Genomic DNA, 119,208 nt, shown 5'->3' with positions numbered 1-119,208 from the left:
AAAAAGAGATCCACCAAAAGCGAACCCACCCACGTAGCTAGACAAGCAAGGACAAGGAGGTGAGGTACTCCGCCTGCAACATTAGGAAATGAAACCCCTCCTCTCAGTGGAACACAGTTCTGGACAAGCAAAGAAGAAACTCTACGACAGACCAGGAACACAAGCGTCCATGCACAGACAACAGACCGCGTACATTGCGTATGCAACCCTCCTACATCATGTGCACAAGCTAGTTTACACGCTGTCGGTGATGTCAGACGCAGCCATTCACAAGCCATTCACAGCGTGGGCCAAGCATGGACACTTACCAGGGACACGTGCTGGCAGGATGTAATTGCCTCATGCCATTGAAGACAAACCACTGTCTTAAAAACACCGGCCACATCATTCGCTCACAACCATGATAGTCACAGTGCCTTTAGCAACAAATAAATACTAAAAAAAACCTGTGAAGGGAACTGAAAAGGCACAGAAATGGGAGACTCTTCCAGCAAGTCAGGTGAATGGCACCAGTGAAGAACAATGCTGTCTTTTGGGCCAATGTGAAATGAAAGAGTGACATCAAGTCGAGTTATAGTGCTAGATTCAAACCGCCTTACGCTCAGTGGAATCCTCGTGCTGAGGAGCCAGATATGACTGAATCCATCTGAGTGGGGATCCACCCAGGCAAAAACAGTGCTATGAGGAAGACGGTCTGTACCGGACGCATGGACAAGGAGGAGACGACACACGGCTATCGCCAGCCCACCACCCCAGAACCAAGTCCATCTAATATAAAACATGGGCTTGTGTCGGGCACGCAAATAAGCAAATGCCGACTAACAGAATCTAATAGCCACCTGCCCTGTCTGCTGGTGAGTGAACAGACGGACGGTTAGGAAGAAGAGGTCAGTTGGTGTCCTGTGAAAGCCCTGTAAAATAAAAAGTCGGTGGAACAGGCATCGCCGACGCTAGATACTCCGTAGTAACAAAAGTTTGGATGTGTGGGAAGCGGCTGCAAGGTGTTATTCAGAATGAAAAACATGCTACGGCAATCAGTAGGGAGCGCGCGCGTCCAGAACTCCGTGCGGTCCGCTTCGGGACAAAATGCTGCCGATCGTAGCCTTGAAGCGCTAGCAACCTTTAGGAGAGAGAACCATTTGAAGCCAAGCTCCGCAGCTCGCCAGCGGAGGACGCAAGAAAGAAGTGAGCACGTGCAGAGCACAGCAACAACATCGCCCGATCCCCGCACCTCCACAAGCAAGACTGATTAAATCCACGGGGTGTTATCTCCCGCGGCTAGTTCAGGCTGGAATCGCAGCAGAGTTAATCGAGAGCATGGTGTGGAAGTATTAGGACACATGCTGGCCTTCTGGGCGAGGTGTAACAAGGTCCACCAGGTAAGGCGATGGGCACGCGTTTTGAGAGCGTGTGTCCGTTGATTTTTTCAATGAAATGGTTTGTGTTGTTCAGTTTTTTTGTTTTTTTTTTGTTTTTTCCTTTTGTTTTTGCTTTTCACTATTCTCGTACGCCGACCATGTCATATAACACGGCGCCGAAGCCCTTAATCCAGTAAAGACTCACCCGCCCCAGACCCGCTCCCGAAACAACAATGGGTCTTGTTCCCCAGAAAGCAGACAGAAAAGGGTCTAAATAAATCGATAAAACGCAAGTATGAAGAGGACTTGGCGCCGTCAACCAGAGCATCGATGCCGCGTTCTAGAAGGATTGGGAAACCAGCCGATTCCACACAGGAAACGTAAGAAGGCACGCAATTGATGACGGTTTAGAGAGCAATCTCTGTACTTAGCCGCAAGAACGAGAGACTTTGCACCCTAGAAGCCACTAACCAGTAGTCAAAGCAAAGCTTTGGAGCTACAGCCAACCTTCGGATCAAGAAAAGAAACGCAGACAGAAAATTTATACAACAGAAAACAGGAGAAGGGGAAAGACCCATACCAACAGAGAGTCAACAAAGTGAGAGACTACAGCACCAGGAGAAAAAAACTTTGAAGTGTAATAAGAGACTCCCATAAGAAGGTGTGAGGAGAACTAACATAGGAAATAGATCAAATAGGTACAAACCCAACCATTCCCCAAATACTGTAAACTGAGTTAATGGGACGAATTGCTATAATCGAGTTCAGCGCTCTCTTGGAGTCTGTTTCTGAAGTTTTTTGTTGCAGAAATGCCAACCTCAAGCGCACTGAGTGTAGGAGAGGTTGAAGTGCCCACGGGTTTGTGAAATGGATGATCCGAGTCACATTGTTCATATTCTTCATAGAAACTGCCATTTGCCAATGGCCAGCGCAAGGGCATTGCTGGGCACAGATGGCAATATACATTGCTAGACGTGCATGAACGAGCCCAGGGGGATCGGGGGGGGGGGGGGGGAGGCGGGCGATGTGATTAGGTCCAATGATGGTTCAGCGATAAATATGGACAAGCTGCATCACAAGCTTGCAAGAAGGTCCTGGTACGGTGTTAGGATGTGTGGTTGCGTGCATTGCTTCCAGTGGGAGCGTCTATAAGCGAGGACGCGTCCCAGATCCTGGAAGTGAGATCATCTTTAAGAAGGTGGAGCTTTGAATGAGTGGGAGAGGTTTGTAAGGGCTGAAGGTGATGGCTATGCTTCGATTTCTTTGGCCTGCCTGTAGTAAGGTTGCTTCTGGACCTCGGCCTGTCAGCTTTACTCAGCAGTGGAGTACTTGTATTAAGAAAGCTTGAATAGAGATCGAAGGGGATCCTGTCTGAGGGAATGGACAAATAGTTGACCTTAAGCGGCTGTAACAGGATCATGTGGTTGTACTGAATGGAAACGGAAGCAAAGCGTAAGTATAGCAGTCATGTCGGTAAGGTGGGTGTTTTATGTGACCGATCGCTATTACACAGTATGTCAGAAATGACCGCTGTTGATTGGCTAGGCGAGAGGTTGATGTGGATGAATGTAAAATCAGGGAATTCCTCGAGGGCGGCCTTTCCAGAGCCCACGAATGAAGATGTCATCAAATGTAGCGGCAAGTAGAGTCGGTGCTTAGGGAAACAAAGCTAAGGAACGTTTTCCCAAGATCAGGCCAAAAATGGTTGCATACTTGGGGCCAATGCGGTACCCAAGTGCGCTGACTGAAGTAATATGTCCCCAACATTGAAAGAGTTGTGGTGAGGTGAAACAAATCTCAAAGTCACCACCAGGAGCCGGATATAATCGGGAGCAGTCCGAGGCTTGAGTCCATCTTTGTTTGAATGTGTGCAAGAGGCTTCCACATCCATAAGGCCAAGCGATGGTGTTCGAAAGCAACCGATGGATTATTCCTCAGAAGCAGGGGGTCTTCTGAAGAGAGGCATGGAGGCGTAGCGTAGGCCTGAAGGAAGCCACACAGACATTCCTCTGTTAGCCAGGCTGAATGAGGGGGCGTCCAATGTCCAGGTCTTATGGATCTTGGTAGCAAGATAGAATACACCTGTCGGGTTCAGCAATTGTGTCCGCACAGATCTGTTCCTGTGCTTCTCGGGGATCTTACAATGGTGTAGTTTCTTGAACCCTCAAGGGAATCAGAAGGAATGCCTTAAGAATGGATAGAGACGCCTACACCGCTGGCAATTCGAACCCATTCAATGACGACAGCAGCCTCCGTTTCACCGTTTGATGTGACTCAAGTGTTCTGAGGTTGATGCTTGGGTTCAGAACACGGCTGAGTATGGGACAAGTGATGCCTGGCTTCCACAGTTCAGCCTCTACGTGAACAGAAAGCTCTATGTAGAAAAGTCCATCCTTTGTGCGACCCTCAAATCCACAGAATCCTTTATTATAAGCAGCGAGTAAGGACTGTATTACTAGTTGTTCAGAGGTTGGAAGTATTCTTTGAGTCGAGACGTGAAAGTAGGAATTCGAGGTCACTGCAGGAAACTGTAGGTCGGGAAAGACAAAAGAGAGCCCCGAATAGGAACAATACTCTATGGCTAAGAGATATACTGGAAAATTCACAATATTGGTGGTGGTTAGAGCACTGTTGTGCCCCTTGGGGCATGACATGTAGACGTTTAAGTGCCTTTGCTTTTCAGAACAGCACAGTTGTGTAAAGGTCAATGAAGATCTGAAGGTGCAATTGTCAACAAAAAAACTCAAAAACAGACTCCAAAGAGAGACGGCTAACTCGAATAATAGCAAATTAAAATAACAATTAACCAGCTAAAACAGAGATGGAATGTTGAGTCATACACAATGAGCTGTAGCTCACAAAAGCTTATGCTGAAATAAATGTGTTAGTCTCTAAGGTGCCACAAGTACTCCTGTTCTTTTTGCGGATACAGACTAACACGGCTGCTACTCTAAAACCAGCTAATCAATGGGAGCTCATCCTTACGTCTCCTTAGTGATGGAAAATCGGCTGGATTCCAAACTCCCTTCAATAGGAACGCGGCTCGATGCTCTGCAGATTGCAAGGCGCCAAAGTCACATCTTTAATAACTGCAGTTTTATCGATTTAATTTTAAAAGAAACCTTAATATCCTGTCTGCGTCCTGGAGTTGTAACGACAAAGACCCATTGTTGTTTGGGAACGGGCTGGGCGAGTGAGTCCATACTGGAGATAAGGAGCTTCCTGGGGCCAGTGTCTAATAACTGATTCATGGGTCGGAGTACAGAAGAATGTGGACACGGTGTATTCATTGAGTCAGGGATTACGGTGCCCATGCTAACTGGTGGACATTGTTCCAGCAGAGGACGACAATGTGCTTTCATTTCATGCTCTGTATTATCTGCTGAGATTCACCAAGTGCATCTGGCCGAGGGAGACTTGGGATTAATCAGCTCTTGGCTCTGTGAGGGTGGGGGATCCGGGGCTGGTTTGCTGTAGCTCTGCCAAGTGCTACTTATTCTTCTTGGTCCTCCCCCTGGGAGATGGAGAGCTGGTTCCAAATGGTTCTCTCTCCTAAAAGGTTGCCTAGAGCTCTCCAAAGGCCACACGATGGCAGCATTTGCTCAGAAGCAGCGACGCAAGGAGATTCTGGAACCCGCAGCTCACCTCTGATTGCAGTGCACTGTTTTTCTCTCTTGAAATAAAACAAATTGCAGCACAGCTCTCCCATCCAACTTTCTGTTCTAAGGACAGTTCTAGGATACGGCTGCCGTTCCCACAGACCTTCATTTTAAAGGGCTTTCAAGGACACTCGACCCTCCATTCTCTGCTCCTAACGTCAGTCTGTTCTCACCAGCAGAAAAGGGCAGGTGGCTTTGATTTGTAGTCGACTTGCTTTTTGCTGCCCGAACCCAACAGCCCATGTTTTTATTTAAGATGAATGGATTCCTGGGGTGGATGGGGCTGGATGAATAGCCCTGTAGTCGTCTCCTCATTGTCCATGGAGTAGGTACAGACGTCTTCCACCCTCATGCACTGTTTTTGCACTGGGTGGATCCCCTCAAGATAGGATCAGTTTTGGCCTCCTCGCAGAGGTTCCCAGTGAGCAGTAAGGGGTTTTGTCACATAGCACTATAAACTAGACTGATGTCACTCCTTCATTTCACATGGCCCCCACAACAGACAGCATTGTCTTCACCTGGGGCACATTCAAACCAGTGACCTTGACTGGAAAGTCTCCACATCTCATGTGCCTTCAGTTCCCCTTCACAGGTTTTTCAGTATTTATTGTTGCTAAAAGCACTGTGACAATATCACAATGTGTGAGCGAATAGATGTCCGGCAGAGTGTGTTTAAGACAGTGCGTTTGTTCAAACATGAGCATGGGACAATTAACAATCCTGCCAAGCAAAGTGTCCCTGGTAAGTGTCCATTGCATTAGCACAAGACACTAGTGAAATGGCATGTGAATGAGCTGGTATGGACCATTAACCAGACAGCGTGTAAACTGACTTGTGCACATGCACTAGTAAGGAGGTTGCATACGGCAATGTACCGCCCCGGTCTGCTTGTCCTGTGCATGAAGAACGCTGTGTCATCCTGGGTCTGTCAGTAGAGTTTCTCTTGCTTTGTCAGAACTGCTGTCTCCACACTGGAGAGGAGAGGGCTTTCATTCCTAAAATGTAGCAGGAAGGCAGCTCACCTCCACCTCCTTGTCCCTTGCTAATGTCTAGAGCGGGGTGGGTTTCTCTGCTTTCTGGTGGGTCCCAGCAACAAGGTGTATTATCTGGGGCATTGCACAAGCTGTTCCTTTCAGGGTTTCTTGCTGCTGAATGAATGATTGAACCTGAGCTTTGATCAAGCTGAGGTAGCTGCCTTGGCTGTTCTCCAGAGAAGTGTCAGCAACAATTACTCATCTTGTGAGCTCCGGATGTAGGGAGGGGGGGAAGACAGGCTCTGGGGAGAGTGACCACGTCTGTCCAGCTGTTGGTGACACACTTGCCTGGTCCAACAGTCTGATGACTTTCTCACATTTGCACAGGCTGCCTTTAGTCTATTAAAGTTGCGCCATTGCAAAGCAGGTGCAGATGCTGCTGGGGGATCAGAGATGGCTCTAGGCATTTTGCTGCCCCAAGCACAGCAGGCAGGCTGCCTTCAGCGGCTTGCCTGCGGAGGGTCCGCTGGTTCCGCAGCTTCCACGAACCTCCGGCAGGTACGCCGCCGAAGGCAGCTTGCCTGCTGCCCTCGCGGCGCCGGCAGAGTGCCCCCCGTGGCTTGCCGCCCCAAGCACACGCTTGGCATGCTGCGGCCTGGAGCCGCCCCTGTGGAGGGTCAATTTCAGCAGCCAAAATCCAGGAGCTCCCACATCAGCTGTAGCAGTGGAAGTTTGTTAGTATCCCTAGGGCTATTCCGCAAGGCAGCACGTCTTATTACAAAAGGGCATCGGAACATTTTGATTCTCAAGTCTCCCTGGCTGACCATCCCTTGACGTATAACTCTGGGTAAGCTGCCGGCGTAGCCAGATCCAACCTGGGGCGTTCTGCAGTGCAGGGCAGGGCTGCCCTTATCTTGAACCAAGAAACGCAGGGATGCCTAATTGAATTTAGTCTGTAGCATTTATAGGCCAATCGTAGTATCTAGTTGGCCTGTCCTAACCTGCAGAGTGCCATTGAGAACCATGCTCCCAGGCCCCGTTATGTGAGGGGCATTGGTCACATTGGACTGCCCTTCAGTTTTGAAGAGGAGGGTGCTCCATTTTTTATGGAAGTTAGGCGTGGGCCTCAGCATAGGCTGCTGGTGAAAATATTCGTTGGGGGGCTGAGCCCACCCCATGCTCACCCCACAGCGTCCGCTCCTGACCTGTGGGCCTGGGTCCTGCTCCCTGCTCCGGCCTCTTGCCTCTCGGATTCGGAGTGGCACTTGGCGTGCATCCCTGTGTGCAGGTGGGGTCCTCCCCCTGCTACACTCCACTCCCTTCTTGGCCCTGGCCCTGCCGGACATGGGCGTTGCCTGCTGAGCTGGGCATCCACATGGACAGCAGGGTGGCTCAAAAAATAGACAGGGAGGCTGAGTCCTCTGTAGCCCTAGCCATGCACCGTCTGTGGGCTTTGGGCTCCTGTCACGGGTCCAGTACGGGTCTCATTTGGAGGTAACACGGAGGCTCTGCGATGGCAGTAGCTGTACTGTCTTGGTGTTCCTAGGGCTAAGAAGACTTCTGCTCATCTGGGCCAGGTGGATACTGGACTATTTAGTGCTGCTGCTTTCCATGGCACAGGAAAGAGGTTTGTATGTTGTTCCAGAATATTCTGTCCCAGCTGAGCTCTGCCAGGTTGTCGCTCAACAGCGTAAGGACCAACCTCAGGGCAAACTGGTAAGAGCCAGGGCACAACCCCGAAATCGCGTGGGAGCTCTGTACTTAGATTTCATCAGCAAATCATCAAGCGTAAACTTCCCAGGCACCATAACATCCTCAATATGGAGTCACAGCCGTCCCCTCCGGTCCTCTGCTCTGTGATGCCACCTTCCTTTGTGATCGATGGCCCCTTATACCAAGTATCACAGCAATATTCAGGTTGCTCCCAGGCCTCAAAGACCAGTCACTTGCCCAAGGTCTGTTGCACTTTAGAGCTCCCACCAAGGACAGCACTTGGAGCCAACCCTACAATAAACTAGCGAATGATTTGTTATATAAGAAAAGGAAATGAGATTTCTTTATGAGGCTAAAGCAGGTAAACGTAGATGCACACACGTGAGTTCCAAAGTTAAGCTTCAAAAGTAACAGAAGCTTCTCTAAGCAGCAAGCTCTGTATGTCCTTTAGGGCTAGTCCAGGCCTGGCATGGGAAAGTTGTTGCTTATGCCTAGTAATCCTTGCTCCCGAGTCCAAGCACATAAAGATCCAGTTCCTCCTTGTTAGGGGCTTTTTCCTTCCCCCCTACTTTCTGCTTCGAGTTGCAAACTCAGCTGATGGAGGAATTCACTTGCAGGTCTCATCTTCATAGGGGAAGGGGAAAGGTAACCATCAGTCTTTGGTCCCTTTTAATGCTCCACTCTGGTCCTTCTGGCATTGATAGGCCTTCTTGTCAGGCAGGAAAATGAGACCCGCTGGACACCAGCATTTCACGCTGGTTAATGTTTCTCTCCTGTCTGGTGATTTACACAGTTGCAAAGGCTTATGATGCAAGTGTTCAGATCTTACTGTGCAGTGTGGACTACAGATGTTATACGTGAGATTAATGCAGGCAGCAGCTCACAAGCATTCAATAAAGTCTAAATGTGAAACACGTATTAATTCTAAAGCCTGTTTTAACACTGCTAACACGCAGGTGAGCCAGACTGTGTATTTGTCAGTGTCCAGTGGAGACGTGGGGAGCTTGGCTTGCACCAGGCCTGCCAGCATCACAGACTTCTCCTTGTAATATCCAGGCCCGCCGGGCATTGGCCTGGGTGCGTGTGCATCAGATGAGATGTTGAGTGGGGTTCCCTGGGGAGGCGCTGTTGTTCTGTGGTAAGGGTGGCCAAGCTGTTTCTCCAGCAGCACCGGTTATTGAGGGGGATCGGTGGTGAAAAGTGGGTCAGTGTTGCCCCTCCGGATTACTGTGCCTGACACAGCAGTTCCCGGAGAGTGAATCAGTTAAACTAATGACCATTCCTAATCCCAGACTTCATTCAGCTTCCCAATATGTCAGTTTAGGCTGCATTAATATTCCATCGTGTATTTGTTCCTGAGCCGTAACTGCTCTCTCAGGCTCCCCTCCCATCGTATGCAGTACGATTTGTTGGAGGAAGAGCCCTGTACTCTGCATTTAGAGAGTCTGAAAAGGAAGAGTTTAAAGTGAGCCCTGGAGCGAGGCTGCTTCTGGCCAAACCTGAATCTTTCTCAGTGTGACTCTCTCTGTTTTGCCAGCAGCGCCCCATATCTCCTTTCTCCAGGGCACCCTTTATGGCTGGGACACAGGCCCAGGTCCAGGCTGATGAGCCTTATTCAGGTCCCACCTAAGGATACATGTCTGCTGTCATGCCCACAAGGAAGTGAGATAATAACCAACCAAACTAAAACTCCTTCTTCCGATTCCTGGTGTGACTGTCTTATCTGTGCACTTTCTGGACTGTCAGCTCTTTGGGGCAGGATCTGTCTGACCTTTGCCACGCTGGCATCGCTTACAGATAGCTACACCACTGGCTCTGGAGTCATCCTCGGGGGTGAGTGCGACTCTTTGCAGTGCAGCCACCCTGGGGGAATGCAGCTCACTGCTCTTCCCTGTTGTTCTGAGCCATCTGCCAGGAGCCTAGCAGCCATCCTCATTTAAATCTACTTCTGCCAGCAGGGAAGACGCCCAGGTCTGAATTTACCCAGACTAGCCACAGTATTTGCCTGATATGACCTTGAAGCTCAGCTGAGTGGATTCCCCCCAGCTGCCCCATCATATTCCTCAAGAAACTTCAGGAACCTCCTTGACAGGCCAGGAGATAGGTGGCCCTCGTCTCTCAGCTTGTTCATATTTATGTAGCTCTTGAGAGCCGAGAGAATGCGTTTGTCTAGCAAGTGGAACACTAGTGCATCTGGGGCTCTGAAAGGGCTTCCCCACGTAACGGAGAAATTTCTGCATCCCACGGGAGCCTATTACACTTTCCTCGGGACCCCTTATTCACTACAGATTCTTTATTCACTACAGATGATCATTTTATGCAGCACGAGCCAACAGAAGGAGCCGAGCCGTGGATCAGCTAGTGATCTGTGCAGATGGAGAGGCAGGGATGCGGAGAGAGAGAGATGATAAATGGATAGAAAGATAGCTGTTTGCAAATCTCAGAGACTAGGTATGTAGTGCAAGTGGATGGCCTGAGCAGATTTCTTTGCATACAGCATTTTTTAATCTAAGAGAGAGAGAAAGAGAGAGAGAAATTTGTATAGTCTCTTTCATGACTTCCCTGGGGCAGCAGTGGCACATTAAGGGAAAAGAGAAGGACAAGAAAAAACAGTCAGAGGCACCAGGTGACTGAATATCTAGGAATATCTAGCAGCTTAACTGATTTCTCTTTAACGAGTACAAAGCCTGTTGCTCCTGACCAACATCCAGTGTCAGCTTCAGAGCAAGCCGTGTCCTCCAATGGCTGTGGGGTAGCTTGGTGTATGTCTAGGGGAGACAGGGTTCAGAGCTGGCAAATGGAACATTGCAGGACTAAGGACACCTGTGTGGAAGTGGGTTTGTTGGGACGTATGAGGAGAGGTAATTTTGCTGCCTACTGCTTGTTGTTATCCACCATTCTGTCTATCTGGTCTGATCTAATCTGATCTGTTTTCTGGAAGAGGTTGACCCAGTTGCCCAGAGCAGATTTCTTTTATCCCTCTCTCCAAAGGGAATCTCTCTCTTAGGCCTGGTCTACACCATGAACTTACATTGGTATAGGCACATCTCTCGGGGTGTGAGAGAGATAACTACAACGACTTAACCCGGGTGTAGACAGCACTAGGTCGATGGAAGAATTCTTCCGTCAGCCTAGCTGCTGTCTCTTGGGGAGCTGGATTACCCACACCGATGGGACAGGTCCTCCCATTGGGATAGGGAGTCTGCACCGAAGTGCTACAGCAGCGCTGCTGTCGTGTTTTAAGTGTAGACGTAGCCTTAGAAATGGTGACTCTGGGAATTGGGCAGATCCCAGCGGACTTGCACCTGAGTTGCTATTTTCTCTTCATGCTCCTCTCCCCATCCAGCCCTACTCTTCCCCCTCCATTCTCTGGAGCGCGGGTTCTCAACCTGGAAGCATGGCCAGCTCTCCAGTTTTTTTGCTCAGAGGGGTCCTGAAACTTCTTTCTGTTGTAACTTGTGGTGGCAGGCTGGAGAAGGCAGAGAGCCCCTGCTCTGGAGCAGAGCACGAGGGGAGAAGCAGGGGTCTGCGCTCCCAAGAAGAGCGGCTCTGAAGGGCACATTGAAAGGAGCTTAGTGAATGACACAAAAATGTGATTTCTTTCAAATCCAAGGGCCATGTTCTACTCTGTCGATGCTGATGTAAATCTGGAAAGAATCCAGCTGAATCATTCCAATAGGCACAAGCCTATTCATTTGCCTTACTGTGCCCGTGGATGTTACCTGACTGTCTCCCAGTGATCGTTCGGTGTCAGGGGTACAGATGCGTTATGGGACTAGGTTCACTGAAGTCAGGCGGTTACTTCTGCTTACACTGCAGTCCATGGAGAACTTTCTGCTCATCCACCACCCTCAGCAATATTCAGTGTGATCTTCTATATCTCTTCAGTAGCAGGAGGAGTGTCTCTGTTCTTGGTAAGTGCAGAGATGCATCATGCACCCATTCCATCGCCAGCAAGGTGGGGGATCCAAAAATAACTGCATTAGTCACAGCAGTGCCTAAGAATCCCTGAGAAGCTGCGGCTGAGTCACTCAACGGTGTAGCAAACGGGGCCTGCATGCCTGGTAGACACTATAGTCCCTCTGCACTTCTTTACAAAGGGTTTCCCAGATACAGCAAGGTGCTGGAACACAGATGTGTTCTGGCAGGTCTGTTACCCCAGTGTCCAACCACCTTCTAAATGTTTCACCGAGGGGGTCGTGTGGGATTTCTGCCAACAGCTAAGAACTGGCTGATTATCATGGTTATTGAGAGAGATTTGTATGGGAAGCAGTGGTGTTTCAAATCAGTTGGGTGTGAACCTGGCACGTAAGGAGGGGGAGCCGGAGAGCTGACCCAATCTACTCGAGAACCGTGGATCACCATCGACCAAGCTAGTTAGAGTTTACTGTCTTGGCCAGGTGCAGGCTTTGGCATTTGCAAAGACAAAAGAACCCCATGAAAAGTCTCTGAATGGGGAGCCCTGGATCATGGGACAAGAGAAGAAGAAAGAGGAAGAGTGACTCTGCCAGTAGGGGTTGTCTCATCAACGGTGAATCCCAGCTTTCTAGACTGGGCAAGCACTGTTTAGAACTTATTTGGGTGCGAAATACCGAATGAGACAGGAAAGTCACTGGTTACTAAGGCCAGGCTATAAACTGCGTCTTATGTTTTTCTTTTATCTGTGGCCTTACGTTTCCAGATCCTGAGGTCGACTTGTGTTGGACTCTTTCCCTTGAGCTCTGCTAAACCAACGGCAGGTTGGCTTTACTCTAAACCTGCCAAAGTGCCTCGTGCTAAGGAGAGTGTCGAACTGAGAGGAAACCAGGGACCTGGGTGCCCTGCTTCCCTGGAAGCAGCAAGTTGGTGCCCATTAGGGCTCCCTCCTGCTGTGAGTAGGGAGTAGTAATTCTCCCCAAACACTTCAGGTAACCCCCAAAAGTGACAGATAGACAGACACTCTATCTCTGTACTGGAAAGGAGACCATAGCACAAAAACAGCATCTCCGCCATAGCGAGATGGGTTATACTTTACATGCTGCGCCTGCGGACTGATTAACTGCCTTTGCTCACATGCACTCTCTGCCGGTGGTGCAGTGTTCAGGGCACTAGCCTCGGGCTTTCAAGACTGTGAGGTGCTCAGGGACTCCATATCTAGCCAGAGGAATAGCTCGTAGGAGAGGCGAGCGCTGGGAGTTTTAAAAAGGAAAGTTGTTACAGTGTGTGCAATTTGATGAGCTTGCGTTTAGCTTTCCTGAAGTGTTGTGTTGTTACAAGGAAGGTCTCCACTTGCCATCCTATCCTGCCATTCCAAGAGATGTAACAACAAAGGGATGTTTTCTAAGGAGGGTTTTTGCAATTAATATAGAATTAGAAGTGAGACAAGAATTGTCACGACCGATCAGTGTGACTATGAGAAAGAGAGAATGAAAATTAGGGGAAGGGGTGGCGTTTTTGTTGCAAGATGTCTTCAGATGGGCTTTGATTTTGCAAAACTGAAACCCAGGAGCAGTTTGGAGCCAACCCATCAAAGCTTGAGGGGGTTCATCTGGCCCAACAGTTTCAAGTTGCCGGTACTGTGAGGCAGCCAATGTTACAGTTACCTACCTCCATATGGGAGAACAGGGAGCACTTCTCAGGTGGGCGATCCTGGCACCGCAGTTAGGCAGAAACACTCAGCTCCCTGCAGCCTGGTCTAAAAGGCCTGTGTGATAGGCGGATCGGGCCCAGCTTGGTGCGGAGTGGGAGCCTCCTGTCTTTGCAGAGCAGTTCGTTGGTGCAGTCAGAAGCAAGCCGTCTGCTTCCGAAGTGCGAGATGGGAGTATGTGACTGAATTAGATTCTGAGTTGGAGAATATCTTTAGCATGAACAAAGCTTTTGTTCCTTCCCACGGGCCTCATCATTTTCTTATGCTTTGTGGGGGGCCTCTTAGAACAGCACTACTAAGAAAAGTACAGATGTTTGCAAAAATCCAACTGGAGGAAAATATTTATCAACCTCATCTGCATTTCTCAATGGCTGGGATGTGAAACCTTGCATTGGTGTTACACTGAGGCTTGGTTTTTATTTGCCCAGGATGGTTTGTTTTGAGTGAATCCAGCCACAATGTTCTTTTGTATTTTGCTCGCATATGGTATTACTTTTATTCTTAACACTGGCCCCATGTACTTTTATATAGCGTGTTGCATTTTATACACCAACCCGGTGTAGCGTCTCTGGATACATGCAGTGTTACTTCATGGTTTTGATTCTCTGTTGTTCTCAGCTGTGCCAAGTGGGAGTAAAACAGGTACCTCTGGAAGGTGGTGGCCAACCGCACTTTGCGCCGGTGCAAATGAGAGCTCAGGTTCCAGACAACACAGCATCAAGCCCTACGTTTTTTATTTTCTTTTTGAACTAGTGTCTCAGAAGGACGGTGACGTGTTTGCAGTTTGTGCAATGGAGCTGCCATGCAGGCAGGATCACAACTGATATAATTGTCTTAGCCTAGTGGTTGCTACCAGCAGGAAGTTCAGAAATACCCATTTATTTAGGAAAAAAATGTAATTTACTGGGACATTTCACAGCATATCCTGCTGAGAAATGCTGCTTTCTTTGAGTGCCAGGCCACTAGTCTAAACTGGAAACAGCTTGTTTTTATTCCAGTAACTGTGCTGGGAGATGACACACCCTTACTAGCAGCCTGCCATCTTCTCGCTGCACATGCTGAACTTCCATTAGTGTTACTGAGAGTAACATGCACATTCTGGGGAAAGGAGTAAATCTGCTTAAATGGAATCAGGACCTGACTGGAGAAACCTTACATCTGGGTGGTTAATGCACAACCTCTGGATTGTATACAACCAACAAAACTTTCCAGCTTAACCTGTATGTGTATGGAATTTCTATCCATAGATTCAATGGCACAGTTCGGCTCATTTAAGATTGTTATATTTGACTCTATGCTTGCTTTCACTCCTACACCAGCACGACCTATTCTGTCATTCCTATCTCTTTTGTGCCCTGGTAATAATGTGTCCCTTTGAGTATCATTGTTCCACCATGTTTCTGTGATGCCAGTTGTATCAATATCCTCATTTAATACCAGGCACTCAGGTTCACTCACTTGGTATTTAGACTTCTAGCATTTATATAAAATCACTTATGTTTGTCCATATTTAGTTGTCTGCCTTCATGTGATGTGACTGAATAGGGATTTTTTTTGTTTACTGGTTCTCCTCAATTCCTACCTGTACTTTATCAATGTCTGTCCTCTCCTCCTTACTAGGATACAGAGTATCCCCTTTAAGAAATCCTCTTACACAGGATGGCTCTGTCCGAAGAGTGTGCTCCTCTGCACCAGTCAGCTTTCCCCAGCCCTTAGTTTAAAAACTCCTTTACCACCTTTTGAATTTTACATGCCAGCAGTCTGGTCCCAAGCTGAAACAACAATGGAGTCCTTGTTTCCAGGTTCAGAAAGCCAGTGGGTGAATTGTTGCAGAGAGAATGAAGATCTAGGTTTCAGACATTACTCTCTTTCCCCTTGGAGAGTCCTTGATCCAGAACTGTTCATAAATACAGATTTCCTGCTGAAAAGAAAGATTAAGCACATCTTGCCTAATCTGTGTGTGTAATTTCTAGTGGTATTGGAAAATGCAGCAGGATTAACACACCAGGGCACAGCCTCCTTAATCTCCTGTAATACTGGAAACAAAGTTATATGGTTTTAATCTTCTTTGTAAGTGCTGCAGAGCTTGTTGAGGGTATTTTCACATTTGACAGGTATTAACTCTGGAGTTCTCACAAACCCCAGGGGCATAGTTTTGAAATGATAAGCGTGTCAGTGGAGGATTTCGCATGTCCCAGGCTTCCTCAAAGCATCAACATCTGGGTTACTGCATAAGAGATTCCCATCATGACTGCATGTTTCTGGGTGGATTGGAGAATTTGTGTATGTGGGTATGAAATCCAGTCACCGGGCCACTGCTTTGCCATGAGTGACTAGTGCTGCTGCTGGATCATCTGATCACTTGGGCACTGTTCCTGAATAAGTGGGAAGATTCGCATTGACTTACAGCAGGTTTTGGACAAGGCCTTTAAGCCATTTGCTGGACTTTGGCTCTGGTATCGGTATCCCATGCCAAGTAGGGAGGGCTGTGTCCTCCTTCTCTTTATCAGTTCGTTCTCTTTGCAGAGTCACTTTGGTGCCATCTGGACTCTATATCTGGTTTCAAAGCCTTTCACCCCTTTCTTTGTGTGTAGGGAAGGACTCTGGCTATTTGCTTAACAGTTCAAACACACCAAGCCTGATCCTGTTCTCCCTTGCATTGCTGTAAGTGGGTGAGAATTAGGCTCCTTAAGTGTCCTGTTTGTATTTGAATGTACACTTGGAGTGTGAGAGACCTGTCTGCTCTGAGCTACAGTTACATTTTCAGGTGCAAAGTACCTTGCCAGGGCGCCAGAGGAACAGCGTTTCACATTCATAAGTTGCCATGGCCAATCCCTTCATCCCTTAAAAAGGGTGTAACTGTTGAGTCCCAAAACAGATTCCTGAGGGAGCACTGGAAGGCAGCAGCCCCTTCAAATGATAACATTTTTGTGGGGGGATGTGACCCTGAGGTCATTCCTAAGAGGAGAGACAGTATGAAGTACCACCGCAGTGGTAGGAGGGCTCTGAGTGGAAGCATCAAGCAGCTGTGGGTTTGTCTACATCAGTTTGTAATAAGCATTAAAAAGCTTGGAACTGGAGCACTCCAATGGAAGGCAGGGAGAAGAACTCTTTCTAGTTCAGATTCTGGGGCAGCCTGGCGCTGCTTCTTCTGCCTCTTTGTTCTGTGTTTGCTACCTCCTGCTCAGACTCTCGTTCAGAAAAGACACAGGCTTTAGTTAGACGAGGGCCAGGCTTGTGGCAGTCCCTTTCCCGGGGAGGGAAGTCTGCAGTGAAGTGTACAAATGCTGGCTTAAACTGGGGAAGCTGCTGCTTCTTCTCCAGACTTGCTCGGGAAGTTGAGGTCTTGTCTCTGGTGGGAGCTGCCGTGCTCACTGATGGGAGATTAATGGCCACTCCTGTCTGTGCTCTGCAAATGGGCTAATGGCTGTGACTCAAGAGGAGGGTTGGACAGCTGGTTAATGCCACTTGCATTTTGGAGACATAACTGCCATATCATTGTGGCTTTACCGACGGGAAGCACTAGACTGCGGAAGACAAGAAGGATGGTCTTGCAGTTAAGGCATCGGGACTCAGGGGATCTAGGCTCAAGTCCCAGTTCTGCCACAAACTCTCTGTGTGAATCACTGAAACTGTCTATGCCTCAGATCATGAGCAATGCAAAATGGTCTCTCTCGCAGGGTACTCATGAATGTCTCAGAGGTACCCAGCTCCACTGCGGCAACAGGACTGTGAGCACCGAGTCAGGTAGTATGGGACCTGGGAAGGTCTAGACAACATTTTGGAGGCCACTTTAATAAATATTCTGCAGGAAATAATAAACCATCCTAATGAAATGTCTCCAAATGATTCACTTCCAAAAGACCCACCTTCAGAATGCCCCAGCAGGGCAGCCCGGAGAAGTGAAGCCTGCTTCTCCCACACGTCCTACTGCTCTCCCATCACTGGGCGGAGGCTGTGGTGATGGAATTCAAAGCCACCAGCCCTAGCATTGGCTATTTCAAAACACAAGAGAAAAAACCTCCAACCTGTTCATAAAAAGTTATTTAAAAAGAGAGAGAGAATCGTAACACTGTACACTGCTGGGCAGTTTGGCCTAGTTAATACAAGGCCTTTTTCTAAGCAAATATATTTGAGATCAGAAAGAAAGAACAGAGCTGCAAAGACCAATATGACAGAGGGTTCTGAAGCCTTTATATATATACGTATAGATGGTATATTTGTGGGTGTGTGTGTATATATATGTGTGTGTGTGTATAGATATGTAGGTATCTACCTACTTACACACCTACATAGTAAATATTTATAGATACTGACCTCTTCAGAATTAAGTCCAAGGCACTTTTTACAGTGAACAGGTTAAAGCCGTTAGTTTAAAACATGCCTGTTTCCGGGTACAAATCAGTTTTATGGCAATGCTGTCGGATGCATCTCTGCCCCTTCCCCCCAAATTTAGGAAGCCCCGGGCTGGCAGGGACCACGCATATGGCTAGCAGAAGAACCAAGAAATGTGAGCACTGGATCAAATCCTGCCTGTGGATACGTACAAATAACAACCAGAAGTGATTCATACTTCAGGGTTAGTGAATCAGAGCCCACTAAGTTCACTGGTATGAGCTGACCTTGGTCATGGCAGTTCCCCGGTGGAATCCTGGATGGGAAGGAAGTTAGCCAAGGAAGGAGATATTTTCAGTAATAAGCCAGTGGAAACCCTGCCCTGCTCTGTGTCTCACAGTAACTGTGCTGTTAGCAGGGATCTGGAGAGTCTGAAATGAAGGGGAAGCCCTCAAGATGACTTTGAACAGAAACAGTGAGAAAGCAGCATGCTTGTTGGGTAATATCCATTCAGGCAGGAAGGTAATAGTGTGAGCATCTTTGTTAAACGCTGTGGGCCAGAGGAAGCATCAGGAAAATAGCTCCAAATCTGACAGAGGGAGGGGAACTAATCCTATATGGAAATATTTCCCCAACCCCCAAAAAGCCCTTCTCTGTAATGCAGTTCTCGTGGTGTGGAGGGGTGCACAGCTGGGTAAGGGGCTGTGGCTGGGAGAAGAGCAGATTTTGGTGGCATCAGCCTCCTTCAGGGATATGTTTGTGGGAGTTAAGGATGGTATTACCATCAGTGTCTCCCTGTGGAGCCAGGAACCATTATGGCGAACTGACCCGGAGGCAGCAGCACAGGGTGCAGTTTGGGCAGGAGTGGAATCATGCTACCAGAGGAGACAGTGAAAATGGAGTGAGTTGATGGGAAGCCAGAGTGGAATTGTGCCAAGGACTCATCCTCTGAAGATGCCCTGAGCAATCCCACAGGTCTTGGGACTGTTGCTCACTCCATGGTCTGGCAAACCTACTCGCATCCCTTTTGCTCTTTCATGGGTTTCCTGCAGGGATCTTTTCCTTTGCAAGAAATAATGTGAATGATTCTTATGAGAGTCCCAGGGGCAGGAATGAGCGGTTGGACTTCTCGTCTCATGCATTCCCCTTGACTAAGAGCTTGCAGACTGGAAATCGAGGAAAAGGGAGTGAAGGATGTTTGTTGCCTGTGATAGGCTGGTGGCTGTGCATGTCTGAATGGTGCTGAGCCAGGGAAAGAGCATGTCCCCTCCAGGCAGCACTGGTGACTCAGCGGAAAAGGGTGTTCAGATCTCCAGAGAGATGAAGACTTGTTGGGAAGCACTGGGGGCGGGGAGCAGCGGATGTCATTCTCCGAATGGCATCTAGTCACTGTAAGGGTGCTGCTCTGGAGCACTGCAGATGGGAGCCCACCAGCAGTGGGGATGACAGGGCAGGAAGGCACTGAACAGAAATACAGAACAAAGAGGTTTAGGGCCGGGCTCTTTGGCTGATCTGGCTGCTCCGTGCTGCATTGCTGACGGACTCTGACTGTAAAGCGGCTTTAGCCAGCCCAGGAGGGTCACTCCGTTGTAAGACAGAGCTTCTGGCCACTTCCCGCTCTGGAGGGAAGCAGTCTTGACTAGGTCTATGTGCCGTGCAGATCCTTGGCTGTAGCTCCAGATCCTTGGGGCCATTTGGAGCAAGCGTAAGTTGGAGCAGCCCTAATTCAGTACAGGGAGGCTGGCCAGGTACCAGCCACAGGGGAGTGGAAAGGGGAGAGCCTCACGCCAGCTTTGCACACCCACCCCTGTGCAGATCAAGCCCAGCCCAGTTTCAAGGCAGCCATTAGAGGTGGTCTGTTTGATTGTTCTGAATGCTTGCAAGCCACAAGCATCAAAAACCCAAAGGTGAGAATGGATGAGTCCCCGGAAATGCGTAATGTTTCTCTTCTGCAGTAAGGAATATCCCCTTGTACCACCAGAAAATTAGCCTCTCTCAGAATTTAGGACTCTTTATACCAATGAAGAAATGTGTCAACTCTACCCCATGGCAGTGTCGTTCTGGGTATCCTATGAAGCACTGGCATCTTAGGACTAGCTGTCATCTGACCCCAGAGGGCCCTGGCACCATCCAGGCTTGGCATGGCTCATTTGTTTCTGGCTAAGAATGTTGGGCAGTTCCTCAGGGAGCTAGTGGTGACCAGGCAAGACAGTGCACCTCAGTGAGGCACAGAGCACTGTCGGGTCTGTTTCACTTAAAACAGTTTCCCCTGAGAGCAGACCTTATCTGCAGCAGCAAACGTCCTCTAGGCAGGGCAGTACTACACCAGCACACAGGAAGTCATGTGATGACCGAGGGCGGGGGAGAGGGAGGACTCTGTTCACCTCCCCACCCCAAGGAAGTGCTGAACACACATGGTGCTGGGGGCCTTGGGGACAACAGCGGCTGAAAACCAAATTTCTTTGCTGATCTACAGGCCAGGAGTGACTCAGGGAGCTTCCGTGTGCTCCCTCCACCTGCTCTGCAGACGAGCTCTACTCTAGGAGGACATTCGGACCCTCATCCTCTTCTGGGCACAAGCTGTTCCCAGGTCAGAGCAGCGTGTCTGCATACTGGGCTTCTGTCCTCTGTCAGTGGGCACTGAGCTGAGGCCGTCAAGCCTTGTTATCCCGACTGAGCAGCACAGACTGCACCGAAACCACAGGACTCGGGAGAGAAGCATTTACACTGCTCATTCCACAAAATCTTATGTTCCACTAGGAAAACTTGAGTTTGCAGAGCTTGGATTTTGGATTCATGCAGTTTGTGGCCTAGGCACCAGGCTCCTGCGTTCATTTGGAGACAGAGAACGAGGGAGAGAAACTGGCTGGCAGGGCATGTTAGGACTTGGATTGGCCACTTTAGCTGGTGGAAACTGGCATAGCTTGTTGAGGGCAGGAAAGCTACACTGGTTTGCACCCGCTGAGGACCTGCCTTGAATCTCGGTGTATAGCGCCTATGCAATACATAGTAACAGTCAGAGGGTTAGGAGTATGTGGAGTCTCTACAAATGGATTGCAAAGGCTCTAATCTGATGACCATTTGCCTTAGTCCCTGTGTTAAGCTAAAATCTGCAGTGACTTGTACTCAGAAACAGACATTTTGACAGCAGGCTGACATCTCTGCCTGCTAACAAACTTAATGGAAAGTTACAATACTCTTTATAATATAGCAATATAATTCATAGTTAAAATAAACTATTACGCTTTTCTGCTGTTATTTAAAAAAAAGCAAGCAGTACAGAGGCAAGATGCAAACCCATGTTGATGCTCATCATCTAAGTCTGACTAGAAACACTTCAGTTTTGAGAGTTGCAAAGAGGATGATATATCGGTTCTGGCATTCTGCTTCTTTGTGGTTTTTCCCTCATGGACAGTGCAGAATAGAGGTTCTTGGAGCAAAACTGAGGCTGTGCCAGGAAATGAGATGTGCTGAAGATGAGTGGGTCCTGTCTGAGATTCAGAATGAGAATTTCTCTGGCATTCATGAGCCAGAGAATGGTTATTTTTTCCCCTTCCATCTACCATAAAATGTGGGCATTGGCTGGTTCAGTCTGATTTGCGTGTGGTTTGTCACTTTTTGTCTGTAGACTGTCAGCATCTCTTTGGGATGATAACGATGCGTTGAGTTTTACTCTTGTGCTTTTCCTCCCTCAGCCGGTCTCAGTCCTTCCCTTCCTTTGTTCTGGATCAGTTGGAGAGGGTGTCATCTCCGGGCCCGTTACTGCAGGTTCCAGAATACCTTTCTCAGGTGTGTAAACAGCGGTAACCCCTGCCACTGGGAGATGGAGACTGGTTGTTCAAGATTTGCCAATAGGCTACTCATAGGGAAATTCCAGTTCAGGGTGGGTGTTTCCAGTATAGGAGAGATGCAAGGTCTAGTTTATACAAGGAGTCCTATTAAAGCAGCTTAGTAAATCTAGGAAAACTCACCTTAGTTACTCAGGGTAAGCCTAGGTCATTGTGGAAACTGACACTATAGAGCAGAACCTCAGAGTTACGAACATCTTGGGAATGGAGGTTCCTCGTAACTCTGAACAAAATGTTCGGTTCTTCTTTCTTTCAGAAGTTTACAACTGAACAGTGACTTAATACAGCTTTGAAACTTTACTATGTGAACAAAAATGCTGCTTTCCCTTCAGTTTGTTAGTAGTTTGCCTTTAACACAGCACTGTGCCGTATCTGGGGTGTTTTGGCTCTGCTGCTGCCTGATTGCAGACTTCCGGTTCCAAATGAGGTGTGTGGTTGACTGGTGAGGTTGTAACTCTGGTGTTCGAAACTCTGAGGTTCTACTATTACTATGGATGTGCCTGTCTCAATATGATCAGCGCCTGGCTTATCCTTCTACTAGCAAAGGCTGTCTGACAGCAATGGCTCTGTGGAATCCTTTAAATGCCACTGCAAACATCATTGCTGTCACTTCCATACTAACTTTAACAATGGTAGCAGGAAACAAAGGGAGTAAAAACGGGTATCAGAGGTAGAGTCAAGCATGCTGTTGTCACTGATAGTTAGATTCACCAGACTGCTGTCTAAGGTGCTGAAATGTGAGGGACTGCAAAACTGGTGGGGCAGAGGAACAGTAGTGCCTGATACTGCAGGGGTGACAACTGGAGTACTGGACCAGTCAACTGAATCACGGAACATTGCTTGTTGCAGCACCAGAGATATCAACTGGCAGTGCAGTTGAGTATCTGTGTCTCTTTATAAACCAGCAAGAAACTTCTGTCAAGATAATAATCAATCCTAATGAAATTACACTGTTCTAGACAATTTGCCTGTAGAAAAATTCTCATACACTACATATGATATTGAAGCTTTCACTGCCTGTGCTTCATTCCTCACAAAAGCTTTGAATCTGTTAGTGATTTGGCATTTTCCAGTCTCATCTCATTCAGTAGGATTTACCAAAATTGATTATTAGGCACAAGTTCCAAGTTTCCTGTTGGTGATACTGATCCTTTGCAACCAATACTCCCTTTAGTGATCTAAAACTTGCGGATATATTTTTCTGTCTCTTTCTAGTACTCATATCACAGCTTAAGTGTAAGATGCTGTTGTTTAGTCCTATGTGAACCACCAGAGATAAAGACACGTAATTTTATAACACTATTTAGCATTTATAGAGCCTTTCTCATCCCTAGACCTGAAAACATGTTATAAAGATGGATAAGCATTGTCCTCACCATCTTACAGGAGAGGAAATGGAGGCAGAGAGATGGGAAGTGACTTGCCCAAGGTCACACAGTGAGTCTGTGGCAGAGCCAGGACTAGAACTCAGGGCTCCTGACTCCCAGTTGAGTGACCTAACCACTGGCCTACAAGTTATTTGGAAGGGGGAGCAGATGGCTACTGTAGCTAGAATATCTCCTCCTGGCCAGACTGGAGGGATACTGGCAGTGATGTTAGCGTAGCCGTCTCTCCTCTCTAAATACTGCAGTTAGGGCTGGGAAGGAGGGGGAGCACGGTTCAAACGATGGCAGTGGAAATGGACACACTCCTGAAGTAGGAGAAAGGCCTGATGGCTACGACTGGGAGGGTGACAGGCCAAGCAATGGTGTGGCTATAAACCGAAAACCACTCCCACCATGGAAAGGGGTGTGCCTGAGCACACCACGATGGGCTTTGAGAGCTGATGGTGATTATTGAATGCTGCTGTATGGAGGGAAAAGCCTGCAATTTCTCAAGATGGTGACAGAGGTTCTGGGTGAGGAGTACCATGGCTATTGGCGCAGGAAACCCTCTGAGGGTATGTCTACACTACAAAATTAGGTCAATTTTATAGAAGTCGATTTTTAGAAATCGATTTTATACAGTCAATTGCGTATGTCCACACTAAACACTTTGCTGGGTTGCGGCTGATGGAAAGGTGTCCATGGTGCCCTCGTTCCTGCTGGCATGGGGCTGTGTAACATCCTGCCTTGCCTCTGCAGTACTTCTTTGGAGGGTGTATAATTTCCCTCCTGACCTCGGTCAGTTGTGTTTATGGAGGCTCATTTTGCTCCTGCATTACCAACGAGGTTACTCAGACCTCTGTGGTACTAGGGCATTATTAGCAGAACTCTCTTGGTATTTCTGCCACAATATGCGGCAAAGCAATACCGTTGTGCCACCAGTGTTAGCGCGGGTGGGAAGAAGTAGTATTCCTCTCTCCAACTAGTGATGGTTTTCTAAGAAACTTTCAGTGTAGGGTTTGAGGCGCACAACACCTACCAGCGGCAGCAAGGAGAGTTTTGCACGTAAACCCCTCTGCTGATGATAGATCCCTGCCTAGGTACCTATGGAATCCAGTGTTCTTTATGGAAGTGAAAGAGTTACAGAGGAGACGCTTCCAGGCTAAGTATGCCTGGAGTAACACAGTGACTTTCAGTACAATTAGAAGACACCGCTGGGTGATGTGTAATTAATATCACAGAGTAATTACATGGTTACTTCATCTGTTTAAAAATATATAAATATCCTCTGCTGAGTTTTCATTGAGAGCAGCCAACACCATCCCCGGAGTTCTAAGAAAGCAAGCCAGCGCCTTGCGGCTGCCCGCAGGACTCTGAACAAAGACCAGACAAGGCATTAAAACAACAAAGGCAGGAGCTGGGGCTGAACAAAGAGTTTTGAAAGAAGTGAAAATGTCAGAGAGAGAAGGGAACATTTTAGTTCCCAGAGGAAGCTGGGAGGTGTCCAGGCCCATGGTGACAACCAGCAAAGATTAGCCATCTCTCTCTTATGGACTGCCCTCTCCCACAGCCAGTGGCGGGGCTGGTAACTTGCATGTCCATCCCCACTCCTGACCATTGCTGTTGACGGCAGCTCCCCCAGCAGATGGCCATAAAGGGCAGGATCCCGGGCTGTGGATATCTGTCTAGCTGCCTGTGAAGCTGTGCATTGCATCATTTACCCCGGGGTGGTTCCGCTGCTAGCTACCAAGACCCAACAGAATCACTGCAATAAATTAGTCTTTTGTTTTAAACTGATGAAGTGTCCTAATCAACATTCTTTTCTGTCTCTCCCAATTCCTACTTCCCATTAAAGCAACCTCATGATTAGATCACAGCAATGTTTGAGCTAGTAGAATGTCATTGTTGTCAGCCAAACTGAAGGCAGGGGAGAGAATTTTTAAATTCATGTCACAAGTTAAGACCCTCTCGCTAACTGGCCCTGGGTGTTTCACCTTTCAGTTCTGAAGCCTCTTCAAAGAGTATCTGGATTGGAGAGGTACTGGATTATTTGCTGAGACTATAAATGGTGGCTCTGGTTTGTGGGTGATGCAGGTAATTCAAGATCCACCACAAACCTTTTTCTACTCCTCAGAGGGGTTTTCAGGAGGAATGCAGGGTGCCTCCTTGAAAGCCCTGCAGTGCAGTGACCCTCACTCCAGTCAAACAGGACTGGATGCAGCTCCAGGAGGAACCATCTGGTTCCATTCCACAAAGCCCTCCCTGACCATTGGCTGAACGCATTGTTTCTGCAACCCTCGCTGCCCCGCTGACTCAGGGTGCTTGGAACTCAGATGCCTCGCATGGTTTTACTGGAGTGGCAGTGCATTTTTAAACAATCCATGTTGGATTGACTTGCAGTGTGTTTCATCAGGGCCTCATCATACATCTCCCTGTAACTGCCCTGTAATGCAATAAACACCCCCACGAAGCCAGCATGCCCCAGATGCAGTGCCCAGCACCTGAATGCTGAGCTCCAGCACGTGGCTTCCGGCAGAAGATGGATTCACTCCTTTAAAGAGACTCAGAATAAAGCAAATGAAGCACCCTCCCCTAGCTGGAAATGCATGTATGTGGCAGTGTTTTGGCAGGGGGTGGGGTGGGAAATGGGCCTCTGAGCTCAGAGCCTGTGCAAGAAGGCGAGATATTGGCAGTTCTCCGGTAGGACTGTGGGAGATGCAGGAGGCAAAGGGATAGCAGTCTTGGCAAACTAATTGTCCTCCTCCCCCACTCTTCCTTGGCAAGACACTTAACAAACAGGGCTGGGAGGAATAGGGACAAAGGAAGGCCCTGGAGATAAGCAGCCCCTTTGCCCATGGCTCACAGCCCGCGCTGTGGAGTACTCTCCCTCTGGTGCAGCTCCGTTGCTTCAGTGCTTTGGACTTTTTTTTTTTTTTCTATTTGAAGACCTGAGATTGAGTGTGGATTTCTGTCCTCCACCAAACACTGCAGCAAGGGCTTTGCCAGAGGCTTCCCCTCACATCCGCTTCCTTCTCATCACATGTAGAGGCACTGAAACAAAGACTGGATTTCTGGTTCCAAGGCGTTGTTGAACTCCGAGGGCTCTGAGCTAACCTCGGCGTTGGTTCAGTCGTGCTTTCAGCATTGGCTTGGCCTGGATGTTTCTGGAGGCCAGAGGGCCGGAAGAAAGTTGACTTGACTCTGAAGACCCACAAGTAGCTCTTCTTGTCTGTCTTCGTAGGGCTTGGGAGCTCAGTCTGCAATTTAGCAGCTGCTTGAACTGGTGTAAGGAGTTGGGAAGGAGGTGGAGCTGACCCCAATCGGACTGTCAGACAGGGGCGTCTGGGGGGTGCCCCCTGCCATACTGATGCCACGAGCCTCAATAACAGCTGTGAGGAGCTGCTGCTGCTGGTGGCGCAGGGTTTCGGCGATGAGCAGGGGAAGAGAGTTGAAGCTAGTGGTTAGCTGCTCCAGTTTGGACTCTAGGCTGCCAATCTGCTTCTCCAAGTCCTCACTCCGGTCATTGAGCTCTGTGATCAGGTCATACATAACGTTCTGCATCTGGGAGACAAAGAAGACATCACTGGGATTAGCGCAGAGGACACTAACAGCCAGAACAAGTGGGAGGTAAAAGCCCTGTTTACAGCTGAGCTGGCACAGCTGACAAAGGCCTGCAAGCATGGAGCAACAGCCGGCAGGATGTTGCATATGGAAGACCTGCCCTGTCTCTCTTGGAGATCAGAAATATTGGGGGAGAACCTCTTGGGTTGCATTTCTGATGGGCTGGGGAGAGCAACAAGCTGGCTAAGCCTGGAATGAAGCCTCAGAGGCTGAGAGTTCTGTACTGGGACTAAGAAGAAAACATTTCACCCTGTGAAAGCTAAGTGGCAAATGCTGGATGTTTACTCTCTGTCCCACCGAGCTGTTGGCTGTAGAAACCTTGAAAATACATCTTGTTGGCAGATCCTGCGAAAATTAAGGACAGAACATTCTCTCAGCTGAGCAGCCCCTAACCAGCTAATGGCCGAAAATTAAGAAATTAAAACTGGCTGCTGTCTTTTGAGAACGCTTGGAATCATCAAAGTCAGAGCATGTAGGGTTAGATCTAAATAACAGTGCTGCTTCGCACTCAGGTAGCACCTTCCATGGAAGGATCTCAAAGTGCTTCACAAAAGTAGGTGTTTTCTAAGGCCCCTAGAGGGGAACTGATTTGTTCAGGGTCACACGGTGAGGCAGTAGCCCCTGCTCTAACCAAGAGGAAGGCAGCCTCTCTGGAATCTGGCAAGTGGAAATACCAGCTCTTTTGGAAATTACAGTGTCTTCCATCACATTTGGTCCTTTTTGCTGGGGGTTTGAGACTCTCGGTGTGGTCTGACATCGGTGTGCACACATACAACCTCCGTGAATTGATTTCTGCACACCTCCACCTTGTGATTCTGATGCTGTTCATAAAATAGAGATGGGAACAGACAAACACAGGTTGCTAAAAGGGGAGAAGAAAGAAGAGAGGGAAAATTACAGCAAGGAGGTGAAAGTTTGATTAGAGGGAGTTAGGGTATAGTTGCACCTAGCTAAACCAATACTTGTAACAAATAGAGCAGTGTGTGAACAATGAAGCCTTTTCACATGGATACCGGAAAGAGGGAAATCTCCATTCAGAGACTGAACTTCCAGTGCTATAGAGCAAATTGCAACAAAAGTGCTGAGTCAATAAGTGAAGCTGTTTCCTGTGTAGCAAGGCACAAGCATATTTTCCAAATTAAGAGAGAAGTCTTTAAAATGAATCAATGACCCGTTAAAAGAAAAGCCTGTTACAAGATTTTGCTATAACGAGTTTATTCCTTTACCAGGTTTTTACCAGAGAGATGCTATGCTCTTCTAATTTGTTGCCTGGTGACTGAATGCCGGGGGAAGCCTGGACAGAGAGGAAAGATGTGAGACTTCTGGCTGGTCCAGAGCATCCCAGTAAGAAAGATATCGATCAGCAGAACATCAGAGTTCACCTCTCGGTTGCAAGGTACACACGCTGGCAGCAGCTGGAACCGTCTGATTTAACTCTTTTCTGGCAGGACTCAGCCTAGGCTTGATTGTGTCAGATACTTAGATTTATTTACTGGTGGTGCAAGCAGCCTGTGCAGTGTCGCCTCTGGCTAATGCTCTGCAGCTTGTTCTGTGTTATGATCCAGCTGCATGCTGCTGAAATGATTAAATGTGATCCTCATCCTCAGCTATGCCTGTCACCCCCACAGGCATTTGCATGTGTTCTGCCTCCACCTCTAGCCCTTTATCTTCTGCACTGTGAGCCCTGGAGGCCATGAAGACATCACCTGTGTTTGTACAATACCGAGTACAACAAGGCCCTCATCCCGACAGGGGCCTTTGGGCACACCCATAACACAGTAACAATGAACAGAAGAGGGACCTGCTTGCTGGGTTGGGCTGGATCTTCCTCTGGGTTTAGGCTACACTGCTGAGTGGGTAGTTCCTGAATTGCTCGTGGGTAATTTGGGACACTGATATTTGCATCATAAGGATAATCCCCATTGGGGACCTACTGTCTTAGCCCATCTCCGCAGAAAAGACAAGCTATCGCACTGACAGCAACCCAGCTTCTATTTGTCCAGGAGAGGAAGTACCAAGCTGCTCCCTAAATTAAATCTTCTTTTCAGCGGGACACTGCACATGAAAACTGAGCTTTTAGTCTGGCTCTCCAACTAGGTTTCCCGCTGCTACGAAATCTGACTCAGGATCAAGAGGAGAGTAACCGGAAATAATGTCCTCCTAACATCTGAACCCTGCCGATGGAGCAGCTGGGCGTTCCAGGCCTGGGAGCTTTTAGCTCTTGCAGTTCTTTGAAGATATGGATATTGCGACGCTGCTGCGGCTCCATTGATATTCTATCTCTGGGATGACCCCCTGTCTGCGAGGATGAGAATTTACCAGAATTTTGTCTTCAAATGAAGAGCATCTTTGGCTAATGTTTTAGGCTGTCATTTTCAACAGGGCCTGAGCTAGTCCAGCTGCTGCTGATTTTCAGTGGGAATTGAGCACCGCTCTGCCTAAAGCCCTTTTGAGAAGCCTGACATTAAAAGATTGATCCCAGATCCTGCTTTGCTGTGTGTTGGTTGCAAAGGGAACTGGCACACCCCATCTATGCCAGCTGTTCCCATTCCAGAGATGAGGCACAATACTATTGTACCTATCCAACTCCAGCCTCTGTTAGAATCTACACTGCCCCAATCTCCGAGTGCAGTAATAGCTAGAAACGGGCCGTATCCCTGGCTGCAGGGTATGAGTAATACCCCCAACTGTCATTTCCAGATGCCTAGTGTTTGATCTTTTGTCTCCTGCGTTCAGCCAGCTCCGACGGACTGATTATACAGTAAATGTAGATGAAAGGCCTGCAGCCCTGTCGGCCTCGGAGAGAACTTCAGAGACTTGCCTTGGAAAGATCAACCAGTGTGTTGGCCTGGTCACTCAGCTTCCTCTGCTCCATCTTCACACTGCGCAGCCTGTGGAAGAAGAAAATGCTGATACAGCCATGTCCTTTTTCCGTGTGCTGGTCCCTCCAGCCACATTAACTGCTCTGGAAACCCAGCTGGGATTAGCCACACACAGCACATGGGTCACAAGAGACAAGCATATTCTTAATGGCATCTGGCAAGGAAATGGAAAATTGCTCAGATTTTCTTCTCTATGAACTGAGCTGGAACATCGAGGTCTGGACCATGTTGGTCATTCTCCCTCCCACCCCACTGTTCTTCTGGTCGCCATTTGGAGTGGATTCCACTTACTGGTGAATGGCTTGAAGGAACTTTCTCTGATGCTTCCTGACTTTGGCATGATCAATCTTCTTTAGCAGCTTTGTGTGTTTGTAGATAAGCCACGTTTCCCGAAGGACGTTGGCTGCAGCATTCTTGATCTGCAAGACAAAAGTGGAGACCCAGCTGCAGGTTAGTTCCTCCTCCTGGCTCAGAGAGCATATGGGATGCAGTATCTTGTATGTTAGGCCTGGGGCAATGGTTTGGATTGGTCTGTACTGGTCCTACAAGCTGCTAAGCACACTCCCCTCCCATTAAAGTCAGTCAGAACCGAGGGCACTCAGCACTTTACAGCACAGCTTGGCACTTGGCAGGATCGTGCCCTTGCTCACGAGAGTGATGGGTAAGAAAGAGGGCTGGTGGCAAATGGGCAGATCTGAGGAGACATGGGATGAGTGGGTTCCTCCTTATGCTGACAGGGTGCTTTGCTGGGCACTTTGAAGGCGAGGCAGGAGTGGATTGGGGACCACGCTGCAGTGTTCTTGTTTGGGTTCCCACACACTCCCTAACCTGCCCCTCAGTTTTTACCTTGTGCCTAAATGTGCAACAGTCTACACTGTGCTGAGCAGGACCACGTTCTTCATGGAACCAGTTCCAGGCCATCCCCACATGCCACTGAGAGTCCCTGGCAGCTAAGTTCCCTCTAAGCTGCGTGGGCACACAGCAGGCTATCAAGAGGCACGCAGGCGTGAGGCACCTCTCTCCTGGACCCAGAGCTGCAGCAGCCAGTGAGAGGCTACAACAAGAGAGAGCTGGAGGAAGTCCTCTCTCCCCACTGCAGCCCAGAGGCAGCCTGGACCCCAAACCCCTCATCCCCAGCCCCACCCCAGTGCCCGCACCCCCAGCCAGAACCCTCACATATCAGCTCTGTATTGGTGCATGTAACAAAATTAATTCCACACGTANGGAGCAAAACCATGAGGCAGCCCCCACCCACACCCCAACCATGTTCCCCAGCCCTGAGCCCCCTGCCACACTGTGAACCCCTTGGCCCCACCCCCACCACACATCACCTCCATTTTGGTGCACATAACAAAATTAATTCCGCACATGGGTGTAAAAAATTAGAGGGATCCTTGTCTGGCAGATATTTACTCCTGTCCCCGAGAGGACATGGATTCTGTACTGGCCGCCAGTGTGAACATGCCTCACATGCAGAGAGGAATCCACCCCCAGTGCCAGCTGCCCCTTCCCCACGGTAGCCAAAGCATTGTAACAGCTGTTTCACACATGGGTCGGTTTGGTTACACTGGAAATGGGGACAGCACCACAGCAATTTCCTGTACTTATCCCCAATGATTAAAGCCAGAGCTTTTCCCCTTTGCAGCCCCCTCTCCATGCTATAAAGCCACACACTCCTGCTGATGGCATTCCCATATGCTGGCCCCGAAATGGCTGATATCACTCAGTGCACCACCAATTTGAGACAGACCAACAGAATCCAGACGGCTAGGGACCAAGTTTTCATTTAAACACAGACATCTTGAGTAATTAGTGGAAAGAGCAGGGGGAAGTGTTCCTTGGTCACAGCCAAGCCAAGCTGATTTGTAATTAGTTGTTACCTTTTGGGTTTTTGCATGTTTTGCTCTGTGTCAGGAGTTTAAGCAGAGATACCCACTGCTCAGACATTTCCAAAAGCTTTGCAGATTGCTATGGTGCTGGGGCAGGAGAACAAAGAGAGATTGTGAGTACTAGGGGGAATTTTTATACACAACCTTGTGAGAGTAACTAACAGCCCGGGAGGCTCAGGTCCTCTATCTACAGAACTGGCAGTGCAAGTGAAAGCTTCCTCCAGTCTCTTGTGCTAGTGCGTCACCACCGCTTGGAGGCAGTGACCGTGGGGCAGCAGTCTTCATGGTTCACTCTGTCTTTGGCCTCGCTGCTGAGACTGCCAACCAGCCAATTGTTTGCTTTTGTTATGGACACTTGTCCACTAGGGACTTGACTGAGACCCCCCAGCAGCCGTCAGATGTTAGTGACTCTTGGTCACGTGCATCCCAGGTTTACTTGTCTCCAGGAGCAGGTCACACCTGAACACAGGTGCTGGCGAGAGAATGAACCACAGCTCTCCTCTTTCTACCACCCCCAAGTACTGCACTTCCCATACACAGGTTTATAATAAATTTCACATTAGGCTGGTGGTTGTGCCCAGAGTAATCAAATCCAAGTATTTCTCAAATCAGGACTCCACGTGCTCTCGTCTTTGGCTAGGCTGGGCTGTCAGGTGTGGGAAAACCAGATCCTCCGCCTGTGAACACACATGCACAAACCACAGTGCAACACGGACATCACTGAATTTATTAACCCCCTTCCTGGTGGCTCGGTCTGAGAAAGTCTGTGCAGGAACCTGGCTTGAAGAGTCTGCTGTTAAACTGCAGCTTTGGTGCTTGCTTTGAAATGAATTGGCCACAGTCCACTTGGCACAAAGCCAGCACATCAATAGCCGTGGGAGAAGGAGGAAGATCAGGTTTGCTTTTTGTATTGCTTATGTCACCATAAACGCCACTCTGGCTGTGGGCTCCCTGCAAGGCAGGCACGCCACATTTCCTGCCCAACACCCCTTCCCCGGCCTCCTTGGCAGCTTGCTCTTCGCAAGACATTCCTCCCCTGCCAGAGACTCAAGCTCAGAGTGGGCATCCTGAAGAAACTAATGTCTCTTCGCAGTGACACGGGCTGGGCCCCGTGACCCAACAGGAGTGATGGAAAGGAGGAACGTGCAGATTTCCTGAGGAAGGAGTGAGGCACCAGAATCTCCCCAAGGTCCCTGGATATTCTGTGGGGTACAACAATTTTATCCCTAAACTTCTCGGGGGCTCTTACTTTTCCACCAGATTTTCCACTTGGATTTTATCTGTAACTGCCTTTGATTTCTGTAGGACCTAGAGCATATTTAACAAATAAAACATACATGAGGGTTGGGGAATGGGGCGGAGGGCGGGTAACATGGGGCGTTGCTCTAGTGAGGAGAATGGAGAGACCAGAAAAGAAGCTGTAAGAAGGGTGCATAGACAATTAGGCTTCCTCCGTTTTCCTTCCAAACATCACTTCAGGGGTTTGTTGCTTTATAACCGAATCCCGGTTTGATCACCAAAAGGGACCAATCCACTGCATGGTCCTCGGAAAAATACGTCCCACATCAATCTGCCGGCTTATTTTTTCACCATGTTTTAAAATCCCTTAAAAATGAGTAGAGGAAGCTAGTTTTGTTCTTCTGACTCCCCCAATTCCCTGGCTATGAAGATGATCATTTCAGTTCTCTGCCGCTTATGGGAGGTATCTGGTTTTGCTCCTAGATTTTTCCCTCTCTTCAGCAGGAGGGCACTGCATCGCACTCAAGATTTGTGTAACGTTCTTCATCTCTGGCAGTTTCAATTCAATTCCTTGCCCATGATCTCAATCTCCTTTACTGCTAAGTCTCCACAGGATCCAGACACATTTGAAAATTGAGTTTCCAAGTCATGACGCTGAGCCAGTCCAAAGTCACATACCTACCTCTGCTTCACTGCCATCTCACTCATACAAAAAATTGCTGGTGCCACTCACATTTGAAGTGACATTAAGTACAGTCACCACAGGGTATAAAGTGATTATACACTGCCAGAGTTCTAGTGCAGTTCCACGGCTAGGCTGCAGAGACTGGATCCTCACTGATTTCTTCTCCTCTGAGAAACTCTCTCATTCATGCTGGTGAAATCCAGGCTTAGGGTTTTGTCTGCACTCACAGCGCTGTACTGGTGCAGCTGCGCCTCTGTAGAGCTTGGTGGAGACACTACCTACCTCCGCCTCCCCCAGAGGCAGCAGCTGGGTGCACCGGGGTGAGGTGGTATAATTACCTTGCTCAGGGGTGTGGATTTTCCATAGTTACATAGTAACTCAGCTAAAGTCAGGGGAGTTGCACTAGTGCCACAATGGTGTAAGTGGAAAGATTAGCTTAGGATGCTTTGCATGGATCATCCACTCTGACTCATGAAAAGTTAATGGGCCAAATTCAACCCTAATGTAAGCAATTCCCTTCGCTTCAGCTGAGTTGCACCTATTTATATAAGTGTGAACCTGAATACTCACGGCGAGAGGTGTAACTGCACTAATTCCATCCTCTCCTCATGGAGCGGCTCCCTGGCTAGACTCCCCTACATCTGTCAGAACCTACTGTTACCTGCTGCGCTCCAGGCTGGCTTGGACTATGCATCATTCTAGCTCAACACGAGGGCTCATCTGGAGGCTCTTGAAGAAAATGGAAAATGGCTTTAAGAATGAATGCCCCCGGACAGAGGTGCGAGTGGGGGTCTGTGAACACTAGGCCATGATTAACAAGTCACTTTTTACCTCCTGTTTTGCCTCTGGAAGGTTCCATGAGGGGAGCGTCACAGAAATCCCTGCACTGCCCTGAGTGGGAAACGCTTCTGGCTCTGCAGCTTTCCCTCCAGCCCTTTTTGGGAGCAGATACTGGAAATCAGAGACATGGGGCCAAATTCTATGCTGATGTAAATGGATGAAATTCCACTGAAGTCAATAGAGCTGCACCCATTTATATCAACTGAGAAGTTAGTCCAAAATGTGGTAAGCCCTGGATTTGATGTTCTCTTGAATCCCTCTGCTGGCCAGCCCGCCCAGTATGGCTCTAAATAACACAATATCTTGTTCACTTGGAACTAATTCTTTAGAGACTTTTCCACTGTACCTACAGCAAAGGCAGAATAAGTCCTGTCAAAGGATCTGAAACTTACAGTAAACAAACAAAACTACATTTTATAATGAATGTATCATGATCTCTATTTGTATTGTGGATTCCTTTGCCTAGTACAGAGTGGGTACCATCCCAGCATAAAGAACGACTCGTAATTGGGTGGGCAGCTGTCTGAAATACTGGCCCTGCTGCTGAAGTGCAGATAACCTCGGAGTGATCATTAGGCCCTGCCCAGCTGGGACCCAAAGCATGTAAACAAGCCCTGTGCCTCCAGTCAGCATAGGCCTGCCCTGGAGAGATGAGGAAGAGGATCCCCTTCAGAGAGGGGAAAGGTAGCCTGTCTCCTCCTAGGACAGGGCACTTCCTCTGCTTGGCTGCACAGTTGGGCGTTCCAGATTTTCCTAAATCCCTTGTAAACGAGAGACTTTTGGAGCAGAAGATTGAGAGAGAGCTGGTGTTACTTGCTCATTACAGACTTGGCAGCTCCTCTTCCAAACCTGCACAGCATTCAGACCATGTACGGATTATACAATTTATTTTCCATTATGCTACAGCAGTTGCCGTGCCACTGCAGCATGAAGTAGGCTGTAACAACAGCAGAGGAATATGTCCCTGAACTTTCCTTTTGACCTCTGTATATTCTCCTAAAAAACACCAAATACAAAAACGCCCTCCGCCAACACAATTTATAGTCAAAACAAAGCAGCTCAACTCTCATGAATAATTCCCCAGTGAAACGGGGCTGCAGGGACAACTGGGCATGCATTGCTATGACTCCACAATACAAGTCACTCCATGCTTAATTCAGACTGCAAAGGATTAAAGCAGAGCTCAGTTTCTAATGAAGCTCCCAATGAGCAGCAGCCTGACAGAGACCTGTGGAGCACAGCAGGGCTTTGACACTGGTGCTGGTCGTGTTTCAGGAGCCTTCTTGGGAAAAACATTCGTGATCTTCATGCAGACAGGAGTGTTGGGAAAACTTGTCACAAAAGCTGTCCTTAAAGAAACAGCTCCTGACCTGTTCAAGTGCTCCATTGCTCTGTGATGGACACATCTCTGCCTGGCCTACAGGAGCGTTTTCCCCTTTGAGTGCTGTCTCTGCACCAGGGCACCAGCTCAGTGATCTTTTGAGCTCTGCCCCAGAGATGAGACTTTGGTTTTTCATTTTAACTAGCCACTTCCATAAGGAAATGAGGAAAATTACCTGGAGTGACCAAGGGGGGAAATGATTTAGAGAAGGGCACTTTGCAGAGGAAAACATTCCTGCAGAAATGTGAGGAAACAGACACACTGCAGCATTCCATGATATTTTTCTGTCAGGGCTCAAGAAAAGTTTATAGTGCAAATGGCCAGCGCCCCACTTCAGCCAGCATTGTTGATGCTTGAGGAGTTTCTGGATACATGCAAGTTTTCTCCTCCCAGATCAAGGTCTGGTCTCACTGTGATGTCACAGTCTAGTTTACAAGATGAGAACTGTCAGGCCAGACTCTCAGCAGGCCTAAAGCAGCATAGTTCCATTGAGATCAAAGCGGATTTACACCAGCTGGCTTAAGGCTTCCTGCTGTTACATTTGGGGATTTTTACCCCAACCAGCTGTGACAGCTGCCTGGAGCACCTTACCCGCTTCGTCAGCTGAGTGTCCATCATGAAGTTGTGCACGTGCTTCTCGGCTTTGGTGAGTTCCAGTTTCCTGGCCACCACGGCCACCACCAGGGCGGTGCAGCCAGCCCCCTGCCGTTGGAAAAGCAAGGGGAGGAGAGAAGAAGGCAAAGAGTTAATCGTGGAGCAGGGAGAAGCCTCCTCCGACTTCCAAATGCCACTTGCCTTCCTACAGAGAGACACTTGGGATGAAACCTTGCAGTGATGGTGCTTTGCATGGCTGCAGCCCCATCCACCTGAGGCTCTCCCAGCCATTTACATACATTAATTACATTTCACCCCCCACCTCCTTGTGCAGCAGGGCATATATTTAATTACTCCATGGGGTCAGCTGCCCACAGTGCTGGACACAGTGTCCTTGAGCAGCTGTTTGTGTAATTAATGGACTACGCTGCTGGTTGGCAGGGGGTCATCAGGAAACCGTCGCCCTCTCCTGACCCTCCCAAGACACTCAGAAGCTGCACTCAATACTCCAGCTTGGCTGGTGCAGTGGCATAGTGCCCCCGAGCTAAGGAGCTGGCCCACTGCTTTTAGGAGAAAAGCATCAGGACTAGGGTGCATTCCTGGCTCCTGAGGAAGTCTGTTTTGTGGGTTAGAGCGGGGATGGGAGAGGGGGGAGTCAGGACTCCTGGATTCTATTCCCAGCTCTGGAAAGGAGCATGGGCTAGTCATCAGCCCCTGGGGAACTCAAGACTCCTGGGTTCTGTTCCCAGCTCTGGTTGGGAGTGTAGGCTCACAACTAAGCCAGGGGGACTAGGAGCCAGGACTCCTGGGCTCCATTCACTGCTGTGGGAAGATTGTTAATGCAGGCAACCGGGACTCCTGAGTTTCTTACCCTGACTCACTGTGTGACCTTGGCAGCATATTCCTTCCCCTCAATTTCCCCATCTGTGAAATGGGAATAATGACATTAACTGGCCTGACTAAACCCTTTGTTATTTAAAAAATAGCTTCCTTTATGAGAGTCATGAAGGAAGCCCTTTGTGTGTCGCCTGTATTAAGATGCAGGGCCATGTGGCTGGGAAGAGGATGGATCAAACACCCCAGCAGGTCTGCAGGCCCGCTCTCTCACTCTCTCTCAATCTCTGTTTTCTCTCATGGAGCTTCAGAAAAAAAAAACAACAAAAAAAACCTGCCTATGCTTTTGGCGCAGCTGAAGCTGACACCTTCTCCTTGGCTCTTCCTAAGTGATTCCTTTCGAAAAGGCTGCTGACACCCTGCACTTTGGTCAGCTACCCATTTTTACTACAGTGAGGCTTGGCAAAGAAATGAGATCATGTGAATCACTCTCTCTGTCTTGTCCTCCCTCCCCCCTTCTCCCTCTCCCTAAAGGGTGACAGCTGGTAGCTCCTTTTTACCAAGCAGTTACAGTAGGAACTGTGCCCGTTCAAGTCGGGATATGTTCCATTTGGCAAATGGAGAGCCCAGTTGGTAGCTATTATCTCCTGGACAGATTTGGCTGTAAAAGCAAAAGGTGCCAACCTGAAAGCGAATCTGTGCATGTGTGAAAGAGTGAGTGAGAGTGTCTGCCTGAGTCTCCCTGTGTGCGAATGAGACTGCCTCCCCTGTGCTGCCTGGCAGAGACCGTGACCTTAGGGAGAGACCTTTCATTCATTCAAGATCATTAACAAACATCACGGTCTGAGCTGCATCCTGCAATTCTCCTGGAAGGCTCCGTATGTAAGCTTTTCATTCCCTCTGTTCCCTTGGAGTGGAGGTTCTTCTGGTTTGCCCAGTCTAGCTTGGGATTGGACATCTGCCCTTGGCTGTGAGGTTAGCTCGGGGCCAGTTCACTGCTGCAAGCGATTTTTGCTATTGCTCTTCTCTTCTGCCATGCCCATCGTGGTGGTGTCTGGGCTCTGCAGACCCACCCTGGATCTAACACCAGGCTGATGTCTTTTACAGAGTGCACGTCCAAACATTGCAGATATGCCAGGCGTCCGTGCCTGGGGACTACCTGCCTTCGTTTCTCCAGACAGGACTTTCCATCAGACGGACGGGGTGGGTTTTCAGGCCATGCCTCAGGTTCACAATAACCCCTGGCTTCTCTTTCAGAGCTTAGTGGGACAAGTGCAGCTTCTGGCCTCCGTCCCTCTGAAAATCAGGCCATAGACTCGCTGGAACCCGCTGGGAGGACTCAGCCTTCACCTGGAAGTGATGGAGGCTCTGTCCGTTCTCCATGGACCTGGCATGAATCGTAAGCCCCTGGGTCACTGGGGAAACATTTCCTTCCTTCCCTGGCTGTTGCGCAGTTAATTCTCACCCTGCTCCCCAAAAGTGACTGCACTCAGTGATGCTGTGTGCATTAGCCTGGGATCTGCTGAGATGCTCTGGTCAGAATAGGGAGTAGGGGGATATCCACACTTCTTACATTTTCATTCTCTTCCCCTTTCATCTTCTGAACAGACAGCGAACTAAACCTAAGACCTTGCTGAGAGCAGAGTGCGATCACCTCCATTTTACAGATGGGGAAACCGAGGCACAGAGTGAGGCAGGGACTCACCCAAGGTCATTCAGGGAGTCGCTGTTAGCCCGAGGATTAGAACTCAGGGGCGCCTGGCTCCCAGCATGTGCTCTTTCCGCTAGAGATAACATAATCTCTCTAATCCTCTAAGGAAACAGCTCACCGATGGGGAAACTGAGGGTCTCTCCCCTGTTGTTCAGGAGTATGTCTACACTGAGTTTTAAAACCTGGGGCAGCAAGTCTCAGAGCCTGGCTCTACAGACTCGGTCATGGAGCTCACTCCTGGCACTACGAACAGGTGTTCAGACCTGGGCTGGAGTTCAGGCTGTGAAGCTCAGGACAGTTCCTCAGAGTCAGCACTTCAGCCTGAGCTGTAATGGGTGCACCGGTGTGTTTAGCACCCTAGCACAAGCCGCAGCAGCCCGAGAAGGTAGAATCAGGCTTGGAGGAGCAGCTGGCGTTTGGTAATCCATGGGCTGTGTTGACAGGTGTTCCACGGAGTAGAATGGCTGGGGCTGCACTGGAGGGCTCCTTGTGGTTCATGAGCCCCTGGCGCTTAAAGAACAGCAGGCCAGACTGTGATAGGCAGCATAGGTGGGTCCCCTATGTAATTCACAGCACATTTAACCACGCTGGAGGGCAGTGTACAATCCTCTGGGTACTCAGGTCCCCGCTGTTCTGGGACAAAGCGTGCTAAAATCAAATTAGGCCATTGGGTGCCTGGGACAAACTCTCCTTTTTGAGATGATGGGGGAGGCAGCCAGCTTAACTCCCTCATCATCAGGGTGGCTCTGAGCAGGCAGGGTCCCTGACACCCAGCTCCCTGTATGCTTAGCCTCACTCACACCTAAGCCTGACCCTTGTTGCTTCTATTCAGCTGAGGAGCGAAGATGCTGCTTGCTCTCCTCCACCGCGGCTGGCTGAGCAGAGGGGCTGATCTGTCAGCTGTGGCAGGAAGCATCATGGGCTGTGGCAGGCGCTAACAGACTCCTTTTCTGGCTGTTTGCTGGAAAGTGTCACACTCCTCCCCTGTTTGGCTGGTGTTACCGTGGCAGCAGCCAGATAAAGTATTTCCCAGGCTAGAGTGAATGCTCCCCAGGGGAGCTGCATTAATAGGGTCTGAGTGCACTGGCACAGCACAATAGCAGCAGGAGCTCACCATGGAGGCAGGACTAAAACCAAGACACTGAGGGGTAGTTTTTGGCATGTTGAAAATTAGCCTTCTTGAGAGTTCGGCAAGCCTGGGATTCTAGGGGCAGGAGAAGGAGGGGGAACCAGTTGCTCTCACAGAACTTGGAAAATCTGTGAACTGGTTGGCCAGTGGAGCAAATTCATGCCTCTGTGGTTGGCATGGTCCCACCGGACGTGCCAGCCAGCAGGTGGCTCCCACAGCATTGCTCCAGCCTGATGCGCTAAATCCCACTGTGCCCAACCTTAGTCCCACTCAGTAGCTAGGAGGAGCAGCAGATGCAGCCCATAAAGGAGAGGGTCTTGCAAGGGAAGCAGGCAAGTCCGGGCAGCACAGTGGAGAGAAGCAGAGTGATGACGGAAGAGGAACCCGTGGAATGAAATGGGTCTGGGCTTGGAAATACCTGACGCTGTGTGTACTTGGAAACGTGTTAGGGGAGCAAGCTGAGGCCTGGTCTATCACTGAAATGTTGGCTGCCCTACCTCTGTGAAAAACCCACACCCCTGAGAGCTGCCGTTCAGTCAACCTGAGCCCCCGTGGAGCTGCTGCGAGCTCGCCAGGATTCTTCCATTGCCCAAGCTATGGCCTCATTGAGAGCTGGATTAAATACAGCAACAGGAAAACCCCCTTTGTCGGTGTCATGACGGTCTACACTACACCACAGCACTGGAGTGGCTGCAGTGTAGACACAGTGTAAGCCTCTCTCTCTGGAGTTCCCAACTGATGTTCTGGCCTTTGTGCACCTCCCGTGAGCGCAGGCTGAGTGCCCACCCAAGGCAGCATGGGGTAGCGTGGACCATCCCTCGATGCGGAGGACCTGCCCCCAGGGCTGTGGACCACTTAAACCCCAAAGGTGTAAGCAGGCTTAATTGGTGCACAGGCCTCATGCAGCTACTCAACACAGGTAGATTTCTACCCAGATTTCTGCGCACCCCACAGTGGTTGCTGGGATCTCTCCTGACGATAGAAAGGAAGAGTAGAGAGAAGACATACCACTATCCCCAGCGCCCAATGATTGGGGAGGGAAGACTGGGCCAGATCCTGAGTGGTGCCAATTTATACCAGTTGAGGACCTGGTGTTGTCTATTGGACTGGAGAAGCAGAGACCCACACAGCAGTTCCAGTGCTGTCTCCTGGTGGATGTGGTGGCATTTGCCTGGTGACAGCGTGTCAGTACACAATAGTGCTCAGTCAGGATCATGTTGCATCATGACCCAAACAGTGCAGCACAGCACCAGGACCTCCCACACAGACAATTTTGTGAATCTTCATTCAATAACGACCCATCCATCTCTCTGGCTAGTCAAGGCTGCACACCTCCATCTTCAAGTGCCTCTCAGCTTCTGCTTCAGGCTGGCTTCCATGGGACATCTCCAGCTGGAGAACGCTAGAAGCTGGAATGTATCAAGAGGATTTTGGAGAGGGGACCGGTATCTCTCACTCAGCCCTGGGAGAACTGACTCCATTAGCTTAGTTTATGGAAAACAGACAAAATGAAATATTAATGAAGAGGTGAAAATGACAAATGGAATGAGGGGGTGTGGAGACTTCACAGCTGGCTTCTTGTCTCGCCTAAGGATTCCTTACAACAGCTGGAGTAGCTCCAACGTGATTGAAACCAGCTGGCACTGAGCGGTTTTAAGATAGAATCTAGTCCCGACAAGTACACTAGGGATGCTCACCATCTCTGTTCACTGTTCTGACAAACAGCTCTAGGAACCAAGCATTAGCCTGCTCCAGATATTGGCTTGTCCTGGAGATATCCCTACCTGTGATGGGGGTGGGTCACCCCAGCCTCCTGTACCGAATCCACCCATCCTCTGTTGGCCTGGAAGTGCAGAGTCTGCTTTGCTTCTCTCTCAGAGCGAGATTGAGAGACGCTTCTCTGCAGGCAATGTCATTGCACTGGGGGAATCAGCCCCAGTTCTCCCTCCTGCTCACTCTGGTACTGCAGCCTAGAGCTGACAGGGCCTCCGGAGGCCACTGGCTGGACACCACGCTGTTGGGTGCTTTCAAAATGCCTAGCCAGAGAGGCAAGTTGTGCGATGCTGTGAGGCAGCTGCCATAGTGTCTCCTACTGAAATGCAGAGGAGCTCCAAGTGTCTGCTGTGGTAGGTGAAACTCCCTGGTAGGCAGCAGCCACAGCGCTCTGACCCCTGCTTCGTGGCTAATCACCACACAGTTACTCGGGAACTCTGCAAGATGCCTGTTATTAAACCTGGTCACAGCACACACACATGCAGGCCTAGCCTTGGCCTCCATGTTCACCATGGTAACCAAATGGGGAGGTTGCCTTTAACTAATTACTGTAAGCATCATGGGGAGCCTGGCATAGGAAGGGTGTGGCCAGGGAGGGAGGAGAGAGAAATGACTCAGCAGGAGAGAGATTCCTTGATGCAGAGGGTGCCCATGAGGATTAGCGCCTGCCTGGGAAACCCCACGGAGCTGTTGGCCTCAAGCGGGGCTAAGGAGCAGAGTTCCCCGCATCCAAGTGTACGTGAAAGAGGAACAGGCCTTGGCTAGCAATATAAATGACTGTGGGACTCAGACACCGGCTGTAAAACAGTGGGTAGCCATGACTGGTTAGTTTAGCTTAATGAAAACAGGGAGCATTATTGCATTCCAAAGCGAGGATCCTAGTGTATAATACACAGCAAGAGTCGCCCATTGTAGGCTGCTGAGGAGTGAGGTAGTTGGAAAAGTTTGCTGGACCAGGTGATGTTTCAGTCCACTAATAAAACTATTCTCCCCACTCCCTTTATTCTGCACCAGTCTCCCAGTAACACGTAGCATGCAAGGCAGCTCTGCACACTGAGGAAGAGGCCTGCTTTCCACAGCTTTCCTTGAGCATGGCTGCAGGAGCTGGGAGGATTTGATAGTAAGTCAGTGAGACAATCCAGGACAGTCAGTCAGATGGGCTGCAGCTCAGTGTGGGGAGAGAAAGGCAGATGCTTGTAAAAACCAGTGGCTGAGAGGTTGGCCTGTCTGGGACAGCTGCCAAACCCCACTGCTGGGCACTGATTGAGGGATATTTCTGTCGCACAGACCAGGGTCTCTGTGGAGCTGCTCTGATGAGATCAGAAAACTTCTGTCACACAGCACTGCTCAGCAGCCTGTACTCAGTGGCAGCTGGGTCTTTGCCAGCCCTGTACTTGTTCTAAAGACTCACCTGTGCCCATTATATATCCCTGGCTCAGCCTGCGTGGTTTGGGATTATCTGCCTGCTTAGTGGGCAGCTCCCACTGCTCCACTGAGGGTTGGCAACCACTGCTGTAGCCCAGTATTGCTGAGACACTATACAGACTACAGCCTTCCCACCCAGCGTAGCGCTGTGCATCCGCTGGCTACAGAACTGGGCCCACAGTACTTTGCAGGCTTTTCAGGTATCCACACAGACACACGCCCTCCAAAGTTGTGTGTCAAGATCTGGAAAACACCTGTTAGATCCCGTCTAAGTGTCATTCGTGCCTCAGACAAAGGACATGTCGGATCCATGGAAGCCCAACGCAGAGATCCAGAGACCGGAGTGAGTTCCACCACTGAGTGCCAGCCTGCCCGGGAGGCCTCCCATTCGTCCCATTGCATGCAGTGGTTCAGATTAACGTTGTGAGTTTTGCTTACCATTGATGAGGGTTTGACCTCCCCAGCTCCCAGCCTTGCCAATTTTCAGCAGCAGAGCAGCAGGAGCAAAAACTGTGAAGTCTTGCTCATAGACAAACTAGCTGAGAAGCCCCCAACCAGTGGGGAAGGAAGGGGGCTCTGTAAAATCCCCCAACCAAAACCTGCCTTGTCTTGCTTCCCAAGCTGTGGCCCTGGGTTAGACCCTGGGAGGGGAATCAGTGGAGTCCTAATGGAGCCCTATCCAGTCCTTGACTGAAGAGCCTCAAGGAGTGTGTTCTAAATGGGAAGGAAACCAAGGCAGGATCTCCACGGCTCAGTATAGGAAGGCCCCAGTGGGTGGGTGTGAGGGGCAATCTGCTGGCCCCGGCTCGCCAAAGCTTTACTCTGGATTGTGTACTTTCTTCTCCTGGGCTGCTTCCTTGAGAAAACACTCTTACCATGATGCCGGTGAGGAGGCAGACGCCTTTCCCACAGTATGTGTGAGGCACCATGTCACCGTAGCCAATGGAGAGGAACGTGATGGAGATGAGCCACATGGCACCCAGGAAGTTGCTGGTCACATCCTGCTGATCATGGTACCTGCCAAGGAGATGTACACCTCAGTGTAGCAGGAGAGGACAGGACACCAGTAATCTCACACAACTCTCATCCCGCACCCGGGTGTCTCTGCCAGGTCAGATAATGGTGCTCATGGAAATAGGGCCTTGGCTATCCTTTCTAGTCCCCAGTGTCAGAAGGCAGCTGCAGAAGACACCAAGCAACCACTTGTCTTGTTCCTGCACAACCCAGCCCTGCAAAACCGACAGGTCAAAAGGGCATTTTCAGTGGCATCAGGCTGGATATCTGCAACCCTGCCTCCGTTTGGCCTCAGGACCACAGCTTAGAACCATGCACTGCTAAAGCAGCTGGTCTTAAAAAATCACTTGTGGCAAGATTATGGAATCAGATAAGCGCACACCTCTCCCAGGACATAATTAACCTTGGGCTGAAAGTCTCTGAACCATATTGCAAAATAGGGAATAAATATTAATAATGCAACAGAATGTTCCCCAGCAGCAGCAGCAATTTCACAATTTCCTCATAAGAACCCCCCCCCCCCACACACACACACAGCAAAGACTCAGCAGAAAGACTGATTTGCTTTTAGTCAGTGTTGCAGTCACATTTCAGCAAAATACCCTCCAGCTCCATCTGCACTGGAGCCATGCTGCTGGGCAGGGGTGTCTGTTTGATGGGGAAACAGATGTGACTGAATAGAGAGGAGAGAGGCAGGCTGAGGCCAGGTCTACACTGCGACTTTAAATCGGTTTAATGGCCGATATACCGATTTAACGCTGTATCCGTTCACACGACGTCGTCATTAATATCGAGTTAAACGGCTCCTTAAATCGATTTCGGAACTCCTCCCAAACGAGAGGAGTAGCGCTAAATTCGATAGTGATAACTCGGATTAGGGTTCATGTGGACGGAAATCAACGTTATTGGCCTCCGGGCAGCATCCCAGAGTGCAGCACTGACCGCTCTGGACAGCAATCTGAACTCGGATGCAGCGGGCAGGTAAACAGGAAAAGCCCCGCGAACTTTTGAATTACATTTCCTGCTTGCCCAGCGTGGAGCTCTGATCAGCACGGCTGGCGATGCAGTTTGAAATCGAAAAAGAGCTCCAGCATAGACCGTACGGGAGATACTAGGTCTGATCGCTGTATGGGGAGACAAATCTGTTGTATCCAGCTCCGTTACAGAACACGAAATGCCAAAGTGTTTGAATAAAAAACTCCAGGATACACAGCGCTGTGTGACAAGCGTAACGGGAAGCCAGAGACTCAAATGGACGCTCATGAAGGGAGGGAGGGGGTACTGAGGACTCCAGCTATCCCACAGTCCACAGCAGTCTCTGAAAATTATTTGCATTCTTGGCTGAGCTCCCAATGTCTGTAGGTTCAAACACAGTGTCTGGCTGGTTCAGGGAACAGCTCCTCAGTTTATTTCCCCCCACCACCACGTGAAAAAAAAAAGGGAAAGATTGCTGTGCTATGGCGTTTGCTCAATGCACTCCGCGAAAAAGGCGCCAAAGGGTTGTCTGCTGCCTTCACAAAGGGAGGGGTGAGGCTGTACCCAGCACCACCCGGGGCAGTGTTTTCTGCCCCATCAGGCACTGTGCTCTCAACACGGAAGTGGGAACTATGGGATAGCTGAGGAACAGCTACCCACAGTGCACCGCTCCTGAAATCGATGGTAGCTTTGGACCATGGACGCAAACAATCGATTTAGAGATCCCACTGTGGACGCGCTAAACCGATTTTATTAGATCTGTTTTGTAATATCGGTTTAAGCTAATTCGAAATAATCGTGCAGTGTAGACATACCCTGAGATCTGCTGCTGCTGCTGCTGCTGCTCCGTTCCCACCAGCTGCTCAATCTGTCAATGTTCCTCATGAACTTTTCATTTACATTTGAACTCACAGCACAATGTTGCCTCCTGCAAACTCATTATCACCACGTCACTGCGAGTGATGGAGACCTCATGAGAACAGATTCCTTCCCCTCCTGACAGAACTGAAATGCACCTGCGCTGGTTTACACCTTTGATAACTTTAAACAAGATTCCCTACTTGGGCTCAAACTGGCATGGAGACTGTCCGCAGTATGGATGTTTGACAGCAATGGCAGCTCGCCTCCTGCTTTTCAAAAGGAGCGTGCATGTGAAACTGGCCCTGGATTATGGGTTTAGCATGCACATGCCCCCTGCGAACAAAGAGCACAAACTAACAGAGCGTGCTGGCAATTTCAACTCCTTTCTGTGGCTTTATACATCATTCTGAACTTCTCTAGTTAGCAGCTCAGTCTCCAGGCGAGAGGCTTGTAAAACAACTCGGAAGGAGCAGAGGACGTTAGTATCAACCCAATATTAATGTATTTTTCCTGACTTCTGTTACTACACCTACACACATGCTCACCCAGCCACTGACTGAGGTTAGGGAGACTAGAGACTCAGCGTCACATTAACCAATGCCCCCTGCTCTGCTCCCACCTTCTCCTGGCTCTTTCCCTGGCTGATCCCCAGGAAAGGGGGTCAGGTTCCACTGCAGGAAAACTTATGCCCAATCCTCCAAAGACTTGTGAATGCGCTTTACTCAAAGCATGTGAGGATTCAGTGGCACTGCTAGCCTTAGCTAGTAACTCCAGGGAAACTTTGCAATGTTTCCATTGCCACGTTCCGTCTTTTGGAACATGCAAAACACTGACTTCTGGTCCATTTCCTGTCCCTGACAAGGTCAACAAACTCTCTGGCTGGCCCCACAGCCTCAGCTGCTTTTCTTCCTGTTCCTGTGCAGCACCAAGGACTGCTCCTCTGGCCCCCACCTCTGCAGGCGAGCTTTGTCAAGGGCCTCTGCTCAGTTCAGGCCAGTCCAGACCATCTCCATGGCAGTAATTGTGCTGTAACCTGGGGAAGATGAACTGGAACCACATGGCTGGCTTGGACGGCATGTCCCAGCGGTGATGCGTCAGCACACACAGCAATGGACTCTGGTCTCTTCCCCCGGCGGCAGGTCCAGGACACCTTACCCCTTCAGATAACCTAGCTAGGTTTAAGATAAAGCTTGACAAGTTTATGAACAACATTCTATGAGGGGTTGCCTGTGACAGCAGGGAGCCGGACTCCATGACCCAGATGCTCCCTTCCAGACCTATGTTCCAACTGCTCAAATACCCAGAAGCTCTGACTAGTGAGGAGCGGCCTGGGCTGCTGACCTCATGGGGCTTTCCACTGTCATGCCAGATGGCACCCCCAGCCTCTTGCTGCTCTGCCCCAGAAGGGCGCTCAAACCAGCTCCCCAATTCCCCCAGTCCGAGCAGTGTGGACGAACTCCTAGCAAAGGAATCCAAATCCAGACCTCTCCAGCAGAGGGCAGGTGGCTGGCACATAAGCACTCCAGGGTGGAGTGTTTTAAAGAGGAGATGCACTGGCATTGGTTGGTGGGTGGCAGAGGGCATGGCCCAATGTTCTGTTACCATGATTGCTTTCTGTACAGGTGCAATAGTTGTCGAGACTGGAAGCCACTTCCAACAAGCAGCAGCAAGCTTGTGTATATGGAGCCTCTCAGAGGTACCCAGCCTTGTCATGCAGTTCCCAATGGCCTGGTTTCCAGACGTGATGAGAACCACAGCTCCTGTGTCTTCAAGACCCAGCCATGACTCCATGGTTTCCTTTGACTCTTCACCATCTGCTTCCTGTGTACAAGATGTTTATTTCCAGCCTTTTGGAGAAGAGGGGATCAGATGCTTGATAGGGTGCTGGGCTGGATCAGCCAAGGCCCGTTTGCTTCTCAGGGGCAGGTTTCTCTCAGCTTCCTTGTGAAATCATTAAGGGAAAACAGATGGAGTTTTTGGCAATTTCCTGCATATCAATTTGTCCAAGTTTCTCAACTCAGAACTCTCTGGATTGTTTTATAATTATTTTTATTTCCCTGAGTCTCCTGTATCTGGAGAGTCTAATGAAATATGCAAGCATAAAAAATATGTTGACAAGAATCTGTTTAATATCACATTCCCCACCCTAGTATAGCAGAGAGAGAGGTCTAGTGGTTAGAGCAGGGGACTGGGAGTCAGGATTCCCAGCTGCTGTTCCCAGCTCTTGGTGGAGTGTGTGACTTAGTGGTTAGAGCAGGAGACTGGGAGTCCTGACTCCTGATTTCTTTGCCAGCGCTGTCACTTGGGGAAGACACTGGGTCTCAGTTCCCACAAAAGGGGATGATGATATTTGGCCTCCCACAGGGATTAATGTTTACCCGCAGCGCTCTGGGATCTGAGATGGAGAACACTGTTGAAGTGGAAATTAGGAACAGGACTGTTTGTTTTCTGTATGGGCGAGAGGCTGCTGGTGTATGTAACAGCGCTAGTCAGTTCAATCCCCTACTCCTAAAGCGGAGGGTCAGAGGCAAAAAATGCCTGCTTTGGAGAAGACCAGACTTCCTCTCTCAGTTCCAGACTCCAAGTTGCAGTAATGAAGCTGTTCAGGAGTGAGAGAGACCACAATTCATTGGGTAGCCCAGTGTTACGGAGGCAGCCCAACGCAGGGCTGTGAGGGCAAGTCTCGGGAGTATTGTGGAGGCTGAATGCTCCCTCCGCCCTCAGAGAAGGGAGTGCCTTGCATCATCGGGATGGCCCTGGCTGATGCAGAGTGGCACTGACAGGCTGTAGCGGAGGGGAGCTGTGTTCAGCCCTCCTCCCTCAAGGAAAGATCACCAAGATGCAGGGTCCCTGGGAGAAGGAGGTGGGAAAACCTCCATGCCCTGAATGCCGGGAGAGATGAGGCAGAGCTTTCAGATGATGCTGGAGGCTTCATTTGATACACCTCATTTCTTGAGCTTGCCTGCAGCTCAGTGTCCATCTCCCCAGTGGGATAGGAGCTGTTCTGAAAAGCACCTGAGAATGCTGACTCCCACTGGGCCGGCCAGCTATCTGGGAAGTCACATGATACAGTGTGGCTGACTGGGAAACCAAAGGATGTGGGAAGCCTCCTGCGCTGATGGGAGGTGCTGAAAACAGCCTCACAACTTTTTTATCCAAGTTAAAAACCATCTCCCAGCACAACATGAAGACAACTGTGCCCTTTGCGACCCACCTGGGGACAGGCTAGAAAAACAGCCAGGCTCCCCACAAGTGCACAGCCGCACTCTCTCGGAACCAGGAGACGGATACTGTAGGGACCCAGTGCCTAGCTAGAGGTTATAGGACGTCAGAAAGGCATGTCCCGGAGGCCCCAGCACTAAACAAAACAAGCTTCTCTCTTGCCATAGTCTGTCTCAGATTCATTGATTCCAAAGCCAGGAGGGACCACTGTGATCATGTAATCTGATCTCCCGTGTAACGCTTCCCAGACTTCATTCCTCCTTGAAGTAGCGCACGGCCTTTAAAAAAACAGTGTCGGCCAAGGCACTCCAGGCAAGGCCGGCGCTACCATTTAGGTGACCTAGGCAATGGCCTAGGGCGCCAGAATTTTGGGGGGGGCGCTATTTTGCCGGGGAGGGGGCGGCACGCGGGTCCAGTGGACCTACCGCAGTCATGCCGGAGGACGGTCCGCTGCTGGAAAGGCTCTGGTAGAGCTGACGCAGTCAGTTCGGCGGGCAGTGCGCTGGTCTAAAGGCTCCAGTGGACCTACCACAGTCATGCCTGCGGCAGCTCCACCGGAGCCTTTCCAGCAGCTGACCGTCCACTGGCATGACTGCAGTAGGTCCACCGGACCCGCACGGGGCGGCGAAACGGCCGTCCACCTAGGGCGTCAGAAACCCTGGCACCGCTCCTGAGTCCAGGGACACTGCACGGAACCAGGGGCAGCAGAAAGACCCAGCCCCCCACCCCTTCCCGGGCTGTATTTGCAAAAGGCAGACGGAGGTCACCATTGAACCATGCCCAGTGAGGAGATCTCTGTGCCATCTATTCACCTCCCTTTCTCTGCACAACCAGTTCCATGGGACCAGTGTGCAGCTGTGCCAGACTGGGCGCTCATCTTGCTTTATCACAAAAGCTAAGTGTGTAGCTGTTGCACATGAGACTTCAGGTAGTGTTGTTAGTTCAGTAGGTGGCGCTCTTTCCCCCAAGTCAGTTCCAGCTAAGGCCAGGCTGTCTGTAAAATGCTTTCCCATCTTTCTGGATAAAAGATGCTATATAAATAGAAGGTGGTAGCAGGATCTTGTACCCTTGGGAAAGAAACCCAGCAGCACACAGTCCTACCCTCTAGTATCAGCATGCCAACAGCAGAGCCGTAAGCCCTGAAAACCCTTAACCTGAGCAAGGGGGAACAGTTAGTAAGCAGAGTACTCGAGGAGTCCTGGGCTGGAGGAAGCAAGCAGAGTGCCAACACCCATGCAGCCTGGCCGCTCTGCATCACTCCAGCACAGAGCAGTGCGTCTGGTCAACCCCAGACACAGCCATGGATAGCAAGATGTTACTACAGCAAGGGTGGAGGTGGACTCAGGAATCTCAGCTCTGTTTGAGGCGACTGCCAATACCATGCTACTCCAGCCTCGCTCTCCACTATGCATTTAAACCATTCCTCTGCTGCATGCACATACCCTCTCGCAGGCAGATTTTCACTTGGTGGGTTACTTCTTTCTCTGCTAACCAGTCAGCAGGGTGTTCCTCCCCCTGGAAAAGTACTTCCCCATCATCAGGCAGCTGTATGCCTCTGATAAAGGGCTTGGAGCTGTCGTCTGCCTGCCACAAGCAGGACGTGAACGGAAGAGCCTGGCTGATGAGAACAATTTGGTGGGGTTCAGAAGAAAAAGGGTTAGGGACAGGCCAACATACCAAAGTTTTTTTCTTTTTTCCCAAAAAGCACTTTTGAACAGATGAAGCTTGTCCAGCCGGACCGCTGGCACGCACTGCCATGCGAAAGCTGCGAGAGCGGCTGCAGGACCACGCTCACGCCAAAGGCTCAGACCAGAGCATTCATTTCCACCACCCGCCTTCTCCTGAACAAGCAAAGCCAAGTGACGCTGCTGCTGGGAGCAAACTCGCCCAGGCTACTCGGCTTCCTCTCAGCTTCCCTTGCCATTGCTTTCCCCCAGTGCAGGGCCAGTCCCTACCAAGCCAAGCCTCTGGGACTGTGTGTTCCTTCCAAGGGAGCTGACAGCTGTTCTAAGCTCAGCCTCCTCCACGCATCTGCCCTCTCAGCCCAGTTTGGAAGTGGAGTATCCTAGTCCAAGGATGCATGTTACTACTGCTAGGCAATGTCCACAGCGAGCGAGTGACGGGTTTGTGTAGATGTCCTGGGAGAGGAGGGGAGGGGAGTGACCAGGAGGGAGAAGTGGGCAAATGGAGGGGTTGAGGCTGGCAGTGGTAATGGAGCAGAGCTGGCTTGGGGAGGCTGAGCTAAGAGACAAGGGTGACAAGGGCACCAAACACAGCTGCAGCTGGGTCTGTGGCAGGGGGGTGAATGAAGGTAATGCAATGCCCATCTGGAGAGCTCCCAGTTGTGCTCTCAGGGAGCACTTCACGCTCTGCTGAGTGGCCCGCGGAGATTACCAGCTGCCGCTGGTCACTGGGAACTGACCCTGAAGCTGCACTGATGTCTTTTTCCACAAGCCAGAATGGGTGTGGGGCCGATGATAGTCCAATAGCCCCAGAATCATCCCCCCTGCCCCCGGGAGTGAGGTGGAACAAGCTGTAGCTGGGGGAGCTGTGCTGCAGGCTACCTGGCTCCAAGCAGCTTAATGGGTGGGAACTTTCTGGAACATAAAGAAGTGGGACAGGGGAGGGGTCACTGTGCTCAGCACACCAGGGATAATTGTTCTGATGGGGGCAAAATGTGGCCCCCTCAGTGGGGGAGCCGTCAATCTCACTGTGCTTCAGCCAGAACCCCTGTGCCGAGCAGGCGCAGTGTACAAAGCTTACTGATGGGTTGCTAAGCAACGCAAAGCCTTTTGAAAAACCACAACCCACCCCTGGCAACTCGGGGGGTTGGGAGGCAGCAGAGGAATAGAGCAGGGAACAAAAGGGAAGCAGCAGCCAGGAGGAGAAGAGAGAGGAGAGGGCTGTGAAATGCAGAGGGAAAGGGAAGATGAATGGAGCTGGGGGAAAGTGACCAAGGGACACAGCATCCCATGTGCCATGCATGTCGGGGTCCCCAGGTCACAGGTGTCCATAGCTTCAAAACCATCCCAATTAGCATTGATGGGCCCTGAGTGCAGCCTCACCAGAGGCCACGGAGCTCGGACTCCCGTGTTGAGTCCTAAAAGCAAGGAGCGAGTCTGCCGGCGCAGCCTCACCAGCATGAGGCAGTGGTGACAGATGCACACGACGATCTGGTTCCCCCACGCCCACCCCTACTCACGTTCTCTGTGTGGAGCTCTGCACTGGCAGACACTCCCTGTATTGCAGCTGCCTCTAACGTAGCCACCAGCTCTCCTGGCCATTATGCCTGGGCAGCACTAGTACAACATATCAAGTAATTATTCTGCGTCCTAACTGCCCCCTGCCCAGCAGAGTGTGGGTAGAGGGTTAGGGAGATTGCTGGGGGCTGCTTGCTCTGCCAGCCTGTGTCCTGGCCCAATTCCATCCCCATTAATTGCATTTTGACACCTGCCTTCTCAATTGGATACGAAGTTATTCTGTATTTCCTGTCTTAAATGGTCATGTAGCATTGCTGCTTCTTGATGGATTCTGTGGGCGACCCTAGAGATGGCTGCATTCCAGTCTCGGTGGCACAATCTCTGTGTCTCACAGACCTCGCCCAGCTGGGAGGCGTAAGGATGCATTTGTTCAGGGTTGCTGTTCGGCCGAGAATATTGCTGTAGTGGTATGGATCATTACCATGGCTGTGATCTGGAGTAGGGTGCTTGCTAACTTGTACAGTGGCTATTTTTTAGTATCAATGCTTATTTATTTACATTTCATTTTCCAGATCAATCCCACAGGGGACAGGAACTCAGTCAGGAGAGCCCAGGGACCTTGCCAGACCATTTAAATCCTCCAAATACAGAACCCATAAACCACACTGTCATAGCACCGTTGGATAACCATACCCATCACTGCAGCACAGAAAAGCCTGATCAGTCAGGGCATGTGGCACCAGCCCTCTTCCATACGACTTAAAGCAATCTGAATTCCCTTTTAACAGGCCCCGTGTGACGAACTGGGAATGTTCTTAATGTTTGCTCTGAATACTGTGTTGGTGCCTCAGTGTCTCCTAGGCAGTTCTTAAGTATCTGGCAGAGCAAAGGCCTAAATGCCAGGGTCTCCTAGCAATTGATGGCCTGGGCCCCTCCTCTGCAAAGGTGCCAACTGAAGGTGTTGGAGACAAAGGGATCAGGTGACCTCCTGGCCCGGGAAAGGAGCTGAGCAGAGAGGAGGGGCTGGAGTGGGTGGTGAGTCTGGAGCTTGGTGGGGGACGAGGAGTGAGGGCAGACGTGGGGGTCTGGCTCACTGCCCCCCAGAATGGACCCAGCTGAGGGGTCCGGTTCGCTGTACCTACAAGCTCTGTGTTAGACCCTGTTCCTGTCATCGAACAAACCTCTGGTTTACTGGCTGGCTGAGAGTCACGTCTGACTGCAAGGTGGGGGTGCAGGATCCTGTGGCTTCCCCAGGACCCCACCTGGGCGCACTCGCTGTGGGAAGCGCACGGAGGGGCAGAGGATGCTGAATGCTCCAAGGAGAGACCCAGGAAGTGAAGACGTGTGAGCTTCTTGCCCTGTAGACAGTCTGCTCCAAGGGAGAGGAGGCTCCCCAAAGTCCTGACTGGCTTGGTGGGGAGCAGTTCCAGAGCGTCGCCGGTGACTCTGTGACACCCCGGCAACCTAGACCAGGCAGTCATAGTGCTCTGCAGCGACCGGGCGCCCAGTCCAGGCACCTGGAAAGCAGAGTGAAAGGTCTCTTGCTCTCGATGCCTTCATCTCCCATAACTTCCCACCCGAGGTCCCAGGAGAGATCCTGGAGATTCTCCTACTCAGGCAGAGATACTGGCAGCACAGGCCACGCAGCTATGGGGCCAGGCCAAAACCTGAGTGGAGCTGCGATCCTGTGCACAGGAACCAGTGCCAGGAGGGGTCAGGCAGCTGGGGGGAAGGCACCTGAGAGGGGGAGAAGAGGGTCAGGTGTCCGCCACTTCAAAACAGAGGCTGCAGAGAGCCATTGAAAGGATCAGTGATCGTCCCCGCAGTCCCTGGCACAGGGACTGCCAGGTACAGCTGATTTTACCATCTCCATGGCAGGATGGGCTGCTTCAGGCACGAGCCTGCATGTCAGGAGCTGTGGGTTCAGTTCTTGCACGATCTGGGGCAAATCACGTAATCCCTCTGTGCTGCCGTCTGTAAACAGACAGAACAATCCTTTCTTTCTGCGTAGAGAGCATGCACAAGCCATCAGGATGGGGCAGCGCCATAGACTGACCTGGGTCACTTGGTAAGCTGGGCTTATGTGAACATACATTTTAATATAATCAGATGCTAGGTGTACATCACAGGATGCTGATGCACTTCTGAGCTGGAGGACTATGTCCTGGAAAGTTGTAGGGGTCATGGCAGATAACCAACTGAACCTGAGCTCACAGTGCACTGCTGGCTGAGCGAGTCAATGTGATAGAGATGTGTAAACAGAAATACTGAACTGGAACAGGACCGTGTCTAGGGCATCAGTGAGACCATTCCTGGAATCCTGGGGGCAGTTCCAGTGTCCACACTTCAAAATGCATGTTGAAAAATTGGAAGGGGTTTATAAAGAGCTACAAGAATAATTCCAGGCCTGGAAAAACCTGCCTTACAGTGAGAGACTTCGGAAGCTCAGTCTGTTTAGTTTAACCAAGAGAAGGCTAAGTGACCATGGTCTTTAAGTACCTACACGAGGTGAAAAAACAGACTAGTAAATTATTGCTCTTTAATCTAGCAAGGCAGAATGGAATCCTAGACAAATTCAAACTAGAAATAAGGTGTGAGTTTTTAAACAGGGAGGGGAACATTGGAACAACTTTCTTAGGAACCTAGTGGATTCTCTCACTTGAAATCTTTCAGTCAGGTTTGGCTGTCTTACTAAAAGGACTGCTGTAGCTCACTCAGAAGTGATGGCCTGGACACAGGAATTAGGAGAAGTTTAGACAAATACCTGTCAGAGACGGTCTACATAATACTTAGTCCTGCCATGAGTGCAGGGGACTGGACTAGATGCCCTCTGTCAAAGTTAGACTCAGGACTCCCAGTTTGTCAGCCCACTCTGTTTTATTAGCACTGCCCTCTGCTAATAATACCCAGATGTAAGCACCATGCAAGACACAAACTATCTTATTTATACAGATAAAAGGGGGGGAGCACTTAGCAAGATAACAAAGGAAGCAGAGTCTGATAAGTTTACCTGGGCTAGCCATGCATATCTTATTTCCTTACTTAACTATTACTAATCTTCTGTTAATGTTTCGCCATTAGCACCATTGTTTATGCCTAATGTTTCTTTTCCTGGCACCTGTATGTCAACATTTCTTATTTCTGCTTAAAGGTACATACAACATTTCTTTAATCCATTCTTATTTTTACAATATAATTCATTCTACTTCCACACCTCTCAAGGTCCCTTTCAGTCCTATGATTCTATGATTACTGGGTGAAATTGCAGATCACTATAACCCCTTTTGGCCTTAAAGATCTAAGACTCTGAGCCGTGGTTGTTCATGCTGTACATCTGTCCCTCGCTATGGTTCGTACAGGCCCTAGCACAAGACAGTTATCATTGCTTGGGGAGCAACAGCATAAGCCCAGGTTGCAAGAGAGTCTGAATGACCTAGAGCATAAGGTCTGTAGGACAGCGCCCAGCATGGTGGTGGAGGGACATTCCTTGATCGGGGTCTCTAAACACAGCTCTAATATCAATATTAGCCTCCTGTTTTCACCCCTCTGATTTGCCAATAACTCCATTCAGCCTGAAGCTCAAACTCCCCCAGCAGATTGCTCCTGTCAAACTGAGCCTGCAGGCTGGCGACCCTCCAAGACAGAAACCGGGCATGAGGCAGGTGGCTATTGGAGCTTTTTGCACGTCTGGTGGCACCAAACCTGCAGGAAGCTAATTCAATGCTGCAAAGCAGATGGCCTGGCTTACTCGACCCAGCTTTGCAGCACGTTCTTCTATTGATAGTGGCTCGGTTCAGACTCCCAGGATATGATGTGATAGCACCGAACAAAGTGCTAACTCCAACAAGACATCAGAGGTCAAGCTGCGTTCTCAGGCCCTAGCTAGGCCCCAGCAGCACAAAGCGGATTTCACCAGGGCCAAGGATTGGGTCCTCCATGACTCCCCTAGGTGGTTATGTCTGTGCTCACCTCTGGCCCCTACTGGCAGAGAAACCTGGCATGCCGTCTGTACAGCCCACGTTAAAGGGAGAGCATGGTTTCCTGGTGTTCTACAGCCATTGCCAAGTGTAGCTGCTCCCACTCTGCCAGCGATATGCATGAGCACAGCTCTAAGAGGAGTTTGGTTTGGTTGGTAGCAGGTTCCAGGAATCCAGACTGAGGCCCCCCTTTCCCAGTGCACCCGCCCCCTGGGGTGACAGCGACCCAGGGTCCAGCCAGTGAAGTGAATCTGGGCAGGCCTGTCTGCCCTAGGAAACTCCATCTTTCCTTGCATAGCAGTAGCAGCGGCTAACCCAAAGCGGGGCTGTGCAGGGAGGGACAGCACCGTCTGTGCATGGCAATGCAAAGCACAAGCTGTTGATCTGCTGACTCCACACTGACACTGGCTGGAAGTGAGGAGGCCACAGCTACCCAAGCACAATGTGTGGAAGAAGGAATCTGCCCAGCCGGGGAAGAGGCAGTGAAGAGGTGCAGCTGGAAGGTGTCGCCTGTCTCTCCCTCAGCAAGTTGGAGAACTGAGTAGCTTTGGCAGGTGCTTTGAGCTACTGAAGTGGTGCTGCAAGCGCTCTTCCCGCAGGGCTCCAGGAGAGAGCAGCACTTGCCTCCCTGCCCAGTTCCCACCAGGGAGACCCCAACTGCCTGCACTGCGCAGAGGTGAATGGCAGCTCTGGCATCGCCATGGTCTGCACCAGCCTTTTGGAAAGGTGATAATCCTAGTGCACAAATGACTAGGTTCTGGTGGCGGACTGGCCTGTGGTGGACAGCCAGCTGTGACAGTACTTTGCCCACTATGGGGTCTTTTGTCTAAGGCTTCACCTGCAAGTACTGATTAGACCTCGCAATGCGAGGTAGGGCAGGGACACATGAGGACCCAGCTGCCTACCCCGGGATGCACAGCAGCACAGGGAGTGGAGGGCCCTCAGCCAGGTGGTGACCAGCCATGGGGAATATCCTTGAGGGCTTACACGTGAGGAGCTTAGTCTGGTTCCTTACGTCAGGGCTGGGCTGGTCCCGGTGCCATGTGCCCGGCTGTGTCTCCAGGGGTTAGGAGAGGATTTTGTGACACAGCCTCCATTTATGGGACCAGAACTGAGCCAGTGGGAGAGATGCGAATGCTACGGAGGGGGCTTTCTGCTGCCCAAACAGGCTGTGCTGCTCCTCTGAGCAATGACCAGCTTGCAAGGGCGAAGGCTGGGCAGCGAGAAGGTGCTTCCCAAGGAAGAGAGAGATGAATCTAGAGAAAAGAGAAGGGAGGGAGAGACCCAAAGATCCAAGGGAAGGGCGGGGGGATGGAGAAGCAGCTCTGGGGTCGTTTGAGCAGGCGGCCGGGAGTCAGTGCAGAGGCCTGCATGCAGGTGGCCTGTGAGTCCTCAGAGCGCATCTCCTGACCCTTCATTGGCAGCCCTGATCCTCCCCGCAGACTGACTGCACTGCTCTCGTGCTCCATGATTTCCCCAGCCCACCTGAGCCAGACAAGCTCATCTCAGGGGGAAAGGAGCAGGCCCTAGGCTCCCAATAGCACTTCTAGCCCTGCCAGCCAGAGACAGCGTTATTATTAGGCAAATGGCAGGTGCAGGACAAACATGCAAACAAGGCAGCTGAGAGTCCTTCTGATCAATTAGCTACTCTGGCTTCCTAGTGCTTTTATCGCTGCTCTGCATTCAACAGCCTCAGCAGGGCAGAGCCAGAGCCAGGGTCATGCACCACTGTGATGGAGTAGGGGCTGTCTGTGTGGGAGATGGGAGAGCAGGGGGTGACTTTAGGTGAGGGACAGGTGCTCAGCCTGTAACCTGAGCTAGGCAGGGGGGAGGGTGTCAGCACCTTTGCCCAGGAAGCTGGACAAAGGAAGGGGCCGGCTGGAGGGAGTTGGGTTAGTTCAGTTTCGGTTTTGGGCTGGGTGGTTGGAATTCAGGGAATCCCAAGCTGGAGACTAAGCTTCCTGAACCCCAGAAGGACTTGATTGAGGGGTCCTGGTTGTGCCTACAAGCTCTGCTGTATCCGTCGTTCCTGTTGTCCAATAAGCCTTCTGTTTTACTGGCTGGCTGAGAGTCACTGTGAGTCCCAGGAAGCGGGGTGGAGGACCGGACTCCCCCACACTCCGTGACAACTGGTGGCAGCGGTAGGATCTACTGCACCCCATGGACGGCGCTTCCTGCAGTAAGTGACTGAGGAGCAGTAAAACAAAGGGACGACTTCAGGGGTGATTAACCCCTGGGAGTGTGTGCCCAGTGAGAAGGACTTTGCAGTAACAGGGTCCCCCGGGGGATTGCAGTGAGCAGTCCCAGGGGCGGAGGAGTCTGCAGCTCGACCCTGGCAGAGAGGTGGTGACCTCAAGAAGGGCTGGTGCACTAGTGGTCTCCCTGGAAACCATGGGGAGCAGCAAGCACCCCGACCTGTGAGTGGCCAGCAGGAAGATGTATGCCAAGCGGCGCAAGTGTGACCTGGTGGAGCTGTGCAAGCAGAAGGGGCTGTGCAGAGAGAGGCTCACCAAAGACCAGCTGATTGCTCAGCCTGACGAGGGAGATTGCTTGAATGAACTGATCTCTGTCTCTGAGGGAAGCAGCCTGGCAGATGCAGCGCAGGCACCAGTGTCTGTTCCCGCTGGGAGTGGTCAGCCAGCGGCTGAGGGCTTCGCAAGACCCCCCAGCCTAGGGGAAGGGTGAGGAGGAGCCCAGCGAATGCCGAGGGCACCGTGAAACCGACGGCCAGCAGGGGATCCTCCCGGTGAAGCTCACCCACCAGCTGGGGATCATCCCGGCGACGCTCGGCATCTGTGGCGCGGAAGTGGCTGGAATGGGAGAGAGAGCTAAAACTGAGAGAGCTGGAGGATCGTGAGACAGAGAGAACATGACCAGGAGAAAGAGAGACAGCATCAGCATGAGCTGGAACTGGCGAGGGTAAAGGGCAGCGGGCCCCAGGCTGCGGTGAGGGGGGGCCCAGGACGCGCGGAGCTTTGATAAGTGCATCCTGGCCCAGCGTAAGGAGGGGGAGGACATGGATGACTTCCTGGATGCCTTTGAGACGGCCTGCGAGCTGCACCAGGTAGATCCTGCGGACAGGCTCCAGGTTCTCACCCCCTTACTGGACCCCAAGGCCGTGGCATTGTACCGCCAACTGGGAGAGTAGGAGAAAGGGAACTACGAACTATTCAAGCAGGCCCTGCTGCGCGAGTTTGGGCTCACTCCTGAGATGTACAGAGAGAGGTTTCAGAGTCAGTATAAAACCCCTGAGGTCTCATATCTGCAGCTAGCCATTTGCATGGAGGGATACACCAGCAAGTGGACAGATGGGGCCCAGACGAAGGGGGACGTGGTTAACTGCTGGTTGTTACGGAGTCTGGGGGTTCCAGCCCTGCTCCCCTCTTCCTGGACCCCACAGTGACTTTTATCCAGCCAGTAAAACAGAAGGTTTATTGGACAACAGGAACACAGGTTACAGCAGAGCTTGCAGGCACAGTCAGGACCCCTCCACTGAGTCCTTCTGGGGGTTCAGGGTGCTTGGATCCCAGCTAGGATACCCTGAATTCCGCCCCACAGCCCCAAACCCAAACTGTCCTGCCTTTACTCCCGCCGGCCGAATCCTTTGTCCCCATCTCCTCCGCCCAGGTGCTCCCCCCTCCCCCCTGCCGGGCTCGGGTTACAGGCTGAGCACCTGTCCCTCACCTAAAGACATCCCCTGCTTTCCCGTTCTCCACACAGACAGTCCCTACTCCATCACACTGGTACTGGAGCAACTGTATGAGCGGTGCCCATCTGACCTGAGGCTGTGGTTGAGGGACCAAAAGCCAGAGAACCAGCGACATGCAGGCCAGCTGGCTGATGAGTCTGTGAAGAGTCGGACGGAGGGTGGCAGGGAGGAGTCCCAAAGGAACAGGCCCACCACGATGCAGACAGAGTGTCATCCTGGGACCTCCCAAAGGGGGAATAGGGAAAAGCCCCTCCCAAGGGGAACGCCCAGCGTCAGGGACACCCGACCGGTTGGAGAAGACCAACAGGACATGAGCTGCTATCAATGTGGCCAGAGGGGCCACATACGGTCCCAGTGCCCCAGGCTCAAGGACAGACTGAGCAGACCGATCCCACACCGGGTTAAAGAGATCCAGCTGGACGAGGAGCAGCGTTTGCAGGAAAGGGGGACTGGCCACGTACCGCCTGCGAAGGAGGGAGGAGGGCCCCAGGTCAACTCCTCTGGGGGGCCGGATGCTCCAGGCTCCGAGTTTTTGGTTTACAGGGTGGGCGCGGGGCTGCCCCTCCGGAAAGAGTGCCTTGTTTCCCTGGAGGTAGATGGGAGGAGGGTCACTGGGTACTGGGACACAGGTGCAGAGGTGATGCTGGCCCGGCCCGAGGTGGTGGGCTCAGATCAGATGGTGTCCAACACCTACTTGACCCTGATGGGCGTGGGTGGGACCCCATTCAAGGTGCCCGTGGCAAGGGTACACCTGAAGTGAGGGGCCAAGGAGGGTCCCAAGGACATGGGGGTACACCCATATTTGCCCATGGAGGTGTTAATGGGGGGGGGACCTGGAGGTCTGGCCAAGCAATGCCCGGGGTGCCCTGGTTGTGACCCATAGTCAGAGTCGGCGAAGGGCACTACACCCTGATAATGGGGAAGGTACTCTGCCAAGGCACAGGACCCTAACCTGGTGGGGAGGGAACACAGGGATCAGAGGATCACCAGGGACATGGCTCAGAGAGGCTGCGGCCTCAGACCCAGCCAGTGAGAGAGAGCAGGTCCCCATCCCTGTCCCAGCTGCTGAGTTCCAGGCTGAGTTGCAGAAAGATCCCTCCTTGCGGAAGCCCAGGGACCGGGCTGACCTTAGTGCGGAACAGACCCTGAGGAGAGGTTGCAAGGAGAGGTTCCTGTGGGAGAAGGGGTTCCTGTACCGAGAATGGGCTCCCCCAGGGGAGGTAGAGTCATGGGGGATCAGGAGGCAGCTGGTGGTTCCCCAGAAGTTTCGCCACAAGCTGCTGTACCTGGCCCATGACATCCCTCTCGCAGGACACCAGGGAATCCGGCGCACCAGGCAGAGGCTGCTACAGAACTTTTACTGGCCTGGGGTCTTTACCCAGGTCCGACAGTACTGCCAATCCTGTGATCCCTGCCAGAGGGTGGGGAAGGCCCAGGACAAGAGGAAAGCAGCCTTGAGGCCTTTACCCATCATAGAAGAACCTTTCCAGAAGGTGGCCATGGACATAGTGGGACCTCTCAGCAAGATGACCCGGTCAGGGAAAAAATACATCCTGGTGGTGGTGGATTTTGCCACTCGCTACCCCGAGGCGGTGGCCTTGTCCTCTATCGAAGCAGACACAGTGGCAGATGCGCTGCTGACAATTTTCAGCCAGGAGGGGTTCCCCAAGGAAGTTTTAAAGGACCAGGGGTCCAACTTCATGTCGGCCCTGCTCCGGTCCTTATGGCAGAAATGTGGGGTGCAGCACAACTGGGCCTCAGCGTATCACCCCCAGTCCAACGGGCTGGTGGAAAGGTTCAACGGGACGCTGAAGATGATGCTAAAAACATTTATGAACCAGCACCCGCAGGATTGGGACAAATACTTACCTCACCTGCTGTTCGCGTACAGGGAGGTACCCCAGGAGTCTACTGGGTTTTCGCCTTTCGAACTGTTGTATGGAAGGCGAGTAAGGGGGCCCCTGGACCTGATGAGAGATGAATGGGAGGGGAAGGCCACTCCCGAGGGAGAGTCAGTGGTGGAGTATGTCCTGACCTTCCGGGAAAGACTGGCCGAGCTCATGGGCCTGGCCAGGGAGAATCTGGCCCGAGCCCAGAGGAAGCAGAAGGTCTGGTATGACCGCACGGCCCGGGCCCGAGCCTTTGCCACCGGGGATCAGGTGATGGTTCTCATCCCTGTGAGGAAAAACAAACTCCAGGCCGCCTGGGAAGGGCCCTTCAAGGTTATCAAGCAACTGAATGAGGTAAACTATGTGGTGGAGCTGTCAAACCGGGCACATCACCGGCGGGTGTACCATGTGAACATGATGAAACCATACTATGACAGGGGGAATGTGGTGTTGGCCGTGTGTGGACACTGGGAGGGGCAGGGAGATGACCCTTTGGTGGATCTATTCCCTGGGACAAAAGCTGGTTCCCCCCTGGGGGCGATTCCCCTCTCTGATCAGCTGACCATGGCCCAGCACGCTGAGATCAGAGGGGTGCTGCATCTGTACCGACAGCTGTTTTCCAACCAGCCTGGACGCACTAATTTGACTGTCCACAGGGTGGAGACCGGGTCACATCCCCCTATAAGATGCTCCCCTTTTCGGGTCACTGGTAAAACTGCCCAGGATCTGGAAAGAGAGGTCAGGGACATGCTGGCTTTGGGGGTGATCCAGCAGTCTTCCAGCCCTTGGGCCTCGCCAGTGGTGCTGGTCCCCAAGAAGGATGGGTCAATCCGGTTCTGTGTGGACTATCGAAAGCTCAATGCCATCACCGTATCTGATGCCTACCCCATGCCCAGGCCTGACGAGCTCCTAGACAAGCTGGGAGGTGCTCGGTACCTCACCACCATGGATCTTACCAAGGGCTACTGGCAAGTGCCGCTGGACGCAGATGCCAGGCTGAAATCGGCCTTTATCACCCCTCTGGGGCTCTACGAGTTTCTGACCCTGCCCTTTGGCCTCAAGGGAGCGCCGGCCACCTTCCAGCGCCTGGTGGATCAGCTACTGAGGGGGATGGAGAGTTTTGCCGTGGCCTATATTGACGACATCTGCGTCTTCAGCCAGACCTGGGAGGACCATGTGTCCCAGGTTACCCAAGTCCTGAACCGAATTCGGGAGGCTGGGTTAACCGTAAAGGCTGAGAAGTGCAAGGTGGGGATGGCGGAAGTATCTTACCTGGGCCATCGGGTGGGGAGCGGCTGCCTGAAGCCAGAACCCGCCAAGGTGGAGGTGATCAGAGACTGGCCTGCTCCCTAAACCAAGAAGCAGGTCCAGGCCTTTATTGGGATGGCGGGGTACTATCGAAGGTTCGTGCCCCACTTTAGCACCATAGCCGGCCCCATCACTGAACTGTGCAAAAAGGGGAAGCCAGACAAGGTGATCTGGACCGAGCCGTGCCAGGAGGCTTTCCGGGCGCTGAAGGAGGCTCTGGTCAGTGGCCCAGTTCTGGCGAACCCAGATTTTGACAAACCCTTTATGGTGTTCACCGACGCCTCAGACACGGGACTGGGGGCGGTGTTAATGCAGGAGGATGAAAAGGGGGAGAGACACCCCATCGTGTACCTGAGCAAGAAATTGCTACCCCGGGAGCAGAACTACGCAGCCATCGAGAAGGAATGCCTGGCCATGGTGTGGGCCCTTAAGAAACTAGAGCCATATCTCTTTGGGCGACATTTCACCGTGTACACCAACCACTCTCCCCTGACCTAGCTGCACCAGATGAAAGGAGCGAATGCCAAGCTCTTGAGATGGAGCCTGCTCCTGCAGGACTATGACATGGACGTGGTCCATGTGAAGGGAAGTGCCAACCTGATAGTGGATGCGCTGTCCCGGAGGGGGGGCCTTGAACTTCCCCAGGGCACTGGGCAGAGTGACCCCGCTCAGTTCAGTCTTGAAGGGGGGAGAGATGGGATGGAGTAGGGGCTGTCTGTGTGGGGGATGGGAGAGCAGGGGGTGACTTTAGGTGAGGGACAGGTGCTCAGCCTGTAACTTGAGCTAGGCAGGGGGGAGGGGTATCAGCACCTTTGTCCAGGAAGCTGGACAAAGGAAGGGGCCGGCTGGAGGGAGTTGGGTTAGTTCAGCTTCGGTGTTGGGCTGGGTGGTTGGAATTCAGGGAATCCCAAGCTAGGGACTAAGTTGCCTGAATCCCAGTTGATTGAGGGGTCCTGGTTGTGCCTACAAACTCTGCTGTATCCTTCGTTCCTGTTGTCCAATAAACCTTCTGTTTTACTGGCTGGCTGAGAGTCACTGTGAGTCCCAGGAAGCGGAGTGCAGGACCGGACTCCCCCACAGACTCAGCAGGCTGAGGATTGCCAGTGTTTGAGCCTCTGGCCTACCCTATCCCCTTCCCGTCTGTCTGCCCATCCATCAGGTACTGCCACGGGCGCTTTACCATAGTGCCGGAGTATCTCGCAGTACCTGTGCTCCCTGTACCCCCTGCTCTTCTCTCCCTGAGGCAGGGGTTGTTTGGCCCAGCACCTGGCACTGCGGGGTCCCGATCTGACGGGCTCCTGGCAATGCAGCTAACCCATAACCGTTGCCTCTCCCTCCACACAGCTAGAGCTCACCATTGTCTTGGTTACTTGGCAGCCGTCTCTCTGGCCTTGACAAATGCAGTCTGCCCTGCTCAGAACCATGCCGAGATCGTTTTCCTAGTGTGTCCCTCCCCCCACATCACTTCGCTCTCACACCCCAGGCAAGCAGCTGGTTTTCGCTTCCCAGGCCCTTCCCTCCTCTCCCCACCTGTCTGTCCTCTCTCATTCACTACTCAGCTTTTGAAGCTCACCTCTGATTGGCCCATAACACCAGCCCCCAGTGTCCACTTGTTACTTTTTCAAACAAGCCACTTTGTACTTTCTCCTGCGCTGCCCCTCACGTGTGGGAGGAAACCCCCAGAGCCACTTCTGCACCCGCCTCCCAGTCCCTCTGCCAAATGCTCCTTTGCTGTGATGCTGCTGGCGTGCAGAGCCCATGGCCTGGCAGGCTGACCAGCACGGTCTCACTGTTCACTTGTGCTCCCATCTGCCTGGCTCTGTCCCTCTGGTGTCTTGTGGCTTATACGTGGGTCGGGAGCTCCTTGTGGCAGGGACTGTCTTTTTGTTCTGCGTTGTCCAGCTCCTAGCCCCATGGGGATCTGGCCCCGGACCAGGGCTCCCACAGTAACAATACAGCAAAAGCGGGCTGCCCCTTCCAGAAGAGGTTTTCAGGTGACAAGAGACCATGGAGGGAGGCTGAGGAGTGGCTGGGAAATGGCCTCCCAGCTGAACGGCAGGCTGGGGCACTGCCAGCGAGTTTTGCATGTCCGCAGTCAGTGCCACGCAGCCAGTCTTAAAGAGCCGCCTGCAGGGAACTTTTCTCTCCATCATCCCACACGCCCAGCTGTGCCCATCTGCCTGCTCCCTGCTGGCCTCACTGCTTCCCCTTTCTGTCTGTCGCTCAGTCAGTTTTCTAGGGCTCCCTTAGTTGCTGAGGGCCCTCAGGCAGCAGCCCTGCCTCAGTTACTCTACTTGTAGAGGCACGAAGCTGTGCAAGTCTTGATAGTCTTGATCAATGGTAAAGCCTCTGCCCCCTGACACCCCTCCTGTCACTGCTTGGATAGACAGGGTGCTAACAGGAGAGCAGAGGGGTATGAATTGGCAGCAAGGACAAAATGGGTTCAAAGAGACAGCACTAGAGAGCAGGGCACCAGCAGAGCCCAGCTTATGTGCCTGGAGTCAAGGAAGAATCAGCAGCTCGATCCCTTATCCATGCCCACAAAGTGCTCAGTGCCTAACTGCTGCTTGGCAAGCTGTGGCACCATGGGTGTCTGACTCACCCAGGGACAGCCTACTGCTGTCAGACCAAGCCTCCGGGAAAGCCGCTGAGCTCAGCCCCACATGCTAATTCCCACTTGGAAGGGTTTAATTAGGAACCTGCTTGGACACATCTTTGCCAAGCTGGGGGAGGCTGGGGAAATGCCAGGCGTGCCCTGCAGGATGCCAGCAGCTGTCAGTCCCATCTCCCGTGTCATGACTAATATGATTCAGCTGTCAAGCCACGTCTCTGTTCTGGCCGCAGAACAACACAGAATGCATTCGTGACCCCGTAACCTTCCCTCTGCCTGCAGGCAGCCTGGTGGGGTTGTGAGAATGAAAAGCCCAGAAGGAGACGTATCCCTGTACCCCACCCCCACAGGCTAGGAGTACACTCGCTGCCCCACAGTCACACCTCGTACGGGGCTGTCTCCACAGCAACCTCGAGAGATGTGCACAAGTCCCAGCAAGATCCTCGCCCAGAGCTGCCGTGTAACTGTGTTGTCATGACAGTTGCTCTCAGCGAAGCAAGAGCCAGAGCCTGGGGCTTGGCAAGTTATTTTGCACCTTCTATGTTTCCAGCAGCTTCCCCTGCACTATTCCACAGGAGATTGCGCCTGGCAGAATGCGGCTGGGCCCAAGCCATCTGAGCCAGCCCAGCCTTCACTGGTGAGTGGAGTCACCCCAGCTGCCCGCACCTCTCCCCCGGATACAGTTTAGGACACTGGGAACCATTCTCTCCTTGTAGCACTTGTGTGACTTGGTGGATAGGCTCTGCCCATTGTCAAACCCTGACTGGGAGGGGCCAATTAGCAGGGGTCTGTCTTCCTGTCAAGGATTGCAGGGGAGCCTGGCATGGCAGAATGGGGCTGCTGGTGAGAACGGAGAGGCCTGGGAGCACTGCATGCACACAGCCTCCCTGGGAGAGAAGCACAGAAGCCTGGCAAGGCGGCCCTCCGCTGGGTACCTACAGAAACCCGGGTTTCCATTTTCAGGCAGCCACTTATTAATTTTCACTGGCCTGGCCTGTGCCCACTGACCAGCGTACCTGGACCCCACGATCCCGGGGCCGGGGGCGGTGTTGGATAGCCAGCTGGCCATGCTTGCACAGCACCACCCCCATGGGTTTGTTCACATGGCACCAAGGACACCCGCAAAGCACTCACACACACACAAAATCCTTGGCTCCTGCATCCTGCTCCCTGGGTACGTCTACACTGAAGAGAAACCCATGGTAGTGAATCCCAGAGCCCGGGTCAGCTGACTCAGGCTCATCCTACAGGGCTAACCTTAGCAGTGGAGACTCTCCCGCTGGCCAGGCGTCAGCCCAAGCAGGAACAGTACCCCGCAGTGAAAACCCAGACAGCTGACACAGACCCTGCGACTTGCTGCCCCGGGTTTTGTTTGTGCAGTGCAGGTGTACCCTAGAGGCTATGGGGTCCCTGCCTTAAGGAGGGAGAGTTCTGCATGGAGCCCACATCATCGATTCAGCCCTTCATCTCTGGGGGGCCTTGGGATTGCTGAGCCCCTCTCCAGGGCTCTAGACAGCTGTGGGAAGCCGGAAAGGGTTCCATCTCCTCCCCTTCCTGCCCCGTGCAGAGAGCGTGCATGCCACTCACTGGTCCAAGGAGAAAGCTGGTTAATCCCACCTCTGGCTTACCTCTCACAGACACGGACCGTCCAAGCGGCGATGATCCACAGGGAGATGCTGAAGACCAGCAGCACGGTGCCGGGGCAGATGGTCATGAGAGTCTTCATGACGAAGCGTGTGTTGAAGTTGATTTTGTTGAGTGCCCCGATGCTGCGTGACGAGGCGTCAGTGAAGAGCTTGCTGTGCAGCAGCATGACCCGGGCAATCAGGTACAGGCGGAGGAACATGGGGATGGAGAGGATGATGTCCACATCAGCCTCTGCCCGTGAGGGCGCATAGGAGAAGGCCAGACGTGCTGTCCAGAAAAATTTGTACTCCCCAGGGATGGGGTGTATAGCACAAACCAGCATCTCCAGGCTGATGTAAAGGATGCGCTCATAAGTCATTGCTATCCGCCAGTCATCGGCGCCATTGTCAATCACGAAGAGCTAGTGGGACGGAAGGCACGTGATTAGAGACAGTACCCAGTTAGCGACACCCTGCCTTCCTTCCCATGGGCAACCCTGTAGGGCCTGGCCCCTGGGAACGGAGACCATGGGAAGAGCGTGAGGGAATTCACACTGGCTATAGTACAGGGTCCAGAACCCAAACGTGAGCTCTGGGCCCTGCCCCAAAGTGCCCACAGTCCAAAGAGCTGGAGGGGAAACAGGGGAGGCAGTTTGCCCAATGGCAGCAGTAGGAACAGGACCCAGGTGTCCTGACACTGTGGTCAGAGCTTGAGCCGCCCCTTTTAGGCACAGTCTTTCTTGGCTTGACTTGTAGCAGCTGGCCCCATGAAGCCATAGGACTCCCATTCTAATCTTACCACTGACACCAACCTCCTGCTAATGCTTGCTCAGGCAGGCAGGCAGTGCTGCGGGAATCATGTAAGTGACAGCAGCACAGATGGGCAGGATCTGGCCCGTAGCTTTTCACCTCCATCCTTGGGCACCTATGGTGCGCGAAGGTAACATGCTCACTTAGCCCTGTCTGACTGGAGCAGCGTGTGCCAGAGCCGGCTGAGCAGCCTGTGAGCAAAGCTCAGCAGCAGGGTCCCTGCAGTCAATAACGCAGGCCGGAAGGAGGGTCTGTAGGGAACTGGCTGAATTGCTGCACTCCAGCATGGGACAGCATTTGTCAACTCCAGAGCAAGTTCAAGGTCAGGTTTCTCCCGTGGAGCCCACAGACTGGAACCTGTTTTAGACGAGGTTATTTACCCCAGGAACAGAACACCTGCTGGCCGTACTGCCTTAGAACAAGGCTTTCATAGAATCATAGAATATTAGGGTTGGAAGGGACCTCAGGAGGTCATCTAATCCAACCCCCTGCTCAAAGCAGGACCAACCCCCAGATTTTTACCCCAGTTCCCCAAATGACCCCCTCAAGGATTGAACTCACAACCCTGGATTTAGCATGCAGCGTAGGCCATGTGCAAGACAGACCCATGGAGAGGGGGCCGGCAGCCCCAAAGCATTTAGGTGAGCTGCATGCCACGGCCAGACCTTTGCAGGCTGCCTTGGGGGGATCCCGTCTGGCAGAGCCTGGCCTGGGAATGGGTGATGGCCACCTGCTGGGCAGTGGTAAGGGGCCCAGTTAGTTTGGAGGCAGGGAGTGGCTCATGCAGCTTTTCAGCTGGCCACATTTGGGGAGGGACAGCCCATCTGTGACTCGGATACCAGCAGTCCTAGTGGATGCTGCAGCAGGAACCACCGGATAAAAGCTCTGGGGATTAGCAGGGGCCAACCCAGGAAGAAATGGAGATTGTGGTCTGCGTCCTGCACGTTTGGCTTGTAAACGCAGGGACAGAGTGCTGTACCCGGAGTGCAGGGCCCACCTCACTGGTTTCAGGGCCCTTCTCCCCCCAGCCCCCTTGCACTGGATGCTGGGCGTAGCAAGAGCCATGCCCTGCACTGATGAGCTCCAGGCAGGAGGGGAAACAGAATCCCAGGGAGGGCAGGTGACTCGCGCAGGGCTACCCAGCAGGTCAGTGGCAGAGCCAGGAATAGAAGTCAGGTCTCGTGGCTCCCAGCCTTGTGCCTTATCTAGCCCATGCTGCCTCTCTGGAGTGCACAGCAGAGCCTGCAGGGGGCCCAAGGCCAACCCAGGGCTGCAGAGCTCAGGTGGCCCCACTGCTCTCAGTCAGCCTAGCTGCGTCAGCCAAGGAAACGCCTGAACGGCCTTCCACCGAGTGTGAGGAGGGGCTTTGTCCAGTCCCCTTTGCTCTCAGGGGCCTCCCCTCCCAATGAATTTGTTGCTCACTCTGTGCCTTAGAATGGCCCAGCCCCCAGTGCAGAACCTGGCATCACCCTCACCTGCTGAGCACTGCACTGTCAATTAACATGAATGAATGAATGGCTCCTTAAAGGCCCCCCTGCTCTTAATTGCTGATGGACGGGAAAATCAGAGCAACACAATGGGGCAGCCAGCTTTTCAACAGCAACATTAAACACCTAGACACCCTGCTGTCAGGAAAGAGCCCATCAGGTTCCCATGGCAGCAGCAGGTTCATCCTATGCCAAGCAGTAAGGAAGGACGGGCTAAGGAAACAGGGTCTCCTTGGCTTTGAAGGTCAGGCTGGCTTGCGCTGGGGACACCGCACTGGAAAGCACCAGGCCTGGCTCCTGCAAACCCTTGTTTATCTGCATAGCTCTTGCTCCCATGGGGCTTGTGAACCCTGGGCCCCCAGGCTGTGTATGTGGGGCTCCGATGGGGCAGTGCATTATTGCATTTATTAAGCACTGACCATCACTCAGCTCCATGAGACACGCAGAGGGAGACTTGGTCTCTGCTCCACAGAGCTTACACTCAAACCACTTATTCAGCTCCTTTTTGCTAAGTAACAGCCCAGTTCTGCCCCCACCACTGCCTGGCTCAGCAGAGCTTTGGAGAGATGCTACAGCCAGGAGTCCTAGGCATGATAGCAGGCTGGCTGCTCGCTGGGTCTCAGGGGGCAACATCCAAGGAGTTCCCAGACTGCCAGAGCGAGGGCAGCAGCAGCACAGAGATGGCTCCGGGCTCAGACACAGATCAACCAAGCAGGAATCTCCTCCAACCACTAACCCCTAGACTGGAGAATGAACTAGAGACCAAACCTGCATAGGTCTGGGGGGGCAGATGGGGATTCCTCCTCAGGCTTTTCCATCCCTGGTTTGTGATTCCTAGCAGCTCTGTGGGAGAGACAGGCACGCCGACCGCCGTTAGTCACTGACAAACAGCTCTCTAGCGTGAAGAATTAGGCTTGCCAGAGCCTCAGACTGGAGTCGTGTTTGCTGAGGCGTCACCCCCTCCCCTTTCACTTTAGTCACACCGATGTTACAGCACTGGGGGGGGTGGGGTTGGGTGCAGGGGCCCGGTACGGTTGTCCCTCCTTTCCCCCACTCTCAGCAGCCACATAAGTAATTAGAGCCCCCGCAATACTTGCAGTCTAAATAAAGACACAGTCAGAGGGGAGCACGGAAGATACTGTCCTAGGTCCTGCAGCAGGCAGCTCCAAGACCAGATCTCAGGCCTCCTGGCCACTGGATTCCTTTGAGCAGATCCCAGAAGATACTGGCTCCCATGCGAGCAGGACCCCTGTCTTATTTCCCCATTTGCCCAGCCAGGGGCAGCACCTTACACCTGCTCTGAGCAGCTCTGCCTGGGGCTGGGTGTGAGCATCCTTCTTGGGTGAACAAAGCCACAGGCTGACTCACCCAGCTACTTGGTCTCTTTCCCCTGGTCTGTTTGGAAAGCTCCCCAGCTTGGAGCTCCTTTGTTTAAGCAATTGTTTATAAAAACGCTCCAAGCTGGCAGGACGATGCTCAGGGGTGCGAGCAGCTGACAACCCATTCCTTCCTGCAAAGGGTATTACAAATAAACAAGCAAAGGAAATAGCCCAGAAGCTGTTTGCCTCCTTGTGCGGGGAAGTGGGGGACGCTTTCATGTTTGTTTGCTGTAACCTTACCCCACCAGCAGGGAAGTGAAAAGGGAGTGTGTGTTTTTTTAAAGCTTCTGCCTTTGTAAAGTTCTCTCCAGCATGCACACTGGGAGTGCACCATTGCTACCGGGGTTTCCATGGAAACCACATCCAAAGTCCAGCCATATCCAATTAGGCTTCCCCAGGCTTGCTGGCAGGGAAAGGCTCAAGCGCACTTGCCCCAGTGGCTAGGAAACAATGATGCAGCTGGAGAATGCAGCAAGAAACCCAGGAGAAGGAAGAAACTCTGTTAAGCAGCACAGGCCTGCACCCATCAGTGTGGGAGAAGTTCCAGTTAGGGCAGCTCTGGCATTCGCTGCCACTTCCTGCATGCCCTCTTACAGCTGGGGATTCGAGTGTGCCTCAGCGTGTCACAGGAGCGCAGGCCTGGCTCCTATGGGCCTTCTCCTTAGTGCTCAGGGCAGGGCTATTGAAAGGAGCCTGATCCGAGCTCTGCTTAGGCCCTTGACTTCACTGTCAGCGATATGGGGCCATAGGCCTGGGCAGCTGGGCACGTCCTTGCGAGCTGACGTTGCAGCGCACGTCTGCATAAAGCTGGGACTTTCAGCACAATGATAGCTGTAGTACACTCCATCCAGGCTGTCTGGCTCTTTCAGAGCCCAGCTCCCCTGGGACCTTCCTGCATGTTGCCCTCCATCTCTGCCAGGGCACAAGCAGTTCCTCTTGGGCAGCCTGGAGCCAGCTCCGGGGTCTCTGATCCTCAGAGTGTTTTGCACCTACATCAGTCACAGCCAAGCCCTTTCTGAAAGCCAGCCCTGCCACACACTGGCTCGCCTTCCGCACAGCACGGAGCAGGCTGAGCCTGGGAGGAAGAAATGAAGCTTGCTCAACAGGCACCAGGAACCACCTTTAGAGCAGGCACAATCCACTTGCTGAGGGGCTGGATCCTGCTCCGTTAAAGTCAAGGGGAGCTGTGACGAACTGGGAATGTTCTTAATGTTTTCTCTGAATACTGTGTTGGTGCCTCAGTGTCCCCGATGCAGTTCTTAAGTATCTAGGTGGGGGAATAAGGGTGTGTGATTGAACATAAATGCCTGACACTCTGTCTCCTAGCAACTGATGGCCTGGGCCCCTCCTCTGCAAAGGTGCCAACTGAAGGTGTTGGAGACAAAGGGATCAGGTGACTTCCTGGCCCGGGAAAGGAACTGAGCAGAGAGGAGGGGCTGGAGGGGGTGGTTAGTCTGGAGCTTGCTGGGGAGGAGGAGTGAAGTGCAGACAGGGGGGTCTGGCTCACTGCCCCCCAGAATGGACCAGGCCAAGGGATCCGGTTCGCTGTACCTACAAGCTCTGTTTTAGACCGTGTTCCTGTCATCGAATAAACCTCTGTTTTACTGGCTGGCTGAGAGTCACATCTGACTGCAAAGTGGGGGTGCAGGAACCTGTAGCTTCCCCAGGATCCCGCTGGGGCGAGCTCGCTGTGGGAAGCGCACAGAGGGGCAGAGGATGCTGAATGCTCCAAGGAGAGAGCCAGGAGGTGAAGCCGTGTGAGTTTCTTGCCCTTCAGACAGTCTGCTCCAAGGGAGAGGAGGCTCCCCAAAGTCCTGACTGGCTTGGTGGGGGGCAGTTCCAGAGCATCTCCCAGGGACTCCATGATAGAAGCAGAATAGGACCTATAGGTCTCGTGTGCAGTCGGGATCAGTCCCGATTTCAGCCATCCGTGGCCACACCCATACAAGCCCCAAGTGCAGAGTTAACTGCTATTAGCCTTGATTTGGTAGGTGCAAGCTCCCCTGGTTTCAAGCAGGGTTTGGCTCCACTGCTGCCCTCAGCAGGGGCTTTGCCAGTCTGTGGTGGTGCAGCTGTACGTTGGGCCAGTCCCCCCGGGGCCCAGCCCTTCGAGAATGGCCTCGCTGCTTTAGGCGCTCCCAGTTCTGCAAAACCCTCCAGCAGATACTTAATTTTAAATATAAGAGGGCACCTCTGAATCTGCTCCCCTGTTCCTGGTTAGCTCTCTGGCTTAGTCTGCTGGGGGAGGCAAAGCAGGATGGAGTTCAAAGAACAAGGGCAGTTTGGCATCCATTCCCTTTGGAAGCTGGGCAGCTCTCCCCCACGTGCGCCGTTGAAAATCTCCTCCTTACGTTCTCACCTACAGGTCATGGAAGATGGAGGCGCGCAGTGGGGTCACTGACAGTGATGTTGGCCATGTGACTACAATGCAACACACACACACCCCGGTTCATATACATGCCAACTCCTGATGCATCCTGCAGCAGCAGGATGAGAAATCCATTTGCGGTTGCCAAGCGAGTGCTAATTAATGAGACACAGAGGCAGAAAATGGGAGAGGATTCCGTTTTCCTTTCCCGCGCCTGGCCACAAACCAAAGAAAAGAGCCATGCTTAAGGCAAGTTCTCCTTCTACTAATAGTGGGGACGCGGCTCCCACCCCAGCCAAGCCTCCAGCAATTGCTCCCAACCAGCCTCCCAGTTACTATCTGCTATCGTTAGAGCCGAGTTAAAATCCAGTGACAAAGGCTGGAGTGCACAGTTGGACTCCAGCCATATGTGCGGTCTTGATCCTTCCAGAGGGCCTGGGCAGTGGAGAAGGGCCCTCTCGGTCTGCCTATTTCCACCCCGTGCCCTTCCTCCTGGTGCCTGGAACACGATCTGCATTGCGTCTGTTGCTCTGAGTTCTCACACCTTGCTCATCAGCAGGGCGCTGGGAATAAAGAGAGGCTGGGGGTACTATCCCACAGCACCCCTAGCCTCAGCCAGTCCACCACCAAGACACAGCCTTACAGGAGTGCTACTGAGGCAGGCACTATCATTAACTGCCTAGGAGCCAGGGATGTTCTGGGGGGCACTGCCAGCTCTCCCTGGAGTTAGCTTGCCTAATACTTTCCAGTATAAAAGATTCTTTTGTCCTTTTCTTTGAAAAGCTGTAACATCTCTGTTGTTTGCAGCAAGCCTTTGAAATGGGGCAGGCACAAAGCCTTGACACGGGCATCCTGCCTTTTGCTAGTGCCAGGCAATTCCATTCAGCTTGGCCTGAGTTATAAACTCTTTAAAAAGTCACTATTACCATTCTCTCACTTGTGATCCGCAGGCAACATTCTGGCAAGCTGCCAGTAACACTGACCACCAACGCTCTGGGCCCACGCCACGGCCAAAACAGCAAAGCACCCGCTGCACTTGGAACCCAGGGTGAAAAGAAGTTTGCGCAAGTCCCCTCTGCGCTCTCTGTCTCAGTTTCCCAATCTGTAAAATGGGTTACCCATCTCCTGGGGAGCCAGGACGCTTACATGATTAATGTGCATCCAACACAGGGAGAGGGGAAATTATTGTGTTTGTTCCAAGCTTTAGTAATCATTTTAGGAGCACCTCACTGGCCTTGGCCAATGCCTGCTCCTTGGGGAGCATGGAGCCCACACTGGATACAAGAGGCTCGGCACTGCCACTTATGTATTGGGACAGGGGCCCTGCTGTTCTCTCCCCCCAAACGCCTCTGTTACAGGCCAGGTTCTGGGTCAGCTAGCAGCCCATTTTGCTCAAGAACTGATGGCTCGGCCCTTAAGAGTGAGGTAATTGGTTCATTAGTATTCTCAGCCTGCAAGCCATTAGCTGAGAGCAAGAAACCCCAATCCCTGTAGGAGAGGAGAGGCTCTCGCATTTGCTCTTGGAAATCAGTGCACATCTGCTCCCTGCACTGGGCATCCCTGCATGGGGGCTGGGGCAGGGAGCAGCAGACAAGCTTCACCCCATCTGACCTAATAACACAACCACTGGCAGATTGGTAGCTCCACACAGCCTGCCAGCCAGAGATGCAGCATCAGTCCCCTCCATTCACTGCAAGTTCTTCCACAGTACTGGCTTGAATTAGGAAAAGCAATGGGTCCCTGCCCAGTTGGTTTTTAGACCCCACAACAGAGAAGGGACGCGGCTGTATCCCAGTCCTCAGCCAACCTGTGTCCATGCCTTGGAGTTTGCTTGGCTGCAGCCTGGCTCAGCCCCTCCTTCCGTTGGAAAGGTGCACCTCCACACTAAACTGCTGGCCCAGCCAGCAGAACGTTCAGCACATCCTGATCATTTTACCGGAGGTAGCTGGAGGTGAAGCAGCTTCATGTGACTAAATAGAACAAGCAGTTGTGGACAACCTAATCTCCCCAGCTGCTGCCTTCAGCCTTAAAGCTGTTTCCCCCCAACCCTTCTGCTCTGGTCTAAAAGGAGGAGTCCAACAACAGAGAGTGACATTGTCCTCTCACCTGCACCCCTAGGTCTGCACTGAGGACAGTGAGGTCACGCTGATGGCAAGAGAGGAGGCAGAGACGGTCTCACACCAGCTCTGTGCAGGATCTGGCCCACTTGGCTGGGGCCTCTCGCTGTTACTGGAACGTAAGTAACACTTATCATCAGCCTCTCCTAAGGCGAGACCAGGTTCCCTTGTCTGCAAAGGTCACAGGCACCAGGCCAACTCTCCTTCTGACGGAAGGAGGGATTCAAAGGGATCCAAACCTCGAGGGAGTCAGGACAGGGCCCTGGGGAAGGTGCAGTTCCTCAGAAAGCAACTTGCAGCATCCACAGCCAGTACCCTCATCTGCTCCACCCGCTTTCAGCCCCTCGTGAGCAACAGGCTCAGTCACGGACAGGAGACGGAGGGGAAACGCTCATGCCTTGGCCTCGCCTGTCCTTTTCCTCATGCCAGTGGTGGTGGCTGGAGAAGCTGCCTGTTCAGGAAGCCACTCATCCTCATTTGGTTAACTTTGTAGGAGTGGAGCAGCAAACGGCCCTGAAACCAGAGGCTCAAGTACTCCCAAGTTCCCTAATGTGTCTCCGAGCCTACCCCATCCATGCCTGTGGGCAGCTCAGCTACAGGGCTGGAGGAAGGGCTCAAAGTCTTTCTCCAAGAATAATCATGGGTCCTCATTCATCTCCTCCCATTAGGTGTTCATTCAGGCTTAAGCTCCCCTTCCTCCCCCAGCTGTTTCCACCCCAAACCTGACTTAAAGGGTACAAGGAAAATTCCGCCTCAGGCTCTGGCTGCAGTGTGCTGCCAGGATTCTGGGTGAGTGCTAATGCACCACCCTGGGCTCCTGCAGTTAGCATCCGGCTGCTAGGCCCTTTCTGGAGGTGGCTGTCAGTGGTGCTGAACCAAGCTGCATGGCCTGAGCTGGGCTCCCTTAGCCCCGTTACACAAGCTGACAGGGTGGGGGCTCAACTCAATCCCCAGCTTCTTGAGAGAGAGGGAGCACTTGGTCCTGTGTCTGGCTGTGGGTGCAGACAGGCCAAGCCTGTGGCACCGGCGGAGCTGAGCCCCAGGCCAGACAAGGCCTGAGAGTGTAGCCATGCTGCCCACACCCAGCTAGAGCCTCCATGGCAGGCAGGGTGCAACAGATCCATCAGAGCCAGGCAAGCACTCAGCAGTCACACACGCTCAGCAGGTCCAGGGGCTGCATGTGCATCAAGGCCTCGTCAGGGCTATAGGAGCTGGCCCAGGCACAGGCAGGTCCCCTAGATGGTGTAGGTCAGTATAACCATCTAAGCCAATGAAGTTGGCTTACACCTGCTGAAAATCTGGCCCAGACACTCTCGCTAGGTTTGAAGACATCCTCGCTGGGAACTCGAGCTAAGACCACGCAGCTCTGCCACTGACTGATTCTGGGTTTATCTACCAGGACCTGCCCCACGCACGGTTACGGGGTGACAGTTCTGTGCTCCTCCACCCAGTGAGAGCCCATCTCATCTCCAAAGGGAATAGTACTGTGCAGTCAGCACCCAGTAGGATACTAGTGTCAGTCTGTGATGGGGAGCAGGAATGTCTCAGCAACACCTCCACCCCCATTCTTGTTCTAGCTGGGCCTTGGTGCTTTCCACTGTCCAGTTCCACCAGGGTCGGGTGCTTCCTTCCCTCTCATTTCCCAGAGTGCAAGCGCTTCCTTCCCCCGAACGGCCTTGTCTTTGCTGACAGCTCCCAGACACAGATAAATGAGGATCCCTCCCCAAGCAATCACACACTGGAGGCGCATGTGCTGCTCTGCAACTGGATAGGAACAGCTCAATCCAAACCAGCCAGGCTAGGGGAGTGCTGTAATATATCACGCCCAGCCTCACACACGCAAACCAACTGACAAACAGCTGGGGCTGGAAGGGGGGCAGCCCATTCAGCACCATCCCGCTAGAGTGCAGCTCCCAGTCGTCTCTCCCGCCCTGCTGGGGGCACTGGGCAGAGCAGGGGAAGGGCAAGGGTGGCTTAACCCCAGGTCCTGGCACACTCGGCAGGCTCCTGGCAGGATCTGCAGTCCCCAGGCTACCCAATCCCCTCAGGTGTAGTATGTGCATGACACCTGTCACTAGGCTGTAGCTGAGCTCAGGGCTGTATGTACACACAGCGAGAGACCCTGCCCTAGGACCTCAGTGTGAATACACAACCCAGAGGGTAAGAGAAGGGAAATGTGATGGCTGCCATTCTATAGCTGGGAGATCAAGGACCAGGCCAGGTTAAGACACGGATGTGCACAGCAGGTTGAACGTTGCAGCCTAAGGGCCTGGTTCAATGTGACAGGGCTGCACTAGAGCCAGGAGCTGAACCCAGCTCTGCCCACTCCAGGCTAGTGCCGCATTCACAAGCCCCTTCTCTTTCCCCTTGGGCTGCCATGCCAGCGGCCTCGTAGCATCAGAGAGAATAAGGACTCGTAGATCATCTAGTCTGACATCCTGCATAAGCCACTTACAGATGTTTGCTAACTGTGCATTATCCCAAACAGCCTGGATGGCCAACAAATCCTCCAGCCCTGTCCCACTTCAGCTGAGCCGGAAATGCCCTGCTGGGAGCTAGGGGCCTGACCTGCACCCATGAAGGGGTTAACATTACTTATCCTGGAGGCAGGAGAAAGGACCAAACTGATTCCTGGGGCAGGGAGAGGAGAGGTGCTTACTAAAATAAAAAGAGGCAGCTGAACACACAGTTTTCCATAGGTCACGGCCTCAAAGCAAAATAAGAGGGTATTATTCATACAGCAAAACCATTGCAGAAAAGAGGGGAGCTGGTGGGAGCAAGAAAGCTGAGTGGGAGGAGACAGGCATGGAGAGAAAATAATGTAGGTACGGAGGGAGTCCCTCCAACTGGCGGGGTGGAGGGGCAGTTGGGGATGCATTGTGTCTCAGACAGTCCAGGATTGAACCCTCTTTGCTGATGCCTTCTGTAAAAAGCATTATGTGCAAATCAGCATAAATCGCAATGAATGATAACAACAGAGTGTGTACCAAACTGGTGGTGTTTGCATGAGAGGCCCCACTCAATTGGCAGGTGCTGGGCAAGGGTTAAGTGAGGTTTGCTGATTCCCTGATGCAGGGGGAGGTAACAAGAAGCGATGTGGGAGTAGCGCATTAAAGGAGAAGGGGTGGGGAGTCTATGGTGTGGGCTGGGCAGTCCAGAGGGAGGATCTTCAGGAGCATCCAGGCCGCAGGAAAAGGTCTGACCTGAGCTTTACGGTATGATTCAGTTTTTTACTAGTGACTAACCACCAGGAAGGGAGTTGTTTTGGACCCTACATGATGTCCTGATTGTGTTTCAGAGCCAAGGGGTGAGGTACCGCTTCACACCATCATCCCACAGATTTGTAATTTCCAAGCCAAGATCTTTAAGATTTGCAACCCACCCTGGGCAGGTCGAGCAGGGATCCTGGGCCCTTCCAAGATGATCGTATGCCCCTGTAGGAAGAGCTGCTAGATGGAGATATGACGAGAGGCACGTTCCAGACAAATGACCTTAAACAGCAAGAAAAGCAGGGGCCCTTGGATTAGCATCCATAGGAAGCTTTTGGGAGGAACATCCCTCCTGTAACTCCATGTGCCAGTGGCGTTTGCATTAATCTCCTTAAGCTGTTGCCACAACTCCCTCATGGTCCACTCTGCTAGGGCAATGTCCTTTGTACCCTTGCAGCACTGATAACTTCTTACCATGTTCTGGGCACTAGCCCAAACTCTCCAGCTGCCTGGCATCACCTGAGGGGTGCACCTCAGCTGCAAAGCACTGATTGAGTGGCACTTGCTGCCCATCAAACTCACTCCGTGCTGAAGTGCACAAAGCAGGATCTGAAGAGGCCCCAGCAGCTGTCGGGGCTGCAGACGTAGTTATCAGTGTCCACAGCGAAAGGCAAGGACGGGTGCCCTGGGAGGTCTGGACAGCTGGGCCCAGGTACGAGCGTCAGTTGAGTGTAAGCAAATGAGTAGGAACGTACAGCCCATGGATGGGGAGTGCAGGGAAACTGGAGTCTGTGAACGCAGCCTGAGCTCCTATCTTGGGCCAGGCTGCAAAGCTGGGGACTGAGGACCACAGAGAACCAATGCCCAAGGCAGAGGGGTGGCAATTATCCAGCGTGCTTGCAGGCCCTCTCCCAGAGTGCCTCCACTGGCCAGGTCTGGTGGATCAGCAGTGCTTTTGGCAGGGCTCAGGGCTAGGTTGGCAGGAGCTCAGCACTCGCCCCTGGGGCCTGGCTTTCAGAGCAGCTCAGTGCTGGGCTCTCTGGGCCTGCTCCTGCACCCACTGAACTGGCAAAGCTGTTGGTGGTTGCAGTGGGAGCAGGTCAGTGTCTGTTGTCCCACAGATTGTGAGTGAACATACAGCTCACATGGGGGTGGCTAGAGAATCTCTCCCTGCAGGACAACTCTGATGGCTGGGCTTCACCCTGCCGGATAGGGACAGACTCCCTTTCAGAGCTCAGCTCCAGCACAACATCCCATTCCAAGCAGAAGCAGCCATCACCCCTGATCAGACTCACCCAGGCTCAGGGCTGCTGTCACTCAGTGGAAGAGAACTGCTGCCTGGGCAGGGGAGCCCCATAAATCACCCAGGTACTTCATTAAAGCTAGACCCCATGAGAAATGAAACCAGGGGCCCAGGCAGCTGCTCTTTATCTGGTTTTCTTGCCAGTTGAGCCTATAAATCCTTGGGAGGAAAATGTCTCGGCCTTGTCCCTCCTGCGTCAGGTCAAGGTAATGCTGAGATTCAGCTGCAGATGCTAGGGAGAGCGAGAAATTCCCAGTACAGTCAGACATGCCAGGCGCCACAGGGCAGCATGAATGTAATGGAAATAAGTCATGGACAATGGCAGGAGTACAGCAGACTCCCCGTGCATCACCCAGACCTGTGCTCTCCATTATCCCAGGTAACAAATGTACCACTCAGTGAAAGCATTCAGCCCTGCACCACACCAGAAGAGCCAGGGTGCGCCATGGAAGGGCAGGGCATTTAGCACTATTCTGTGTTACAACGTGGAATCCTTTGAGGAGCTCCTCCTCCCCTGGGTCGCATAGACCGTCAGCGGCTGGAGCAAGCTGGACAGTGCATGGCCCAGCATGCCCAGTGACACAGGCTAAGAGCAGGAAGAGTGATCAGGACATCAGCTGGACACCGCCGCCATCAGGCAGGAACGTTCCGCCATCTGCAGCCTTCCACCTTCAGGGCCTGTAACTGCTGACGCTTTCAGTGCTTTCTCCTGAGCATCTCCTGTTGGATGCTGCAGGCAGGATACAGGTGTGACGAACTGGGAATGTTCTTAATGTTGCTCTGAATACTGTGTTGGTGCCTCAGTGTCCCTGATGCAGTTCTTAATATCTAGGTGATGGAATAAGGGTGTGTGATTGCTGCAGAGGAAGGGGCCAGTGCCCCTAAATGCCTGGCACTCTGTCTCCTAGCAACTGATAGCCTGGGCCCCTCCCCCGCAAAGGTGCCAACTGAAGGTGTTGGAGACAAAGAGGTCAGGTGACCTCCTGGCCCTGGAAAGGAACTAAGCAGAGAGGAGGGGCTGGAGGGGGTTGTTAGTCTGGAGCTGGCTGAGGGCAGACGTGGGGGTCTGGCTCACTACCCCCAGAATGGACCTGGTCGAGGGATCCGGTTCGCTGTATCTACAAACTCTGTTTTAGACCCTGTTCCTGTCATTGAATAAACCTCTGTTTTACTGGCTGGCTGAGAGTCACGTCTGATTGCAAAGTGGGGGTGCAGGACCCTGTGGCTTCCCCAGGATCCTGCCTGGGTGGGCTCGCTGTGGGAAGCGCACGGAGGGGCAGAGGATGCTGAATGCTCCAAGGTCAGACCCAGGAGGTGAAGCCGTGTGAGCTTCTTGCCCTGAACAAGTCTGCTCCAAGGGAGAGGAAGCTCCCCAAAGTCCTGCCTGGCTTTGTGGGGAGCAGTTCCAGAGCATCGCCCAGGGACTCTGTGACAACATGTTCCACAGGCCAATGGTCTAATGTCACTAACCTTACGTCAGAGTCAGGCCCACTTCCACACAACCTGACCTGCCACTGTAAGAAGCCCCTGGGGCTGTTACACCCTGGGACTCAGCTCTGGCATTGCTCCAGCATTGCACTGGGGGCTAAGACTTAGGAACTAGCCTATTGCTATGGCATTGCTAACAGCTCTTGCTTGTTCCACCCATTACAACAGGGAACTCCCACTGGCCTGGGCTCCAGCCTTCAGGAATGCCTCATTAAGCCACGATAGGTTATCTAGCCAGCTTTAAACTCTGCTTAGGGATCTGATTTGCCCAGCCAAACCACAGGCTCTCCAAAGGAGGGTACCACCCATCTGCTGCCTAGGGCACTGAGAACAAGGCCCACGCAAAGGCCTCTGCAGTGAGAAGGAGACTGACAACTTTGTGGCAGCCTGGGATGGCATCCCTTAGTAGGAACAAAAACATTCCTGCTCCCCAGCCCCGGGGGAAGCCAAGAGGGGTAATCCCCATTTTCCAGCAGGCACAATGGAGCCAGAGTCGACAAAGGCCGCACAGTGAGTCGCTGGGAGGTAGACGATTAATCCCATTTATTAGCTGGAAGTCCATCATGCCAGGTGCTGTACAAACACATTACATTAGAACTCAGAAGGGCTTGGCTCCTAGACTCAGAGACGGCTCCAGGCACCGGCAAAGGAAGTGGGTACTTGGGGTGACACGTCCAGGTCTTCGGCAGCAATTCGGTGGCGGGTCCCTCACTCCCTCTTGGGGGGAAGGACCCGCCACCGAATTGCTGCCAAAGAATGAAGTGGCACAGTAGAGCTGCTGCTGAAGTGTCACCGATCCCAGCTTTATCTTTTTTTTTTGGCTTTGCCACTTAGGGCGGCAAAAAAGCTGGAGCCAGCCCTGCTCAGACCTTATGCTCCACATCACACTGCCTTCTCTGCAGCTCAGTCCCAAACCTCACATAGAACTTCCTGACTACAGCTCCAGGCTGAGGTGAGCCAAGACCAATACAGAAACCCAGGCTTCCAGCTGGAAAGCCTTTCCTGAGGGAGGAAAAATTCCTCCAGCTGGGAAGCAATTGATAAGTGCCCTGCAGAGAGACCTGCAAAGGGCAGTCTCTCTCTGCTCTGGTGCATGGGCAGAGCTTTTCTCACCCCAGAGTGCCTTCCTGCCATGGTTCACAAAACAGCATCGCTATTGGAGCACCAGCCCATTGCAAAGGGACTGGGAAATGCAGGGGGCTGAGCTTTTCGAGAACACCTAGAGGATGTGTTAACTTTCACGTGAATTTGGGCAGCTTGGAGACTCAGCCTCGATGGATAGCACTAAATCAATTCCAGTCAGTTATTAGTAAAGTGTACAGGCAGCTAGAGACCAGTGTGACATCTCAATTCAGTTCTCACACCCAGAAGTTAATGCTCAGAAAACACGTCCTAACTCCATCTGGCTCTTTATTCAGCCTAAATTGGCTGTATATTTGGGAAATGGTGGATACTCTATTCCTCTTTGAGGCTAGGACTGGCTGGGAGCTGGTCAGAGAGGAGTTTTTTGCATTTTGCTGCACAGCAAGGAAAGAAATTGCTTCCTTGTAGTGGCAGATTTTACACTCTAGGTAGGAACGTTTGTCACTTAGGTTTACATGTTCTTGTTTGTGGCTGACAGGAAGACACTGACAGGGGAAATTCAGAGATTCCAAGGCCAGATGAGACCACTGTGATCATCTTGTCTGACCTCCAGTACTTCTCAGCCCAGAGACCTGCCCCCAAGTGATCCCTAGAGCAGACGTGTTAGAAAACCAGCCACTCGCCATGTAAAAACTGCCAGTGATAGAGAACCCAGCACAACCCTGGGTCAGTTATTCCAATGGTTAATTCCTCTCATGGTGAAATATCTACACCTGACTTTCAATCTGAATTTATCTAGCTTCAACTCCCAGCCATTGGCTCCAGTTAGACCTTCCTCCGCTAGACAGATGAGCCCGATTAAATATTTGTTCCCAGGTAGATCCTCACCCCTGAACCGGCTCTTTGTTTAGCTAGACAGACTCAGAGCTCAATCAGTACAACTGCCCAACCAGCTAAACTGCATGCTTCTCCGCTGCTTGCTGGGTCTGGAAGGACCTAGCACCCGCAGGAGAGAGCTACAAGGAGAGGGGATGTCGGTCACAGTTGGTGCTTCTGATGCATTAGCCACTAGTGCTTGGAACATGGACCTCAGCTGCACGCAGGGATCCAGGCTCGCTCCCCTGTCCTTCAAGCCATGTATCCAAGCGCTGGTCACAAGTGACTTGCAGCAATTAGATATTGAGCAGGAAAGTCAGTACGTTAGAGTGTTTTATTAACAGGAGTCAGCTACTAGGTCAGGCTTGGGTTTCCTCCAGGTGCTCTTTGTGGAAGATCTTTTCCCCTGGCCCCTCTCTGCTGTTCCTACAGGTTGTTCTGACTCCTCAGTAGCAGAGATTCTTTTCCCTTCACAGCTTCTCCCCTCCATGCTGTGGAGGACAAGCACTGTCTCTGGCTTCCTGCTTCTCCTCTCCGAGTGCCATACAAAGCACGCATTGCTGCAGAAAGAACCTGGATTGGTCTGGTTGGGTTGCTTTGAGTTTACAACCAGTAGCCAAACCCCGCTGAAAGTTGCCGAGTCTTTGCTGGGCAAATATGAAAATACCACCTGGAGATACTATGGCCAAAGGTTGGCACATGGGTGCCAAACATTAGGGTCTTGAATACAAGGCCTTGATTCAGTAATCAATGGGAATTTTGCCTTTGACTTCAATCAGAGGTAGATCAGACCTGTGAAGTCCTATGCACAGCTCAAGAGGTGGACTTTGCAATCCTCTCACCAGAGAGGACGAGCAGGCCCAGGGGTGAAGCTCACATTGACAAAGCAGCCTCAGGGGAGATTATTTCTACAAAGGCCAGAGCGCTCCCAAATATTTGCTTTGAAATGTTCAGCTAGAGGAAAAGTCAGCAACTGCTCATTTGCCAGTCCCTCTCGTGGAGTCACAAGCCAATCTGTGCATAGCCCAGATGCCTTCTACTGCCAGAGCCTGAGGGGACCCAGCATTTTTCATGACAGTACAACATGTGGGTTCCTGTGAGTGCTGGGAGAAATCAAGCGTCTTATCTAGCCTTAGCTAGAAGTGGCCACACATTCTTCACATGCTGCCTGTGCAGCAAGGAAAACAAAACGGTTCGCTCAGGGCAGCAACTTTTACACTTCTGACGGGCAACATTTGTCACTGCGTTCTCAGCGTGCTTGGCAGTGGGTGACTGCAAAGCTGCTATGGAGGAGGGGCCCACACCTACCAGCTGGGCCAGTCAGAATAGTAAAGGATCTGACAAACTGCACTGGAGGCCTAGAGTCGCTGCCCAGTTCCTGAGTGCCACAGGCCTCGGATATGAAGCAGCACTGATGGTCTCCCCCAGCGAAACATGTGACATGCAGCCTGAGGAAGGGGTAGCCCAGGCCCCTGGCCAGAGCACTCAGCTTAGCTCAGTTTGGGTGTGAGCAGCCACTCTTCAAAGCTGTACAGAGTTACCATGTGCCCCCTGGTGCTGCGCTCGGACTTCTGGGGGCATCTCCCATGGGGTTTTGAGCAGCTGATTTTCCCGGTGAATTGTGGGAGAGCTTGTCTGTCCCTGCACACACAGGGGAAACGTGGGAAGGCACTGTGGGACTATCATCTTCTCTGCCAGGCGGCTGAGGCCCTAGCCAGAACGCAGGCTCCCTCTCATCCCCAGGACGGCGAGCTAGCTCAGGCTGCGAGCAGCTCGTGACACCCTCAGCTGCTCTTCAGCAGTTCCATTGCCCTTCTGAGCATTTGCTTTTAGAGCCCCCAGGGCATAGTTCTACCCACACAGAGCATTGCAGACTGCCAGCCTCAGAGCAACCCACTTGGCTCCCTCTGCAGAGATTGCTTCCAGCTGCACTCAAGGGCAAAATCTGAAACAACAGCACTGGGAGACGGAGAAATTAAGCCCTAGAGATGAGGTAGGGAAGGTAAGGGCAGGAGACCTGCATTGGCACCACTTCTACAGAAACTCATGGGCTCCTGCCACTGGCAAAGGTACATAACACAACAAATAAAAATCAGGGATCTGCAGCACCTAGGCCCAGCCTGGGTCAGAGGCTGGACGTTGGTGTGGATGGACCTCGGGTCCCAGCTGGTCCCTTGTCTGCAATCTCTAGGTTCCCGAGCCCGGATCAAGGGGAGCCTGGTCCCACTTTGTGGGAAGGCTCCATTTACAAAGGGTTAATCAGTGATGAAGAGATGCTACAGACATGAGCTGCAGTGCTGGAAATGGGGACAAGCCCATCAGTCGCAGGAGCTCAGAGGCCTTGGGAACAGCCTGGGGGCCTGAGGGATTCTAGAACAATGCACAAAACCTGATTAGCCAGTCACCAGCCTGTGCTAACTCTTCAGGAATGGACCCTTCATACAAAGAACAACCAGAAATTCACCTGCACGCACAGCGTTTTGTTCCACAGGAGGCAGCGCCGAGCTGCAGGCTCTCTGCTCAGGTTTCAGTCTATTCCCAAGCCCTCTCTTTGCTTTCCCATTTGCCTCCCATCCTTGCCCATCAAACATTTCCATAAAGCGCCTCCTTGCTGCAGAAGGGGCTTTTCTGCTCTCCCAAGAGCTGTCCTGGTTGGGCTATGTCACACAGGAGAGAGTGGGGTAGACTGACCTGGGAATGTCGATTAGTTTTACTGGGGCTGGCTGCATGGGGGATGGGAGAGAAGAGGATGACTTTGGGTGAGGGTCAATACCTGAGCCAGAAGGAGGGTGGGGCCAGGTGATACCTTGGCCTGGGAAACTGGACAAAGAGGGAGGAGGAGGAGGAGCTGGGAGGAGGGGAGTGAGTCAGCTGGAGGGGTTTTTGGTTTCAGTTTTGGGCTGGCTGGGAAGACACAGGGAACCCCAAGTCTGGGGTCTAAGCTCCTTGTCCCCCTGAGGGACCTGGCTGAGGGGTCCTGGTTGTACCTACAAACCCTGCTTGGGACTGTGGTCCTGTCGTCTAATAAACCTTCTGGGTTATGGCTGGCTGAGTGTCATGGTAAATCGCAGGAAGTCGGGGTACAGGGCCTTGATTCCTCCACACTCCATGACAACTACAGGCTAGGACCTGAATGTGCTGAACAAGGCCAAGTCTTCAGTGAAGAAACATAAAAATGACCCCCGGAGCTCAAGAGAACCCCCATCACCAATGCACAGCGTGGGCTTTGTGGCTGAGGAGTTCTGAAACCATGGCACAAGAGGCAACGCTAGAGAAGGGGGATAAAGTTAACACTGGTAACCACAGGCAGCACGGCCTGCGGGAGGAACAGTGTCTGAACCAGGGAGCAGAAGTCCATCAAATACCGGGGTTGAAATGGGCAGTTCTCTTCCATATCAAGATCAGCTGCTTTGGACTGGCCAGCTCCTCAGGGCTAAGCTGGGCTTCAAGGGACTGGCGGAGGATTGGAGCCTGCTGGGACAGAGGCTCTGAGGCGGGGGTGTTGGTTTGCTCCCAATCTCTGTCCCTCACTGTCTTGGGCTAACGTGTATGTTGCTGCTCCCCCTTCACAGGGGAGCCTCAACGTGGTAGGCAGGGAGCCCCACAGTAGGCTCTTCCCAGCTCGCAAACAGGGCCTCGAGAATGTCCTAAAGGGAGGCAGAGCCCCGAACAGCACAAACGCCCCTAAGCGACTGATGAACTCTTCCCGTGCTCAGCCCCAGTTTAGCACCGACCCCCTGTGTCACGGAGTCCCTGGGCGATGCTCTGGACTGCTCCCTACAAAGCCAGAGAGGACTTTGGGGAGCCTCCTCTCCCTTGGAGCAGACTGTCTGCAGGGCAAGAAGCTCACACGGCTTCACCTCCTGGGTCTCTCCTTGGAGCATTCAGCATCCTCTGCCCCTCCATGTGCTTGACACAGTGAGTTCGCCCAGGCGGGGTCCTGGGGAAGCCACAGGGTCCTGCACCTCCACTTTGCAGTCAGATGTGACTCTCAGCCAGCCAGTAACACAGAGGTTTATTAGATGACAGGAACATAGGCTAAAACAGAGCTTGTAGATACAGAGAACGGGACCCCTCAGCTGGGTCCATTCTGGGGGACAGTGAGCCAGACCCCCACGTCTGCCCTCACTCCTCATCCCCAGCCAACCCCGAACTGAAAACCCCCTCCAGCCCCTCCTCTCTGGGCTGTGTCTCTTTCCCAGGCCAGGAGGTCACCTGATCTCTTTGTTCACCTTTAGCTATTTCCTTGAGGGGAGTAAGGGGGGAGGGCCCTGGCCATTTGTTGCCAGGGAGACAGAGTGTCAGTGATTTATGTACACTGGCCTTTATCCCACCATCTAGAGACTTAAGAACTGCACAGGGGAAACTGAGGCACCCACACAGTATTCAGAGGAAACATTAAGAACAGTCCCACTTTGTCACACCCTGGGAGCAGGCGCCTGGACAATGCTCAAATGCAGTGTGTGATCAGATGTTCCTGGGTATGACTTCAATCAACAAAAAAATCCACATCAGCATAGCATAGCTCAGCTCATCTCAGAACTTCTCCCCAGGCATAGCTGTTCCCTCCTCAGGTCTGCTCAGCCCAGCCCCGCCCTTAGGTCTTCCTTCACCAGGCGCTGTAATGAGCCCCTGCAAGTCTGCAGCGCCCACTTACTCCTTCTCCAGCAGGCCCTGCTGATGGGTGGAGGGAGGGAGAGGGGATTGCCTGCCTGTTCAGACCCTCACATAGCACATGTGGCAGCATCCCTGCTGAGAGGTTGAGGCGCAAAGGGTAAGGTCCTCTCAGGTGGGAGCAGCCTGTGCCCCACAGCATGTAGGAAGTGCTCTGATCCCTCCCAGCCCCTCGGATCCATGCTCACTGGAACAGAAGCGCTGCCTTGTCGCCCCAGCAGAGCACAGGCCTGGAGCAGGCAGGTACTAACTCCCTAACAAACGTGTGAACGCCCTACTCCAGGCACTGCGGGATGAACCCTGCTGCTCCTGCTCAAGGATCATGCTGCTCTTGGATTCCAGGGCCGAGAACTGCTTTCCACAGCCTCTCCCTCCCACAGAGCAGCAGCAGGGCTCCCGATAGGGGCTGCGAAGGCTGGAGCAGGGCATTGCCGCTCCAGTGGCCCTGGGCTAGTGCAGCTCGTGTAGCGCCAAGACAGGCTGCAGGTGTCCTCTGGGAACAAGCCAGCCCGGCTGTCTCATTTTCTCCAGAAATCCTTGCCCTTCCTGTCAGCACTGAGCGGCTGCAGGAGGGGGCCTGCGCTGCACACTCAAACAAGGCTCAGGGTGGCAGTCTCTGCAGCATCCCTGTCACTCATGTCCAGCACTGATGGTGCAAATCCACTCCAAGGGAGACATTCAGCATTATGTCCCCCAACACACACACAGCATCATTTAGGTTAGATAAATGTCTATCAGGGATGGTCTAGATAGCATTTGGTCCTGCCATGAGGGTAGGGGACTGGACTCGATGACCTCTCGAGGTCCCTTCCAGTCCTAGAGTCTATGAATCTATGACCACAAACACAGACGTGCCTGGAAAGGTGCCTGGTTCTCCCCAGGATTCTCCCCTCCGGAGGAGCTCCCACCCCAAGGGGGACCTACCTGCACTTCCCGTGTGTGGTAGGCAATGATCAAGCCCAGCAGGATGACGGTGGACAGGCTGATAAGGCATTTCAGGGCCAGAGAAAACATGGACTCCTGTAGGACAAGGAAGGAGAATGCATTAGGGGAGTGAGGGCCAGAAAGGGGTCACTCCATGCCCATTGAGACATACAGGAACTGGGTCCATGGGCCAGGGCAGACGGGAATGCACGGGCCTTGGAGAAAGCAGAATGCCTCTATCGCTACAGGGGAAGCTGCGGGTGCATGGATAACACAGCAAGGCGTGAGGTGGAGGCAGCTGCCCACCCCACCCCTGTTCCTGAGCCTGGAACATCAGCATATGCTCTACCTACCCCCTCTCCACACACACTGCAGGCAGCTTCCCAGAGATACCTGCTGTCTGGCCCCTCCCTGCAGCCTCAGCCATGACTCTCCCCACTCTGTACAGCTCCTCCAAGTGCTCCGGCACAGCAACCTCTTTCTCCTCATCTGGAGGTCACACTCCCACTCAGTGATGGGCCACCCAACTGAGAAGAGCGGGTGCTGAGCACAGGGTGCCCCAGCTGAGAATACTAAATAACGATACGTGTGCCTCTGTGTCCCCTTTCACCCCAGGCCCTCTGAGTGCGTCACAAGCACTAATTCATCCTGCCCTCTTTTCTCAGGGCAAACTGAGGAACAGATGGGGTAAGTGACTCACCCAGAGCCACAAGGCAAGTCAGCGACAGCTGGGAAAAGAACACAGGAGTCCTGATCCCCAGTGCCTTATTCTAGCCACTAGAGAACACTGCCTCTGGGCCACGGTGAGAACCTAAGACTGATGCTCCCTGCAGTGGCCTCGGAGAGCTGGCAGCCACAAGTGCTCAGCTCATCTGTGCCCCTCAGCGCTGCGATAGCACCACGTTTCTTTGGGAGAGTGCACTGCACCCCAGCACCCAGTCCATCTGGCACTGCGGCAGGAGGGATACGAGCGGCCGCCTGGGCTGATAGCCCAGGGGCAGGACAGGGACTCTGCAGCCATGAGAAATGAGGCAGCCAAATCGGAGGTTCTTTGCAGATGATGTGATGGGGGCTCAGAACTGGAATCGGCCATTGGGGACGGACCCTGTGTCTCACTGCACGAGCTTGACCCCACCCCCCAAAAGGTGCCTCTCGCCCCACCCCACACAGCCACCCCTGGCTGCGGATTCACTCCTAATGGAGTTCAGGCAGCTGGTGCCTGGGGAACAGTCAATACTGTTTATATGCGAGCACTGGATGCAGCCTCAGAAGTTACTCGCCCCCAGCCGTGTGTTTTACAGCAGGAAGTCTCAGGCTGTAATGACACAATCCATCAGCATGAAGGGACACATCAAACCACCACTTCTTGGCTTGTTTTTGCTGTTGCAATTGGGAGGAAAAAAGACGCAGCTCCAAGGCCCCCAAGTTGAAGCCTCAGCATATGAACGACAAGGTGTGGGAACCGACCATTCCTGCATGAGTCTGGAGACCCTTCCCATCACATACATTCACCCAGCAGCGGCCCCTGGGGGAACTGCTGGTGCACAGGACACAAAGGTTAGTGCAAAGCTGGTGCAGTGGGTAGGATGCTGGCCTGCGGTCTAGTCTCTGCTCTGCCACAGAGGCCCTGGGTCAGTCGGTCTGTTCTGTGACCGAGTTTCCAGTCTGTAAAATGGGGACATCCCTTCCCTCCTGCACAAGACAACACTGCAGGCTGTACCGCATGTGAACGCCTGAGCTCAGGGGTGAAAGGTGCTGACTGCATGCCCCCTGCTGGCAGGAAGCCCTGAGGAATAAGGGCCCAATGTGTGATGCCCCAATCCTGCTGAATGGACTATGCCACCAAGGGTAGCAGCTTTCTGAGGCCAAGGACCCAGCTGATGTCAATCACACAAGCAACAAAATAGCAATAGTAGATCCCCAATCGTGCTTTCCTCCAGCGATCTCAACCCTCCTATTTCAGGGCACAAGCCAGCCTCTCACTGGGGGTCAGGAGGGAACTCCCCTGGGGGCAGGTTACTCCATCACTGGGGGGTGCCCTGCACCTTTGAAGCAGGTGGCAGAGGCCAGTGAGATGGGGACTGCTCAGCCCAGCACTCCCTGTCCCTAGGGTCTCAAAGCCCCACCCTCTGGTAGGAGGGAAGTACTATTGATCCCCTCTTTACAGCTCTGCCAGCACCCCACTTGGCTACGGAGCCTGACCCCAGGCCCACCATCCATCCAGGCTAGTGACACAGCAGCCTCCCATCAGCCACACATGGCCAAGGGGACCAAGGAGACTTACAGAACAGGAATCCGACCCAGGTCCCTCAGGTCCACCACCGCAAGCGCAGCCATACCTCTGCATGTGGCAGCGGGCCAGGCTACGTGAGCAGCCACCGGACCAAGGGGGCCCCGGCCCTGCATCTTCTGGGGCTAAGCAGCTGGGAGCGTGATGTTATTGGCATCGATTTGCTGTCTAGAAGAGCAGCCCTTTTTTCAATGAGGTTTTTAATCGAATGCTGTTGGATGTAATTACGTCTCCCCTCAGCCGGCCAGGGGATTCCAGCAATCTGCTGAGAGTCAGCATTAGCTCTGTAATATGGCAGCCTAATGGATGGTCTAATTAGATCCTCCTGCTAATCAATGCTATGTAAATTAAACCAGCCCTTAGTTGCCCATGAGCAAAGTGACTGCTTCCAGATCCCAGGTCTCTGCTGCCTGACCCCCACCCCCGACCCCACCAACAGCATTCCCCCGGGAAAGGCGAGGCAGCCGCAACCCTCCCTTTCCTCACTTCCTACCCAAGCCCTCATTTTCCTCTCTGTGGGGCTGAGGTATGTGTGTTCATGGCAGCTGCATGAGAAGAGACCTCTGCCCTGTCTCTCCCCCTCAACCCCGGGTGGCTGCCCTGGGGCGCTAAGGGGTGTCACTGCTGGGTAATGACTGACCTGAGCCAGCTCCAGCCAACTGAGTGATGGGAAGAGCTGGGTCTTGGCTTGTTAGGAGAGGGGCTGGTTCCTCTCCCAGGGGGACAAAGGCCAGCAGCGAGCGTTTGGATCATTATTGCAGCTGTCCAGCCACTTGGGCTCACCCAGCACACACAAGAGCCCCGTGCAATTTCAGTGCCAAGCAACCTGCCCCTCTGCCCCAGCAACAGGGCTAGCTGGAGTTTGGCTTTTCCCTGACCTCCACCAGATGCTATGAACACCTGGAGCCCTGTCTCTACCTCCCAAGCCCCTCTGCAAACCCCACAATGCAGTCAGCTGCCCCGAGGACCTCCTGCTATCGTCTCTGGTGTTTATGGCTCAGCAGCCCCCATATTTCACTCCAGTTGACAGAGTCAATGTCCTTAAACACTCAAGACAAACAAGCTTCTGGGTGACTTACTTACAACACTTAGTTCCTCCTATTACAGCCTGTCTGTCCTAGTCACTGGAAGGGCCCCGAGCAGCTCCTGGTTCTGCTAAGCAGAGTACTGGTGCAGTCGGAGCACTCCTGCCTGGGGCTTACAGGGGCAGCCGCACTCGGAGACCCCAGCTGCAGGGTGCTCCCTACCGGCCAGGCTGGCTCACAGTCACAAGATTAAAGGTGGAAAACCAAGGGAACCAGCAGAACAAGGAACTGTCCCAGAGCTGGGACCCCACTGGGGTCAGGAACCCACAGACAGATACCACCAGCCCCTCCTTATTGTCACAGAGTGTGGGGGAGACAAGCCCCTGCACCCCCGGCTTCCTGTGATTCACCAGGACTCTCAGCCAGTCAGTAAAACAGAAGGTTTATTTAGACAACAGGAACACAATCCAAGACCAGTCTTGCAGGTACAGACAACAGGACCCCTCAGTCAGGTCCCTTCGGGGAGTGGGGGGTGCCAGGGAGGCCAGAGTCTCATCTGGGCTCCCCTCCCTTTTCCCAGCCAGCTCCAAACTGAAACTCCCTCCAGCCGTCTCACTCAGCCTCCCCCTCTCCTTCCAGTTTCCCAAGCAGAGGTGTCACCTGGCCTCCAACCCCTCAGGTATCCTCCCTCAAGAAAAGTCTCCCATCCCCAATGCAGCCAGTCCCAGCAAAGTTCCCCTGCAACCTTCCCGGGTCAATACTCCCCACTCAGTAGTCAAAACACATTAAGAACATTCCCACTTTGTCACACTTATCTGCATTGAGGTAGCACCTGGTGCTGCAATTAAGGTGGGGCCCTGTTGTGCCGGATGCTGCAGACACAGCAAGGCAGTCCCTACTCAATGAGCTCCTACCAAAGGCAGGATTATTCTCCCCATTAGCAGAGCTGGAACTGGAACTCCCAGACTTTCCCAGCAAGGTCAGCATGTGGGGAGCAGAGCTCTGTAGATCTAACCCCACCTGGGGGGGGGGGGTCAAGCACAGGCCATCCAGCCCAGGACACCCACCCAGGGAGCCTGCTAGACCCAGCAAACCAAGCCCAGATTTCCTGAGTTGTGAGGAAATAACCACAAGACCCTCCTTCCTCTCTCTCAAAAGTGTTGCAAAGGGAGGCAGAGGCAGAGGCAGAGCCAGGGTTAAGCAGGGCAGAATCTACCCAGAGAAAGGAAACTGGGGGGTTCTCAGCAGAGCCTCAGGACAGACCCATTGCTGCAAAGGCCTCAGTAGTGAGTCTCCCTTTGCCTTCCCACTGAGCAGGTCTCTGTCAGGGCCACTGGTGCTAATGGGGCTGCTTGGATTCTCACTGTGCAGCTGGAAGAGAATTTCCCATAAACCCAACAGCACAGCCAAAGGAAATCAGGGCATTTAGTGGGATTGTTCTAAGTGCCAGGAGATAAAGAGGCCCATGGGAGAGATACAGACAGGCAGAACTGCTGACAGATGAGCAGAGAGCAACAGCTGATGCCTCATGGAGAGTTACTCATGGAGCACCACTCCTTTCCCAGGGAAGTTCCCTAGCTGGCTCAGTAGGCAGGCTGCGGTGAAGGGTGGAGACTCAGGCAGGAAAGCCCTTCTCTGTCAGAGCCCTGCTAACCTGTTCTTCGGCTGTGCTAAACTGTTGAGGAATCCCCTATGGCTCATGAGCAGAGGCGTTGGTAGCATGTATGCAGCCATCCACCCTCATGCAGACAGTGCTGGGGAATGGCACAACACATCAGCCCTGGGAGGCAACCCTCTGTTAAAGCATCAGGCAGAACAGCCCAGGCAACAGTGCCAGCATCCCTGGTCAGTGTGCTTCAGCCCTGCCATGCAGCGACCGGCCCAGGGGCGAAGGGGAGTTCTGCCTCAGACCCTCAGAATCCAAGGCCAGAAAGGACCCCTATCATCTGGGCTAGCCAGCCAGAGAATGTCACCCAATGACTCCTGCATCCAACCCAGAACATCTGGTTCAGCTGGAGCATGTCTGGTAAAAAGGCATGCAACCGCCCCTCCAACCCCTGACAGGGAATCCCCCACAACCCTTGACAGGCTGTTTGGGTAGTTCGTTACCCTCCTGTGAAAAAAACTGCACCTTATTTTTAGTCTGAATGTGTCTGGCATCAGCTTCTAGCCCCTGGACCCTGTTCTGCTTTGACTGGATTAAGGAGCCATTTATCATCTGCCATTCACACCCCACCCCCGTAAGGAACTGCAGATCGTGATCAAGTCACTTCTTAACCTTTTCTTTGTTCAGTGAAATAGCTTGAGCTTCCTCAATCTGGCGGTGAGGCAGGTTTTCCAGACCTTGACTCCTGGACCCTTTCCGACTATCACCACCCTTTGCAAAGTGTGGACATAGTATTACGAGACTGGCCTCACTAATACTGTTTACAAGTCACACCATCTTTCTTCTCCACGCTCATCCAGCCAGGATTGCATCAACCCAGCCATGAAATCGCACGGAACATTTCTACCCAGCTGATTTCTACCAAGACTCCTTAGTCTGAGTCACTGCCTTCCAACCTACAGCCCCTGGAAGTGTTATACACGTGACCTACATTCTTGGACCCTCACTATACAGCATTGTCTTTGGCTCTATTAGAGCCCAGCACAGCAGGTACCCAGGTCACTCTGGAAATGGCTAGTCCCCATCACTATCACATCTGTCAGCAGAGAAGCCAGTCAGTGGTGCATTTTAGAATGTTCACTGGCCTGAAACCACCAGCTTGTTTCACATGGGCCGCTGAAGAGCATGGTTTAGTGGCAGGCAGTGTGGCCTAGTGGATAGACCCCAGTGGCCTATGGGAGATCCTCCCCTTCCCTTAGATCCTCCTCTGGGGCTCTGCCTCCCCACGAGTATTTCAAAACAAGAGGAAATCTGTCCTAAAAATACCCCGCTGGTACTAACGGGAGTGATATTCCGGGTGCAGCTTGGTGAATGGTGAGCATTGTTCTCCTGCAGCCCGGCAGGGCCATGCATTGTTGTCAGCTTCATAACTTGGCACTCACCTCTCCATTGTTTGGATAGAATGGCTGATGCCAAAGGAGTGCTGGAGACCAAACACAGGCTATTAATAGGCAGGCTCTAGAGTCCATCTCTGACACTGCCACAGAGCCACTGCCTCTACCTGCCTCTGCAGCATCCAGCCCTTTAGAGGTACCCAGACATTTGGGCAGTCCGGCACCTCTCTGGACTGGAGTTTGCCACAAACCTTGTGGCGTGCAGGTCTAATGTCTCTCCTGGAGACATGGAACCATGGCAAACCAGGACTTGTTCGCTACCAAATGCACAGTCATGGTACACACAGGTTGGGATTAAAGGGCATCAGCACAGCTACAGAGGCAGGGAGAGCTCAGGGCTGGAATAGCCAGGGGCTGCAGGCTAGGACTGGGGTGCCAGGGGTAGGGAACTCCCAAGACGGAGAGCAAGGGGGCTGCAGGACAGGGTTGATGCATCTTGTCGGAGCCGAGCAAGGGGAACTCACCCCTCACTTGCTAGTACCATAGATTTGCCTTGACCCAGCTGGTTCTTTTCAAGAACGGGGAATGTCAACAGCCAGTCAGAACATTTACATGCACAGAGTGACCGAGCCTCAGGATTCAGAGTGACTCAGCACCTGTAGGGAACAGGTAGGAATCTCCACTGCCACCTACAGAACCGCACAATGGAATGACTAAAAGGACGGGGGCTGTACCCAAGGCAGGAGACCACACCAGACGGGCCAGTGTCTGATCCAGTGCCACGAATCCCATGGCTCCTCATATCAGGAGGGGAAATGCAGCCCCTGCTGTACAGTGTTGAGCATGGCCTGCTGCTGTTCCAGCCTGTCCCACCCCCCACACTGGGCCAGAGCCCCAGCTGGCTTAAATCAGCATCATTCCATTGAACCCAGTGCTGGCTTAGGCCAGGCCTGGCCCACGACATCCAACCAATCAGAGAAGAGGGACTGGTAAGGGGGCTTTACAGCCAAGTATTATCAGTAGGGTATCCGGGATCAGAGCCCCATTGTGCCAGGCGCTGCACACGCAGGCCTACAGACACTTAGACAAGGGCTACGCAACTGCTGTGCAGAGACCACAACCTGGTCTCATGGTTTCCTTGTTCTCCCCTGTCTGCCTCAGGCTGAGCGCTGTCTGGAAGCAGGACTGTTCTGGTTCTGTGTTTGTGCTGCGCCCAGCGGCAGGGGACCCCTGGTCCATTGCTGGCTTGCTCCTTTAAAGAGGAGCAGGTTTGTGTGTGATTTGAAATGGATTTAGTGAAACTAGCACAGCTTTGTGGGTGGACACAGGCAAGAAAACCTACAAGAAGTGTCCACAGCCCCCCCCGCCCCCCCCCCAACACACACACACTGTCCACCCATCCCCACCTCAGTTTAATTCAATCCGTGTGCCATCAGCTGCAGTTAACCCTTGGAACTTGAGCATGCAGGGAACTCTCTCCTGAGAGGCCCTGCCCTGAACAGCTCAGTCTAGAAGCATGTGACACAGGAAGGGTGGTGAGAGGAGCAGAAGAGGCGGGAAGGGGTTTTGCCCCTGGTGAGAGCAGGACTCTTGGGTTCCTTCCCCAGGCCCAAGGGGCTCATGGAGTTGGGAGCGGCAGTGCCAGCAGCAGACAGCCATACCTCTGAACACACTGGAGCTTGTGCTGCCATTGCGCACCTGGTCCTGGTAGCTGTCCAAAAGAGGCTACTGGGCTGGCTGGACCGCTGGCCAGATGTAAGGCAGAGCCCTCACATCCCAAGCCATGGTGAGATCTAATGGGAAGCCCTGTTCTAAGCAGGTCATTGTCACTGTGAAAGGAACACCCAGGATTAACTGCAATTAGGTGTCTCTCCTGGAACTGTTCTGCCATCAATTATGGCCCATTTCAGCCACTGTCAAGACAGTGTTAGCCCTTCACTGCCAGGCAGCTGGTCAGACCAGGAATGCCTGTTAGTTGAGGAGCTTTTCCGAAGCACAGAATACAAACACGCCCAGAAGGGTCTGTCAGTGCCAGCTGCATAGAGCTGTCCAGGGCGCCCTGTAGGAGGCTGGCAGTGTTCATCTATAGCACCCCACCCTGTAAGCAGGGGTGGATGCTGCTCGGAAAGGGTTAAGTGAGTCCTGCTGACTCACTGGGCAGGTGGCTTAGTATCCCACCCTGGGACACAAAAGCGTGGCCCACTGGAGGGGGATCAAGAAAGCTGGCTGAGCAAAGCTGCAGGAGGATCCTTAGGGACTGCCACAGCATGGGGAGAAGAGATCGAGCTGAGCTTGTCGTCAGTAAAGGCAAACCCCAGCTCAAGCCCACACATGGTTCTCACAGGACAGGCTTGGCTGCAGCCAGTTCACAGTGAAGATTTTAGCATGTTAAGCATCCACAGCGCTCCTCTCAGAGCCCTCCCGCATTCGCCTGTCATTGCCAAATCCCATATGGGGTGCACAGCCACGGGAGACGGTCACTACGGGGCACCTAGTGAAATCCTCCTGGTTTCTCTGCCTGTGGGATTCACTGTGCCTTGCTCACATGCGACCCCTTCCAGATGTGCCCCTCTGTCACCCTGCTCTCAGGACACAGGAAGCAGCTGGGACTATGACAGACATTAGCCTGATTGAGCACAGTGGCTTTGATATCAGTCTGTCACCCCCATGGGGCTCAGTCCGAAGAAAGGCTCAGCTAAGTGGGTGACCCCAGCCAGGCAAGCATGCAGAATCCAGGGCACGTTAATGTTTCCTTGCCCATTGGAGGAGTCTCTCCGACCCCCCTCCCCTGCGTGCATGCTGCTTTCCAGCTTTAATAAAAGGCAATCCAAGCCAAGCTGGAACACCCCAGGAAACCGAGACAGAGCCAGCAACAATCCCCTTCGCACCCCTGGGGCCATGGCACAACAAGGCGGAAAGGTACAAGACAAATGATACTTTGGGAAAACCAGCCACACAGCCCCGGTCTTTATGCACCGCTCCCATCAAAGCCGGCTCCAGAGGGGCCTGGACAGGAAGAGCTACTGCTGGCTCCCACGCTCGCCTCCGGAGTGGGCAAAACTGAGGTCAACGCCATTCATGGGTGAGCAGAGTCGGGCTCGGAGAAGAGACTGGGGCTTAGGGCAGGTGAGCACCCGGAGCAAGGACACAAATGTGCACGTGTTGGGGAGGGTGGTTGCATGACCCCATGTGTACACACAGGGTGTGGGGCACAGACACCCCAACATCCAGCCCATCTAGAACAGGCCCCCCAAACCCATCACTCAAAGGTATGGGGGTGCTGTCATAAAAAGATAGGTAAGGTAAGGGTTAATTTTCTTTTGCCTGTAAAGGGTGAACAAAGGGAACCAAATACCTGACCAGAGGACCAATCAGAGAACTGGAATTTTTAAAAGTCAGGGGCGGGAATTGTGTACTCTAGGTCTTTTGGTTTTCCCAGCTATGCAGGAAACATCTTTTCTGATAACTCCTATTTCTTTCTAATATTTTCCTACAAAGCGTGAGTACAAAGGCCACAAGACAAATAGGCTGTTATATGCTTTGTGTTGTATGTACAGGTGTGTTGATTTGCTGGACTGGTTTAAAGGGGGCTATCTTTTAAATCAGACTGTTTATTCATATTTTCTTATAAGCAAGAGCCTGTATTGATCTCTTAATGCAGTATTATTGTTTTGTATTTTCTTTCTTTTTATATAAAGTTCTTTTTTAAAACCTGGCTGAGGTTTTTGGGGTTTCTCCGGTGAGGCTACAGGAAGGGGGGGTGGAAAATCTCTTTATATTAGCTTTACTAGATTTGAATGCATCGCCTCAGGGGGAGGGTGATTTCCCTCTTTGTTTTGCCTTCAAGGAGTTAAGTACTGCATCGCCCAGGCTCACCCAGGGAAAAGGGAGGGGGAAGCGGGAGAGCAGATAAGGAGGAGATAAGGGGGAAGAGCTCGTTTTCCCGTTGAGATAGGGAGACCCAGGGGTTCTGGGTCTTGGGGGTCCCCCAGGGAAAGGTTGGGGTGACTCGGGGTAACTAGGAACCCTAAATAGTCCTAGTTGGTGGCAGCGAGATAAAATCCAAGCTGGGTATAAGCTTGGGGGGAGGTTCAGATAAACACTCAGATGTTGAACTCTAAGTCCAGATTTGAGACAAACGTTTATTACATGGAGGCAGCGGTATCGGGAAGTACGAATCCAGAAGCCAAGCTACATTAATTTTCTTTTTTTCTGCTAGGGATTAGCAGGGAAAAGGGGTTGGTTTTAAAGTAGCCAGAGAGAACTTTTTTTTTTTTCTGCCTGCTTTTAGCAGCTTGCATTTTAGCAGAGTCATTAAAGAGAACCATTACAGATCTATTGTTAAACAATTGGAACTTAAGTACCCAGCCAGCAAACGCACACAGGTGAATACAGTAGCTTACCACAGGTGCCAGGCTGGCCACATGACAAGAACTGGACATCCCCACTCTCAGTCGCCATTGGGTGCATGGAGGGGTCCAGAGGCCAGGTCACCCACAAAAGGCCACTGCTCTATGGCACAACTGCACCTGGGAGCCAGCAGCCCTGGGGTGCTGTGCCCAGACTCCAAATCCCAGCATATAGTGCTCCCTCTTGAGCCAAGTGCTAGGCAAGGTAGCATGCATGGCATGGAGTTCACAAGCAGTCCTACAACACACATGCCAGGCCTTGCAGTCCAGAGCCTGCAAACAGCCCAACAACAAAACGCTCTACCTAGAAAGGGGGTGCTGTCAGCTGACACCTAGCTCTTGGCTCTGGGTGCCATGCCCTGGGCGCCATGCCCTGGGCAGCAGGGGCCGTATCCTCCAGCTGGGGAGAGGCTGAAACAAGCACCCAGTATTCTGCTCTCAGCTGAGGGCTGGAGCCAGGCCAGGGCCCAGCACTGAAGCAGCCCCAGGCTCCTTCCAGCCCCTTCCTCCAAGGAGCACAGAACTCTATTGCCAGCTCCCAACACTGGCTGCCCCTTCCATCAGGGGCCCATGGATACTGCCAGTGAGCGCTGGTTCCTAACACAATGGGGCCTGGAAGCTGCCTGGGGATATTTATAGACAAATTGGAGCATTGCTGGAGCTTCACAGAGCAGCCTCAACCCTGCAGCCACACTGGGATGGGCTTGGGGGGGGGGTGCAAGGAGAGAGAGGGAGGGATGGGGACACACTTCAGCAGACCCTGCAGCCAGATCACAACCATTCTCATTGTTGCAGGGAATGGGCGGGACCCCTCTTGCCCAGGGGCAGCCTGCAGCCAGAGGCAGCTCAGGAGGCCCCCAGGGCTGTGGCTGGGTGGGAGGTGCTGCTCGCAGGTGTTTGCCCAGGATGCAGGGGCGCACGGCCTATTCTCCATTTCCCAGCATCACGGGCAACCCAGGTTCCTGGTCTCTGCATCATGGAGAGCACAGCTTCCATACCACAGCATGTCTGGACAGCTGAAGCCAGACCCAGCAAAGGGTTCCTCCAGAGAGCTCTGTCAAAGCCTCTCTCTCTGGCCAAAGCAATCCCTGCTAGCCCAAATCCAAGTCCCTTCAGCTCTGCCAATGCCCCTCTATCCCCATCCACAGCCCCCCTGCTATGCCAGCACTGAGTGCTCTTAAGCCCTGGCTGCAACACCCACCATGCTAAGCAACAATCTCTGAATATCATATTATGACCAGAGCCAGATACCCCTGTCCTGCCCAGCTGTGAGAGGCCTGCAGGGGCAGCCCTGCAGAGCTGTCTCCAGCTTCCACCTCTCCCCTCACTTCCTGGGCTAGCCCAGCTGAGACTCAGTGGGGGCAGGACATGTGGAGCTTTTGCCAGATGAAGCACTGCCTTGCGCTAGCAGGCCCAGGAAAGACTCCCTGCTGCTGGGAAGACGGGGCCCAGACAGCCAACCACAGGGCCAGGGTGGGGGGGCGATCACTGCCAAAGAGAAATGGATCCTTCCCCCTCCACCTTGCTCCCTGGGGATCCACCACGCACAGGCTCCCCCCGCAGCATCCCATTGTGCAGGGGGGCAAACGTGGAGCACTGCAGCTATCTTCCCAGACAGCAACTGGCCAGACCTTTCCTAGCAGCCGCACCCATGCTGGGCAAGCCACATCAGGGCCACAGAAACAAGGCACCAGAAAGACCCAGAAGCCAGCTCGGGGGGCAAGGGAGGAGGCCAGAGCCACAGCTCTGCGGCCACCCAGCCCCTCCACTTAAGAGCCTTGAGCAAACTTAAGTGCAATTAATTTGAGCACAGGGGATCCTACTCCATTCCTTTGGTGCCCAGACCTTGCTGCAGCAGAGGGTGACCTGAAAGCTCACCCCACTGCCTGTATATTTCTCTCAAAACACACAGAACTAGCCCTATCTCCCCACCCCCCCACCCCTGCATAGCCCAGCCAACAGCCCAACCCAGCCATGCTCCACCCTGCAGATCAGTGCCTGTCTCCCATTTGGGAGCCCTGTGCACTCATCAGGACTGTCAGGCATTTCTCCTCTCCTCCTGATTTTTGGTTTCAAGGGAAAGGAAGAAAGGCAGGAGCTGAGTGCTGGGGCAGCCTTTCCTCTTCTGCTGCCCCCCCGCCCCCCACTCCTCCCCACCCAGCTCTTCTGATTGCTGCAGGAAGCAGAGCAGCCCCTTCTCACACAACTCCCTACCTCACTGTTTCCTCTGTGTCCATGTGACCCAAGCACTGCTTGGCACCAGCTCAGCTGCAAACTCCACCTGCCCCCCCCTCCATTAGCAAGAGCCAAAGGAATGCCAGAGAATGGGACAAGCTGCACAGATCCCCCTCGCCACACAGCCCAGCGCCTGACCATTCCACTGCTCCCTGCCTGCACACACCCTTCTAGCGCAAATGCCTATTCATCTCCCCTCCCCAGATAGGTATAAATAACATGACAGATGTCTATACAAAGAGTTATTCATATCCCTGCCAGTGCACAGCCAGAGAGAAAAAGGGAGCCTGTGTGTGTGTGTGGGGGGGGGTTATAAATAGCACACACCCCTCCAGGGTGCAGGGGCACCAATGTACTAGCTGGGGGTGTCTGTGCAATAGACTCAGGGCACAGAGCGTTCTCTAGGCAGGGTGGAGAGTGTGCCAGTCACTGCCACATGGGGTGCTGGGGAGCGAGCCAGGACACCGAGTCTCTCACACGTCGCCCGGACAGGCTTGCAAAGAGCAGCTTCTAACTACACAGGGATCAACTTTGAGCCGAGGGACTTGTCTCCAGCAGCTGGTACTCGAGGACCCTGTTCAGGGCTGGGGTAGGCAGGGCAGCAGGACCCACTTGCACGTCCTCTGACTGTGGCCCAAGTATCCAGCCCCAGGCAGTGTTTTAAAGCAAGTCTGGGGTCACAGAGCCAGCAAAATAAAATAATTAAAGCCGGGTCATGAGGTGCACTTTAAGCCTGGGCTGCTCCCAGATTAGGGCAGAGCCCCCATTATTTCAGACCTCTAAGCACGGCCCAGGTGCACAGCAGCCACAAGGGTCAAGGGCAATGCCTCACAGAGGCCAAACAGCCATTTTAATGGTGCCACCCTCCTGTCACAGAGATTGAAAAACTGCAAACTCCCGCAAGGGGGTCAAGAACACCCCTTGGCTACTCACCACCCTCGGCTCCTCTACTCCACCGCTCCTGCAGGGGGATGGGATGCTCTGCCCCATTAGCAGGCGCTTCCCCCAGCCTGAGCCCCCACTTGTTGGCTGTGTTACAAAGGACCATCGCCCTTCCCCTGCCCGTTACAGCGGTTCCAAGCAGCAGCAGGCTGAGGAACCAGCAGCAAAAATCAAACCCTCCAGCAAGTCCAACAGCATGGAGATCCCACCCCTCTCCGGCTCAGCCCCACCCCAGGGACCAGGCTGGGGGGCTGTCAGGCAGCGAGCAGACAGCTGTGCCCTCAGGGTTGGTGCTGTTCGCAAACAAGGCCAGAGACAGGAGCCAGGTGTGACCTCTGCATGCCAGCACTTTCTACAGGCAGTCACCCTCCTCTGGGCCTGAGCATGGGGAGTCAGGAGAGCCAAAGGAAACAGGAGGGAAAGGCACCAGACATCCCTTAGTTAGGAGGTAGCCAGTCCCAGCCCCTAACCCACTCCAGCCACGGGCAGAGCCCAGAATCCCATGGGGGGAGTCACAGAGCAGAGTTTGATTCATGCAGAGGGCCCTGGGAAACCCAGTCCCACCACTTGCTGGTCCAGTGTCTCCACTGGAGCAGATGGGGGTGGGTCTTTCCTGCTGGGAACAGTGCTACTGCCAGAGGGGTCCTGCTCCTAGAAGGGCTGAAGCCACAAGGAACTCTCCCCCCCCCGCCCCAAGACAAAGGCACATCCCTGGCTGCAGGTAAGCCCATGGCAGGAGATAGGGAGCCCCAGCTTTGCCCTCGCTTTCTAACAGGAAGGAATGAGCATTTTACAGGGCTCAGCCAGACCCTAGGGTCCAGCTGCTTGGGCTCAAGGCTCAATCCCACAGGGAAATTTCCTCTGTGGAAGACAGCAGAACATAGCTGGGCCAGGCTACCTCTCCCCAAGGGGACAGGGCCAGCCAAGGGGAATCCCCAGCCACACCCAGACAAGGAGCCTCCTGGGCAGGGTCTCTGTAGCGCCCCCCACACAAGGGGTTGTAAGGCTGGAGCAGGGCTATCAGAATACACACAAGGGTAGGTGTTGAGAAAAAAGCAGCCCTGGGGCAGCTTGGCCATCGGGGACTGCCAGGAAGGATGGGGGGAGGGAGGGTTGAGCTGCGGAGGGCAGGAAAGCAGGGATCAGAGAGCACTCTCTGAGTGCAGGGGGGAACTGAGAACTCAGGTGGTGGCTGGCAGGGGGCAAGCACAGCGGCAGCCCCCTGCCCTCCGGAGTCACTGGACTCCCATTGCCAGAGGCATCCTTGGCCCCTACTCTGCGGCTGGGTTTCACAGAATAATGTGCCAGCCTCGCAACAGCTGCGCCCTTTCTGAAATTAGCTCTATTGAAAATCAACAGCTGAGCAGCACAAAGCACCCCCCCCACACCCCATGGGGAGAGCCACGGGGTGGGGGAAGAGAAGAGAGGAGAGAGAACTGACACCAGCCAAATCCCCCACACACACCACCACTGTGAACTCAGAGGCAGCAGCTTCTCCCTCCACCCGGTCCCCGTCCCCCAGCTCTGGGCTGCAACAAGAGCCAAGCACATCCAGCCACCAGGGAACGCCCCCTCTGCTCAGTGTGTGGGGAGGGTTCCTGTGCCCCTTCACGCCGCCAGCCGGGGGGCTCGCTGGGTCCATGCCCCCTGTCGGGGCTCACCTGCAGCCACACTCGCTGCTGCTGCGGGGGTAGAGAGGAGACACCCTGGGCAGGGAGAGCCAAGCTGCAGACCCAGGGCAGGGAGGGATCCCCACCATGCCAAGCTGGGGGGGACGGGACGGGACAGGGGACACGTCCTTGAGGGGTCCGTCACAGGACGTAAGGCTGTCCCTGGAGATTGCTCGGTAATGCCTGGGGGGCTGGAACCCTGCCCCCCCACCCCGACTATAACTCGCGGACCTCAAACAAACCAGCCAACCCTGCCCCTCAGTAGGTCACCACCACGAGAGGGAGGGAAGGGGGTAAGGTGAAGGGACCCGGCCCCCGCCCCTCGCAGAGTCACCGCCGGGGGGGGGAGGGGGGTACGGGGAGGGCAGGTCCGACACCGATCTCAAGTCATCCCCTGGGGAGGGAGGGGGAGGACGACAACAGCACCGCCCACTCAAAGTCAACCCCGAGGGGGGGGCCACCGCCCCCGCCCCCTCAGAGTCACCACCCGGGGGGAGGGGAAGGCCCGGCCCCCTCCATGAGGCACCCCGGGGGGAGGGGGGAGGGGAAGGGGCCCGGCCCCGCCCCTCTCCAGAGTCACTCCCCGGGGGAGGGAAGGCCCGGCCCCGCCCTCTCAGAGTCACCCGGGGGGGAGGGGAAGGGCCCGGCCCCGCCCCTCAGAGTCACCCCGGGGGGGGGAGGGGAAGGGCCCGGCCCCGCCCCTAGAGATCACCCGGGGGGCCCGGCCCCGCCCCTCAGAGCACCCCGGGGGGGCCCCGGCCCCCGCCCCTCTCAGAGTCACCTCACGGGGGGAGAAGGGCCCGGCCCCCGCCTCTCAGAGTCACCGTCCCCGGGGGGGGAGAAGGGCCCGGCCCCCGCCCCTCTCAGAGCACCCCGGGGGGAAGGGCCCCGGCCCTCGCCCCTCCAGAGTCACGACCCGGGGAGAAGGGCCCCGCCCCCGCCCTCTCAGAGTCACCCCGGGGAGAAGGGCCGGGGGGGGGGGGGGCCCCGGCCTCCCGCCCTCTCAGAGTCACCATTCCCGGGAGAAGGGCCCCGGCCCACGCCCCCTCTCAGAAGTCACCCACCCGGGGAGCAGGGCCCGGCCCCCGCCCCTCTCAGAGTCACCCCCGGGGGGGGAGGGAAGGGCCCCGCGCCGCCCTCTCAGAGTCACCCTCCGGGGGGGAGGGAAAGGCCGGCCCCCGCCCTCCCCTCAGAGTCAGACCCCCGGGGGGGAGGGGAAGGGCCCGGCCCCGCGCCCCCTCAGAGTCACCCCGGGGCCCCGGCCCCGCCCACACTTGAGTAGAGCCCCCAGAGAGAGCTCGTCTCGATCACCAATGACGAGATGCAAACATGCGAGAGACGCGGAGGCGCTGAGAGCGGTGCGCTCTCGAAGAGCGCGCGCCCGGGCCCGAGCTCAGGTAAGCCGTGTTCTGGTGCTCCGCTGGGGCGCGCGGGCGAAGGCGCCGGGGGCGGCGGCGCGGGGCGGCGGGCGGCGCCGGGCGCGGCCGCCCTCGGCGGGACACATAACAAACGATCGTCGTGGCGGCGGCGGTCGGCGGGGCCCGGGCCGAAGGGCTGCGCGGCTGCCCCTCGGCCGGCTCAGCAGGTTGCGGCGCGAGGCGCTGAGAGCGCGCTGAGCGGGCTTCATGCCGCGCCTGCGTACTTGCAGAGCTGACGCGATCTCGGTGAGGGGTTGCTGTCTCCGACGCGGCGCCAGCAGGGTGCTCCGGTGCCGCCCGGCCGCGGGCCGGCGAGAGGGCCGCCCGGCGGCTCGCTAGGTTCTAGCTGGCTGCCCGGGCGGGAGGCGGGCGGCGGCCGGGCGAGGCGTCAGCAGGGCAGGGACCCGCCCCGCCCCGGGGTCTTCCCTCGGGGCCACGGCGGGCGCCTCCATGCTGGGGGCCGCCTCAGCGCGCGCCCTGCCGCGCCGGCCTGTGCCCGGCGGCTCCCTCCCGCGCGCGGCAGTGCGGGGCGGGCGGCCGGGGGCGCGGGGCGGCTGGGCGCCTTCGCCGGGGCGTGCTGCGGCTGCCTTGTGCTCGCGCCCCGCCCCTCGCGCCCGCCCCGCACGCCCCCGCCCCGCCAAGGCGCGGGGCGTGGCCGGCGTGCGCGGTGCCGGCGAGGGGAGGGGCATCGATGGGAGTTGTAGTGGCGCCGCCCGGCGGGGCGGGCTGTGCTCGGTGCTGGGGGCGCGGGGATGGGGGGGGGGGGGGCGGGGAGAGGCGCATAGGTGTGGATTCAGGGGTGCATGGTGTGGGGCAGTGAATGGTGGGATGGGTGCATGCGGGCGTGTCATAGGTTGTGATGGTGGGGGTGGGGAGTGAATGGGGGGATGGTGCATGGCGGGGCGTGTGCATAGGTGGGGGCAGTGGTGGGGTGGTGAGTCATAGGTGGGATGGGTGTAAGGTGGGGCAGGGTTGCATAGGTGGGGCATATGGATCAGGGGTGCATGTTGGGGGTGGTCCTAGTGAATAGGGGATGAGTGCATAGTGGGGGCAGGAGGGCATGGTTTGGTGCATGATTGATCCAGGGGTAGCACTTGGTAGGGTGGGGGAGTGCAAGGGTGGAAGTTGAGGTGGGGGCAGGGGCATCAGGTTGGGTGCTTCATGGATCCAGGGGTGCATGTTGGGGGTAGTGAATGGGTGGGATGGGTGCATGGTGGGGCGGGGTGCATAGGTTGGGTACATGATGGATCCAGGGTGTGCATGGGGGGGAGTGAATGGGGGGGATGGGTGCATGGTGAGGGCGGGGTGCATAGGTTGGGTGCATGATGGATCCAGGGGGTGCATGGTGGGGGGGAAGTGAATAGGGGAGATGGGTTCATGGTGGGGCAGGATGCATAGGTTGGGTGCATGATGGAACAAGGGGTGCATAGTGGGGGTGGAGAATGAATGGGGGGATGGGTGCGCGGTGGGGCATGGTGCATAGGTTGGGTGCATGGTGGGGGCGAGGGGTGCATGGTGGGGGTGGGGAGTGAATGGGGGGGATGAGTGCATGGTGACCAGACAGCAAGTGTGGAAAATCAGGACTGGGGGGTAATAGGTACCTATATAAGACAAAACCCCAAATATTGGGACTGTCCCTATAAAATCGGGACATCTGATCACCCTAGATGGGTGTATAGTGGGGGTGGGGTGCATAGGTTGGGTGCATGATGGATCCAGGGGGGTCCATGGGTGGGTTGGGTGCATGGTGGGGGTGAGGGAGTGCATGGAAGCTGAGGTGGGGGCAGGAGGTGCATGGGGCAGAGTGAAGCCTGCTCAGTATAGCAGGGACTGAATTCCTTTCCTGAGTGCCCCAGAAGCAGGATTGGGCAATTCTTGCACAGAGATTTGGGGAGAGGGAGTGACCAGACCCCTAATTTTCTCTTTGTTCTGCCCGTCTCCTTCCACTGTGGAATCTGTTTGAAACTGGCCCTGGGGGTTGGGATGGTGATAGGATGTGACTCACTAACCTCCCCCACAATCTACTCAGCCCCTTGCTCCAGTTGTGGCCGCCCCAGGGTGACAGGCTCTAAGTGTGAGAGGTGAGGCAGCCGTCTGGTCTGTGAGAGCCCTGGGGATGCCCCCTGCCCCCCAATCCCTGAATCCATCTATCTCCCGTCTGGTCTGTCAGAAGCCAGCATGACCCCCAGGGACTGTGAAATTGGAACAATGCTCTTAGGACTTAACGGATGCAATTGTTTGATATTTGGAATGAAACTATAGACGGGTCAAGTTGCAGTAGGGGAGGGTCCATTGGCTCAGAGACCCATTTGAACATCCTATCCAGCCCCCTCTCATTTACAAATGCAGGTTATAAAGTTATACTGGAAATTTCATCGCAGTGGGTCCCTCACTAGTCTTCTACAGGGCATGCTTTCCCCACGCTTGCAATGCAGTCACTTCTGGGGAGGGGTATGGCAGCAGTTTAACAGCATACAGCAAGGCTACACTCACAGCAGTTGAAAGACATCAGCTGAACCTGCAGGGGGATTTTGATTGATAGAGTGGGATTAGCAGAGTTAGAACTTGGCTAGGAGAAGAGATTTCACAACCTACCTGCTGGGGAAAGTGTCATGGGATCCCTGTTCGTGGCAGCTGCACCCTGGATACTGCTTCAGATGGAAAGAGCACCCCCTGCTGAATCACCAGCACTGTTTTCTGCAGCAGTGCAGGCTGGGTGTGAGTTGGCCCTGTCCTGCTCAGTTTGGAGAGCTGAGGGGAGATCACAGCCTGAGTCGAAATGGCTGCTGTGCTTCAGAAATAAGCTTGTTCAGGCTTCATGCTGTTGGTACCAGGAAATTTGCCCCCTGCCTTTCTCACCTGGAGCTAGTCACGTGCAGGTAAGTGGAACATAGATCATGGTCACTCCAACCAGCAGGAACATCCTGGATTTGCTTTTGCTCGGTGTAAAGGGCAAGAGGATGGAGCAGCGGGTTGGAGAGAGGACACCGTTAGCCAAGGGCATTGCCTCAGGGAGCTTTCCAGGGAAAGGAAGACACATCTACAGTCCCTTTCTGCAGGGCCGCCCAGAGTGGGGGGGGGGGGCAAGTGGGACAAGAGGTCCGTCTCTCACTCCGGGGGCCCTGGAAAACTCTCACGGGGCCCGGGATCCCAGAGCTTCTTCCACTCAGGGTCTTCGGTGGCAGGGGAGTCCTTCTGCCCCCGAATTACCACCGAAGCGGGGGCCCCCCGCCACCGAAGACCCTAGGAATCCTCTGGGCGGCCCTGCCTTTCTCTGTGTGCCATGCTTCCGTCTGCTTCCTGCTTGCCTTTGCAACGCTCAGACCTCGGTTGGTGGGATCTCATGTGCTCTCCTGTGGCTTTTTCAGTGGCCCTGCTGGTGTGTTTTCTACGTGCATCTCATGGGCGATATCAGGCACGTTTGGGTTGATCTAGCCATGTGTAACTCTCATCCATCTGCTCAGGTACAATGGGTGCAGATGCCCCAGCCGCTGTCCGTCCACGCAAGGTGCAGGGGAGAGGTAGAGGCCTGCTTTAGTTAAATGCACCGTTAACCATCCTTGGAGGCCTCCATCCCCTGCTAGTGATTTGGCTTCGGATGCCAGCCCACTATAATTACATTTTCCATGGCATTAAATATGAATGGTTCAGGTTCTGCCGTTTCCACTCCAGGCCAAGCAGCAGTCTCCAGCCACTGGCATCTTTGTCTTGTTCTTAGAGGAATTTCATTTAAAAAATGGCTTTTAATTGCACCTGCTATTAGTTGGCAGCACTAAGTGAATGGCTGCACCCGTCTCCAGGATGGCACTGGGATGGCAAACTCATTCCTCATGGTGGGGGGTGTTGAGTAAACAGGGACTAATTCTGGGTGGGGGCAGCTGGCTCATCCAAAAACCAGGTGGGTACCCTAAGTACTGCCTCTCTCCAGGGCTGACAAACAGGTGGCTCTTCGATGACCATCCAATCAGATTAAAGAGAACATGCCTCCCCAGCAGCACTGTACGGCCTCAGGGTGCTGAATGCGAGGAGCCCCAGCTGATGCTTCCATAAAGGTGAGAGGTAAAGGGTTGCCGTTGACACAGCCTCCTGCTGCTCTCGCTTACTCGTGGGGACTCAGCCATGATCTGCAGGAGGCGGATGCCTGCCCACGGGGCTGGCACTGGCAGAAGGGCCGGGCCGAGGATAGAGCTGGCACTGGGGTGGGCTGGGGAGTGGGTCGCTGCATCAGCAGGGAGGGCTCTGTAGCTGGGCACTCACCACGCCGCACATTGTGCCCCAGCCTAGTGGGGCCTAAGCCTCTGGGAGAGGAAATGGAGCAGGATGGGTTAGCGGCCATCCCCCATCTGCCCCCTGCCAGGTTGTCCCAGCACAGTGTCCTGGGCTTGGCCAGAGCATGTTTGTCCGCTATGGGCAGTGTGTGGAGGGGGATGGGGTTACCCCTCCCAGAGATGGGCCCAGACCTTTCCACAGAGGATGACCCTGCCCCATGAGGTCCCCACTAAGTTCAAGGGGACACTGCCCCTTCTAAGAGTCTCCCCTGGCTGCTGCGATTATATAATGTCTCCTCTAATCGCCTTAGATTTGACAAGGCTGATGATAGCAGACAGGGTGGGGATTATGGGCAGCAGCTGGAGGTGGGAGTTAATGGAGCCCCTCAAGGCCAGCTCGGAGCAGGGGGCCTGGTCCCCCAGGGCTCTTGCCTGGCCTGACACAGGTCCCACGACCAAGCTCCATGCTGCTGAACAAAGGTTGGCTCCTGGGGTGGTCTGTGGGGGTAGCACAGCTGGCAGGGAGTGGGCCTTGTCTCTATCCACCCAGGGTGGGGAGTGCTCATGTTCAATGCAAGCAAAAAGAAGCCAGATCAAACTAGCAAACACTTGCTGCAAGGTTGCACTGAATTGTGACTTGATTTCTTAGTCCCCAGAGTAGTAACATCCAAGAACCCAAAACCAGAGAGAGACAAAACAGGCTGCTCCCAGGGCGCACGCGCGCGCACACACACACACACACACACACACACACACACGCGCGCGCGCGCGGCTGGTTCTCGTCAGCCTAGATCCCACGCTTCCCTGCAGAATGCCATAGGCTGCATGGAGGAACAGGAATCCCCTGAAATGTAAAGCGACAGCTTACAATGTCCATATGCCACAGGAGACACCCCACATTTGGAGTTCTCTCCCCTCAGGCCCCTACATCGCTGGCTGTTTGTGTCAGCCTCAGGGACTCACCCACGAAGCTAGGCATTGAACTCAACTCTCCCCTGCCCCAGCTCAGCCCCGAGACCCAGCCCAGCCTGTCTTCAACATCTTGAGAGGGTCTGGCAAATGCCGTTGCCTTGCCCAGGTCCCCTCCTGGGCCTCCAGCCTGCTGTGGTGGGCCGCCCCACCCAGGCTGCTGCAAGTGTCTGCATGGACCGGCCCAGGGGAGGTAGCTGAACGTGGCCCCCGAAGCTCCCCCTGCCGTTGGGTGTAGGGACCTTGTGCGACCCCACCAGCCTCCATCAGACTGGTTGGCTTGACACCTCCAGACCCAGCTGCCTGGTCAGTCCTCCCTCCCCCAGGGTGGGCAGGGGCACGATTGGCCAAGGGGGGTGTGCAGGACCCAAAGCTCAGCCCAGCCCTGCAGTAACCGTATGCCCCTCCGTGGCGCTGAGTAGGGGTGGGCTGTCCTATGCCTCAGCACCCCCCAGCAATGCAGCAAGGCTGACGGCAGCAAGTGACAGCACTACAGCTCCCACCGAGAGAGGGGCTACAGGCCCCCCAACCTCCAGCTAGTCCAACCTGGGATCTCAGGGCAGCCCTGCCTCTAGACCCTGCAGCGGTGCTGGCCCAGCTCTCTGGGAGCTCCCCCCAGCAAGGGTATGCGAGTCACAGCTCCTGCCAGTCCCCAAACGTGACCTCTGTGAAATGAACGGAGGCAGGGGAGAGGCCTGCACAGCCCTGGCACTCACCCCCTCCCCAGGGCAGCGTTTAGGTCTCGGAGCAGGGCTGCTGGGGTCCAGCACAGAACCCCCGGTCCCCCGTATCACCTCGGAGCAGCCCATGAGGCAGTGTCCTCCCGCCCCAGCCCAGTCAGCTGCTCCACAGGGAAACAGGATTGCAGTTGTTAGGTCTTAGACTGGCTCCTTCTGCTTAGGACGTGGCTAATCCACAGGGAATTGGCTGCAGTGAACCTATTAATCGCAGCACCAGGCGCCCAGCTGCCATTCCAGCCCCAGGAGATAAACTGCTTATTCACTCATGCAGGGCAGGGGGCTCCTGGCGCTCAGAGGGGTGCAGGCTCAGCAGGGGGTGGAAGGGCTGTGGCTCCAGCATTCGATTTTCCTCTGATAGATCCAAACAAACCTGCCTCCGAAACCCAAACAGGAGCACCTGCCCCCCAACCTGCAGCGAGGGCTCAAACTTATTTTAACTTTTGTCTGGGCTGGTAGCTCCCTAGATCCCCCTGCTAGCCCAGCCCTGAACTCGGCCCCCCTTTGCTGGTGCCCCTCAGTGCCAACCCACAGTCCTCCTTGCCCCTCCCTGTCCCTTATCCCAGCTCAGGCTTTTCCTTAAGCCAAGTGGGTGAGATGTGGACAAATATACACCCTGGACTAGGGACCAATAGGCCATGTGGTCTGGCCTCGAACTCAGCACTGGAGACCAACAGGCTGGTGCAGGACGCTCTGACATGTCCTCGGGCTGGAGCTCTGGGACCTAGAGCGTCCCCCCTCCTCTTAGAAAAATGGGGAGCCATCAAGTGCAGTCACACCCCGAACCAGCCAGTCCCCTGCCCCAGGGCTGGCTTGGAGCCTGACCCCCAGAGGGGAAAGGCCCCGTGTCCCCTGCCTCACCCTGAGCCAGCCAATCCAGGCCTGGAGCCGCACAGGAGCAGGTCCCCGCACTCGCCCAATTCCTGCGCCAGCCAGCGAGCCTATTCCTGCTTGGAGAAAGCTGAGGCCCAATGGCTGCACCGTTGACAGGAGGCCACTAGAGGGAGCTGCAGATTCAGCCAGGACACACCTGGCCCAGCACCAGCACCAGCCTGCAGATACCTGGGCCAAGGGGCAGGATGGGGTCCAGCAGGGACTGGGAACGCTCCATGAACCCTGTGGCAGCTTGAGCCCACCACCCCTCCGCCCCACCATCTCACTCGGGCTGTCCCCAGTTCCTGCCCAGCAAGGCTCCTTCCTTCAGCCCACAGGGGAGAGCCCCCCATTGAGCCCCATAAGCACAGGGCTCTCAGCCCAGCTGGGACCGAGCTGGAGCAATTCATGGGCTAATGAAAGATGTCCTGGCTGCAGCTGAGAGCACCGGGGCTTGCAACAGCCCGGGGCACTTCCCCGCTTCCCTTCCAGCCAGAGGCCCCCACTCTCCAACCTACCTCTACATTGGGGAGCAGCGCCCCCCGCTGGTCAGAGTGCAGCTCACTCACCAGCCTCACAAAATCGTAGGAGTGGAAGGGACCTCGAGAGGTCTCTAGCCCAGCCCCTGGGACTCCTTGCAGGACTAAGTATCATCTACACCATCCCTGACAGGGGTTTGTTTAACCTGCTCTTACAAACCTCCAAGGATGGAGATTCCACAACCTCCCTGGGCAATTTATTCCAGTGCTTAACCCCCTTGAGAGTCAGGAAGTTTTTCCTAATGTCCAACCTAAACCGCCCTTGCTGTAATTTAATCCCATTGCTTCTTGTTCCATCCTGAGATGCTAAAAGAACCATTTACCTCCTGCGACAGAGCGCCAGCTGCCGGACATCCTGGGGCCGTGCCAGGGAACAGGCTGATTGCCTCACCCCCAAAGCTCCCTCTCGGGAGATGGAGGGGGTGTGAATGGCTGAGCTCCACCATGCAGGCTCCCCCTGCAACCCAGCACCAGGGTGGTTGGGATTTCACCCCATTTCCACATGGTAAATAACAGGCACACACGGGTCGGTGTTTCTCACCTGTCAGCTTTATTCCAGGTGCAGCAACACCCCATTGCTCTGGCTCCCTTGTGGGAGAGGGGTCAGGCGAGTAGAGAGTCACAAACCCAGAGATGCAGCCCCAGGCTGCCAGCCTGGCACCGGTGCTGCACGATCCGGCTTGGCCCAGGCAAAGCAAGTCAAGAAAGTGCTCAGTAATACTTTGCGCGCCAGCTCTGACCCTCAGGGCCCAGCCGCCTGCCTTGAACAGTGGCTGGGTGAAGCGAAAGGCCTGTCCCCAGCAGGGCCGCATGCAGCCAGGTACATGGCCGCAGGGTATGTCTCGGGCCAGGAGCTCCTCTTGTATCAACATCTGTCCCTGGAGCTGTGGGCAGTGATCAGCGTACCCAGGCAGGGAGCCAGCGGTGAGGAGCTATGTTCCCAGCGGGGTTTGTAGCAGGAGAGATGGATGGACATGGGCAGCTCCGGGTCCCCGGGACCCAGAAAGCAGTGCAGGGTGGAGCAGGGTGGTATATGGGCACCATTACAGCCTCCCGCCCCGCCCATCAGCAAGGCACAGATAACTGCCGCCACGTGGGGCACGAGCTGCCTGGGCACAGAAGTGCAGAGAGGCTGGCAGCTAAGCAAGGGGCAACGGTGCTGGACATTCATGGCGCAGGTGATGGCAGCCCCAGGCCACGCTGCCAATGAGCCGGGATGCAAAGGGACCCGGTGAGCCGGGACAGAGCAGCCTGGGCCGAAGTCAGGGATTCTCAACCTGGGGGTCGCGAGGCGTCAGGCTCCCCCCGGGTCACCAATACAAAGCATTTGAGAACCCCTGGCGTGAGCAGTGGGGCAGACAGTGCAGCTACAGCTCGTTATACAGCCCCATGAAGGAAGGCGCCATTCCTGCCACAGCAAGGACCTGTCCTCCACCCCAGACGTGCAGAGCCCCTGCTCTGGGTCCCACCCAGGAGAGAGGGATCATCCTGGAGGCTGACAACAGGGCAAGGGTCCAGGGACCTGCTCTGGTCTCAGTGCAGGGTGGTCCCACAGGGCAAGAAGCTGAACAGCACTGGCAGTAGGGCACCGGAACAGGCTCTGAAAAGAACCACTGGAACTGGCCTTCTGCCCTCATGGAATGGAGTCTGGGTGCAGCCCCACTCAGCGGGCCTGGCCCTCCACCTGCAGCGCCTCCCACAGCGAGATCCCTGCCCGGACGGGGCTTGCTGGACCCCGCCCCCAACATTTTCTTTGGTCTGAGCCCTGGGTGCACCCGGCCTTCCGCCCGCTGCAGGATGCTATAATTTGCTGTAGATGAAGTGCAGCAGCTTCTCCAGCTGACTGTCCAGGGACAGCTCGTCCCCGTCGTTGGTGATGACCCAGTCAAAGGTCACGCCCTGGTCCAGGCCACACTCAGACTCCATGTCGTCGACCCCTGGGGAGGAGGAAACCCAGAGATGTAAGCTCCATGCAGATCGACTGGGGAAATGGACAACCACTGTCCCCCCGCTGGCCCCAGTGCTCCCAATCCTGGCTGGATGGCTACATGCTGCAGCAATACAGACGAGGTCCCAGAGTCAGCACAGCCAGGCAAACTCTGCTTGAGCCAGCCTGGAAAACGGCCCTCTCCTAGCGCTCCTCCTCCAGCCTTGCCTGCTCCACACAGCTCAGCTGGGGTGAGGAACAAGGGGACAGCAGCAGCTGGAGGTGCAATATGGCAGTCAGGGAGAATCTCTAGTCTCCCTTAGAGATGAGAGGGGGCCCAGACCTCACGGTGTGCAGGGAAACGGCACCCGAGTGTGACTGAAGGCTCTGAGGCCGCGAAGCAAAGACCTGAACCCTCAGCATTTGCTGGGGCCTGGTTCGTGATGGCTGAATGCGGGGCAGAACCTGGCCATACTCAGCCGTTGCCATTACCCCAAGCCAGTGCCACTCACCCACTATGAACACCCAGTTCCTCCTCTTCCGCGTCTCCTCCGTCGCCACTACCCGCACCAGCTGCACCGTGGCCCCGTACACGTCCTGGAACCACTCCACATCCGACAGGCGCCGGGTGTCACTCACCACCTGCACAGAGAAGGAGACATTAAGGAGGGGGCAGCTGGCAAGGGGGTGTGGCTCCTGGTTGCCCCTCCCCCTGGCTGGCCCCCTTCTTACCCAGACGGGCTGCGTTACGCCCTCCACTACTATCCTGCAGAAGAAGCCCGGGTCTGTGTTGCGTTTCTCCTCCCCCCAGCGGATCATGTCCTGCCGGTAGGTCTCTTTGTAATCGCTGGCATCCAGCAGCCGCTGGAAATCCAGCCCGTGTTCCTGCAGAGAGAGAAGAGGTGGCCCTGAGCACAAGCTCAGTCACTCCTGGTGCCACCGGGGCCACGGGGGGGGTGGCAGGGCAGTACCTTGGCATATTGCTCCTTGAGGGGTCCCGACAGCTGGAGAATGGCGCAGACATCCGGCCCCAACCTGCCAGAGGGAGGCACAAGTGGTTGGAGGGTGACAGGCAGCAGCCCCAATTCCTGCCAAGCCCATGGGAACAGAGATGCATTTCCCCCACCCCAGCGGGTCTCAGACCCCTTTCACACAACACGCCCGAGTGCCACCCCCATTCTACATTTACAGCACCATTATAAATGCTGGAGGCAAAACAGGGTTTGGGGTGGAGGCTGACAGCTCATGACCCCCCATGTAATAACCTCAGGGGGTCACACGGGATCCCGATCCTCAGTTTAAGAACCCTTGTTCTACTACCCACATCCTGGTGGTGGGGCAGCTGCCAAGGCAGAACCCAACCCTGACCCTGGGGGGGTTCCCATGCTGCAGCTGGGGAGGGGCCCAACCCAATCCTCCCCTCAGGCTTTAGGCCGCTCACCCCACTACCACACCCGATGGCGGTGCCCATACAGGCGCCTTGGCTTAGGGCCCCACCTCGCACTGCCCCTGATCCCCGCCCCGGGCCCCTCCCTCCTCTCCTGAGCTGCGTCACACCGCCAAGGCCTCCCCTGGCCTGGATCTCCGCGAACTGAGCCACCCCCGGCTCCCCCGTCCGGTCCCGGAGCCCCAGGCCCAGATCCCCCTAGGCCCAGCTCCCCCGTCTGATCCCAGATCCCCCCAACCCGGTCCCGGTCCCTGCTTCCCGCCCGTCCGGTTCCGGATCCCCCCAGCCCGGTCCCTGCTCCCCGCGGTCCCTGCTCCCCCCAGCCCGGTCCCTGCTCCCCGCCCGTCCGGTTCCGGATCCCCCCCGTCCGGTTCCAGATCCCCCCAGCCCGGTCCCTGCTCCCCCCGGTTCCGGATCCCCCCAGCCCGGTCCCTGCTCCCCCCCGTCCGGTTCCGGATCCCCCAGCCCGGGCCGGCCCGGTACCGGTTCTGTAGTTCCTCCGCCACGAAGTCCTTGCCCGACTTCCTCTTGCCGCTCAGCAGCAGCACCAGCCGCGGCAGCCCGGCCATGGGGCTCCTGACACCCCCGCACGCCCAGCGCACGTGGGCCAGCCCGGGACAGACCATCCGGGCCGGGGGGGGTCCAAAGACCTGACCCCCCTTCGCGGATTCGAGTCCGATGTGGTACAGTCCGAATTCCTTTTGCCGCCCACGTGGTGAAACCCGCTCCCCCGCCCCCCTTGACAAGGGCCGGCCCATCCTAGGCGCCCACCGGGGGGCGCTACCACTGCACGCAAGAGGGAGGACAGTGATGCATCCGGAAAGGGGTGGAGTCAAGCCTGCTGAGGGAGGAGCCTCCAATGCTCCGCCCCCGTACGAGGCGGAACTGGGGGCTTGGCGTCTCCTCGTGTGACATTCGTTCCCCCGCCCCCCAGCCAGTCCCACCCACACCTGGCGGGGGTGGGCAGAGCCTAGACCACGCCCCCGCAACTCACGCCACCGGAAACAGACCCCACCCCCAACAGCGCCCCCTACTGAACCTCTCCCCCAGCACCGCATCCCCTACTGAGCCCCCCCCCACTGCAACACAGCACCCCCTACTGAGCCCCGCCCCAACACAGCACCCCCCCAGCACCCCCTACTGAGCTGCTGGTGCTGAGGGGGCACTGTGGTTGGCGGAGAGGCTCGAAGTAGGGCGGGGTGCTGTTTGCTGGGGGGAGCACCTGTGTTGAGGGGGAGAGGGGCTCAGTAGGGGGGCGGCTGGGTGGTGCAGTGGGGTGGGGGGGCTTCAGTAGGGTGGGGGGGGTGCTGTGGCTAGGGCGGGGCACTCGGGTGTTCGGGTAGGGGCTCAGTAGCAGGTGCTAGTGGGTGGCGTGGGTGGGCGGGGAGCTTTCAGGGGGTGGCTGGTGCTGGGGGGCACTGTGTTGGAGGGGGCTCAGTAGGGGGTGCTGTGCTGCAGTGGGTGGGGGGTCGTAGGGGGTGCTGGCTGGGGGCCTGTGTTGGGGAGGGGCTCAAAGTAGGGGGTGCTGTTGCTGTGCCGAGGTGCTGTAGGTCTGGGGGCAGGGGAGGGCTCAGTAGGGGTGCTGTGCTGGGGGTCTGTGTTGGGAGGGGGCTCGATAGGGGGTGCTGTGCTGCAGGTGGGTGGGGGGCTAGCGAGGGGGTGCTGTGCTGGGGGGGGCTGTGTTGGGAGGGGCTCGTAGGGGGCGCTGTGTGCATGGGGTGGGGGGCTCAGTGGGGGGTGCTGTGTTGGGGAGGGGCTTCAGTAGGGGGTGCTGTGCTGGCAGTGGGTGGGGGGCTCGGTAGGGGGGGGGTGGCTGTGTGGGGGGGCACTGGTGTGGGAGGGAGCTCAGTAGGGGGGGTGCTGTGCTGGGGGGGTGCTGGTGTTGGGGGGGACGCAGTAGGGGGTGCTGCTGGCTGCATGGTGGGTGGGGGCTCGGTAGGGGATGCTGTTGCGTGGCGGCGGACACTGGCTGGGGGGAGGGGCTCATAGGGGGGCTGGGGGGTGCTGTGTTGGGGCGGGGCTCACGTAGGGGGTGCTGGCGCAGGTGGGTGGGGGGCGTCGGTAGGGGGTGCTGGAGTGCTGGAGGGGCAACTGTGGTTGGGGAGGGGCCTCAGTAGGGGGTGGGGCTGTGCTGGCGGAGGGTGCGTGGTGTTGGGGCAGAGTGGGGGGCTCAGGAGGGGAGTGGTTGTGCCATGGCGGTGAGGGCGGTGTTGGGAGAAGGGGCTCAGTAGGGGGTGCTGTGCTGCCAGTGGGTGGGGGGAGGCTCGTAGGGGGTGCTGTGCTGGGGGTCACTGTGGTGGGGGGAGGGGGCTCAGTAGGTGGGGGCGCTGTGGGTGCAGTGGGTGGGGGCTCAGTGGGGGGGGTGCTGGTTGGAGAGGGGCTCATATGGGGGGGTGTGACAAGGTGGCTGGCAGTGGTGGGGCGGCGCGTGCGGGTAGGTTGGGGGGTGGCTGGTGCGTGGGGGCACGTG

At 54.0% G+C, this 119,208-nt stretch overlaps 2 protein-coding genes across 2 annotated transcripts; both read right to left on the bottom strand.

The window, feature by feature from the left end:
* Window positions 1-24,295: 24,295 nt before the first annotated feature.
* KCNN3 (potassium calcium-activated channel subfamily N member 3) lies at window positions 24,296-89,081 on the bottom strand. The gene is made up of 7 exons (XM_032789390.2): window positions 88,990-89,081; window positions 67,275-67,693; window positions 43,756-43,897; window positions 36,006-36,116; window positions 29,672-29,799; window positions 29,320-29,389; window positions 24,296-26,438 (listed from the first exon to the last, which is right to left on the bottom strand). Exons 1-7 carry the CDS (start codon window positions 89,077-89,079, stop codon window positions 26,142-26,144), a joined length of 1,257 nt encoding a protein of 418 aa, XP_032645281.1. The 5' UTR covers window positions 89,080-89,081; the 3' UTR covers window positions 24,296-26,141.
* Window positions 89,082-113,891: 24,810 nt separating this feature from the next.
* PMVK (phosphomevalonate kinase) lies at window positions 113,892-117,511 on the bottom strand. The gene is made up of 5 exons (XM_032789402.2): window positions 117,222-117,511; window positions 116,263-116,326; window positions 116,024-116,176; window positions 115,804-115,933; window positions 113,892-115,301 (listed from the first exon to the last, which is right to left on the bottom strand). The coding sequence occupies exons 1-5, from the start codon at window positions 117,494-117,496 to the stop codon at window positions 115,165-115,167; spliced, it is 759 nt and encodes a 252-aa protein (XP_032645293.2). The 5' UTR covers window positions 117,497-117,511; the 3' UTR covers window positions 113,892-115,164.
* Window positions 117,512-119,208: the final 1,697 nt, after the last annotated feature.

The sequence above is a fragment of the Chelonoidis abingdonii genome, chromosome 11 (genome assembly GCF_003597395.2).
Source record: "Chelonoidis abingdonii isolate Lonesome George chromosome 11, CheloAbing_2.0, whole genome shotgun sequence".
NCBI classification, from domain to species: domain Eukaryota; kingdom Metazoa; phylum Chordata; order Testudines; family Testudinidae; genus Chelonoidis; species Chelonoidis abingdonii.
The sequence above is the reverse complement of the archived record's forward strand: the minus strand, read 5'-3'. Positions and strand labels throughout refer to the sequence as shown.

Bases quoted from the DNA above. Each gene is read 5' to 3' on its own strand.
- PMVK (XM_032789402.2), bottom strand. From the start codon at position 117,496: ATGGGCCGGCCCTTGTCAAGGGGGGCGGGGGAGCGGGTTTCACCACGT. The intron at 116,327-117,221 runs GTACCGGGCCGG...TCCCTCTGGCAG, and splicing joins GCGGAGGAACTACAGAACCG to GTTGGGGCCGGATGTCTGCG. The intron at 116,177-116,262 runs GTACTGCCCTGC...CTCTCTCTGCAG, and splicing joins TCAAGGAGCAATATGCCAAG to GAACACGGGCTGGATTTCCA.
- KCNN3 (XM_032789390.2), bottom strand. From the start codon at position 89,079: ATGTTTTCTCTGGCCCTGAAATGCCTTATCAGCCTGTCCACCGTCATC. The intron at 67,694-88,989 runs GTAGGTCCCCCT...CCGTCCCACTAG, and splicing joins ACCACACACGGGAAGTGCAG to CTCTTCGTGATTGACAATGG. The intron at 29,390-29,671 runs GTAAGTGGAATC...CTTCTTCCACAG, and splicing joins TTCCTTCAAGCCATTCACCA to GCTGCGCAGTGTGAAGATGG.